Source organism: Thamnophis elegans, chromosome 14 (assembly GCF_009769535.1).
Source record: "Thamnophis elegans isolate rThaEle1 chromosome 14, rThaEle1.pri, whole genome shotgun sequence".
Classification (NCBI taxonomy): Eukaryota; Metazoa; Chordata; class Lepidosauria; order Squamata; family Colubridae; genus Thamnophis; species Thamnophis elegans.
Genome location: NC_045554.1, coordinates 8987367 through 9097366, shown reverse-complemented (window position 1 = coordinate 9097366; position 110000 = coordinate 8987367). Strand labels below are relative to the sequence as shown.

At 44.8% G+C, this 110000-nt stretch overlaps 1 protein-coding gene across 1 annotated transcript; it reads right to left on the bottom strand.

Moving 5' to 3' along the window:
• Positions 1–13794: 13794 nt before the first annotated feature.
• On the bottom strand, positions 13795–97353 carry LOC116517846 (sorting nexin-29-like). The gene is made up of 7 exons (XM_032231019.1): positions 97326–97353; positions 97133–97239; positions 71822–71938; positions 64218–64273; positions 63842–63923; positions 33070–33210; positions 13795–13953 (listed from the first exon to the last, which is right to left on the bottom strand). The coding sequence occupies exons 1-7, from the start codon at positions 97351–97353 to the stop codon at positions 13810–13812; spliced, it is 675 nt and encodes a 224-aa protein (XP_032086910.1). The 3' UTR covers positions 13795–13809.
• Positions 97354–110000: the final 12647 nt, after the last annotated feature.

Genomic DNA, 110000 nt, shown 5'->3' with positions numbered 1-110000 from the left:
AAACAGCCAAGCTCACAGAGCACCAAGGACCCCACAGGCGTCCTCCTCCTCCTCCTCCTCTTCCTCCTCCTCCTCCTCCTCCATCCCATCCCATCCCGTTTTAGTACTGATGATGTTACCTAGATGGATAATGAAACGTCTGCCAGAAAACAGCCAAGCTCACAGAGCACCAAGGACCCCACAGTCCTCTTCCTCCTCCTCCTCCTCCTCCTCCCAAATCCCATTCTCTTCTAGCACTGATGATGTTACCTAGCTGGATTATGAAACGTCTGCAAGAAAACAACCAATCTCAGAGAGCACCAAGGACCCCACAGTCGTCGTCGTCGTCCTCCTCCTCCTCCTCCATCCCATCCCATCCCGTTTTAGTACTGATGATGTTACCTAGATGGATAATGAAACGTCTGCCAGAAAACAGCCAAGCTCACAGAGCACCAAGGACCCCACAGTCCTCCTCCTCCTCTTGTCTTCCTCCTCCCCCTCCCCCCCATCCCATCCCATTTATCTTCTAGCACTGATGATGTTACCTAGTTGAGTAATGAAACATCTGCAAAAAAGCCCAAAAGCTCAGAGAGCACCAAGGACCCCACAGTCGTTCCCCTCCTCCTCCTCCTCCTCCTCCTCCTCCTCTGTCCCGTTCCATCCCATCCCCTTTTGGCACTGGTGATAGCAATAGCAATAGCAGTTAGACTTATATACCGCTTCATAGGGCTTTCAGCCCACTCTAAGCGGTTTACAGAGTCAGCCTATTGCCCCCAACAATCCGGGTCCTCATTTTATCCACCTCGGAAGGATGGAAGGCTGAGTCAACCCTGAGCCGGTGAGATTTGAACAGCCGAACTGCAGAACTGCAGTCAGCTGAAGTAGCCTGCAGTGCTGCATTTAACCACTGCGCCACCTCGGCTCTTTTTATGATGTTACCTAGTTGGGTAATGAAACGTCTTCAAAAAAGCCACCAAGCTCAGAGAGCACCAAGGACCCCACAGTTGAGCCCTGAGCTACAAATATTCTCTCCTATCGAGTAGCTATCCATCAGCTGGATTAAAGCACTACCTATCATCATACATGCACTTACATTTATTACAACACAATACAATTTTACAACAAGACTTCCAAAATTGCTGCTGATTCATTTCTCTTAATGGCATCAATTAACGGAGCCCAGCATGCATTTTTCAGGATTTACACGAAGCCTTCAGATTCTGCCCTCCGCAGCCCCTCCACAGAGTGGTTAAATTGCAACTTCTTTTTTTTTTTTTAATGGGACCAAAACAGAAAGTTATGAAATACCTGGGGAGTGATCAAATTACCTATTCCGTTAATTTAATATTAATGAAACGACTTGGGGAGTCGCTGTATGAACTTCTTCATTCATTTTCATCTGAATGAAAATTAAATTACATCAAATTAAATTTAGATTTGGGTTCACTCGCTTTGGGGAGTATCCACATCACCGCCACATGCTAAATTATTCCGTACTAGCTGATAACCCAGCATTGCCCGGGTATTTATTTATAGGGGGGAAATGTCCGGACCAAACATAATTTCTAATGTTGGATTTTCCCCCTTACCAGAGGGAGCCCCCTGGTGGAGGACTGTGAAGCCATTTAAAGGCACAACAGGCTGCATCTTAACAGAACATACACCCTGAGGTGCATTAGGGGTGTCTTACCCCCACAGTGTTTTTTTCCAGAGAGTAAGTCATCTGTGTACCAACTTTGGTTGAAATTGCTCGAGGCACTCCAGAGTTATGCTGATACATACACACAAATGCACAGAGATAGATAGATAGATAGATAGATAGATAGATAGATAGATAGATAGATAGATAGATAGATAGATAGATATAGACAAACAGAGACAGACAGACAGACAGACAGACAGACAATAGATAGATAGATAGATAGATAGATAGATAGATAGATAGACAGACGATAGATAGATAGATAGATAGATAGATAGATAGATAGACAGACGATAGATAGATAGATAGATAGATAGATAGATAGATAGATAGATAGACAGACAATAGATAGATAGATAGATATAGACAGACAGACAGACAGACAATAGATAGATAGATAGATAGATAGATAGATAGATAGATAGATAGATAGATAGATAGATAGATGATAGATAGATAGACAGACAGACAGATGATAGATAGATAGACAGATGATAGATAGATAGACAATACATAGATAGATAGATAGACAGACAGACAATAGATAGATAGATAGACAATAGATAGATAGATAGATAGATAGATAGATAGATAGATAGATAGATAGATAGAGATTAGCTAGCTAGACAGACAGTCAGACAGACAGACAGACAATAGATAGATAGATTAGATAGACAGACAGACAATAGATAGATAAGATAGATGATAGATAGATAGACAATAGATAGATAGATAGATAGATAGATAGATAGATAGATAGATAGATAGATAGATAGATAGATAGATAGATATTCTGAATGAATAAGATGCCATTTCCAATGTGCTTAATTTCAATTCCTATCTCAAAATCCACAATACGTTTGTTGAAGCTTTCTTTGGGGGCCACAATTGCTTACAGTGAGTAAGTTTTCATTCTGCTGGAAACAATCCCACGAATATTTTTGGAATCCAAATTCAACTCTCTGTCTTTATGAGCCTTTTTTTCCTTTTTACTCCCACTGGTATAACTTCATCTGTCATGAACTAATACAAATAGTGCCCCGAGCTTATTCATTTTGAAGGTTTACTGAGCAGAGTGGAAGAAGCTGGCATTCCGTCTTAAATCTTTAACTATCTCCAATTATCTCTATCTGTAAGGGGATATGGGTAACTCCTCGACTTACGAACACAGCGGAGCCCAAAACCTCTGTTGCTAAGGGAGACATTGGGTAAGCGAGTTTTGCCCCCATTTTTACAACCTTTCTTGTTGTCGTTCCTAAGTGAATCACTTCAGTTAGTAACCTGGTTGTTAAGTGAATCTGACTTCCCTGTTGACTCGGCTTGTCAGAAGGTCGCAAAAGGGGGATCAGACAACCCTGGGACACAGCAACGGTCTGTTGTCCCCCCACCCCACCCCAGTGGCCAGCAGCTCCGCAGCACATTCGGACAGTGAGGAGGTTAGGGAGGAACATGGGCCAGTCCTGGAGTCTGGGGAAGGCTCTGATGAGTACTTGCGTCAGAGGCAGAGATGGGGCCATCCAACAGTTATCAGCTGCCTTCAGAGTTGGATATCAGTAGGGCAGAAGAACAGCTGGAGCCTGTTCCCGATTTGTGCATGCGCAGACCTGCCAGGAGAAGGGAACAGCTAAGGAACAAGGGTCATCTCGGGAGTAAAGCCACAGGTGGATAGTGAATGGCCCCTCCCAGAGGAAATAAAGAGGAGCGAAAGGGGAGTGGAGTTTGCAGGAGACAATCAGTTCACTTCATTAAGGTGAAGATCTGTTCCTGACTTTTTGCCAAGTAATTGCTGCTACAGCATGGGGTTTGGAAGATATTGGCCTGGCAGCTCTCCAAGCCTGATCAAGGTCTGTAGTTGTGAAATCTCATGAAAGACTGTTTCACGGGACTTTGCTGGAGAGGAATTCCCTTTAAACTAAATAAAAGTGGTTTTATTGGGGCAAGGAGTCGGCTTCCTGCTCTTAGGTCAGAATACCGTCATAAATATAAGTCAATCGCCAGGTTTCCAAATTTTGATCACGTGACCAATGTTTGTAAGTGTGAAAAACAGCCGCAAGTCACGTTTTGTGTACTGTTGTTACTTTGAATGGTCGCTAAAAGAACTGTGTAAATAGAGGACTACCTGTACATCAGTGGTGGGTTTCAAATTTTTTTAGAACCTCTTCTGTAGGTGTGGCCTGCTTTGTGGGAGTGGCTTGCCGGCCATGTGACCGGGTGCGAGTGGCTTGCCGGCCATGTGACTGGGTGGGCATGGCCAACTTGTAAAATGTGGTGAAACTCACTTAACAACGGTCTTGCTTAGCAATCAAAATGTTGGCTCAGAAACTCTGGCATTTGAAGCACACAAGTCTTAAAGCTGTCAAGTTACAAGACCCTTGCACCCCTAACCCTTTATGAAAAAAACCCCAGGGGTGTTCAAACTTGACAGCTTTAAGACTTGTGGACTTCAACTCCCAGAATTCCTCCTCCAGTCATGTTGGCTCAGGAACTCTGGCATTTGAAGCACGCAAGTCTTAAAGCTGTCAAGTTACAAGACTGTTGCACCCCTAACCCTTTAGAAAAAAAACCCCAGGGGTGTTAAAACTTGACAGCTTTAAGACTTATGGACTTCAACTCCCAGAATTCCTCCTCCAGTCATGTTGGCTCAGGAACTCTGGCATTTGAAGCACGCAAGTCTTAAAGCTATCAAGCTACAAGATCCTTGCACCCCTAACCCTTTAGGAAAAAAAAACCCAGGGGTGTTCAAACTTGACAGCTTTAAGACTTGTGGACTTCAATTCCCAGAATTCCTTCTCCAGTCATTTTGGCTCAGGAACTCTGCATTTGAATCATGCACGTCGTAAAGCTGTCAAGTTACAAGACCCTTGAACCCTTAACCCTTTAGAAAAAACCCCCCCAGGGGTGTTCAAACTTGACAGCTTTAAGAATTGTGGACTTCAACTCCCAGAATTCCTTCTCCAGTCATTTTGGCTCAGGAACTCTGGCATTTGAAGCACGCAAGTCTTAAAGCTGTCAAGTTACAAGACTCTTGCACCCCTAACCCGTTAGGGAAAAAAATCCAGGGGTGTTCAAACTTGACAGCTTTAAGACTTGTGGACTTCAACTCCCAGAATTCCTCCTCTCGTTCTTCATCTCGATGATGTGCGGACGGGCGGTGGGGAGGGAGCTGGAACTGGTTCTAAACGGCACTGAAGATTTGTGGAACCTCTTCTATAGAAGAGCTTAGAACTGGCAGGAACCCACCCCTGCTGTACATCATCCTGCATGCCAGCTTGGCTGAAGCAGCTTTCCATAGGCAGGGCAGCCAAAGTGTTCTGCTTTTAAACTTTTAGTTTACTAGCTAATCAATAGCAATAGAAGACGTGGCCACGTTCTGCCCTTGGAAATTTCCCCATCTTTTTACACATCTAACATTTCACAAGGCCTTGGGATTCTTCTTCTTATTTTTTTTTAAATGGGCCTTGGACGGCTAAGCGATTTTCTTTCAGCAACTCTGGGCAATGTATGTCTTAGGGATTTCATGCCCTTTTTTCAGTTAGGGATGGATTGATGGGTTTTATTCTGCTGTTTTGTTTATTTTGTTGTTTTGCCTTGAGAAGGTGGCATAAAAGTGGAGAAAAATAAAATAAAAATGACTTTGGGGGTTTATTTTACACTGGTGAACAAACTTGCATGCAGTACCTTTGAATGGTTTAAATTTCCTCCTTTCTTTCCTTTCTCCCTCCCTCCCTTCCTCCATCTCTTCCATCTTTCTTCCTTCCTCCATTCCATTCCATCTTCCTCTCTCCATCTCTTCCATCTTCCTTCCTTCTTTCTTTTCTTCCTTTCTCCATCCCTTCCATCTTCCTTCCTTCTTTCTTTTCTTCCTTTCGTCATCCCTTCCATCTTCCTTCTTTTCTTCCTTCCTCCATTCCATCTTCCTCCCTTTCTCCATCCCCTCTACCCACTCACCCTTCCTTCTTTCCTCCCACCTCCCTTCCATCTTCCTTCCTTCCTCCATTCCATCTTCCTCCCTTACTTTCTCCATCCCCTCCACCCACCTACCCTTCCATCTTTCTTTCCTCCCTTCACCCCTTCCATCTTCCTACCTCCCTTCCTTCCTCCCTTCCATCTTCCTTCCTATCTTCCTCCCTCCCTTTCTCCATTCCCTCCACCCACCCACCCTTCCATCTTTCCTCCCTCCCTCCATCCCTTCCATCTTCCTTCCTCCATTCCATCTTCCTCCCTTCCTTTCTCCGTCCCCTCCACCCACCCACCCACCTTCCCTCCCTCCCAGATTCCTTCCTTAATTCCTCCATCCCATCTTCCTCCTTTCCTTTCTCCATCCCCTCCACCCACCCACCCTTCCATCTTTCCTCCCTCCATCCCTTCCATCTCCCTTCCTTCCTTCCTTCCATCTTCCTTCCCCTCCATCCCATCTTCCTCCCTTCCTTTCTCCATCCCCTCCACCCACCCACCCTTCCATCTTTCCTCCCTCCCTCCCTCCCTCCATCCCTTCCATCTTCCTTCCTTCCTCCATTCCATCTTCCTTCCCCTCCATCCCATCTTCCTCCTTTCCTTTCTCCATCCCCTCCACCCACCCACCCTTCCATCTTTCCTCCCTCCCTCCCTCCCTTCCATCTTCCTTCCTTCCTCCATTCCATTCCATCTTCCTACCTCCCTTCCTTCCTCCTTTCCATCTTCCTCCCTTCCTTTCTCCATCCCCTTCACCCCTCCACCCACCTTCCCTCCCTCCCAGATTCCTTGCTTCCTCTGCTCCATTCTACACCACCTTCTTTCCTTTCTCCACCCTCTATGCTTTCCCTCCTTCCTCCTCCCTCTTCCTTGTCTTGCCCTTCCCCCCTCTGTTCGATTGACCTCTGAATTAACTGGCCACTGCCCAGGGTGTCTATAACTTTTGAATGTAGAGATCTATCAACATCTGTGGAAGGGAGCTGGCCGTTCCGCAGAGGTTGCTAAATTACAGTCCCCCAAATGCCTCAATCTGGGCCGTGCTAGCTGGCATTCCCATGTGTTGGGGTTCAGCAACATCTGGAGGATCACGCCTTGTTCTTCCCCGGACTCCTTTTTGCCCTCCAATCCAGACGTGCTCTGCATTGCAGTGATAGTTGTTGTTTTTTTTTCTTTTTAGTCTACCCAACCTTTGTAATGCACAAACAATTGCGGGCTGGCCATAAAGAAAGGAACAATTTACACAGATATCTCCCAGCTTTAACGGGCGTATAAATATTTTAGAAGGAGAAGCATGCTTTTGTTGGCTGGATAAGTGTAATCTAAAGTGGTGGAGGAAAACACTGCGTGTCTCCTATAACCAATTGATCAAATGTACGGAAACGAAAGACGTTTCATAAAATAATAGCGCACTTCGAACTCTCAAAAAGTTAAAGAACGCAGAGTACGCTACCCCCAGAAGAGAGAAACAGTTTTTTGTCAAAACCCTTGTCAAAGACAATCGTAGCTATGGTCATGGTATTGGACCTGGGTACTTGAGAGACCGTCTGCTGCCAATTACCTCCAATAGACCGATTAGATCCCACAGATTAGGCCTCCTTCGAATACCATCCGCCGGCCAATGCCGACTGGCGACTACTCGGAGGAGAGCCTTCTCTGTGGCTGCTCCGACCCTCTGGAACGAACTCCCTGTGGAGATTCGAACCCTCACCACCCTCCAGGCCTTCCGCAAAGCCCTTAAGAGCCAAGGTGGCGCAGTGGTTAAATGCAGCACTGCAGGCTACTGCTAGATCAGCAGGTCAGCGGTTCAAATCTCACCGGCTCAGGGTTGACTCAGCCTTCCATCCTTCCGAGGTGGGTAAAATGAGGACCCAGATTGTTGGGGGCAATATGCTGACTCTCTGTAAACCGCTTAGAGAGGCCTGAAAGGCCTATGAAGCGGTATATAAGTCTACTGCTATTAAAACCTGGCTGTTCCGACAGGCCTGGGGCTAATGAGCTTTTGTCCCCCCTCGAATGGTATGGTTGTTGTGTGTTTTTAATTTTGGTATTGTTTTGTTCATGTTCTTTTTTTTCCTTATTTGTAACACACACACAGACTTGGGTTGTGAGCCGCCCTGAGTCCCCTTCGGGGAAAAGGGCGGCATAGAAATATAATAAATTCAATTCAATTCAATTTCCCCAAAATCTGGCTCACCTGGAACAACATTGTAAGATTAAGAGGTTGCAGACAAGCACAACCAGCATTTTTGGCCTAGGTCAGGGTCAGACTGATAGATTAAGCTTTGACTTAACTCCAGCACTCTTAACATATAGTTCCCTTTTCTCAATTGTTGCAGGCGGCCCATTTTCCCTATGCTCTGCCCTTTTTCTTACAGGGTTTGTCATGACTTTAGGTATTGGGATTAGCTTACAGTTCGTTCCCAAGCATAAATAATGCTCATTTCCTTCTGGAAATGAGACAAGTAGCTTTTGACTAGAGACGACTGTCTAAGAAGCTAAGGAAGAGAGAGAGAAAAAAAATATTAGATATTGTCTAAGATGCAGAGAAGAGCAGCAAAGAGGATGAATGACTGAGGGAACTCAAAGGTGCTTTTTCAAAAGCCAACTGGACTTTCTCTCTTTTCCTTCTCATCCATCTAAGAAACAAAAGGATGAGGGGCGTTTTGATAACAGTCTTTCACTATTTGAAGGGTTGCCACGGAGAAGTGGGGGTCAACCTATTCTCCAAAGCAGGGGTCCCCAACCTTTCGGACCTCAGGGCAACCATTACATTCATAATCTTGAATCCCGTGGACCACTAATATGATCTGCCTAATGACCGGCTGGGTGGGAGTGGCTAGGTGGTCATGTGACTGGGTGGGCGTGGCCAACTTGATGTCGCGGGGCACCTCGCCGGCCTCTATTCGCCCCTCCCCTCCCAGCCACTCCTCACCCACCTGCCCAGGCTCCTTGGGGCCCCCACAGGAAGCAGTTGCTGGAGCTAAGCAGCCGTCACGAGAAAGAGTTGGCAAAACAGCTCAGTTCAAATTGGATCTGACCAAGGAGGAGGCTCAGCAGAAGCACCTCACTGAGACTACCAGCATAGGCTTTCCAAGCAGAGGGAAGACTTGTAGGAGTGCAAGGCCAGGTATTGGCACCTGGAGGCTCATCAGGCTGAGATGGTCAGCCAGTTCCAGGCCATAATGCAGTCCCACTGGAACGAGGCCCTCCTGATCTTCACCACCAGCAGTGCTTCCCTCCAGCCTTCGCCCAAAGCCCTCCACCAGGAGGCTGAAGCAGACCCCAAGTCGGAATTTTTGGCCCCCTCCGACCTACACAAAAAGACCCCGAAGAGGGAGACTCTCTGCAGCAACACAAGCGTTCATTGCACGTATCCGTCCCAGGGGCCGTAGTTTGAGGATCCGGGATTTAGTCCAATACGAAAAATGCAAATAATTTTTCTGTGGACCACCAAAATTTTCTCACGGACCACCAGTGGCCCACGGACCACCTGCTGGTGACCGCGAGCACCTGAAGACAGAACAAGAAGTAATGGATGGAAACTAATCAAGGAGAGTAGCAACCTGGAGCCAAGGAGAAATTTCCTGACAGTGGGAACAATTAATCAGTGGAACAGCTGGCCTCCAGAAGTTGTGAATGTTCCATCACTGGAGGTCTTCAAGAAGAGATTAAGCAACCATTTGTCTGAAATAGTATGGGGTCTCCTGCCTCAGCAGGGACTAGAAGACCTCCAAGGTCCCTTCCAACTCTTGTTATTCTGTATTCCATAGTCTGAATAGGAGAGGACGTAGCAAAGAACAGAAAAGACAGAGGTGGGTTCCTACCAGTTCGCACCTATTCGGTAGAACCAGTTTGCAAATCTACCGAACCGGTTAGAAGAGGTTCCACCAGTGGACCCGGAAAGCAGGCCACACCTACAGAAGAGGTTCCAAAATTTTTTGAAACCCATCATTGGTCCTTGGATATGATTATTCTACACCAGTGTTTTTCAACCACGGTGCCGCGGCACACTAGTGTGCCGTGACATAGTGTAAGGTGTGCCGTGGGAAAAACACTTTATATATAGTCAATATAGGCACAGAGTTAAATTTTTTTAACATTTTCTAATGGTGGTGTGCCTCGTGATTTTTTTCATGAAAAAAGTGTGGCTTTGCACAAAAAAGGTTGAAAAACACTGTTCTACACTATCATGGTCCTATTTATAAAACTCAGTGCCTCTGTGAAAGGTAAGGATGACTTCTGCATTTGTGGTGCAATCAGAACATTGCGTTTGTTGAAGTTGGTTTAATGCAAACCAAAGATGCCTTTTAAAAAACAAGTTTACATCATATTCTTATGCATGCCAGTGCTGTGTGTGAGGTAATTTAAGGTGGTTCTGACAAGTGTCGTCGGCATCTTCATATCCGGTCACATGGCCGGCAAGCCACTCCCACAAAGGAGGCCACACCCACAGAGTAGGTTCGAACAATTTTTGAAACCCACCACTGGGACAAGAACAAGATTGCAGAACGCAGCTGTTTCCAACAAGTTTAACGCAGGAAAACCGAAGGACTACATCCCTTCCGAATCTTGTTACCCAGGCAATCAACATCTTGGCTGCGTTATCCACCCTTCCCGTGAACCACAAAACTTTCCTCACCTGTCTTTTCAGATGCTTCCGGATGCTTCAGCTAAAACGCCACGGGGTTCAAAAGCTGATCTGACTAACTTTCTCAGCATTTCCACCTCCGGCTTTGGAACGGCTGTTGGAATTTGCTTTTCGGTTGCGAGTCAGACCCGAGGCTGTTTAAGGACCAGGCAATTAACTTCTCATGAATGTTAATGGCTGGGTTTGGTCCATGGGTTTGAGCTATTCGGCAAGTGTGAGTGGAGCCCTTATTAAAGAACGGATCCAGCCAGTAGCTTCGGGGTGGGGGGGCTTCGGGGCAGGGAGAACAGCCTCAAAAACCTGAGCCGCCTGTGGAAAAAGCTTCTCCAATTTGCTGCCGAATCACGTTGACGTAATGGAAGGAGGAGGAGGAGGAGGAGGAGGAGGAGGAGGAGGAGGAGGAAGAGGAGGAGGAGGAGGAAGAGAGGAGGAGGAGGAGGAGAAGGAGAAGGAGGAGAAGGAGGAGAAGAAGAAGAAAAAGAAGAAGAAGAGGAGGAAGAAGAAGAAATGGCAAGGTGTAGGAAAATACACCGAGCGTGTTGCCCGAACCTGCCCATTAGAAGAAATCATGATGTGTCTTTGGGTTGTTTCTGTACAGTGTATTCTGCAAAACTAGTAGTGGCCTCTGCCAAACGCAATTCATGTTTTATGTGTTGCGTGAAATCGAGCATACAGAATCCAACAGAACGTAAACAAAATTTCATCATGGCTCCTTCCCACTGTGATAAGTTATCATCCAGCCCTCTCACAGAAAAATGAAATATCCTACGAAATCCTAGAAAAGGCAGAATATTTCTCTGGATATGAAAAGAAAGAAACATGTTTTAAAAGACAGAATAGTTGCCTGTAGCTTCCTGCCCATCCCCACTGTTAATGGGCCATTAAGAAGGCCAAGCTAGTCCCTTTTACATAATAAAGACTTCTCCACTGCAGCCCCAGGGGGGATGGGAGGAAAGGCATGATAATATTGGCCCTTTACTCAACTGACCACATGGCATCTGAGAACTCAACCAAACCCGGATTCAAAACACAACCTAGAGAGTTGCCCCTGCATGGCCCTATGGGAGTCTGACAACCAATCAGAATACATTTCTTACACAGGAACAGGAAACAGAGAGGTGGGACTGAACAGGTTATAAAAAGCCTAGCAAGCCCCTCCCTCAGCCCTTCTCTTCTTCTCCACCAACATTGAAACCTGTGATCACCTTTTCTGTTCAGGGCTCAAGCCATGTGGCCCTGTCCAACAATAAACCATCTTTCCAAGCAGCCTCCATGTCTCCAGTGTCTTTTTCCCTACTTGGAGCCGAACCCAGAAGGACATTTCTTTCATCACCACCTTGTTGCTTCAGATTACCTTAAAATCATGAGCAGGGGGAGGGAAGAGGGAGGAGGGAGGGAAGGGAAGAAAAAGGGGGAGGGAAGGGATGCCACTCTGCTAGATCCATTCAATTGCCCGGACTCCACCCCACAAGGGATTATGGGGGTCGTTAAACAATGACAATGATTGTCCAGGTTGCAATGACGAGCCCAGAATATCGAAAGCATTGAACATGCCTGAGTTAAAAGCTGTCACATTTTGTCTCAGGAATTTTGAGAAACAAAAAAGGAAGACAAGACAACGGGTAAATTGGTCTTTCCCACAAAAATCGGGAATCTCGGGCGCAACGTAAAATGTTGAGAGCCAACTCATTAAAAACAAAAAAACTTCAAAATTCAGATATTTGTATTTTGCTCTGCTTTCAAATGGTTATGCGAACATCTTGAAGATTATGGGAGTTCCTTGGCCAGAAAGCACCCGCTGATGGGTGCGAAGAAATTCATCTTGAAACACGCTTCCTTTTCCCTTTTTTTGCGGGAGTTAAAACTTCTATTTCTACAGACTGCCTTAAAAAAAACAACAAAAAAAACCTATCTTCTCTATTCGTCAGCCAAATGCTTTTGCCTGCTCTAATGTCACTACATGGACCACAAAGTGTTCCAATTAAAGATGTGGAAGAAGCGAGGCATTTTCACCTTGTTGTAACTTATTCCAAGGGACTGTCCATTAGATTTATGGTACACCTTTCCTCCTGGTAACCTTTAGTAGCCCGGCTGGCTTAAAACCATTAATCACTTGGAAGATTTAAAAAAAACATATTTATTAAGCATGCAAATAGCTACAGTGGATGCGAAGTTAATTGCCTAACGACAGTAATTGGGACAAGAATTTTCCATCGTTAAGCAAAGCAGAACCATTGCATTGCTTAGCAATAGCAATCCCTGTCAACTGTTTTGCCGTTGCCGTTAAGGAAATACCATGGTGAGAAAACTTCCTGGCTTGTGTTGTGGCCCACCAGTGGTCAGTGGAGCTTGCAGAAGATTTGGACAGTGAGGAGGTTGAGGAGGAACATGGGCCAGTCCTGGAGTCTGGGGAAGGCTCCGATAAGGGCTCTGTATCGGAGGCAGAGAGGGGGCCAGGGCCGTATGTCAGTTATCAGCTGCCTTCGGAGTCAGACATCAGTGGGGCAGAAGAACAGCTGGAACCTGTTCCCAGTGTGCACATGTGCAGAGTTGCCAAATGAAGGATTTATCAGGCTTGGAGAATGGCCAAGCTGATATCTTTCGGATGCCACAATTCTTGGCAAGAATAAAGGAATGAACTAATTTTCTCCTGCAAACTCCACTCCCCTTTCACTCCTCTTTTCTTTCTTCTGGGAGGGGCCATTCATCATCCACCTGTGGCCTTACTCTTAAGCCAACCCTTGTTCCTTAGCTGTTCTCTTCATCTTGCAACTCTGCGCATGCGCACACTGGGAACAGGCTCCAGCTATTCTTCTGCCCCACTGATAGCAATAGCAATAGCAGTTAGACTTATATACCGCTTCATAGGGCTTTCAGCCCTCTCTAAGCGGTTTACAGAGTCAGCATATTGTCCCCAACAACAATCCGGGTCCTCATTTTACCCACCTCGGAAGGATGGAAGGCTGAGTCAACCCTGAGCCGGTGAGATTTGAACAGCTGAACTGCAGAACTACAGTCAGCTGAAGTAGCCTGCAATGCTGCATTTAACCACTGCACCACTCTGAAGGCATCTGATAACTGGCATACGGCCCTGGCCCCCTCTCTGCCTCCAATGCAGAGCCCTCATCAGAGCCTTCCCCAGACTCCAGGACTGGCCCATCTTCCTCCCCAACCTCCTCACTGTCTGAGTCTGCTGCCAGCTCTGCTGGTGGGCAACAACTAGAGCAATTTCCCTCCTCTCTTACAATTCTATTCATCACAAAAGATCTATTTGCTGCTATCAATGCAATCCAATTGCACTTCAAATGAAGTAGTGCCGCTGTTTTTGTTTTTAAGCTCCCTTCTCTCTCAAAAACAACAACAACGTTTAATCCTTTTTGTGCTGCATGAAGGCTGCGTCTTAAACCACACTCCAAGTTGCGACAACCTCACAGAAGTCCTCCTTCAGGGTTTTTGTTCCCCTTTTTATAAATTACTAAGAACTAAGAAAAATACCACTCAACGCCCCATTTAAACGATCGAGAGATACTTACACGAAAAAGGGCATCAGTTGGATGAGAGTCTCTTTTTTGGGGTTGGCAATGAATTCCGGCAGAGCCTGGATGACTTTGTTCATCACGTTTCTTAAGTAGTTTTGCAACTGCTTCCGTCGTTCCTCCACGAACTTTGCATCCTAAGGGAAAGCGAGGAGAGAAGCCTGAATTCGCCCAGCTTTGGCAAGTTAAATCTCTTCTTACCAAGGCTTCCAGGGAGCGCGAAGCAAACTCCTTGTCCTGACAAAAACCCCTTTGATTAATTGATTGTGGATTCTGCTCATTCACATCCAGCAAAGTTTTTCGAGGGAGGATTTACAGTCACAGACCTTATCTGGCTTGGAGAGCTGCCAGGCCGATATCTGCAGAACTTGGCAAGGAGTCTCGGAGAGTCACGAACCAATTAAGTGAAGTATTGCTCTCCTGCAAACTCCACTCCCCTTTCGCTCCTCTTTTATTCCCTATGGGAGGGGCCATTCATCATCCACCTGTGGCCTTAATCCCAAGTCGACCCCTGTTCTTTAGCTGTTCCCTTCATCTGGCAACTCTACTCATGCGCACACTGGGAACAGGCTCCAGCTCCAGTGCCTGCGAAGACCAGATGGCCTGCGCGTCAGAAATCAGAAGAGCAGCTGGCGATAACATGTGTGTCCCCAGAGAGGCCATACCAGCCATACGTTCGCCATCATGGGCTAAGCGATCAGTCATAAGCCGGGGACTACCTATACAAGCCTTTATAGGAGGCTAAATACAGCACAGCGAGTGGACAAGAACTCTGAGCGAAACGGAGCTTCTTTGGGAAAGTTTGTCCTGAACAAACTTACCTTTCAAAAATCACTTTTGCTCCAACTTTTGTTGTTCTTTTTTTTAAACAACAAACCGCACAAGGAACCACACTATCCAGCCAAGGGCTAAGCTTATATTGGCACAAACTAGGGCACCGCCATTCATACCAGCCTCTTCCAATTTACTTCCCACGTTCCTCTGTGTCAGGCCTGCAGCGATTCCTTTAAGAATCTTTGACCTGCCACACTCTTATTAAGGGGGGGATTTAGCAAAGGGTAGAATGTGTTGTTTTCAAAGTAAGAAATTCTTTCCTAGAAGCTCAAGGCCATCTTTTGTCTTCCAAACCTGAACACCCGGACGGAAGCAGTTAGGCGTGGACGCCAGCGTGGAAGAAGGAGATTGGACCATGTGATGGACTGTGGGTGTGGGGGCAAGATCATGAACTTTTAGCTGGGTGGGATTCTGATGTAACTCCCAGAGTCGGAATCCCATAGCACTATGCCAACATGCCTGCTTTATTAAATTGGAACTTTAAGCATAGTTTTGGCTTCGACTCTGATTTAATTTTACATGGTATTTGGAAAGCTGGACACTCCACTTGACAGCCTATTAGAAGCAAGAAATCTCTGGAAAGGAACCCAAGGATGGGGGAAAATTGGGCTGGTAGACCAGCTTAAGGAAAAGTTTTTTTCTTTTTTTAACAATTTGCAGGACTGCGTTTCCGACGGCTTTTTCTTTGCCGACAGCTGCGCAGATGACCATGTAGAAGCTCGCCGGAGGCAGTGATGGTTACATAAACAACGGAAAGCTTTAAAACCTGGGTAACACCAAAAGCCCGAGGGGGGGGGGAGGAGAAAAACTCACACCGGTTCTTCCCTAATTGAGGATGGCAGCGTTCCTCCATCTCAGCGATTTTTAAGAGCTGTGAACTTCAAGTCCCAGAACTTCCCAGCCGCTGAACCTAGTTTTAATCTGCATTCGGAAATGTACGGTTTGTTTTTTCTGTGCTACCATTTGGAAGGGTGAGGAGGAGTGGGGTGGGGGGAAGGAGAAGACTCTTCTTCAGGTCAAAGGGAGAAATGGTTTTAGGAAGCGAGAGGTTGCTAATTCCTTCCAACAGACGGATGTCACTGCCGATTTAGCGTGACATGCAAAACTGGCGTGGGGAACGTGAAAGATTTATAGGAATTTAAGCATGAAGATAGGAAGGATCTGACTCAAGCTGGCATTTCTCCTTTTCCCTCCATATAATATCCAAGAACAAGGAGAGGTCATTGTAGTAGTCCTTAATTTTTTATAGTTATCACTTGGAAAACTTCTTTAGAACTACTTAAAACGGAAGGAGACTTCGTCTACTAAGTCTAACTAAGCACTCAGAGTTGTTAACCTAATATTGTAAAGCTTCCCCTCCCGCAACATTGTACTGCAAACCCGGGCATACAAAACCTTTGCCGGACCAATCCTCGAATACAGCTCGTCTGCCTGGAATCCACATTGTATATCGGGCATTAATACGATTGAGCGGGTCCAGAGGTATTTCACGAGAAGAGTCCTCTACTCCTCTGCTCACAATAGAATCCCTTATGCCACCAGGCCAATGCCGACTGGCGACTACCCGGAGGAGAGCCTTCTCTGTGGCTGCTCCGACCCTCTGGAACGAGCTCCCCGTGGAGATTCGAACCCTTACCACCCTCCAGGCCTTCCGCAAAGCCCTTAAAACCTGGCTGTTCCGACAGGCCTGGGGCTAAAGAGTTTTTGCCCCCCTTCTCGAATGGTATGGTTGTTATATGTTTTTAAATTTTGTATTGTTATGTCTCGTCTTTTTTATCCCTCTGTCTGTACCCCCTTCCCTGATTGAATTGTGAGCTGCCCTGAGTCCCCTTCGGGGAAAAGGGCGGCATATAAATGTAATCAATCAATCAATCAATCAATCAGGCTCGAAGTTTTGGGCTTGGACAACCTGGAATTACGCAGCCAGCGGTCGGACCTAAGCATGGCACACAAAAGTATCTGCTACAACATCCTACCTGTCAACGACTACTTCAGCTTCAACCGCAATAATACTCGGGCAAAGAATAGATACAAACTCAAGGTCAACCGCTCCAAACTCGATTGCAGAAAATACAACTTCAGCAACAGAGGGGTCAACGCCTGGAATGCTCTACCTGACTCCGTGGTTACATCCTCAAACCCCCCCACAGCTTCAACCTCAGACTGTCTACCATGGACCTCATCCCATTCCTAAGAGGTCCGTAAAGGGGGCGTGCATAAGCGCACCAGCGTGCCTTCCGTCCCTGTCCTACTGTCCCCATTTATTTGTACTCATTTCCTTTGTTCATGTCCATGTTTATACATATACCCGTTATCTTGTACATGTTCGACCAAGTAAATAAATAAATAAAAATAAAATAAACTCCGCAATCCAACTGTTTTGTCAGTAAAACAGCAGGTATAAGGCCATCCCAACTAAATGCTAATATTATTCTAAAACAACGGAGCCAGCAACTTTGATCTAAGTCATTGCGGCCACATATCAAGGCACCACAGGACCAGATTCTATTTTACAACCATTTTTACGATGGCTGTAAAGCAAGTCACTACAGTCATAAAGTGAATCATGTAGTTGTTACATGAATCCATTCTTCCAAATAGGCTTTTTTTCTTTTTTTTTTGCTGGAAACTGGCTAAAAAAATGTCACACATCGCAGTCAGGTGACTACAGGACGTTGCAATCGGACAACAATTGTGAGCTGGTTGCCAAGTGCCCAAAATGTACTTGACAAATGTGGGGGTGGGGTGGGGAGTCGTAACTTGAGGATGTGTCGTAAGTACTGTAGCTTTTTCAAACTCTGTTGTAACTAACGAACGGGTTGGGTAAAACAACTCTCCATAAGAGTCAATGGAGATTCTTGGTCATCTGCAGATCTGTACATTGGAGAAACAAAATAACTGCTTCACAGACCTGTGGCCCAACATAGGAGACCAAACCCATCAGGACAAGAATTAGCTGTCCATCTCATTTGAAAGAGAAAGGTCACTCTTTTAAGAATGGCAAAGTCCACATTCCGGACAGAGAGAACCATTGGTTTGAAAGAGGGGGTCAAGGAGGCCATTACATTAAAATTGAACCGTCCTCCCTTGGCTGAGGGGGAGGGATACGACACCATCTATTTCTCTTGTTACAATACCTTCAGCAGTTTTAATAGCAATAGCAGCTAGACTTATATACCGCTTCATAGGGCTTTCAGCCCTCTCTAAGCAGTTTTACAGAGTCAGCATATCGCCCCCAACAATCCGGGTCCTCATTTCACCCACCTCGGAAGGATGGAAGGCTGAGTCAACCTTGAGCCGGTGAGATTAGAACCGCTGAACTGCAGATAACAGTCAGCTGAAGTGGCCTGCAGTACTGCACCCTAACCACTGCGCCACCTCGGCTTTTAAGAAAGCTCCACATCCATTTGCACCACTCAGGTGACCCTGAGGACAACAGATAAACCTCCAAGTGGTCTCAAGGACTCTTTAAAAGAATGCAAATGACCAGCTCTGTCTGCAAGGAATATAAACCCTTCCATTCCCCCACCATCCAGTCAGAGCTGAATAAGCTTCTTGGATGACCGACAGCTGGTCATTTGCATCCTTTTAAAAGGGTCGTTGAGGCCACTTGGAGGTTAGTTTGAAAGAAGACGGGTCGAAGAGGCCGTCTATGTCCAAATTGGACAGCCCTCTCTCAACAGAGGAGAAGGAATGCGGCATCATCTATCTCCAGTCTACAACATGGTCCTTTCAACCGGCCCAAGAAGGCTCCACATCCATTTGCACCACTCGGGTGACCTTGAGGACATTGATAAACCTCCAATTGACCTCAAGGACTCTTTAAAAGAATGCAAATGCCCAGCTGTCTGCAAGGAATACAAATCCTTGCATTCCCCACCATCCAGTCAGAGCTGAATAAGCTTCTTGGATGACCGACAGCTGGTCATTTGCATCCTTTTTAAAGGGTTGTTGAGGCCACTTGGAGGTTAGTTTGAAAGAAGACGGGTCGAAGAGGCCGTCTATGTCCAAATTGGACAGCCCTCTCTCAACAGAGGAGAAGGAATGCGGCATCATCTATCTCCAGTCTACAACATGGTCCTTTCAACCGGCCCAAGAAGGCTCCACATCCATTTGCACCACTCGGGTGACCTTGAGGACATTGATAAACCTCCAATTGACCTCAAGGACTCCCTAAAAGGATGCAAATGACCAGCTGTCTGCAAGGAATACAAATCCTTGCATTCCCCACCATTCAGCCAGAGCTGAAGAACTTTCTTGGATGAGAAGTAAAACATCTTCAAGGAAAAATAAAGGAAGTCCAGTTACTAACAACCTTTCGGACAATCTTAAGCCGAGGACCATAGGTTTGGTTCCCCACGCAGGTGTAAATATATAAACTGCGATGTACGCAACAACCTGATTCATATCTTAAGTACATATTTCAATAGCAACAGAAAGGAAGCGTAAAAGTACGAAGCAACAAATTGTTAATGGCTCCAAAGAGGCCAATAAGGATTGGTAGACAATATTGTTCGAACGTGCACAGATTTTTCTTATTGTCAGCTTAAAAACTCCCCGAGGAGATACGGCTGCTCAATGAACAGGAAACCTTTATGGGCCCATTTAATGATCATGCGAGAAATCGCTATTCGGGGAGCTTTAAGTACATTGATCAAAATATTAACAGGAAACGTGACAGAGAGGATTCCGTTTTAGAAAGCAACGGCTTTCGTTTGGTACAGTACGAGGTAGTCCTTGACTTACATCAGGGGTGTCAAACTCAAGGCCCGGGGATGTTCTGACCAAGGCTTCCCGAGAGCATGAAGCAAATTCCTTGTCCAACAAAACCCTCCTTTTACAGTGAATTTTGCTCATTCACATCCAGCAAAGTCTTTCAAGGGATGATTTACAGTCACAGACCTTCTCTGGCTTGGAGAGCCGACAGGCCGATATCTGCAAAACTTGGCAAGGAGTCTTGGAGAGTCACATACCAATTAAACGAACTAATTTTCTCCTACAAACTCCACTCCCCTTTCGCTCCTCTTTTCTTTCTTCTGGGAGGGGCCATTCATCATCCATCTGTGGCCTTACTCCCAAATCGACCCCCGTTCTTTAGCTGTTCCCTTTGTCTGGCAACTCTGTGCATGCGCACACTGGGAACAGGCTCCAGCTGTTCCTCTGCCTCACTGATGTCTGACACTGAAGGCAGCTGATAACTGTCATACAGCCCTGGCCCCCTTTCTGCCTCCGACACAGAGCCCTCCTCAGAGCTTTCCCCAGACTCCAGGACTGGCCCATCACCCTCCGCAACCTCCTCACTGTCTGATTCTGCGTGGGCCATCCTGGAAATAGTGAAGGATCAGCCCGCGGTGCCTCTGCCAGCAAAAACGGATCTTGGGAGGGCTCCCGGGCTCCATTTTCTACCTGTATTGTACCTGTATTGTATTTGGAATAGGATGTCTGTATTTTTATTTGGTGGTTCGAATCCCTAGCGCCGTGTAACGGAGTGAGCTCCCGTTGCTTGTCCCAGTTTCTGCCAACCTAGCAGTTCGAAAGCACGTCAAAAATGCAAGTAGAAAAATAGGGACCACCTTTGTTGGGAAGGTAACAGTATTCCATGTACCTTTGGCATTTAGCCATGCCCGCCACGTGACCACGGAGACGTCTTCGGACAGCGCTGGCTCTTCAGCTTTGAAACTGAGATGAGCACCGCCCCCTAGAGTCAGGAATGATTAGCACGCATGTGCGAGGGGAACCTTTACCTTTAGACAGGCACTGGAGAAATAATGACTTTCTCAGTGGGCTTGTTTTTCTGTTGTTTTTTTCTTTGCTCTTGTTTTAGATCTTCAAAAAGGAGTCAAACTTTCACCAGCCCCAGAAGTGTTTGCAAATTACACTTGGTCTCTAACAACTGTTGAACAGCTGGAGCGGAGACATTATGGGGGGGCTTCTAAAAATATCTCAGGACCATGTCAGGCTGCCACTAATGCCATAGGGGTCCACGATTCTGGGAAACGTTAAAAACACAGATGCCACTTGATTATTCAGCGATTCTAATTGAAGCTCCTAACGGAGAAGACCACCCTCCTTTTCCCAGGCTTCGGGCTCCCTATCATGCCAACCCTTTTTTTTTTCCAATATATTATTATTATTTTAATGAAAAACAAAATAAAGAGAGATTTGACATGCTGCAAAGTGCCAGGCTCCAGCACCAATCTTCTTAACGAATCCCTCTGGGGAATAGCAGGAAACAACTAACCACAAGGCTTTCGCGAACTTGCTGCAATTCATCGTCTTCCCCAGAATTGTGATGGCAATCGTTCTGAAATCTCCTGGGCAATTGTTGTGGAATGACTCACAGTTTTAGGACAAGCAGCTAGCCCCAAAGGTAGCCTATTCTTTTTTAGAGGCTAAGACAAGGAAGTTATGCTCCTGACTTCCAAAGTATAGTCAACTATTCATTCTCTCTCCCTCCCTCCCTCTTTCCTTTCTTTCTTTCTCTCCCTCCCTCTCTTCCTCCCTCCCTCCCTTTCCTTTTTTTCTTTTTCTGTGTTTTCTTCTTTTGCTATCTTTCTGTTTCCATCATCTATGTCTCTCTGTCTGTTTGTCTGTCTGTCTATCTATCTATCTATCTATCTATCTATCTATCTATCTATCTATCTATCTATCTATCATCTATCTATCTATCATCTAATTTATCTTATTTATCAAATCTATCATCTATCTAAACTATCTATCAATCATATACTCTATCATCTAAGTTATCCACCTCCTAATCTCAATTATCTATCTATCTATCTATCTATCTATCTATCTATCTATCTATCTATCTATCTATCTATCCATCCATCCATCCATCCATCCATCCATCCATTCTATTATCTACCTATCTACCTATCTATCTATCTATCTATCTATCTATCTATCTATCTATCTATCTATCTATCTATCTATCATCTATCTATCATCTAATTTATCTTATTTATCAAATCTATCATCTATCTAAACTATCAATCATATACTCTATCATCCATGTTATCTACCTCCTAATCTATCAATCATCCATCCATCCATCCATCCATCTATCCATCTATCATCTAATTTATCAAATCCATCATCAATCTAAACTATCTATCAATCATATATTCTATCATCTAAGTTATCCACTGCCTAATCTATCATCTATCTATCTATCTATCTATCTATCTATCTATCTATCTATCTATCTATCTATCTTTTTACTTATCATCTAATCTACATCTATCATCTAATTCATCTTATTTGTCAAATCTATCATCTATCTAAACTATCAATCATATACTCTATCATCCATGTTATCTACCTAATCTATCAATCATCCATCCATCCATCCATCCATCCATCCATCCATCCATCTATCATCTAATTTATCAAATCTATCATCTATCTACTATCTATCAATCATATATTCTATCATCTAAATTATCCACCACCTAATCTGTCAATTATCTATCTATCTATCTATCTATCTATCTATCTATCTATCTATCTATCTATCTATCTATCTCTATCTATCTATCTATCTATCATCTATCTAATCTACATATATCATCTAATTTATCTTATTTGTCAAATCTATCATCTATCTAAACTATCAATCATATACTCTATCATCTAAGTTATCTACTGCCTAATCTATCAATCTTCCATCCATCTATCTATCTTGACTCAGCCTGCCATCCTCGATAAAATGAGGACACCAGATTGTTAAATACAATATGCTGACTCTGTAAACCGCTTAGAGAGGGCTGTAAAGCACTGTGAAGCAGCATATAAGCCTAAGTGCTATTGCTATCCATCTATCATGTATCAATGATCTGTCTCCTGCCTTTATTACTTTGACAAACAACTCAAGATGGCAAACACATCCAAAACAGCTTCCTTCTCCTGTTTTCTCAACAACAGGAAGCCTATAAGGTGAGTTAGGCTGAGAGAGAACGATTGGCTCCAAAGTCATTGAAGTAGATTTCAAAACACAAAGTTCATCAAACTTCCTTGATCTTCTAAAAACGTCAGAGAATTACACAGGAATTCCCCATTCCACAGTCTTTGGTTCAGTTGGAGCTTCGAAGTTATTTCAGTTTGCCCTCTGCAAACATCCTCCTCTGTTTTCACCTTCTCAGGTAACCACAAAGCACTGACCAACTTTTGCAATGTTCTCTCTCTCGGGTCATTTTTAGCAAGGCTATAAATACCTCACCCAATGGGATTCCCCCCTCCTCCCGCCACCTGCTTTGCTCAAAACTTTTCAATCTGAAACCCTGCACGTTTCCTCGGGGATTCTGCATGTCCTTGGAAAAAAAAGCAGGAGAAAGTCCAGAGGAACCAAATTAGATGGAATATATTAGCAGAAGGGGACGCGGAGGCTCGGTGGCTAGGATGCTGAGCTTGTCAATCAGAAAGATCGGCCGTTTGGCGGTTCGAATCCCTAGCGCCGTGTAACGGAGTGAGCTCCCATTACTTGCCCCAGGTTCTGGCAACCTAGCAGTTCAACAGCACGTCAAAAATGCAAGTAGAAAAATAGGAACCACCTTTGGTGGGAAGGTCACAGTGTTCTGTGCGCCTTCGGCATTTAGTCATGCTGGCCACACGACCATGGAGACGTCTTTGGACAGCGCTGGCTCTTTGGCTTTGAAATGGAGACAAGCACCGCCCCCTAGAGTCAGGAACAACTAATATGTGAGGGGGAGACCTTTACCTATATTACCAACGGTGGAGAAATATTCAGCAGGGCCTTTCTCTTCCAGCATCTGTTCATATGCACAGCTTATATCTTCCTGCCCTTTGGGTGAAAAATGTCAAAAGTGTATCTTAAAATTAAAGCTGAATTTCACCTTTAACTCATTACTTGCAACTAATCTTGCATATTATGGAATGAAAAGGTCAACGTGTAGACACAGAGGCCTCTGATTTGCAATATTATTAGCCAGGGAAATATAATTGGAGGGGAGAGGCAAAGGCCTTGACTTAGCCATCAACTTCTACCATGGAATTATTTCTTTGTGTTGCTTGCTGAAATTCCAACTCTGAGTGGTTGGCTAAACCGTAATGGGATTTGCTTGATTCTGGATTGTCATGGTGAGCTACTATGGTTAAGAATCCACAGATGTTTGAAATCTCTGTTTCAAAGCCGAAGAGCCAGCGCTGTCCAAAGACGTCTCCGTGGTCATGTGGCCGGCATGACTCAACGCCGAAGGCTCACGGAACGCTGTTAACCTTCCCACCAAAGGTGGTCCCTATTTTTCTACTTGCATTTTTACGTGCTTTCGAACTGCTAGGTTGGCAGAAGCTGGGACAAGTAACGGGAGCTCACTCCGTTATGCGGCACTAGCGATTCGAACCGCCAAACTGCTGACCTTTCTGATTGACAAGCTCAGTGTCTTAGCCACTGAGCCACCGCATCCCTTAGTACTACAACATAAGCCCTGTAATTTTATTCTCTTATTTCACGATTGATCTGCAAAACGTTTTCACGGAGTAAGTTTCTCGAGTGGCTAATCTACTTTCGGCACTTGCGCGATAGAGTTTCACCGGACTGCACATTTCCTCGCTTTGAAGCCTCCAATAGTTTTTTTTAATTTACTCTACTGGATTTACAAACAGATCAAGGAAAGACAGGGCGCAGAAATTCTAGGAAGAACAATGAAAACAATCGCTTATTATCAAAAGATTGCAAAGCCCCCTCTCCATAAATCAACCACTTCATAATTGCTTCCTTTCCTTTTTTGGCCAAAAGACTGGAAAAGGATACATAAATCAAAAACCTTAAATATTGATTTGTACACTTCGAAAAGAATGAACGCTTGGAAAGTTTTGTTAACCTTGCAACCTTCTGCAACGGAGGGGGGGGGGGTTTCCTTTTTTTTAAAAAAAAAAAACCCTGTTCACAATTGTTATCACTTTTGACCTGTGACGGTTACAGATGGTTTTTCCTCTCTAACAAAGCGGCTGAGAAAGAATGAGTCAGATCAGGGCCGCTGACTTGCAACAGCCCACCAGCCAAGGATGAAATTTTGTCATTCATGCTTTGTTCTTCCTGTTGAAGTATCAAACCTTGGCCTCTGCTTTTCAGAACAGGTCTTCTTTATAGAGGGGACAAAAAAAATAACATTCCATTATCGTTACCTTGAATGCGTGGGGGTGGAAAAATGCTTCCCTGGAACGAACCAACATCTGGGTGTAAATAATACCTCCATGTTTACACAGAGGTAAAGTGTCAACTTGTAAAGCGTTACATTGGAGGGAGGATTCCATGCATACCTTCGCCCAGAGCCGGATCTCATATTTCTACAACCTGGTTGGTGGATATGATTTATGACACAGACTGAGGGAGGGGAGAGTTAGGGGTAAAGTGCAAAGACCATTAAGCAGAAATCAGTTTCGGCTCCACAGAAGAACATGCCAAAATGTTAATCCTAATAAATGACTGGATTTCTTTTGAACTTTGTCTCAAGGCTCGTAAATTAATTAGGTCATCTTTTGGAAACTTCACATAACGTTTCTTACAAGCCCAGCAGCCCCCAAAGATCAGCCGTGGCCAAAGAGTTGCCAAGGAAGGTGGACCTCCACTCATAAAACTCTGGTTCTTCATAAAGCAAGTGATAATGACAGGGGTAGGAACATTCAGCCGATTTGGACCGGTTTGGGCGAACTGATTGTGATGACCTGTGGGTGGGCCAAGGTCTGAACAACATAAGCAAATACCCTCACCCAAGATCCAACAAAGGTAGGGTAGCCCTCAGCCACAATAGGAATTGCCCAACAAGCCTATTCATTCCATCAGCCAAACTTCAACCAAACTCAGCTCAAACTCCTAGGATTTGTACATGGCCCCATGGGAGTCTGACAACAGCCAATATAATACATGCTCTTGCGCAGAAACAGGAAGCTCAAGGGCAAAGCCCAAGAGAAGGTATAAAAACCCCTCACTCTCAACTCCATATGGTCAGCTGCACCAGAATCGCATGTGTTTGGTGGCTCTGCTTCATCAATAAATGGGCCCTCTTCGAGCCTTCATTGAAAAATGAAGGAATAAGATTTCTGTTTGAAGGTATGAGATACAAGGATAACAGTGAACATAAGCATACCTGATAGTTGATTGGTGGAATTATGTATAACTGAAAATAGTGACATATAAATATAAATGGTTGGTAAAAAAAAAAAAATTCTTTCACATGGGGATTATATAAAGGTATACTGCTATCAAATCGTGACCCATCAAAACCGCGCTCGACTAAACCGCGCCCGATTAAACCGCGTCACTGACGTCATCAACAGGGCGACAACAGCCAGTGCAGAGAAAGAAGGGCGCTTTAAATAGCGCTTTGAAAGCAAGCCGATTCAACTTAAGGTAAGGATTAGGTTTAGGGTTAGGGTTAGGGTTAGGGTTAGGGTTAGGGTTAGGTTAAGGGTTAGGATTAGGTTTAGGGTTAGGTTAAGGGTTAGGTTTAGGGTTAGGTTTAGGTTTAGGGGTTAATTTTAGGTTTAGGGTTTACAGCGTGCTTCTGTCTCTGCGCTGTTGTCGCCCTGTTGATGACGTCAGTGATGCGGTTTAGTCGGGCGCGGTTTTGTGGGTGAACCCTATCAAATAGACAATCAAAAATGTAAGGGAATTATGATTTATTGGGAAAAAAATAATACTAATTGCAATTGAACATATACTGTACAATGAAAGTGAGGTATTTAGTTATACTAGATGAAAAATCTGTGATGGTAAATGTTATTCGAGAATATGGATGTTAAAACATTTGTAACCAAACGACATGCTGTATGTGATGATGCTTTTTTTTTCTTTTTCTCTCTTTGTTTTTCTTTTGTTTGTTTTTTTATCGTTGTGTGTATGTGTTGTCTGTGTAATAAAAATAAAAATTTATATTAAAAAAAAATGGGCCCTCTTTCTAATCAGCCTCCAGCCTCTATTTGGTCTCCAGTGCCTTTCTCCCAGCTTGGAACTGAACCAGCTGGCTATTTCTTCCAATATACTCTTATCAAATAAACTCCAAATTACCACATAGCATGCCTCACGCCCTTCTCAAATGAAGTTAAGTTCCTCCCGTTGTTATGAGCCCAAGAAAATCCTGGGATAAAGCAGCCGAGACAATAGAACGGTAAGAATTTTGTGTGCTGGGTTTGCCTGATCTTATTAAACAGATAATGCGAGTAACAGCCAAACTGGGATCAGAATGCCCTTTTTAAAATAAAATAAAATAAAATGAAAAGCTCCACAGCATGTTCTCTGGAAACCCCTCGGTGAGATCATCTCTAAGCAATAAGTCCTTAGTAGAGATGCTTAATTCTCGTGGTTAATTTTAGAAGCTTAAAGCCGATGCTACGTTGCCTTTCTAAAACAAAAGCTTAAGAGATCGAAATGAGCACGAAGGAATGCACTGAACGGTTTCAAATTGGGAGGGCACCACGTTCATGTCTGGGGATAGTTGTCTCCAAAATGTTTTGATTAATTAAGGTTGGAAGCATTTCAGACACACAAAGATTTGACTACTTCCAGCCACTAGTTCCAGCCATCCAGCCAACGGGGCGTTATCCAGGGGTGGGATTCAGCCGTTTTGAACTGGCTCGGGCCCTGCCCACCCCGCCCTGCCCCACCCCTCCCAGGAGTCTCCACGAGGCCCGTTTTGGATGCCAGGTAAGAGCAGGGCCCACGTGGAGGCTCTGGGAAAGGGAAAAAAAGGGGACTCCCGGAAGTTCCAGAAGTTCGGAAACACTCCACTCCATTCTGTTCCATTCCATTCTAGCATTGATGATGTTACCTAGTTGGGTAGTTCCCTATTTTAAATGCCATTGTAACTTTGAAGAGTCACTAAATGAATGGAGTACCTGTATAGCAATAGCACATAGATTATATACCGCTTCACAGTGCTTTACAGCCCTCTCTAAGAGGTTTAGCCTCTTGCCCCCCAACCATCTGGGTCCTCATTTTACCCACCTCGGAAGGATGGAAGGCTGAGTGAGATTTGAACTGCCAAATTGCAGTCAAGCTGGCAGTCAGCAGAAGTAGCCTGCAGTACTGCATTCTAACCACTGCACCATCATGAACCAACCATCCTTCCTTCCTTCCTTCCTTCCTTCCTTCCTCCCTCCCTCCCTCCCTCCCTCCCTCCCTCCCTCCCTCCCTCCCTCCCTCCCTCCCTTTCTTCTTAGCACTTAGACTTATATACCGCTTCCCAGTGCTTCCCAGCCCTCTCTAAGCAGTTTTAAAGAGTCATCCCCTTGCCCCCAACAATCTGGGTCCTCATTTTACCCACCTCAGAAGGATGGAAGGCTGAGTCAACCTTGAATCTGGTGAGATTCGAACGGCCAAATTGCAGGCAGCCGGCAGGCAGCAGAAGTAGCCTGCAGTACTGCACTCTAACCACGGCGCCACCAAATATTTATAAACAGCAGAGCCCCCTGCATCCACCGCAATGCCACTGTCGTATTTTAGGCATTTTTAAAATATTTTTTACACTGCATTATTCATTTCAAAATGAACCGGAGCTCCATCGCTAGGGAAACCCTACGTTTTAAATAAATAAAAGCTTATTATGTTAAGCAAATACTTTCAGCAGGCATTTCCTTAATAAAGCTGCTGAGTACTCAAGCATGGACAGTATTAGCGATATTTTATGTCTCTGATTTAGCAGACCGGAGATTTAATCGCTTTGAGCAGCTTTTTTTTTTTTTTTCACATGCTAAGAATATAGTCGGATGCACACAAGGCATTGTTCTAACAGGCTGTTCTTCTCTTCGAGACACCGGCTGATGGCAATGTGGAAGGCATAAATATCCACAACCCGACTCCTGAATAGCAGGGCTGATAAATCCATCTAAATTACCCTGCTGAGAAGGCCCAGTGTTCAGTTGTGGGAAGTACGCCCCAAAAAGACAGTGCTGGAAACCTCACAGCACCAGAGACTTCAGAAAACAGTGTCAAGAGCCCCCTTTAAGAAAACCAAGAAGCACCAGGCGGAAGGAAAACTCAGAGCAGCCGCAAAAGTAACAGAAACAGCCAACCCAAAGCTTAGGGAAAGACCATACAGTTGTGGCCCGCTGGCGGTCAGTGGAGCTGGCAGCAGAGTCAGACAGTGAGGAGGTTGGGGAGGAAGATGGGCCAGTCCTGGGGGCTGAGGAAGGCTCAGACGAGGGCTCTGCGTTGTAGGCAGAGAGGGGAGCTAGACAGCAGTGAGGCAGAAGAACAGCTGGAGCCTGTTCCCAGTGTGCACATGTGCAGAGCTGCCAGAAGACAAGAACAACTAAGAAAGCAGGGTCGACTTCGGAGTAAAGCCACACCTTAGAGGTGATTAGCAATAGCAATAGCAATAGCAGTTAGACTTATATACCGCTTCATAGGGCTCTCAGCCCTCTCTAAGCGGTTTACAGAGTCAGCATATTGCATATTGCCCCCAACAACAATCCAGGTCCTCATTTTACCCACCTCGGAAGGATGGAAGGCTGAGTTAACCTTGAGCCGGTTAGATTAGAACTGCTGAACTGCAGATAATTGATTGGCCCCTCCCATAGGAAACAAAAGAGGAGCGAACGGGGAGTGGGCTTTTGCAGGAAACAATTCATTCCTTCGGACGTTTCAAGAGTGGAAAGTTCTGTTTGTGACTATAAGAGACTCTGTGCCAAGTTTTGCCTTGCCCTGTGTTTGGAAACTAGTTATCTGGCAGCTCTCCGAGGGAGATAAGGTGCGTGTGGATAAACATTCCGCTGAAAGACTGTTTTCTAACGCCTGGTTGACTGTGAATGAAAGGAATTCACAGTCGTGTTAAAAAAGAGGGGGTTTGCAGCAGGGGTGGGTTTCTCGCCCCGTTCCAACCGGTTAGGTTGGAACGGGGCTGGCAGCGTCCTCGTGCACGTGCGCGGTGCACACATGCGTACTAGCGTCTGTGCAATGCTCCAGCTGCTCCTGGAGGATCGCACAGGCGCTGTATGCATCCTGCACATGCGTGGAAGCACAGAACTTGTCAAAACCGGGTAAGGAGCGCGGGCGGGGGGGTGGGCCCTTCGCCGTTCCCGGAAGTTACTTACTTCCGGGTTCGCCGACCAACCGGTTCGCGGGGACTGCTGTGAACCGGTTGAAACCCACCCCTGGTTTGCAGGGACCAAGATTCTGATTTATGCGTTTTAAGGAAGCCTAGGTCAGAACACATAGAATCTCCCAACTCATCCTTCCTTCTCACTTAGGGACCTCTGCACAAAGGCCTTGGGGTAACCCCCCCCCACCTCTAAGTCTTGCACCTCCACATAGGAATGGTTTCCTGGAATAGCTCCGTTCTCTAGCATCATAAGAGAAAGAAGAAAATTGTTTCGCTTCCAGTTAATATAAATGTTCCAGTTTCTTGCAGAGCTGATCCTGATAGCAACCCAGTTGTAGCTCAAAGCGTACATTTGTTTGGCATGAAAAGGAAAAAACAAGGGTATCAAAAATGGAACTTATCCTGCTTCTCTCTGTAAGGTTCACCTTGCTATAGGTTTGGGTTGCTTTAAAAAAAAAAAAGTCTTCATCTGACCCTGAATTACAAATACGAATCGTGATATATTTTTTCTTTTTTAAAAATCCCTTTTTAATGGCCCTTAGAGTCCAAAAAAAAAAAAAAAAGACATCAATCTTCCAGGAGAGGGAAAAGCCTTGGAGAAAAAGTGTGAAAATGATCTCCTAATAAGAACTAATGAGACGAGGGAAGCTGCCGAGGAGAGTTTTATCAAGATGCAGCATCTGAGAGAAAAAAATATGCCTGAACGGAAAGTACAATACAATAGCAGAGCTGGAAGGGACCTTGGAGGTCTTCTAGTCCAACCCCCTGCCTAAGCAGGAAACCCTACACCACTTCAGACAAATGGCTATCCAACATTGTCTTTAAAACTTCCAGGGTTGGAGCATTCACAACTTCTGGAGGCAACTTCTGTTCCACTGATTAATTGTTCTAACTGTCAGGAAATTCCTCCTTAGTTCTAGGTTGCTTCTCTCCTTGATTAGTTTCCACCCATTGCTTCTTGTCCTACCCTCAGATGCTTTGGAGAATAGTTTGACTCCCTCTTCTTTGTGGCAGCCCCTGAGATACTGGAACACTGCTATTATGTCTCCCATAGTCCTTCTTTTCATTAAACTAGACATACCCAGTTCCTGCAACCGTTCTTCATATGTTTTAGTCTCCAGTCCCCTAATCATCATTGTTGCTCTTCTCTGCACTCTTTCTAGAGTCTCCATATCTTTTCTACATCGTGGAAACCAAAACCGAATGCCATATTCTAAGTGTGGCCTTACCAAGGCCTTATAAAGTGGTATTAACCCTTCATGTGATCTTGATTCTATCCCTCTGTTTATGCAGCCGAGAACTGTGTTGGCTTTTTTGGCAGCTGCTGCCCACGGCTGGCTCCTATTTAAGTGATAAAGGAGATTCAGAAACGGAGAGGTTGAATGTTTAGACAGATGGCAAAGAATCCTTTTTTTGTACGGGCTGAGGTGGGCAAGAGAGAAAACGAAGGCTAACAGAGTTGGAAGGGACCTTGGAGGTCTTCTAGTCCAGCCCCCTGCTCAAGCAGAAAACCCTAAGGCGGTGATGGCATGCCTGTGGCATGTATGCCACAGGTGGCACACAGAGCCCTCTCTGGGGGCACACGAGCTGTTGACCCAGCCTAGTTTCACCATGCATGTGTGCGCCCCTCCCACTGGCCAGTTTGTTTTTGGGTGTCTGCGCGCATGCGCAGAGGGCGGTGCACCCTCTCCCATGGCCCATTTTTACTCCCAGGAGGCTGCAGGGAGGCCTACTAGGACCAAAAATGGGGCACGAGTCACATGCACGGGGGTCGTGTCACATGCACGGGGGTCGTGTCACATACACGGGGGTCGAGTCACATGCACAGGGTCGAGTCACATGTACAGTGGTCGTGTCACATGCACGGGGTTGTGTCACATGCACGGGAGTCAAGTCACATGCACGGGGGTCAAGTCACATGCACGGGGGTCGAGTCACATGAACGGGAATCGAGTCACATGCACGAGGGTCGAGTCACATGCACGGGATCGAGTCACATGCACGGGGTCAAGTCCCATGCACGGGATCGAGTCCCATGCACAGGAATCAAGTCACATGCACGGGGGTCAAATCACATGCACGGGGGTCGTGTCACATGCACGGGGGTCGAGTCACATGCACGGGGGTCGAGTCACGTACACGGGGGTCGTGTCACATGCACGGGGTCATGTCACATGCACGAGGGTCGAGTCACATGCACGGGGGTCGAGTCACATGCACGGGGGTTGAGTCACATGTACAGTGGTTGAGTCACATGCACGGGGGTCGAGTCACATGCACGGAGGTCGAGTCACATGCAAGGGAGTTGAGTCACATGCACAGGGTCAAGTCACATGCACGGGGGTCGAGTCACATGCACAGGATTCGAGTCACATGCACGGGCGTCGAGTCACATGCACGGGGGTCGAATCACATGCACGGGAGTTGAGTCACATGCACGGGGGTCAAGTCACATGCACGGGGGTCGAGTCAGATGTACAGTGGTTGAGTCACATGCACAGGAGTCGAGTCACATGCACGGGGGTTGAGTCACATGCACGGGGGTCGAGTCACGTACACGGGGGTCGTGTCACATGCACGGGGTCATGTCACATGCACGAGAGTCGAGTCACATGCACGGGGGTCGAGTCACATGCACGGGGGTTGAGTCACATGTACAGTGGTTGAGTCACATGCACGGGCGTCGAGTCACATGCACGGGGGTCGAATCACATGCACGGGAGTTGAGTCACATGCACGGGGGTCAAGTCACATGCACGGGGGTCGAGTCAGATGTACAGTGGTTGAGTCACATGCACAGGAGTCGAGTCACATGCACGGGGGTTGAGTCACATGCACGGGGGTCGAGTCACATGCACGGGGGTCGAGTCACATGGGCGGAGGTCGAGTCACATGCACAGTGGTTGAGTCACATGCACGGGGGTCGAGTCACATGTACAGTGGTCAAGTCACATGCACGGGGGTAGAGTCACATGCACAGTGGTTGAGTCACATGCACGGGGGTAGAGTCACATGCACAGAGGGAGGGGGAAAATAGGGGAGGGTCATGTATGCATGCGCAGGGGGCGGGGGGAGGAGTCATCCATGCATTGCATTATGGGTGCGGGCTTTTGGCCCCACTGCCCTAAGGTACAAAGGTAGTCCTTGAGTTATGACCATAGTGGAGTTTGCACATCACGGTCATAACTCTTGATGGCTGTAAGGCAGGCTGGTCATTTGACCGACATCTCTAACCAGATGGAACTTGGAGGAACCTCAAGCCTTCTTTCGTTGGGGGTGTCACTTGGAACCCTGAAATTAACCCGAATCTCCTTTAACAACACTAACCAGCTCCCTTGGCTCTCGGGGCCCGACAATTACCTTGTTTCCGATGGCTTTTTTGGGTGGGAAGTTAAAGCTTCGGACTTGGTGGTACTTCATCTGCAACTTGTGGTGAAGCCCTCGGAATTCCGTGTATCTTCGATAAACATTCCACTCATCGTCTTTTATCCTGATGTACAGCTGTCAGGAAGAGAGAGAGAGACGAGATCAGTCGGTTTTATCCAAAACCAGGGTACCAGATCGAGATCTTAAATAGACAAGGATACCAGTCTGGCAACATTTCCCCTCGGGAACAACTACCAAAATACTTTGTATCGTGTGCTTTTTATTATTTTTACAAACCACCAGGGGTGAGTATTTACCTGTAAAGGTAAATTCAGGCCATTCAGGCGAGCAGGTAGCTCCGAAGATCAGGTGAGAGCGAACCGGTTCGCTCCAACCAATACTCACCTATATTCCCCCCCCCCTTTTAGCCCAGCTGATAGGCATGGAAAAAAGCTGTTTTGCCACACCTCAGCTGCACTAGAAGGCACCGTATTTTTCAGAGTATAAGACGTTCCGAAGTATAATAAGACTCACATAGCTTTTGGGGAGGAAAACAAGGGGAAAAAAATCTGCTTCTGTCTCCCAGCAATTTGCCTCCTTGCAACAAACAGCAAACAGCACCGACAATATACACTGTGGTATATTTCTGTGCATGTGTGCCTGACCCATAGAAATAGCAAAGAATTGGAGAAATGCACATTAGGGCAGTATATTAAAGCCAGAAAGGTTTCTTAAATGTAGTCCCACTAACTCCTCCAAATTATTTAAATAGATCTACTCTAAACATGACTATGTCGTTATCTAATTAGACAACAGGACCACTGTTACAATTCAGATTATACTTGTACAGAAGCTGTTAAAATTGATGTGGCTTTCTGGAAGCCTTCGTTATTCTCTGCTATTTAAAAGAAGATACAATAACACTGGGCTTCTTCAGATCAAGCATTTATTTTAAAAAGCTTCATTTTGTTTTTGTTTTTGATTGAACATTTAAAAAGCTTTTACAAATATTTACCTTCCCTCCCCCACCCTAACCCATCTCCCCCCCAACCTCCCCCTCCCCCTGACTTCCCAGGGTATAAATCTTTAACAATCATATTCTAAAATAAAGTAAAAAAAACTTTAGCATCATCTTTCACTTGTATTTTAACTCCTCTTTTGTTAAGCTAGCTCTAAACAAATTATATCATTCCTTGCTTTTTCAGTCATAAGCTATCTGGAATTTCTTAGTCCCATATTTATTTTGAATATAATCAATCCATTTTCTCCACTCTAGTTTATATTTCTCATCTGAATGATCCTTGAGGTATGCTGATATTTTAGCCGTCTCTGCTAAGTTTGTTACTTTTAATGTCCATTCTTGAATAGTAGGCAAATCTTCCTTCTTCCAGTATTGCACCACCAACAGTCTTGCTGCCGTTCTTAGGTTCAAAATCAAATTAGTCTCTACAACAGTACAATCAGTAGTTATACCTAACAAGAATAACTGAGGGGTAAACTTTATCCTCTTTTTAAAAATATTTTGCATAATCCACCATATTTTTATCCAAAATGCTTTTGATAGAGGGTGGGGAGGGTGGGAGGGGAGGTAAATATTTGTAAAAGCCTTTTTTTCCCCAAAAAATTTCAATAAAAAAAAAAGAAATAATGGATGGAAACTAATCAAGGAGAGAAGCAACCTAGAATTAAGGAGAAGCTTCCTAACACCGAGGACAATTAACCCATAGAACAGAAGTTGCCTCCAGAAGTTGTGGGTGGAGGTTTTTAAGAAGAGATGGACAGCCACTTATCTGAAATGGTATAGAGCCTCCTACTTGAGCAGGGGGGTGGACTAGAAGATCTCCAAGGTCCCATTCAGCTATATTCTTATTGACTGACTGATTGATCGATTGAAATCGATTGACAATCATTAATCCACTGCTACCAAGTAGGACAAATATTAGAAGCACACCCTAAATTAGTTGATGGTAGAAAAAAAAAAGAAATCTGCTTTAATTTACTTCAAATTACTAGTGATTTGGGTTGGGTTTGGTTTTCTATAGGGACTGTTGAGATTCAGGAAATCATTATTTTATGGTAAGCATAAGTGCTCCCAAATTTCTCTTCACTTGACAGCTTAAATTCCCTGATTGCTAAATGCAACTGTCACAAACGTCTCTGCTATTAATTTTCAGCCTGAACAACACACAAAGATCTCCGCAACGACAAATTCAGAAACGTGTGTTGTGGCCCGCCAGCAGAGCTGGCAGCAGATTCGGACAATGAGGAGGGTTGGGGAGGAAAAAGGGCCAGTCCTGGAGTCTGGGGAAAGCTCTGATGAGGGCTCTGTGTTGGAGGCAGAGAGGGGGCCAGAGCCGTATGCCAGTTATCAGCTGCCTTCAGACATCAGTGAGGCAGAAGAACAGCTGGAGCCTATTCCCAGTGTGTGCATGCGCAGAGTGGCCAGACAAAGGAAACAGCTAAAGAACATGGAGCGACTTGGGAGTGAGGCCACAGGTGGACGATGAATGGCCCCTCCCAGAGGAAATAAAAGAGGAGGGAAAGGGGAGTGGAGTTTGCAGGAGACAATTAGTTCACTTAATTGGTTCATGACTCTCTGAGACTCCTTGCCAAGTTTTGCAAATATCGGCCTGGCAGCTTTCCAAGCCAGATAAGGTCTTTGACTGTAAATCCTCCCTTGAAAGACTTTGCTGGATGTAAATGAGCAGAATTCACAGTACTTTAATAAAAGGGTTTTTTGTCGGGACAAGGAGTTTTTGCTTCATGCTCTCGGGAAGCCTCGTTCAGAACAAGTGCAGTCCAATCCACGCGCAGGGTTAAAGTTTCAGTATCTCTTCAGCAGCATCCGGTTGCCCAGAGCTATTCCAAATTATTATGGATGAATATCACAGCTCTGAAAGATTTCTGCACTCTTGCGCCGTGGTTTTCAATCTTTCGTATCTGAAGGCTTATAAATCATTTTCTCAACCACCTGGCTCCCACGAGGATGGAAATAAAATAATAAAAAAAAACAACTTTGTTCCAGAAGAACATAGATATGTGGAGAGGCAGCCTTTAGGTATGATATTTATCAAGCATGGTAAGTTATAAGGTCGTAATAAATGGGAATATTTCCACGGCCAAGAGTATTGTGATTATAATGGAACAAGTGAGAGACATTATTTGCCGTAAAGTTGGCCTGGTATGCTTCGGCCGGAATAAGAGCTGAACTGGAAAAGTAGATTAACATATTTTTATTGACGCATATACGAGGAGAAGTCTCTACGGATACGAGGTGAGGGGCCCATTAAAAAGGTAATGAATCACTTTACATTAAGTCCTCGACTTACAGCCATTTATTAGAGACTGTTCAAACTTATATGCTATTTTCCCAAAAAATAAGACCTCCCTGGATAATAAGCCCCGTTGGGCTTTTGAACGCATGTGCAAAACTAAGCCTTCACCCGAAAATAAGCCCTTCCCGAAAAATATTGCAGCGCAGCAGCAGCCATGAGGTGACCACACTCGCCGTTTCCTGCACCTCAAAAATAATGACTCCCTGAAAATAAGGCCAAGTGTTTCAGAGGTGGAATTCAGCAGGTTCTGACCAGTTCTGGAGAACCGGTAATGGAAATTTTGAGTAGTTCGGAGAACCGGTAAATACCACCTTTGGCTGGCCACGCCCCCATCTATTCTCTGCCTCCCGAGTCCCAGCTGATCGGGAGGAAATGGGGATTTTGCAGTATCTTTCCCCTGCCCCGCTCACCAAGCCACCAAGCCAGGCCACTCCCACCAAGCCACACCACTCCCACCAAGCCACGCCACTCCCACCAAGCCATGCCCACAGAACCAGTAGTAAAAAATTTGAATTCCACCCCTGAAGTGCTTATTTCAGAGGTCAAAAGAAAATAAGACTCTGTCTTATTTTCGGGGAAACACGGTAATGGCCCTGCAAAATGTGACTTGCAACCATCTTTCACACTTACTACCACTGCAGCATCCCCATGATCATGTGATTTCCTTGGTAACCAACTCATATTTATGACGATTGCTGCATGCCAGGGGTCACACGATCCCCTTTTGTGACCTTCTGACAAGCAATGAGGAAGCCAGATTCATTTAACACCCATTGCTGCTAACTTAAACCACCGGAGTGATTCACTTAACAACTGCGGCAAGGAAGGTGGTAAAGTGGAGAAAAACTCACTTAACAACTGCCTTGCTTAGCAGTGCCTTGCTTAGCGGTGAACATTTTGGGCTCCATTGCGGTGGTAAGTCGAGAACTACCCGTATGGAAGCTGTTCAAACATATTAGGTTTGGCGTGAGTTCTTTCGTTGTTTAGCATCCCTGAATCATCTGTGATAAGGCACGAATGTTCAGCAGCAGCATTATCTGCACCACGTAAAATTTCACAGCATCCCATAGTACTCTCAGCAGGATTGTGCTAATGCTCAATTTCATATTCAGTAATATGGGGGGGGTTGTACATTATTATGAGTTTTCATGCTCCTGAAATTCAAATCTTTGTGGAGCCTTCAGTTGGTTTGAACTAGTCCTTATCAGAAACCACATTCCACCTGGAGAATGTCAACGTTGCTTCAAAGAACTAGAAACTAGAAACTGCTGAGAAGAGCAACCGGGATGATTAGGGGACTGGAGACTAAAACATACGATGAATGGTTGCAGGAACTGGAATTTAGGAATTTAGGAATAAGTTTATTTATAGGCCGCCCTTTTCCATGAGGGGACTCAGGGCGGCTAACAACTTATATGGGAGGGGGATACATACAGTAACATATAACATAACACGTAATTAAAAGAATAACAACATTCATTCAGCATTCGGGTGGGGGCGAATCAATCTTTACCCCCAGGCCTGACGGGATAGCCAGTTCTTGAGGGCTGCGCGGAAGGTCTGAAGGGTGGTGAGGGTACGAATCTCCATGGGGAGATCGTTCCAAAGGGTCGGAGCTGCTACTGAAAAGGCTCTCCTCCGCGTAGTGGCCAGCCGGCACTGGCTGGCAGATGGCACTCGGAGGAGGCCTAATCTGTGAGATCTGATAGGTCTCGAGGAGGTAATTGGCAGGAGGCGGTCTCTCAAGTACCCAGATCCACTACCATGAAGGGCTTTATGGGTGGTAAGAAGCACCTTGAAGCGCACACGGAGATCAACAGGTAGCCAGCGCAGCTCGCGGAGGATAGGTGTTATGTGGGTGAACCGAGGTGCACCCACAATCACTCGCGCGGCCGCATTCTGGACTAGCTGAAGCCGCCGGATGCTCTTCAAGGGCAGCCCCATGTAGAGCACGTTGCAGTATTCCAGCCTAGAGGTCACGAGGGCGCGAGTGACTGTTGTGAGAGCCTCCCGATTCAGGTAGGGTCGCAACTGGCGCACCAGGCGAACCTGGGTGAATGCCCCCCTGGTCACAGCCGACAGGTGGTAATTAAAGGTCAGCTGTGGATCCAGGAGGACTCCCAAGTTGCGAACCCTGTCTGAGGGGTGTAAAATTTGGCCCCCCAGCCTGAGCGATGGAACACTAACCAAATTATTGGGAGGGAAACACAACAGCCACTCGGTCTTTTCCGGGTTGAGTACATGCTTGTTAGCCCTCATCCAGTCCCTGACGGCCTCAAGACCCTGGTTCATCACGTCCACCGCTTCATTGAGTTGGCACGGGGCGGACAGATACAGCTGCGTATCGTCCGCATATTGATGGTATCTCATCCCGTGCCTCCGAATGATCTCGCCCAGCGGTTTCATGTAGATGTTAAATAGTACGGGGGACAGGACCGACCCCTGCGGCACCCGGGCATGGCTAGTCTAGTGAAGAACTGGGCATGGCTAGTCTAGTGAAGAGAAGGACTAGGGGAGACATGATGGCAGTCTTCCAATATTTGAGAGGGTCCATAGAGAGAAACGGGGTCAAGCTATTCTCCAAAGCACCCAAAGGCCAGACAAGGAATAATGGATGGAAACTGACCAAGGAGAGATTCAACCTAGAAATAAGGAGAAATTTCCTGTCCGGGAGAACAATCAACTGATCAAAAAGAAGTTGTGTGAGCTGCATCCCTGGAGGCTTTCAAGAAGAGATTGGACTGACCATTTGTCAGAAATGGTGTAGAGTTTCCTGCTTGGGTGGGGGGTTGGACTAGATCAGTGGTTCTCAACCCGTGGGTCGGGACCTCTTTGGGGGTCGAACGACCCTTTCACAGGGGTCGCCTAAAAGACCATCGGAAAACACGTATTTTGGGAAAAATATGGAAAACATAAAATAATTTTATGGTTGGGGGTCACCACATGAGGAACTGTATTAAAGGGTCACGGCATTAGGAAGGTTGAGACCCACTGGACTAGATGATTAGGGGACAACAAAAATGTTTAGGGGACTGGAGGCTAAAACATATGAAGAACGGTTGCAGGAACTGGGCATGGCTAGTCTAGTGAAGAGAAGGACCAGGGGAGACATGAGAACAGTCTTCCAATATTTGAGGGGCTGCCACAGAGAGGAGGGAGTCAAGCTATTTTCCAAAGCACCCAAAGGCCAGACAAGGAATAACGGATGGAAACTGATCCAGGAGAGATTCAACCTGGAAATCAGGAGAAATTTTCTGACAGTTAGAACAATCAACCCATGGAACAGAAGTTGCTTTCGGAAGCTGTGGGAGCTTCATCCCTGGAGGCTTTGAAGAAGAGACTGGACTGCCATTTGTCAGAAATGGCGTAGGGTCTCCTGCTTCAGCCGGGGGTGGGGGGGTTGGACTAGATGACCTACAAGGTCCCTTCCAACTCTGTTAAACGTTTCAGCTTTCTTTAGATTTATTGCAAACGTAACCAACTGGGATTTTCTAAGGGCTAAGTTTCTTCATTATTAATACTCTCCTTCTGGTTCCACAACTATCTATACCAGTGTTTCTCAACCTTGGCAGTTTGAAGATGTGTGGACTTCAACTCCCAGAATTCCCCAGCCAGCATTGCTGGCTGGGAATTCTGGGAGTTGAAGTCCACACATCTTCAAACTGCCAAGGTTGAGAAACACTGATCTATACCCTTTTTAAAAGTGTAATGCGACCTATTGTTCTGTATATTTTTGTAAAAAACCTGCTAAAGTAATTGTTTTAGCTAAACCATTAGTTTATCGGTGGCCAGACACAGAGTTTTTTGAGATTTTTTAGTGTCTGGTGTTTAGGGCTTGTGTCTCCTCAGGTCTTAGAAGCCTAATATTTATTTTAAATTACTTCTTGTAGCAGGGAGGGCATTTCCTTCCTTGTTTTACTAAAACATCATCTATTTCACATTTCAACAAGCTAGAGCGAAACGCTCACATGCCGTTTGCCTATCAAATTGCATTTCTCTGCCAAGATTTATAAAACTAATTGCCTATAAAATCTGAGGGAAGGAGCTTTCCATTTCAAAGAGCCAAATTGATTCCTATATATGTTCTTTCTTCCTTTTTAAAAAATCTAATTATCACTTCATAATTCATGCTTATGTTTGTCAATTATAAACAGATTACCTGAGCCAACATTACTCTCATCCTAAATTGTGATACAGCCTTGTGAGTGTTTTTTTTTAATATGTCCTTTAATGTCTCCTTGTTGCTAAGTTAATTCCAGTTGAAATCATGTTTTTCATACATCATTTTTCAATTATTTTTTTAATTAAAGAAGGTTCTAATACAGGGAGAAAAATAATGTAAATTTAAAGAAAAAGGAAGGGAAGAGAAATAAGTTAATAGAAATTGAAGAAAAAAAAGGTATAAATGCATTTCTATTTTATCCTTGCTAAGATTATTTCATGGTGCCTTTCTTTCCAGATTTTAGCCTTTCTAATCATCAGACCCAGAAATCAGAAATACATTCCCTCCTCCCTCTTTTCTGCAAAAAAATCCATAAAAGATTTCCAGTCACTGACAAATCTACGGATTAGGTGAAACCTGACTCAACAGTTTGTTTAGTTTAGTTTAGTTTATTAGGACTTGTATGCCGCCCACTCTCGAAAGACTCAGGGCGGCTTACAGAAAAAGAAGGGAGGGGAACATATAAAAATTAAAAAGTACAACATTAAAATCACACAACATTCATAACATAAAATGGGGCTGGATAAATCAACAGCCCCAGGCCTGCTGGAAGAGCCAGGTCTTAATTGCTTTGCGGAAGGCCGGGAGAGTAGTAAGGGTCCGGATCTCCACGGGGAGATCGTTCCATAAGGCCGGAGCAGCTACAGAGAAGGCCCTTCCCTGGGGGGGGGGGGGGGGTCGCCAGTCGACATTGGCTGGCAGGTGGAATCTGGAGGAGGCCTAATCTGTGCGATCTTATAGGTCTCTGGTAGCAGTAACTATGAGAGAGATTTTGGCATCTTAGTGGACAATCACTTAAATATGATCCAGCATTATGCAGTGGCAGCCAAAAGAGCCAAAACAGTCCCAGGCTCCATTAACAGAGGGATAGAATCAAGATCACGTGAAATGTTAGTACTGCTTTATAATGCCTTGGTAAGGCCACACTTGGAATACTGCATCCAGTTTTGGATAACCACAATATAAAAAAGATGTTGAGACTCTAGAAAGAGTGCAGAGAAGAGCAACAAAGAGGATTAGGGGACTGGAGCCTAAAACATATGAAGAACGGTTGCAGGAACTGGGTATGTCTAGTTTAATGAAAAGAAGGACCAGGGGAGACATGATAGCAGCCTTTCAATATCTCAGGGCTTCCACAAAGAAGAGGGAGTCAAGCTATTCTCCAAAGCACCTGAAGGCAGGACAAGAAGCAATGGGTGGATACTAATCAAGGAGAGAAGCAACTTAGAACTGAGGAGAAATTTCCTGACAGTGAGGACAATTAATCAGTGGAACAACTTGCCTCCAGAAGTTGTGAATGCCCCAACACTGGAAGTCTTTAAGAAGATGCTGGATAGCCATTTGTCTGAAGTGGTGTAGGGTTTCCTGCTTAAGCAGGGGGTTGGACTAGAAGACCTCCAAGGTCCCTTCCAACTCTGTTACTTCTATTCTATTATTTCTAATTTCTAATTTCTAATTTCTAATTTCTTCTATTCTATTCTATTCTATTCTATTCTATTCTGTTGTTGGCTCCAATTGTGTGCAGAGAAGAGCAACAAAGATGATTAGGGAACTGGATGCTAAAACAGGCTCCAGTCGTTCGGGATCAGGCTCCAGCTGTTCTTCTGCCCCACTTATCTCCAACTCCGAAGGTACCTAATAACTGTTGGACGGCACTGGCCCCATCTCTGTCTCTGAAGCAGAGCCCTCAACAGAGCCTTCCCCAGACGCCAGGACTGGTCCATGTTCCTCCCTAACCTCCTCACTGTCTGAATCTGCCACCAGCTGTTGCTGGCTGCTGGCGGGCCACAACACTGATATTCTGTTAATATATAAATCAGTACATCATACCAGCTTCAGAAAATCTGGGTTTTCTTCCTAGTTTCCAAGTAAATCAGCTATTAAATGCGTTGCGACTTTAAATTAATGCAGGGATATCTCATTGAACACAATGAGACTTGTTCCCAGGCCATCAAGCTGCAATCTGAAATAATATCTTGACTTAGAATTAGTAATCTCTGTTGGAGTTAACAAAGATGATCTCAACTACTTTATTCCTTGGAGATCAAAGAAACGTACTGAGCTTTCCAATATTTAATTTTATCGGGGTAAAAGGTCCAAGGAAAAGCTCATTAAGGAAAAAAAAAATAGTAAAACGATGCTCATTCTTTTTTGGTTTGTCTTTTAAAAAAAAAAACAAGCAGGTAAAAACCCCGAGTGCCTTACATGAGAAATGAATAAATATTTCTACCGTCTCTTAAAAATTAAATTACAGTGTATTGGGATCCTTAATTACTTAACAACAGGTTATGGCTTAATATGCAACACTGAACTCCATGATTCACCAGCACTATGATTTTCTCAGTAGAGGAGTACGTTTTTTTTTTAAAAAGAAGAAGACAGGATTTGTGTTTAAAAACCTGATTAGGAGAAGGGAAAAAAAGGCAAACTAAAACATATGAAGAACGTTTGCAGGCACTGGATAAAGTCTAACAAAGAAAAGTGGGGTGTCGTGATAGCAGTCTTCCATTATTTGAGGGGTTGCCACAAAGAAGAGGGAGTCAATCTATTCTCCAAAGGACCTGAAGGCAGAACACGAAGCAATAGATGGAAACTGTTCTGACCCCCTCCTCCGTCCAGTAACGAATGCTGAGACCAGCTTAACTGGAATGTACTTTAATAGCAAGACACCAAAACCTCGGTGGCTGAAAGCCAAGCAGAACAAACAGATAAGGACCTTGGCAGCAACTCAGACAAACTCAGGCAGCAATAAACACAGATAAGGCTTGGCAGCAATCCAGCCTGCCAAGCTCACAGTACTGTCCTCCGACATTCAATCCTGCGTTGACTTCTGCAAAGAAGGCCGTGTGCACTAGCTTTTTATAGTCTGGAGAGGAGCCTAATGACCACCAGCTGAGTACAATCACCTCCTGTAATTGCGTAATTGTTCCTGACGCCTAGTAGCTCTTCGATGGCGTGCATCCAGGAACAACTCACTACTGGCCTCCGGCTCACTCTCCCTTGTCTCCTCCCCACTGGTTCAAGGCTCAGGTGCCTCCTGGTGGACAACCAGCCTCTCTGTGCCCTGCTTGGTGTCGGAACCCTGTCCATGGTCCTCCACATCCTCCAGAGCCGACTCAAAGGGCCCCTCGCTGTCGGAGTCTGGTGGCAGCTCCAACGGCACTTGCTGGACCACAACAGAAACTGATCAAGGAGAGAACCAACCTAGAACTAAGGAGAAATTTCCTTCCATTTCTGAGAACGTAATGACTCTAGACTGGTTTAACTCCATCTCCCGCCAGCTCTTGATGTCACCCGCAGATTCAGACAGTGAGGAGAAACATGGGCCAGCCTGGAGTCTGGGGAAGTCTCTGATGAGGGCTCTATGTCGGAGGCAGAGAGGGGGCCCAGGCCATATGCCAGCTATCAGCTGCCTTCGGAGTCAGACATCAGTGAGGCAGGTGAACAGCTGGAGTGTGCGCATGTGCAGAGTTGCCAGGCAAGGGGAACAGCTAAAGAACAGGGGTCGAATTGGGAGTAAGGCCACAGGTGGATGATGAATGGCCCCTCCCAGAGGAAATAAAAGGGGAACGAAAGGGGAGTGGAGTTTGCAGGAGGCAATCAGTTTGCTTAATTGGTTCATGACTCTCCGAGACTCCTTGCCAAGTTTTGCAGATATCGGCCTGTCCGCTCTCCAAGCAAGGTAAGGTCTGTGACTATAAATCCTCCCTTGAAAGACTTTGCTGGATGTGAATGAGCAGAATTCACAGTCAATTAATAAAAGAGTTTTTTTGTCGGGACCAAGAGTTTGCTTCCGGCTCTCGGGAAGCCTGGGTCAGAACAGCTCTGGTTGCTCTTCTCCTACATGCGTTTGGCAAACCGGCAAACCGACCGGGACTTAATTGCGTAAAGCAAAACATTGTGTATTCAACAGACCAAGTCTGAACATTATGCAAAGCCAAATGCAAACCACAGGATTGGCCCGTCCACTGTGCAAATACATCAAAATATCATTTGTAATACTAATGTCTTCTAATTGCATCATTTTTCTATTAGAAGCATGGTCGGGGACTCTTGAGACCATAAAGGGCAAATAAAGCATAGCCTATTTGTCTAGTTAATCCAGTGTTGTCTTTTTTCATTCAGGAGCAGCTCCTGGGAGTCTGGCAGTGTGTGTGTGTGTGTAAATATGTGAATATATGTGTGTGTATATATATGTCTGTCTCTCTGTGTGTGTATACATGTGTGTGTGTGTGTGTGTGTGTATATATATATGTATGCATGTATATATGTGTGTGTGTGTGTATATATGTATATATATGTGTGTGTATATATGTATATATGTATGTATGTATTTATTTATCAGCACAAATAAAAAAACACAAATATAACAAAGGCAACAGTAAAAATATTGGGTTTCTGTCGTGATGGACTCTTGTGACGAGCCGAAGGACAGATGATGGAAGCAGTTAGCTTCCTCCCATAATTGGGGCTTACCAGGGGTTGTAAAAATCTAATAGATACCTTTCACCCTGGCTTCGCTGATAACGGATAAGAGCCTGTGGCCTAATGGCTAAGATCTCTGCCTAGTGTGCCTAGTATGCCATATAGCCCAGGTTCAAATCCCAGTAAGGGTATGGCTAGCTGATGAGAGCTAAATAGCTTGAAATAGATCTATACTAGTCTCCCTTTATTTATTTATCAGCACAAATGCTATATATATATATGTGTGTGTGTGTGTGTGTGTATATGTGTATATATGTGTGTAAAGTAAAAGATATACATATAATCTTTTACTTCATTTACTACCTGATTCTTTGCTGTAAAAAAAAAATTATAGAACTGAACTCTTTTCCACTAAGCCATAGTTATTTCACCATGGCTCTGCTTAAATCCGTTTTTAGCACATAGCAGCCAAATGAGCCATCTCATTTACTGGCCCCCCTTATATTGCAATGATTGGTCTTACACATGCTACAGAGAGATGGAAGAAAACAAGACATGGTGCTTAAAAGGTAAAGGTTCTCTCTTGCACATATGTGCTAGTCGTTCCCAACTTTAGGGGGTGGTGCTCATCTCCGTTTCAAAGCCAAAGAGCCAGCGCTGTCCGAAGATGTCTCCATAGTCACGTGGTCGGCATGACTCAACGCCGAAGGCGCACGGAACGCTGTTACCTTCCCACCAAAGGTGGTACCTATTTTTCTACTTGCATTTTTACTTGCTTTCGAACTGCTAGGTTGGCAGAAGCTGGGACAAGTCACGGGAACTCACTCCGTTACGCGGCACTAGGGATTTGAACCGCTAAACTGCTGACCTTTCTGATCGACAAGATCAGTGTCTTAGCCACTGAGCCACCATGTCCCTTCGCATGGTGGTGAAATACCTCAATTAAATACATTATGTCTGAGAATCGGCACATGCCCGGAACAGTTGTAGCAAACATATTTCCTTCTGCAACCGTCATTCCCATTGCTCATATATTTCTTGACTCTCTTACAGCTTTCTATGATGGCCTTCAGAAATCTCTCTCTCAAACAGCGTTATTTATTGATTTGATTTTTTTCATCCTGCCTTTATTACTTTATAAGCAACTCAAGGCAATGTTCTTTTTCCATCCTCCCACTTTTCCCACAACAGGTGGGTTGAGCTGAGAGAGAATAATCAGACCAAAGCAGTGGTGGGTTTCAAAATTTTTTAGAACCTCTTCTGTGGGTATGGCCTGCTTTGTGGGAGTGGCTTTCTGGCCATGTGACTGGGTGGGAGTGGCTTGCCAACCATGTGACCGAGTGGGAGTGGCTTGCCAGCCATGTGACCTGGTGGGCATGGCCAACTTGTAAAATGTGGTGAAACTCACTTAACAACGCTCTTGCTTAGCAACCAAAATGTTGGCTCAGAAACTCTGGCATTTGAAGGACGCAAGTCTTAAAGCTGTCAAGTTACAAGACCCTTGCACCCCTAACCCTTTAGAAAAAAAACCCTAGAGGTGTTCAAACTAGACAGCTTTAAGACTTGTGGACTTCAACTCCCAGAATTCCTCCTCCAGTCATGTTGCCTCAGGAACTCTGGCATTGAAGCACGCAAGTCTTAAAGCTGTCAAGTTACAAGACCCTTTCACCCCTAACCCTTTAGAAGAAAAAAAATCCAGGGGTGTTCAAACTTGACAGCTTTAAGACTTGTGCACTTCAACTCCCAGAATTCCTCCTCTCGCTCTTCATCTTGATGATGTGCGGACAGGCAGGGGGAGGGAGATGGAACCAGTTCTAAACGGCACTCTAGATTTGTGGAACCTCTTCTATAGAAGAGGTTAGAACTGACAGGAACCCACCCCTGGCCCAAAGTCACCCAGCTGATTTTCATATATAAGGTGGGACTAGAATTCCCGATGATCGGCGCCAAGTCACCCAGCCGGTTTTCCTGCCTAAGGCAGGTCTAGAACTCACAGTCTCCTGATGATCAGCCCCAAATCACCCAGCTGGCTTTCATGACTCAAACGGGACTAGAACTCATGATCTTCCAATGATTGGCCCAAAGTAACCCAGCTGGCCTAAGGCAAGACTAGAACTCATTGTCCCCTGGTTTCTAGGCTAGTATCTTCCAGTATCTTCAAAATTCGCTCGGATTTCTTGTTGAAATTTGATTTGAAATAAAATCCTCTTTGATTTCTTGATTTGTCAAAAGCTTCAAGGCTTTACCTGCAGACGCAATAGCCACCTCACCTGACACAGTTACTAAGCAGCAACAACGGACCAAATTATATTACACGTAGAGAAAGCAAGATCAAGCTAGATGTCACACTCTATCCCATGTCTACTACCAGAACTGCCTCGCAAATTATGACACAGGCTTCCTGTCCCAAAGAGCCCTTGGCAACTGGCCCTTCTCTGCCCTTCGTCGTTTTGTCTCATCCCTCATTTATCTTCATAACAAGGAGTTGGCAAGTGAAACTCATTGCGTGGGACGGATTCAGTTCCCAGGACACTGGCAATGCAGAAGACAATCCAGAGAGAGCCTCCTCACTGCTGTAAGGACTGAAGATTCTATAAGTGTTTCCTCCTTTTGGGGTGAGGGTACCATTTTTCAAGAGGCAAAGCCCACATGTGTTGGAACAAGAGTGGCCAGATAAGTATTCCAGAGTATGTGGAGAAAGAAAGAAAGAAAGAAAGAAAGAAAGAAAGAAAGAAAGAAAGAAAGAAAGAAAGAAAGAAAGAAAGAAAGAAAGAAAGAAAGCAGGGAGGGAGGGAACACTGACTGATGCAGCATAAATAATGGATAAATAATAGGATGATGCCTTTATTAGCGATCTATTAAACAAGAAAGGAAGGAGGGAGGGAGACCGAGAGAGAAGAAAGAAAGGAAGGAAGGAAGGAAGGAAGGAAGGAAAAAAAGAAAGAGGAAGGAAGAAGGAAATATTGACTGGTGCAGCATAAATAATGGATAAATAATAGGATGATGCCTTTGTTAGCAATCTATTAAACAAGAAAGGAAGGAAGGAGGGAGGGAGGGAGGGAGGGAGAGAGGGAGGGAGAGAAGAAAGAATGAAAGAAAGAAAGAAAGAAAGAAAGAAAGAAAGAGGAAGGAAGGAAGGAAATACTGACTGATGCAGCATAAATAAAGGATTAATAATAGGATGATGCCTTTGTTAGCAATCTATTAAACAAGAAATGAAGGAAGGAAGGAGGGAGGGAGAGAGAGAGGGAGGGAGAGAAGAAAGAAAGAAAGAAAAAAAGAAAGAAAGAAAAAGAAAGAAAGAAAGAAAGAAAGAAAGAAAGAAGAAGGAAGGAAGGAAATACCGACGGATGTAGCATAAATAATGCATAAATAATAGAATGATGGGTGATGCCTTTGTTAGCAATCTTTTAAACAATCTTAAACTCAAAGGGCGATGTATGAAGGGTGAGAGTTGTTCAGTAGTCAGACTAAGTCCAAGAATGACAGAGAACAATCCAGCCAGCATTCAGTTCTTAATTTGTAGGCAGAGAAATAGACAGAATCTTGCCAGTATAAATCTATATTACCCTCATTCTAACCAATACTGTATACCCTGGGAGAATCTAGGGAGCGGCTCTCCAGACTCTCTATCTGCTATTTGTTTCTGGGCTGGGCTGCCTCTTATCTCACCACCACCACCCCTTTCCAGAATGTGCTCCTTTCTTCCTGGGCAATTGCCGCTTCGCCGTAATCCATCATGCCAACTCCCCTCCATGGGCATCATCACTCCCACTCAGTGGTAGAGAAGCTCTTCTTCGCTTCTAACTTTCAAAACAGACCCTCCAATTCTTAGCTGTGGAAGCCAAGTATGACTTGAGCTAGGAAGGTCTGATTAATCCACGCCAATCCACTTGCAGGAAAGCAGACAAGAGGCAACTAAACAGTGGTGGGTTTCAAAAAAAATTCGAACCTACTCTGTGGGTGTGGCCTCCTTTGTGGGAGTGGTTTGCCAGCCATGTGACCTGGTGGGGGTGGCTTGCCAGCCATGTGTTCTCTCTCTCTCTCTCTCTTTCTCTCTCTCTCTCTCCCCTTCGTCTCTCTGTCCCTTTTTCCTTTTTTTCTTTCGTCTCTCTCTCACTTTTTCTTTCCTTTTTTCTTTTTTTATTTATTTATTTCTTCCTTTCTTTCTCTTTCTCTTTCTCTCTCTGTGTGAGTCTGTGTGTGTGTGTGTGTGTGTGTGTGTGTGTGTGTGTGTGTGTGAGTCAGTGGTGAGTTTCAAAAATTTTTGGAATCTTTTCTGTCGGTGTGGCCTGCTTTCCGGGTCCACTGGTGGAACCTCTTCTAACTGGTTCGATAGATTTGACAAACCGGTTCTACCGAACTGGTGCGAACCGGTAGGAACCCACCTCTGACGCCAATCCACTTGCAGGAAAGCAGACAAGAGGCAACTAACGTTACGGATATCCAGATTAGAAACGGAGTGCTTCGCGACACTGTTCCTCCCCCTTGTTTATTTTCCACTCCGGAAGACCCAAGATGGCTGAAGTTTATCACCTGTCCCTTGTGCTGTCTCCTCTGGCTTACCATTCCAGTCTCATTTCACAACAAGCTTCCTTTGACTGTTCCTTCTCCGCTTAACAGCGGGGAGAGCCAATTCCCCTAATGAGGTACAGACAAAGAAGCCAAGATACCCACCGAATAAAATATACAGCTATCTATGGGGGGTGAAAAAAACGACAACGGTAGTAATCTGATGACAATTTACATCTAAACGAGGGCACTAGATTTCAAAAAGCCATAAAGCACAGCAATGCAAATTACAGGGCTATTTTCAAGCAATAGAGATGCACCAATAAAAAATGAATTAATCTTTAAAAAACCTGGCAGTTCTACCGCAACAGGGAAAATTAAAAGAGATTAAAGTGCTCTCCATAATTCCGGCCCCTGCTTTAGCCAAACTAGGGGAAAAGTTCGATGGGGACTTGGAAGTGTTCTCTTTTTTTTATTCACTGGATAATTTGGCTCGGTGACTTTAAGCCATTAAGCAAAACAAAAACCTCGATCAGATGTATTCTTGTTTTATTTTTATTTATGCAGCGTTGATGTTGCCCAACCAAATCTGGGAGGCTTGCCATAATCAAAAACAACGTAGATTTTCAACACACTTTAGCCCAAAGTTTGGAGGATATGTTTGGGTAAAAGGTAATGTTTCCCCACGGACATATGTGCTAGTCGTTCCCGACTCTAGGGGGCGGTGCTCATCTCCGTTTCAAAGCCAAAGAGCCAGCGCTGTCCAAAGACGTCTCCATGGTCATGTGGCCAGCATGACTAAATGCCGAAGGCGCACGGAACGCTGTTACCTTCCCACCAAAGGTGGTTCCTATTTTTCTACTTGCATTTCTTACATGCTTTTGAACTGCTAGGTTGGCAGAAGCTGGGACAAGTAACAGGAGCTCACTCTGATACGCGGTGCTAGGGATTCGAACCGCTTAAATGCCGACCTTTCTGATCGACAAGCTCAGGGTCTGAGCCACTGAGCCACCATGTCCCTTAGTTCCCCCCCCCCCAAACACACCATAATTAGACTCTTTTGCCTTTTTTCTTGCTTTCCTTCCCAAAAGGTAGGTGCGTCTTATACTTCGGAGCGTCTTATACTCCAAACATGCGGTAACTTGGCATGTGACCTGGTTCTCCTGTGATCCCCAATCTCAGAACTGGACTCTTGGAAGAGACTCTTGGGACAAAACTAGCAATAGCAGTTAGACTTATATACCGCTTCATAGGGCTTTCAGCCCTCTCTAAGCGGTTTACAGAGTCAGCATATTGCCCCCAACAATCTGGGTCCTCATTTTACCCACCTCAGAAGGATGGAAGGCTGAGTCAACCCTGAGCCGGTGAGATTTGAACAGCCGAACTGCAGAACTGCAGTCAGCTGAAGTAGCCTGCAGTGCTGCATTTAACCACTGCGCCACCTCGGCTCTTCCGTGGTGCACGGAATTATGTTACCTTCCCACCAAAGGTGGTCCCTATTTTTCTCCTTGCATTTTTTACGTGCTTTCGAATTGCTAGGTTGGCAGAAGCTGGGACAAGTAATGGGAGCTCACTCTGTTACATGGCGCTCGGGATTCGAACCGCTGAATTGCTGACCTTTCTGATTGACAAGCTCAGCGTCAGCCACTGAGCCACCGTGTCCCTCTCTATGGAGAATGCTTCATATCTAAAACAGGATGCACAAGTTTCTAGTCCATATAGCAGCTTACTAAATGACCGTTTGAAGCATCTTTTGGAACAATCTTCACACATAGGCTGAAGGCAAATTCATCCAGGATGACTGTTATGCCTCTCCTAAGCAAGGAGACTAGCAAGGGTGACCAGTTCAGGCTTAATTTTGATTCTCCTTCTTCAGTTTCATATGCTTTTTCTCCATTTCTGGTTCTCTGGGCTACACTTCCACGACTTAATGGTGCTTAAAGCTGATTTTTTTCACAAAGAGCTCTCTTTATTTAACTTATGCAAATGATAAACAGGAATCTGGGCAGGGGGGGGAAAAAAAAAACCCAGCTCATCTGCAGTGATTTTTCAAGGACTTTTAGAAATAAACAATGACATCATGCAAACATCCCCATCGTTCGGTTGCGACAAAAGCTACCGCTGGTGTTTGCTTTTATATATCTGCAGAAACTTGTTTGGTATCAGAGTCCAGTTCTGAGATTGGGGACCACAGGAGAACCAGATCACATGCCAAGTTACCGTATTTTTTGGAGTATAAGACGCTCCGAAGTATAAGATGCACCTACCTTTTGGGAAGGAAAGCAAGAAAAAAGGCAAAAGAGTCTAACTATGGAGGGGGGGGGGAAACTAAGGGACATGGTGGCTCAGTGGCTCAGACCCTGAGCTTGTCGATCAGAAAGGTTGGCATTTAAGTGGTTCGAGTCCCTAGTAACGGAGTGAGCTCCCGTGATTTGTCCCAGCTTCTGCCAACCTAGCAGTTCGAAAGCACATAAAAATGCAAGTAAAAAATAGGAGCCACCTTGGGTGGGAAGGGAACAGCGTCCCGTGCGCCTTCGGCGTTGAATCATGCCAGCCACATGACCATGGAGACGTCTTCGGGCAGGGCTGGCTCTTCGGCTTTGAAACAGAGATGAACACCGCCCCCTAGAGTCGGGAACGACTAGCACATATGTGCATGGGGAGCCTTTACCTTTTACCCAAACATATCCTCCAAACCTTGGGCTAAAGTGTGTTGAAAATCTACGTTGTTTTTTGATTATGGCGAGCCTCCCAGATTTGGTTGGGCAACATCAAGACTGAATAAATAAAAATAAAAATACATCTGATCGTGGTTTTTGTTTTGCTCAATGGCTTATGTGCGAGGGGAACCTTTACCTTTACCTTATTGAAGGGGGGAACACCGGGAGTATCTCTTGAGTTTACCCCCTCCCATTCTCTCCATAGAAATGTTTTGTGGCTTCCCTAAGAGAAAACCAAGGGTAATTGGCTTTTTAAGGCTCTCTTCTAAAGTGGAAAGCAAAGTGGGGGGGGGGGGGGGACCCAGACACAAATTACATTTTGACACAGCTGCAAGTCTTTTATGTGGCCTTTGAAAAGGGTCTAGTTTTTTGGGGGAAGGGGGGTGGGGTGGGGGGGGAGAAAGATCCTGCAATAATCATTTCCAAAGAATGAAAACAAACAGAGCTCTGGACTGTTTGAGAGAGATGAGCGATGCTTCCTTTCATTCCTTCCTATTGCTTTAGCACGGGTATAATATTAATTATGAACAATATAATATACCAGCAAATGCACCTTTCCACGCAAGCACAGAAATCAACAAACCCGGTCATTTTATGACCTGCTTCCTTCCAGATACAGGGTCATAAGAGCCGGCCTGAGGCAGGGGTGAAATTCAGCAGGTTCTGGCCAGTTCTGGAGAATCGGTATCGGAAATTTTGAGTAGTTCGGGGAACCGGCAAACGCCACCTCTGGCTGGCCCAGAGTGGGGCAGGAATGGAGATTTTACAGTATCCTTCCCCCAGGAATGAGGAGAGACTGGGGATTTTGCAGTATCCTTCCCCAAGGAGTGAGGAGGGACTTTTGCAGTATCCTTCCCCCAGGAATGAGGAGGGAATGGAGATTTTGCAGTATTCTTCCCCCAGGAATGAGGAGGGAATGGGGATTTTGCAGTATTCTTCCCCCAGGAATGAGGAGGGAATGGAGATTTTGCAGTATTCTTCCCCCAGGAATGAGGAGGGAATGGGGATTTTGCAGTATTCTTCCCCCAGGAATGAGGAGGGAATGGAGATTTTGCAGTATCCTTCCCCCAGGAATGAGGAGGGAATGGGGATTTTGCAGTATTCTTCCCCCAGGAATGAGGAGGGAATGGAGATTTTGCAGTATTCTTCCCCCAGGAATGAGGAGGGAATGGGGATTTTGCAGTATTCTTCCCCCAGGAATGAGGAGGGAATGGAGATTTTGCAGTATCCTTCCCCCAGGAATGAGGAGGGAATGGAGATTTTGCAGTATCCTTCCCCCAGGAATGAGGAGGGAATGGAGATTCTGCAGTATCCTTCCCCCAGGAATGAGGAGGGAATTTTGCAGTATCCTTTTATCCTTACCACAGAAGCGGTGATAAAAAGAATTGAATTTCACCACTGACCGGTACATTGTTCTGGGGATCATGGAGCTCAAAGGGGGCCCATGAACGGGAACATTTTTAAAAGATTTTTTTACAAAACCATATTTTTAAAAAGAAAAACAATATTGGATATATACTTCATACTCTATACTTTGTGTGTATTACAAAAGCGCCTTGCAGCCTCGTTCGACCTAATCCCCTATGAATCGGTGAACCGCTAATTGATGTAATTGATTGCATTTTAATTTCATTACTTATTTATTTGCAAGTTTGCAAGTTGAGTTTCATTTTGTTTATGGATATATTTCATATTTCATCCCAGTTTAGGAAACGGTTATGAGATATCATCTCGAACAGTCTCGAGCTCAAAAAATGCTGTACGCTGTAAATGTACAATTGGGACCTTATTGATTTGTGTGTCCATGTGTAGGTGAGGAGGCTCATACTAGCCTCCCTCCAGCACTTAATAATCCTCTTGGCATCCCCGCTTAAGAGATAAATTAAAACCTTCTGCGCATTTGTTTGGGGGGGGGGGGCACACACACACAACCCTTTGGATATGTAAGCAGAAGCGTGGATTAAAGCTGCGATTTAAGGATGATTGAGCTACCAATTGCTATCAGCGTTAATGAGGCTATATTACACCCAGAATTGGAAATCGCCTTAATTAGTAGCTGCCAGGGGAACACAATGGGAAGACTGGGATATCCCTTCTCTCTAGGTTTCTGAGCTGCCCAAGGCAGAGCAGACAACAGGAAGCTGGGAGAGATACAGGTCCAACCTTGAATTAATGAGAAATTTCCTGCAAGTGAGAACAATTAACCAGTGGAATGGCTCGTCTTCGAAAGTGGTGGGCGGTGGACGTTTTTAAGAGACTGGGCAGCCATTTGTCCAGAATGATATAGGGCTGTGTTGGCAAACCTATGGCACGCATGCCACAGGTGGCACACAGGAGCCCTCTCTGCAGGCAGGCAAGCCATCGTCCCAGCTGAGCTCCACCGCGCATGCACATGCGCCTCCCTCCGGCCAGCAGATTTTAGGGTCTCTGTTGCACATGGGCAAGGGGTGGGGCACATGCAGGAGACGTGCATGCATGCTCGGGGGGCCAAGTGTCCATGCACAGGAAGAGCACGGGGATGCAACGCCATGTCCCCCCCACCCACGTGACCCATTTTTGGTCCCAGTAGTTTAGTTTAGTTTAGTTTAGTTTAGTTTAGTTTAGTTTAGTTTAGTTTAGTTTAGTTTAGTTTAGTTTAGTTTAGTTAATGAAATTTGTATGCCGCCCACTCCCATTGGGACTCTGGGCGGCTCACAGGCAAGATAAAAGCATTTAAAAAAATTTTAAAAATAAGAAATACAATATTAAAATTAACACAACACCTGTTCTGTCCAAGAGGGGCTGGATATTAATCAACAGCCCCAGGTCTGCCGGAAAAGCCAGGTCTTGGTGGCTTTATGGAAGGCCGGGAGAGTGGTGAGGGTACGGATCTCTACGGGTAGTTCGTTCCACAGGGCCGGCGCAGCTACAGAGAAGGCCCTCCCCCGAGGGCCGCCAGCCGGCATTGTCCGCAGTAGGCTGCAGGGAGGCCTACTAGAATGAAGGAGTATTCGATTTTATTTATTGCTATAAAAATAATAAAGGGAGGATGTAAATAAATACATAAATAAAATCCTGCCCTTTACTCCTGCATGCTGTCTTTCTGGTTCTTCAATAGCCACCCTGGCTTGAGATAATGGGAGTTGTAGTACAAGGTCTCAGGAGGGTAGGGAAAAACTGTTGTTCGATAACAACACAATTTTATTCAAGCTCTGTAGATCTGTGGAGTGTTGTTGTTGTTGTTTTTTTGAACGAGTTTTCTAAGGGACAAATTAATCTTGTTGAGGCTTTCCTTTTTTTAAAAAAAGGAATTTGTACTTAAATGCGAAATTGGGGAGGGGGGAATCAGTGAACAGTTAACCGGTCCTATTTTCATCTCTCCAGGCATTGGATAAGGTTGCATTCTCACACCTCTATTATTTAATTTATATGTTAATTATGTTGTTAAAAGCTTCCCCCCCCTCCCACTCCCCCCCTTTTTTCTCTACTGTTCACCTAGACCAGAAACTAACAGGGGATGATACATTTCTCCTTTCCCAGAATCACACATGCCTCTGATACTTTTTGCAGAACTGCAAATTAAAAGAGAACAGAATAACAAGAGTTAGAAGGGGCCTTCTAGGTCATCTAGTCCAACCCGCACCCCTGGTGCGAAGCAGGAGAGCCTACACCGTTTCTGACAGATGGCAGTCCAATCTCTTCATGAAAGCCTCCAGGGATGAAGCTCCCACAACTTCCAAAGGCAACTTCTGTTCCATGGGTTGATTGTTCTCAGTGTCAGAAAATTTCTCCTGATTTCCAAGTTGAATTCTCTCCTTGGTCAGTTTCCATCCACTGTTTCTTGTCTGGCCTTAAAGTGCTTTGGAAAACAGCTTGACCCCCTCCTCTCTGGGGCAACCCCTCAAATATTGGAAGACTGCCCTCATGTCTCCCATGGTCCTTGGTGTTGTAACTTCAAATGGTCATTAAACAAACTATTGCAAGTTGAGGACGATCTGTATTTATTTATTTCTCACCTTTCTTATTTTTACCAGGAACTCAAGGCAGAGAACATATCTAATACACCTTCCTTCCCGCGAGCACAGTAACCACAATGCAATATTGTAGGCGACCTCTGCTCACATTGCTGGGAGTTTGATTCCTTCAAATCTGACCGGTCAAGGTTGACTCAGCCTTCCATCCTTCCAAGGTCAGTAAAATAAGGATCCAGATTGTTGTTGGGGCAATATGCTGACTCCGTAAACCACTTAGAGAGGGCTGTAAAGCACTGTCAAACAGGAAATAAGTCTAAGCGCTATTCCTATTGCGGCTTTCTTCACAACAATAACTCTGAGAAGTGAATTAGGCTGAGAGACAGTGACTGGATCAAGATTGCTCCACTAGCTTTGATGCCTAAGGCAGATCTAGAACTCAGCATCTCCTGGTGATTGGGTTAACATCACCCAGCCAGCTTTGATGCCTAAGGCAAGGCTTGTTGTTGCTGTTAGTTGTGAAGTCGTGTCTGACCCATCGCGACCCCATGGACAATGTTCCTCCAGGCCTTCCTGTCCTCTGGAGTCTATTTAAGCTCATGCCAACTGCTTGGGTGACTCCATCCAGCCATCTCCTTCTCTGTCGTCCCCTTCTTTTGCCCTCCATTGTTCCCAGCATTAGGTTCTTCTCCAGGGAGTCCTTCTTCCTTCTCATGAGGTGGCCAAAGTCTTTGAGTTTCCTCTTCAGGATCTGGCCTTCTCAAGAGCAGTCAGGGTTGATCTCCTCTAGGACTGATCGGTTGGATGGCCTTGCAGTCCAAGAGTCTTCTCCAGCACCAGAGTTCAAAAGCCTCCATTCTTTGGTGCTCAGTCTTTCTTATCGTCCAACTTTCACAGCCATACATTGCAACTGGAATTGCAAGTCTAGAACTCACCAACTCCTGGTGATTGGTTTAAATTTACCCAGCTGGCTTTCATGCCTAAGGCAGGACTAGAATTCACCGTCTCCTGGCTTCTAGCTGGGGCCTCAACCACAAGACAAAACTGCACACTCTACGGCATAATCATCTGTAGGCTGACCTGCAAGAGCCAAAGGAGGTTTCTTTCTATTGCTTCTACTCAAGAAAACAGCCAGGAAGAAAACATCTGAAATCCAAACCAGGCTCGAGCCATTCAAAATATGAAGAGGAAGAATAACTGAACCCAGAATTAAATCCAAGATTGCTTTGCTGGATTAGCCAGAAATAGTTCATTGCCTTCAGCAATGCAAATTCTAGGCCTGGAGCTGTCCAGGGTACTGAAGCTTCAGCATGACTTCAGCATGGATATCAGATAGTCCTGGATTTATCAGCCATTGATTTATCTGCCATTTGAAGTGAATAACAGCACTGGAAGGAAACATGACTTATGTCCAGTCCTCACACTTATGACCATGGCATCAACCCCACATTATATGATGAAAGGATGCTTGGCAACTATCATGTAATTAAGACGGTGGCAGCCTCTTGGGATTCACGGGATCATCATTTGTGACTTTCCAAGAAGCCAAGTCAATGGAGGAAGCCAGATTTGCTTAACAACCATGTGATTCACTTAACAACTGCAGTGATTCGCTTAACAATCATGGCTGTAAAATCCAGCGCAGCTCACTGAACAATGGAAATTTTGGTTCCAATTGTGGTGATAAATCAAGGACTACCTTTACAGAAAGTTCAAATGCTTCGTGTCATTTCTACTTAACGGTGCTACACTTCAGCTGCTACATTTACAAGTAAAGTAACTTTTTCGCCTGTGCTGAAATTTAGCAATGATATCAGGAATTATCCCCATCTGCGCTTCACTTGTTAAAAATATGTATACCTTACAAACATACCTCTACTGTAAACTGTTACTGTATAAAATCCTCCCTCAAACAATATTACAAAGTGCGTCTATGTTCCCAATAATTTATCTATGTTTGATATGTCAACACCTGCCCACTGAAGGGGACTATTAAATTTACTATAGTGTCTGTGGAAGATTTGCGGAGGAGGTGAAACCTGACTCAGAAGCAAATGAGACTGTAAACACAGATATGTCCACAAGAATTATTTGGTTCCTGCCAAAACATTAAGTAGGCTTCTGGTAGCTATCACCACCTAGAGGTTAGTTGTAAATGAAACTTTGAAGTGTCTCTCCAAGAAAGTTCAATAAAAACCTTGATTCGCCGCAAAAGAAGTCCAAGAAATGTTCTCAACAGCCAGTCACCAGGAACAACAGAAGCAAGAGCAAATGAAACAAGAGCAAATATTGGCTCGAAAAGGTAAACACTCCTTCTGGGCCGGAGACTGAGCTTAAACTGGGAGGTCAGTGGAGGAATGGAGGTGTGGCCTCAAGATTTACCTCAGTCTCCAGGGCAAAAGGGCTGTGTTAATACCCATGTGTGACTCCTCCCACGCCCCACTTTGGAAACAATCCAACTTCCAAAGATACAGAGAAGAGGCCGAGCCTATCGGCCCTTAATGCTTTATTTGCTATCGAGCCAAGATATGATTTCTTTGATTTGGTTTTATTGGGCTGCAGAGTTTAGCCACTGTAGTTTATAAACTCTGAGTTATGACTTAGTGCTTGGAGAACTGAATCCATTCTGCCTTCTTTCACAAATCACAATTAAGCAGATTGTAGCTTAATGATCACAGGCAACACATAAACCAGATTGAAGGAGACATGGCGTATAGAAAGATTATCCATATTCCCTGTATTTATAGATCAACCAAGCCAAGATTTACAGAATGGCTGCAGCCGCACAACGCATAAACAACCTTCAATCATTGTTTATGGATTATAATGAACTTGGCCTAGACAATGCACTACATCAGAGCCAAGGAGCCTAACCATGTTCAGATTTAAAAAGCTGGACAATCCTTCCAGTAATACATCCAATTTCAGAGCAACAAAGAAATGGCCGACTTAAGTATCCTGCTGATAATCTTCTGGCTGGAAGACCAGTGGGTGACTTTGATGTTTGGGTCGAAGCCAAGAGCTTGAAGATGCCGAGTGTCTTCCCCGGGCTTAAAGTCAGCTTATCTCCAAATACTTGCAAAACAATTTGCACACTGTCATTCCTGTAGACAAGCAATGTGGAAACACGCACGAGGAAAGGAAGCAAACATTCCCCCCCACACACACACCCTCTTATCGGTGACCCGAGGATGACAGTTTGCCAAGCCTCAAATACTAAATGTGTTCTTGCCTCATTAAAAGAAGATAATTGCAACGCAATGGAATATGCTGGCACATATGTTTTTCCTGCTTAAGTACCAGCAAAGTATTTTGGTTTCAATGTGGAAAAAAAATAAACGATGCATAGAGGGGAGGGGGCTGGGAGAGGCTTTCCTTTTTCAAAGTTATCACAGCGCTGGGGAAAAAAACAAAGCGACTTAGAACTGATCCTCAAACTTGACAATAATTGCAGCATCCCGAACAGTCACAGGATCAACATTGGGTGCTTGGCAATCAGTATGTATTCAGTCAGTCCTAGAGGAGATCAAACCTGACTGCTCTTTAGAAGGGCAGATCCTGAAGAGGAAACTCAAAGACTTGGGCCACCTAATGAGAAGGAAGGACTCCCTGGAGAAGAGCCTCATGCTGGGAACGATGGAGGGCAAAAGAAGAAGGACTGCAAGGCCATCCAACCGGTCGGCTGTTCAAATCTCACCGGCTCAAAGGTTGACTCAACCTTCCATCCTTCCGAGGTGGGTAAAATGAGGACCCGGATTGTTGGGGGCAATATGCTGACTCTGTAAACCGCTTAGAGAGGGCTGAAAGCCCTATGAAGCGGTATATAAGTCTATTGCTATTGCTATTGCTAATTCAGGGGCGTGGCCAGCCTGCCATCCTTACCGGTTCGATGACCCAGTCGCAATTGCCAGTACCGGTTCGCCTGAACCGGTGCGAATTGGTAGCAACCCACCTCTGTTCATGATGGTTGCATCATCCCCATCCCCCTGCCACGTGTGAACTTCTCAGCCAGCTTTCAACAAGCAAAGTCAATTGGGGGGGGGAGCCAAATTCACTTAACGACCATGTCATTCGCTTAAATGCAGTGATTCATTTTGCTCCCCATGGTTGTAAAATCAGGTGGGATTCGCTTAATAACTATTTTGCTGAGCAATGGAAATTCTGACCCTAATTGCAGTCACAAGCCGAGGAGTACTTACATTTAGAGCACAGTTTTGTTCTTTCTTTTTGGGGGGGTTTAAATGAATGCTGCCTGTTAATGTCCCTGCCTACAGCATCTCAGGCTTCATCAAAATCCCACTGAATCCCAAAGGAAATTGTCAGGGGGGAAAAAAACACACCCTGTCACTTATTTTTCCCCTGGACAGGGAAGCGTACTTAATCAGTGAGTTGCAAAGCAACAGAAACATGCATAACAGAGAACAACACGAGTATCAATTATCCACCTTCCTGCACTTCCAGCAGTAAAGTGAGCTGCAAAAAAACAGTGGAAATGTTTTTAGAAAAGCTATTATTTTGTTTTTCTTTTAGGACATTGTGATCGGATTTACCTGGGGTATTTCGACAGATTTGTCCCAGTTGCCATGGATGGCTGTGAAAGTTGGACCATAAGGAAGGCTGAATGCCAAAGAATGGAGGCCTTTGAACTCTGGTGCTGAAGAAAACTCCTGCGAGTCCCTTGGACTGCAAGGCCATCCAACCGGTCAGTCCTAGAGGAGGTCAACCCTAACTGCTCTTTAGAAGGGCAGATCCTGAAGAGGAAACTCCAAGACTTTGGCCACCTAATGAGAAGGAAGGACTCCCTGGAGAAGAGCCTCATGCTGGGAACGATTGAGGGCAAAAGAAGAAGGGGATGGCAGAGAAGGAGGTGGCTGGATGGGGTCACTGAAGCAGTCGGCGTGAGCTTAAATGGACTCCAAGGGACGGTAGAGGACAGGAAGCCCTGGAGGAACGTTGTCCATGGAGTTGCAATGGGTCGGACACAACTTTGCAACTAACAACAACAAATTTTGACAGAGGTTTTGTTTTTAGGAAGCAAAACTTCCTGCAGACCACTCTAATTGGGCCCTCTCAGGACAGGATTGCATCCAAAACACCACAAATGTCTTCCAGTTTTAGATTTTACTTCTTGAAAACAACAGGCAACTCCAAAACACTGATGCATTCTGGAAGGAAGCTAGAATATTCTGGTGTTTCCCTGAATGTTTCATCTCTGGGACGTTGAGTTTTGCATGCAGTTAAGTAAACGTGTCCAAAAAGGAATTCTACCGCAATGAAAGTGTGGAAGGAAGAAATGTTTCTAATGGGGTTGGCATGACTTTAGAGATATCTAATCAGATTATCTTCTTAATAATATAAATGGGGGAACGTTTCTGGGGGCCCAAATTATTTATGGCTATTTTGCAGTTTTTGTATACAATATCATTAGGATTGCGTAGTGCGCAATAGAGCAAAAACACAAAGGATAAAGTAGAATGACATAACTAAAGGTCAGCCAATAATTGCACCGTAGGTCACAAATCCATTGATCCATTTGATTGGATCTTTCAAAAATGGCTGTTTACACCTATACACATACAGGTAATCTTTGATTTACAACCACAATTGAGCCCAAAATTTCTGTTGCTAAGCAAGACACTTGTTCATTGAGTTTCGCCCTGTTTTACATCCTTCCTTGGCACCGTTTTTAAGTGAATTACTGCAATTCGTAACCCGGCCACCTAATGAGAAGGAAGGACTCCCTGGAGAAGAGCCTCATGCTGGGAACGATTGAGGGCAAAAGAAGAAGGGGATGGCAGAGGAGGAGGTGGATGGATAGAGTCACTGAAGCAGTCGGCGTGAGCTTAAATGGACTCCAGGGGACGGTAGAGGACAGGAAGCCCTGGAGGAACGTTGTCCATGGGGTTGCAATGGGTCGGACATGACTTTGCAACTAACAACAACAAATTTTGACAGGGGTTTTGTTTTTAGGAAGCAAAACTTTTTAAGTGAATTACTGCAATTCGTAACCCGGTTGTTAAGTGAATCCGGATTCCCCATGTTCTTTGTCTCAGGCCTGCAGTCATATTCCTTTTAGGATGTTTAGCCTGCCACACTCTCTCTCTTTTTCTTTACTATGCTGTTTCATTCATGGGGTAGTTGAGAGGGGGAATAATAAAGAGTAGAATTGGAGAATGTGTTGTCAAAATAAAACATTCCTTTCTAGAAGCCCAAGGTCATCCTTTGTCTCTGCACCTCTGCACCTGACCGGAACTAGATGGGTGGAAGCTGCCAGCGTGGCAGAGTAAGATTGGACCGTGGGATGGACTTGTGGGTGTGGGGACAAGATCATAAATTTTCACATGGGTGGGAAACCCAGGAAGCTTTCAGATTCGGGTTTTCCACAGTTTGTACCAACGTGTCTCTCTTATTAAATTGGAACTTTGATGAATGCTATGCCTTGAACTCTAATTTAATTCTGGATGATATTTGGAACGCTGACACTTTGCTTATCAAAAGGTCATAAAGGGGGGGGGGGGTCACGTGACCCCGGGATAATGCAACTGTCATAAATATGAGCCGATTGCCAAGCATTCCAATTTTGATTACGTGACCCCAGTCGTAAGTGTGGAAACTGGTCACAAGTCACTTTTTTCAATGCTGTTGTAAGTTTGAGCGGTCGCTCATGAATGGTTGTAAGTTGAGGACTACCTATACGGAAAGCCACACATGGAAGTTGAAGACAATCGCAACCATATTAATTTCTGTGGCTTCTTCGCAATGTCCATACTATGGTATGGTATTGGACCTGGGTACTTGAGAGACCGCCTGCTGCCAATTACCTCCAATAGACCGATCAGATCCCACAGATTAGGCCTCCTCCGAATTCCATCCGCCGGCCAATGCCGACTGGCGACTACCCGGAGGAGAGCCTTCTCTGTGGCTGCTCCGACCCTCTGGAACGAGCTCCCCGTGGAGATTCGAACCCTCACCACCCTCCAGGCCTCCCGCAAAGCCCTTAAAACCTGGCTGTTCCGACAGGCCTGGGGCTAAAGAGCTTTTGCCCCCGCCTCGAATGGTATGGTTGTTGTGTGCTTTTAAACTGTGTATTGTTCTGTTTGTCTTTTTATCCCTTATCTGTACCCCTTCCCTGACTTGGATTGTGAGCCGCCCTGAGTCCCCTTCGGGGAAAAGGGCGGCATATAAATGCAATAAATTCAATTCAATTCAATTCAATTCAATGCTAGGATAGTGACAATCAGTCATCCAATATACCAAGGATGCCAAACCTTTTTCTTATGGCATGCCAAAATTGTCTGTGCATGTGATACAGCATGCGCATGCATGCCCGCACCAATTCAATCCTCCCCGCCCACTTGAGCATGCATGCATGACACACACAAACCCACACAAATGGGCTTTGGAGGCTTTCCTGAATCCTGGGGCGGGCGAAAACGGCCTTCCCTCGCCCTCCGGAAGCTGAAAATCGGCTGTCCGGCATGCACATGTGCCCCAGAGCTGACGACTGGCGTGCCAGCAAATATGGCCCCACCTGCCACCTGTGGCATGTGTGTCATAGGTTTGCCATCACGGCAATATACCCTGGCTGAACAGAATGCTTACTTGATAAACATGAAATGCATTTGCTGCTTTCCCACGGAGAAAGACGGAAGGAATCCAGACGTTTATAAGCGCTCGGTTTGATCTGGGTGACAAAAATAAATAAATAAACAAATAAGTCAGGATATACAAGTCTTGCACGGAAGTACAAACAGGCCGTAAGACAGACTCCGCTGATAGACGCTACCAAATAACCAAAGCTCTTAGGGAAAAGGAACCAAATCAAGAATGCGAATGGGATGTTACAAGATGGGGAATACATTCCCAAAACAGAAAGAACCCCTGAATTATGAATTATGAATTTACTTCCAAAAAAAAATCACTCTTTTGAAGTCGTTGCGGGGATGAGATGAAGACATCAAACTTTCTAACAACTTACATTTCAAAATCTGACAGGCTCTGATCTTCGGAGGTTTGACTCAGATCTCCGGGAAGCTAAGCAATAACAGGAAGGAAGGAAAAATAAAATTAAACGCTGGGTCTACTATTGTCTTAAAGAGCAGGCAAGTGCAGCCTAACCCAGAGCAAACGCCCCAAAATTAATTCCTAAATCAAATCGGCCCCTGTCCTATCATTCCCAGGGGGATGATATTTAAATAGAAGTCTCGCCACGGCATGGCAGTTTTATAAATTATTCCCTACCTCTTGGCAAAAACACTTTCTTTTTTTAAAAAAAATAGAATCCTCAAGATCTTTCAAAAGCATGAAAGCAGGAGAGCTGACCATCTTATTGCAAATGGCAGAAACGCTGCAGCGAGGTTCAAAATGTGAGCCTTAAAGAAATGAAGTTTAAATTTAAGATGGTCAATGAAATAAGAATAGAATGGAATAGAATAAAGATAGGATAGGATGTTAGGATAGGATGTTAGGATAGGATGTTAGGATAGGATGTTAGGATAGGATGTTAGGATAGGATAGATATATGGAATAAGGATAGGATAGGATAGAATAGAATAAATAAGGAGAGAATAGAATAGAGTAGAATAGAATAGAATAAAGATAGGATAGGATGTTAGGATAGGATGTTAGAATAGGATAGGATATATGGAATAAGGATAGGATAGGATAGAATGAATAAGGAGAGAATAGAATAGAATAGAATAAAGATAGGATAGGATGTTAGGGTAGGATGTTAGGATAGGATAGGATATGATAGGATAAAATAGAATAGAATAAATAAGGAGAGAATAGAGTAGAATAGAGTAGAATAGAGTAGAATAGAATAGAATAAAGATAGGATAGGATGTTAGGATAGGATATTAGGATAGGATAGGATAGGATAGATATATGGAATAAGGATAGGATAGGATAGGATAGAATAGAATGAATAAGGAGAGAATAGATTAGAATAGAATAAAGATAGGATAGGATGTTAGGATATGATAGATATATGGAATAAGGATAGGATAGAATAGAATGAGAGAATAGAATAGAGTAGAATAGAATAGAGTACAGTACAATACAATGCAATGCAATGCAACACAATACAATACAATACAATACAATACAATACAATACAATACAGCAGAGTGGGAAGGGACCTTGGAGGTCTTCTACTCCAATTCCCTGCTCAGGTAGGAGACCCTATACCATTTCAGACAAATGGTTGTCCAATCTCTTCTTAAAAACCTCCAGTGTGGGAGCATTCACAACTTCCAGAGGCCAGTTGTTCCACTGATTAATTGTTCTAAACTGTCAGGAGATTTCTCCTTTAGTTCTAGGTTGCTTCTCTCCTTGATGAGTTTCCATCCATTGCTTCTTGTTAGCTGAAGGTGGTCAATAGCATTGTCTCAATTTGTGAATTTCATTCATGCCCTTTTTTAGAATTAATGACTCAGGTGATTAAAACACAAGTGACTTAGGATGCAGCACACTTAACTTGTGGCTAGAAGTACATGGCTTAGGCTCTCTTGATGTGTTAGATCGCCTTAATCTACGTGTCCTCTGGACATTAATAGCTATTATAAAATCATGCGCTTTTTTTCCCAAGCAAGTAGAGCATTTTTAAAAATTGCAGTTATTCCTCTTGATCCTGTCATGATTGCTACTGTACGTGTTCGTTTCAGCTTTTCTTGACAGTCCCCTTAAAAGCTTTTACTCTGGAGTGTGAAAATTATAAAATCAAATTATTTTTCTCCATCATTCCACTAGGATCAAAGTTCTGACTAGATCCTTCAACACATCCTAATACAGCAACGTTGGAACTAAATCTTGCCCTCACCGGTTTAATTGGCACTCTAATTAAATTTAATAATTTGCCTCTATTTCTTAAAAGAGATTTATGTACCCATTTAATGGATATGCCACTGAAAAATGAAGATGGCTTGCAATGAAACAAAAAGACCAGTAACACAATGTTCTCAAAACAAGCCTTCAAGAAATATTGTTAATATTTCACAATATTAAACAGTATTTAATAATTGCAATGTTGTAATCATTCGAAGGGGACGCAGTGGCTCAGTGCCTAAGACGCTGAGCTTGTCCATCAGAAAGGTTGGCAGTTCAGCGGTTCGAATCCCTAGCGCCACGTAATGGAGTGAGCCCCCATTACTTGTCCCAGCTTCTGCCAACCTAGCAGTTTGAAAGCATGTAAAAATGCAAGTGGAAAAATAGGGACCACCTTTGGTGGGAAGGTCACAGTGTTCCTTGCATCTTGGGGGTTGAGTCATGCCGGCCACATGACCACGGAGACATCTTCAGACAACGCTGGCTCTTCAGCTTTAAAACGGAGATGAGCACCGCTCCCTAGAGTAGGGAACGACTAGCACATATGTGCGAGGGGAACCTTTACCTTAGCCTTAAACTTACCTACCTGCCTGCTTGCTTGCCAATTTCTGGGTGTGATGAAGGAAGGACATAAAGCTGGGGTGTGTAAATCGTTGTGTGTTTTGCTCTTCTCCCTTTTCGTTATGCATGCACACATCCAAACACACACACACAGACAGAGTCAGATGGGTGGCTGACAGCATGTATAATTTCAACACTTAGCAGAACAAATTCAGTACAGAAAGGTTATTTTGAAAGCCTCTTTTCAGTTTCAGTTGAGCTTGATTTTTTTAAAAGATGTTATTTTCTCTCTCTCTCTCTCTCTCTCTCTCATCTATATCTATAGATTTTTTTAAAAAGATGTTTCACTCTCTCTCATCTATTTAAATATCTATATCTATCTCTATCTATCTATCTATCTATCTATCTATCTATCTATCTATCTATCCATCATCTATCTATCTCTATCTATTTATCTATCTCTACCTATCTATCAATCTCTATCTATCTATCTATCTCTATCTATCTCTATCTATCATCTATCTATCTATCTATCTATCTATCTATCTATCTATCTATCTATCTATCTATCTATCTATCTATATCTACCTACCTACCTACCTACCTACCTACCTACCTATATCTGTATCTGTATCTGTATCTATATCATCTATATCTATCTATCTATCTATCTATCTATCTATCTATCTATCTATCTATCTATCTATCTATCTATCTATATATATATATATATATATCATCTATCTATATCTAGATCATCTCTATCCATCATCTATCCATCTATCCATCTATCCATCTATCCATCTATCCATCTCTCCATCTCTCCATCTCTCCATCTCTCCATCTCTCCATCTCTCCATCTATCCATCTATCCATCTATCCATCTATCCATCTATCCATCTATCCATCTATCCATCTATCTATCTATCTATCTATCTATCTATCTATCTATCTATCTATCTATCTCTACCTGTCTGTCTGTCTGTCTGTCTGTCTATTCATATATCTATCTATTCATCTATCTATCTATCTATCTATCTATCTATCTATCTATCTATCTATCTATCTATCTATCTATCTATCTATCTATCTCCCTCGCTGTTCTTACTAAATAGATTGGCTTTGAGATAAATAAGCCAGCTTTTAACTGTCAATAAAAACAATAGGCCACTTTTCAGACTGAAGAGAGGTGGCCCCTCTCATCACCCACAGTGAAGCAAAACAGAGTTCTCTTTGCTTTTGTGAAACAGAAACATCCAAAGGCCCATGCGAGGTGAATTCCACATTTCTGATTTAAGAAGAAAACGTAGGTGAGCAAGTAATCCCCAACCTACTCAATGAAGGCCTGAACTTCCACTGGCAATCAAGGCGGTTGGTGAAATGGGTCACAACCGATTTTACGATACCTTTTCTGCCATGGTTATTACCGTATTTTTTGGAGTATAAGACGCACCAAGGTTTCAAAGAGGCAAAAAAAATTTTAAAAAGTTTTTGCACTCTGCAAACCTCCCCAAAATAGCCCGTTTTTCAAAGCCCCCCCCCCCCGCCACCGCTTTTACAATCCATTTAAAAAATAATCACCATCATTTACATCCCCCAAAAGTGAACAGGATGACTCAAGGAAGGGAAAACATTACTGAAGTATATGATTTGAGAAATATTTTATAGCGCTCTCTTCCCTCCCCTTAGGCAATATCTTGACAAGAAGACCTCTAAAGAGGTTAGAAATGTTTTTAGTCTTTATGGTGTGAGCAGCCTGAGAGCCCAGAAAGATTTTCGAAATCTGGTTTGCTGCGTGGGGCTTATCCAAAGTGGCAGGGGGAATGCAGTCCTCACCCAATCTATCCCAATTCCCCTTCATGCTTTGAAAATTATAAAGACATTATACTGATATATAGTGCTTACTATTCAGCACCTCTCTAAAACGGGATCTTCTCGTCTTTTCAAATATATTTGAAAGTTGAGTGTGCTTGATGAGCAGAAGGGATGAAAATATTGCATTCGCTTTTTCAGACAGAGGAGCGGGACAAATTAATAGAATGCAATAACAAAGGGCCTTTGGAGGTCTTCTAGCCCAACCCCCTGCTCAAACAGGAGACCGTATACCACTTCAGACAAATGGCTGTCCAGTCTCTTCTTAAAAACCTCCAGTGATGGAACAGCACCCACAACTTCTGGAGGCAAGCAGTTCCACCGGTCAATTATTTTAACTGTCAGGAAATATTATCATGCGTTGTTTTAAATGTACCCCTTGACTTACAACCACAATTGAACCCCAAAATGTCTGTTCTTACGCAGGACATTTGTTAAGTGAGTTTTCCTCCATTTTACCCCCTTTCTTGCCGCAGTTGTTAAGCGAATCACAACAGTTGTTAAGTTCAGCCGGTTGTTAAGCAAATCTGGCTTTTCCCCATTGACTTTGCTCGTCAAAAGGTCGCAAAAGGTGACCCCGGGGACAACTGCAAGCGTCATAAATAGGAGTCAGTTGCCAAGCATCCAATGTAAATCACATCGCCGTGAGGATGCGGCGATGGTCGTAAGTGTGAAAAACGGCCGTAAGTCACTTTCCCCCCCCAGGGCAGTTGTAACTTCAAACGGTCATTGAACGGATGCGAGTAAGCAGGGGTGGGCTTCAAACATTTCAGCAACGGCTTCTCTGTCGGATTGCTGGGTGGGCCTGGGTGCGGTGGGTGTGGCCTAGTCGGCGTCCTATACTAGGGGGGTTCCGGGTGCGTTTTTGCCTTCCCCAGGCTCTGGAAGCCAGAAACGGGCCTGTTTCCAGCCTTCTGGAACTTCCCAGAGGCCCGTTTTTCCCCTTCCCCGAGCCTCCGCGTGGGCCCCGCACTTACCTCACATCCAAAACAGGCTGCATGGAGACTCCTGTGAGGGGAGGGAAGGGGTGGGAAGGGCGAGGCCAGCCAGGGGTGGGATTTGGAGGTTCTCAGAACCGGCCATAAGGTTAGCTATGGTTCTCCCAAACCTGGGCGAACCTATAGCACAGTGGTGAAATTCAATTTTTTTTACTACCGGTTCTGTGGCCGTGGCTTGGTGGGCGTTGTGTGGCTTGGTGGGCGTGGCTTAGTGGGCATGGCAGGGGAAGGATATTGCAAAATCTCCATTTCCTCTCCACTCTGGGGCCAGCCAGAGGTGGTATTTGCCGGTTCTCCAAACTACTCAAAATTTCTGCTACCGGTTCTCTGAACTACTCAAAATGTCTGCTACCGGTTCTCCGAACTACTCAAAATGTCTGCTATTGGTTCTCCGAACTACTCAAAATTTCTGCTACTGGTTCTCCAAAATACTCAAAATTTCTGCTACTGGTTCTCCAAACTACTCAAAATTTCTGCTACTGGTTCTCCGAACTACTCAAAATTTCTGCTACTGGTTCTCCAAACTACTCAAAATTTCTGCTACTGGTTCTCCAAACTACTCAAAATGTCTGCTACCGGTTCTCCAAACTACTCAAAATTTCTGCTACTGGTTCTCCAAACTACTCAAAATTTCTGCTACTGGTTCTCCAAAATACTCAACATTTCTGCTACTGGTTCTCCGAACTACTCAAAGATTCTGCTAACGGTTCTCCAAACTACTCAAAATTTCTGCTACCGGTTCTCCAAACTACTCAAAATTTCTGCTACTGGTTCTCCGAACTACTCAAAATGTCTGCTACCGGTTCTCCAGAAGCGGTCAGAACCTGCTGAATTCCACCCCTGCCGTAGCAGCCCCACCCCTGGGGGGAAGTCAAGGATTGACTGTCTAGTGCCAGTAATAAAATGGCAGCCCAGAACAAATTGTGAATTAAGCCATTCGGATCCGATTACAGGATGTAACAATTAGGGGAAGGAGGGGATGTGTGGAAATGAACCAGGGTGCAAAAAGGTTTCCATTTCTCTTGACCTCAAGCGGTTTTCTAGACTTGTGAGTGTGCCCTGAGTGTATATGTTGTGATGTTCTGAAGGAGCGAAATGGGCTGCTGGGAGGGAAGTAATTGTGGGATGATTACGAGACACAAGGGGACTGTGTCCTTCGCAATAATGGTGCCATATAAAATAATTTGGCGTCAGAATTCTTTATTACATGCCTTGCCGGTACACTGGGGTGGACAAGAGTTTAATTGAAGCCCTGCCAACTATAAATTTCAGAACAAAATCTTAAGGGTGAGAGAAACGTTAAGGCTGCAGCCAGCATTGGGATTTGCAAACCAAAGAGCTCCCTGTTTCATAGAACGCGAGACCTCGGAGGCAAGACATTGGTTTGGACAGACGATGGGTGGATGGATGACTAGACAGAGACGGATGGACGGACGGACGGATGATGGGTGGGTGGATAAGTAGACAAAAACAGATTGGTAGGTAGGTAGGTAGGTAGGTAGGTAGGTAGGTAGGTAGGTAGGTAGGTAGGTAGGTAGATAAGTAGATAAGTAGATAGGTAGGTAGGTGGATGGACAGACAGATGATGGGTGGATGGATGAGTAGACAGAGACAGATGGATGGACCGATGGATGGACAGACAGAAGGAAGGATGGATGGACGGACGATGGGTGGGTGGGTGGATGGATGAGTAAACAGAGACAGATGGATGGACGGACGGACAGATGGACGGACAGACAGAAGGAAGGATGGATGGACGGACGATGGGTGGGTGGGTGGATGGATGAGTAAACAGAGACAGATGGATGGACGGACGGACAGATGGATGGACAGAAGGATGGATGGATGGACAGATAATGGGTGGATGGATGAGTAGACAGAGACAGGCAGGCAGGGAGACAGACAGATGGATGGATGGTGGATGAATAGACAAAGATGATAGATGGATGGATGGATGGATGGATGGATGGATGGATGGATGGATGGATGGATGGATAGGCAGGCAGGCAGGCAGGCAGGCAGGCAGGCAGATAAATAGAGGTGTGTGTGTGTGTGTGTGTGTGTGTGTGTGTGTGTGTGTATCCGGTTGCCAAGCACTTGAATTTTGATCACATGACCACAAGGGCGCTGAGTCTTTTCTAAGTGCAAAGACTTGGTTGCATCTCACTGCTTTCATCCCCGTTGTAACGGCCATTAAGTGGATGATGGTAAGTGGAGGATTCCTTTTGCTGTTCTTCTCTCCCGTGTAAAAAAAAAGCGCCCCCCTCCACACATATCGCCAAGGATGAAAGGGACGGGGATTACTCAGAAAAAGGAAACGACTTACTGGTCCTCTCAGATCAATCAGTTCTTGCCTCATCTGCGTCACGAGGGCCTCTTTGGCCATCAAGGCACGGTGGAGCCGTTCGTTGAATTCGATCAGTTCCCCGTGCATTTCCGCCACCTGGAACACACACACACAAAAACACACAGACACAACCGACAAAGTCAGCTACGGGGAAATGAGTGTTCGGGTCATTCGCGAGATGAATCACCAAAGGAATCGTCTCTACTTTTCTGCATAAGCCCCAAAGGGAACAGCACAAGCACAACGCTGTTGGCAAAAATATGTGAACAAGAGCATCCCTACAATACAGGATGTCTTCAACTTACAGCCATTCATTTAATGACCGTTCGAAGTTACAACAGCACTGAAAAAGAGTGTTACGACCCCCTTTTTAACATTGATAACTGTGACAGCATCCCCGCGGTCCCGTGGTCGAAATTCAGATTCTTGGCAACTGGCTCGTATTGATGACAAGTTGTAGCATCCCAAACAGTGGGGGTATTTAGCCAGTTCAGACCAGTTCAGCTGAACCGGTAATGGCAACCTGAGGGTGGATTCACCCGTCTGCCCATCCGCCCCGGTGCTATGCTGTCCTATTTAGCCACGTTTTCTAAGCCGTGTGCATGCGTGTGTGAACCAGTCGTAAAATTACCGTGTTTTTCGGAGTATAAGACACTCCGAAGTTTAAGACGTACCTAGCTTTTGAGGAGGAAAACAAGGGGTGTTGGTGGAAATCTGCCTCCTAGCAATTTGCCTCCTTGCAGCAAACAGCAAACAGTACAGATGATATACACTGTTTTTGGTGTTAACATACTTGTACAGATGCTGTTAACATTGATGTGGCTTTCTGGAAGTATACGTTATCCTCTGCTATTTGAAAGAAGATACAATAGCACTGGGCCTCTTCAGATCAAGCATTTATTTTAAAAAAAGCTTCTTCATTTTGCTAAGCTGTCTATAATAATAATAAAGCAGTCTTTAAAAAATAAGTCTAATAATTTGAACATTCTATAGGCATTTGTGGTTATTGATTTACCGTCTTGCAGCAAACAGCAAACAGCCTGATTAGCGCAAGAAAAAAAAATCTGCCTCTGCCTCCCAGCAATTTGCCCCTTGCAGCAAACAGCAAGTTTCACTTTCAATTTCAGCCTGGGCCTCCCGATCATCAGCTGTTTCAGGCTGCAGGGATTGCCATAGCCTATTGCAGCCTCCTCGAGCCCCATTTTCCCGTTTGCTGCAAGGAGGTAAATTGCTGGGCTGCAAGGAGGTAAATTGCTGGGAGGCAGAGGACAAGGGGTGGGGGTTGGTGGGTGGGTGGGGCTACATTCAGTGTATAAGACACGCCCAAATTTTCACCCTCTTTTAGGGGGGAGGTGCGTCTTATACTACGAAAAATACGGTATGTGAAACCCACCTCTGGTCCCGGGGTCCTGTGATTTCCCCCTTTTGCGACCTTCTAACAAGCAAAATGCAGAAGGGCGAGCCAGATTCACTTAACAACCGCGTTGCTAAATTAACAACTCCAGCGATTCCCATAACCACTGTGGCAAGAAAGGTTGTATAGTTGGGCAAAATTCACGTAATAACTGTTCTGTTGTATAGAAAAGGTCACATGACCCCGGGACACGGCAATTGTCATAAATATGAACCAGTTGCCGAGCATGAAAATGTAGATCACATGATCACGGGGATGCTGTGATGGTCGTATGTGTGAAAAACGGTCATAAGTCACTTGTTTCGGGGCCGTCGTAACTTCCCACTGTACTGATGAGAAAGTTAACTAAAAGCATGAAGCTACATTGAACCCATTTGTCATTGTGGTTAACTTGCCCCCAAACAAACTTGTTTGACCCAGGCACACTTCAAAATTGTGGAAGCAGAATCTGGGTGCCAGCAAAACCTCTTTTATTTACACGGCTGTGAATTCCTTTCATTCACAGTCAGCAAGGCTTGGCAAACAGTTTTTCCGAGGAATATTTATCCACACAAACCTTATCTCGTTTGGAGAGTTGCCAAATAGCTAGTTTCCAAACACAGGGCAAGGCAAAACTTGGCACAGAGTCTCTTATAGTCACAAACAGAACTTTCCACTCTTAAAACGACCGAATGAACGAAGTGTTTCCTGCAAAAGCCCACTCCCCATTCGCTCCGGTTTATATTTTCTATGGGAGGGGCCAATCACCTTCAAGGTGTGGCTTTACTCCCAAGTCGATCCTCCTTTCTTGGTTGTTCTGGTCTTCTGGCAGCTCTGCGCATGGGCACACTGGGAACAGGCTCCAGCTGTTCCTCTGCCTCACTGCTGTCTAGCTTCCTCTCTGTCTCTGACGCAGAGCCCTCGTCTGAGCTTTCCTCAGCCCCCAGGACTGGCCCATGTTCCTCCCCAACCTCCTCACTGTCCGACTCTGTTGCCAGCTCTGCCGGCAGGCCACAAATAAACTAGAATCAGAAGCTGGCTTTAAGCCACAATGCAGAAGCGACTGATCTAAAGGAGCTTTCTGGGTCAGAAAGCCGCTTTTATGCAAGTCTTATGCAACTGGGGCTATCAATTTCTGGCGTGCCCCATGTTTTTAAAAGGCAGCTTTCAAAGCTTATTATGCTGAGTAAAGACAGCTATGAGATTTCTTCATTTCCCCCTCCCCCCCAATTCTCCAAATATTCTTTTGTATGCGCCTCACGCTTTTCTGCTTAATTGCATTAAAGGGGATTCAATTCGTAACCTCCTTTGATTTAATTAAAAACATCCGACTTAATTACTCTAGGCTGGGTCGACTGAATAAGATCAAGCATAATATGTCCTCTGTGCAAACGATATATAAAAAGAAAAAGAAGGGGGGAAAAAAACCTGCGTTCATATGCCATTTGAACCGTCCCCAGGAAAATGTTTCCATTTGGAGACAATTCGCATCCCTTAAACAAAGAATTCAATCGTTTGAAGCAGAAGTATTAATATGATTAATGATGGAAACATAGGACCATATCCCCCAGCTGCAGAGAATGCCAGCTCTAAGGCCGACTTCATAATTCAAACACCGAGATTTATAACACGTCCCCAATTGAGAAATTTACATTTATGTGTGTGTGTGTGTTTCTCTCTCTCTCTCTCTCTCTCTGTGTGTGTGTGTGTGTGTGTGTGTGGCATTTTTGTTCATGGGGATTCTTTTAAACCTCAGAATAAGCATTATGAGGACTTCTTATACATAAACAAACCGGCAGGCAGAGACACATAAACATATACATATACATCTATATATCATCCATATCTTATCTATCTGTATCTATATATGTATGAATGTATGAATGTATGAATGTATGAATGTATGAATGTAATGTATCTATCTATCTATCTATCTATCTATCTATCTATCTATCTATCTATCTATCTATCATCTATCTATCTATCATTCAGCTATCATTTCTATTATCTATCTTTCTATCTATCTACAGTATCTATCTATAGTATCTATCTATCTATCTATCTATCTATCTATCTATCTATCTATCTATCTATATATCTATATATCTATATATCTATCTATATCTATCTATCTACAGTATCTATCTATAGTATATCTATCTATCTATCTATCTATCTATCTATCTATCTATCTATCTATCTATCTATCTATCTATAGTATCTATCTATCTACAGTATCTATCTATAGTATCTATCTATCTATCTATAGTATCTATCTATCGAGATAGATGCAGATGCAGATATATAGATATACACTGATGTGGTGGCTCAGTGGCTAAGACGTTGAGCTTGTCAATCAGAAGGTCGGCAGTCTGGAGGTTCGAATCCCTAGCACTGTGTAACGGAGTGAGCTCCTGTTACTTGTCCCAGCTTCTGCCAACCTAGCAGTTGAAAAGCACGTAAAAAAATGCAAGTAGAAAAACAGGGACCACCTTTTGTGGGAAGGTAACAGCGCTTCGTGCGCCTTCAGCCTTTAGTCGTTCCGGCCACATGACCACGGAGACGTCTTCGGACAGCGCTGGCTCTTCGGCTTTGAAACGGAGATGAGCACCACCCCCTAGAGTTAGGAACGACTAACACATATGTGTGACGGGAACCTTTACCTTTATATCTGTATCTATATCTCTGTTATCTATCTCTATCTCTCTATCATCCCTGTCTCCGCCTCCCCCTCCATCTTTATCTCCATCTCACTTTAACTTTTAATAGGTAGTCCTCACCTTATGACCACAATGAAGCCCAAAATTTCTGTGGCTAAGTTGTTAAGTGAGTTTTCCTCCACTTTGTGACCACTGTTAAGTGAATCACTGCAAGCTGTTAAGTTAATAACCTGGCCGTTGAGTAAAATCTGGCTTCCCCATTGATTTTGCTGGTCAAAAGGTCGCAAAGGGGGGATCGCGAGACCCCCCTCCGGGAGACAGCAACGGTCATAAACATGAACCAGTTGCCATGCGCCTGCATTTCGATCACGTGACCACGGGGGATGCTGCCAAGTGTGAGAAATGGTCCTTGAGCGGAACGGTTGTAAAATGGGTGTGTCTCGTTTCACAACCAGCTTGGTTGGCAATGGAAATTTAGCTCCCCGTTGTGGTGGGGGCGCCGAGGACTGCCTGCATTGAGCAAGTGACAGAGCTTCCCATCCGGGAAGTAAGCAGCACGCATGCACACACCCCGATAAGTCTGGAAGAACTTCGAAAATGGTTGCTAAGCGACCAGTCGTAAGTCGAGAACTACCTGTAATCATCTTTTTATACTGTTGGGCAGATCGTTATCATGCGAAACTTTCTAAATAAAACAAATCCGAAAAGGCGTTAGATAGAAGTGTAGGAAGTTATCACCCAGCCCTCTCCCAGAAAAAATGAAATATCCTAGGAAATATTGAAAAGGCAGAACATTTCTCTGGATGTGAAAAGAAACATTTTAAAAGTCAGAATAGTTGTCTATAGCTTTCTGCCCATCCCCAGCTAATGGGCCATTAAGATGGCCCGTCTAGCCCACTTTACATAATAAAGACTTCTCCTCACTGCAGCTGTAGGGGGAAGGGTTATTACTCAACTGACCACAAGGCATCTGAGAACTCATCACAGTCTAGAGAGTAGCCCCCTGCATGGCACCATGGGAGTTTGATAACCAGTCAGAATACATTTCTTACACAGGAACAGGAAACAGAGAGGTGGGACTAAACAGGGTATAAAAAGCCTAGCAAGCCCCTTCCTCAGCCCTTCTCTTCTTCTCCATCAACATTGAAGCATGTGATCACCTTTTCTGGTCAGGGCTCAAGCCATGTGGCCCTGTCCAACAATAAACCATCTTTCCAAGCAGCCTCCATGTCTCCAGTGTCTTTTTCCCCACTTGGAGCTGAACCCAGAAGGACATTTCTTTCAACAGAAGAGAAGGGGAAATGACTTCCGACCTTAAAACTCTTCTTGCCAGAACGAGCTACGGAGCTCTCAAGTCGATGTGAATGGAAGTCTACACGGTGGAAGGGGAAGGCGGGGGAGGAAGAGACGCAGGGACCGAGACTCCATTACTTCTGGAAGACTGGGAACATCTCAATGATGGCTCGGTGGTGACAGATCGCATAATCACTAGCATAATAACGTCACGCGGAGCCACGGCAAAGATCTTTCCAAAGGTCAGGTTTATCATGTGCGTAATCGCAGGTGACACATGAAGTCTAAATCGACTGGAGGAGGAGGAAAAAGTAGCAAAACCTGAAATATGAATTTGGCCTCTGAATGCTGGAGGCTCACTCTGTCTGTCTGTCTGTCTGTCTGTCTCTCTATAGATCTATTTATCTGTCTTTATTTCTCTATATATTGATGATAGGTAGGTAGGTAGGTAGGTAGGTAGGTAGGTAGGTAGGTAGGTAGGTAGGTAGGTAGATAGATAGATAGATAGATAGATAGATAGATAGATAGATAGATAGATAGATAGATATAGACAGACACGATAGAGAGAGAGAGAGAAACACAGATGATAGACAGACAGACACGATAGAGAGAGAGAAACAGATGATAGATAGATAGATAGATAGATAGATAGATAGATAGATAGATAGATAGATAGATAGATAGATGATAGATAGACAGACAGACAGATGATAGAGAGAGAGAAACACAGATGATAGGTAGGTAGGTAGGTAGGTAGGTAGGTAGGTAGGTAGGTAGGTAGGTAGGTAGGTAGGTAGGTAGATAGATAGATAGATAGATAGATAGATAGATAGATAGATAGATAGATAGATAGATAGATAGATAGATAGATAGATAATGTAGATCTATAGATTTATAGATTGTCTGTCTGTCTCTGTCTGTCTATCTTATCTATCTATCTATCTATCTATCTATCTATCTATCTATCTATCTATCTATCTATCTATCTATCTATCTATCTATCATCTATCTATCTATCATCTCCAGTGTTGCCCATCTCACGAAAAAGCAACTCATAACTCATAAATATTCAAATGAGCAAGTTTGGATGCTTCTTTATTTCTCCTCCCTCCCTCCTTTTCTTTTCTTTCCTTTCCTTTCTTCTTTTTCTCCATATCAGAAAGAGAAGAAGAAAAAAATCAAAAGTGCAGAAGAATTGACCTGACATATTGTACGGTTTAATTTACCTGATTGTATCCGACAGAGATCAACCTCACTTACAAAAGCAGCCGAAAGAAAATTGACCCATTCGGGTTAAAATGTCCTTGGCTTTCTAATTATCCTAAATTTCCCACCGGCGCTTTTCCCAGCCATCAATCCACTTCCCCACATTCCTTCAATCTCTAATTTCCTTCCTGTCACAGTCCTTTTAAAAAAGAAAAGGAAAGAACGCACTTAATCGCTACTCTAATTGAGATCCTTCTTGGAAAAAGCCGACAGATAATCGGAATTACATAGTAATTAAAAGGGCTAAGATGTATTATTAAAATTCTTCCCTCAGTCTCTCCCCAAAAAAACCAAACATTCATCCTTTGTTTTGTTGGTTATGTCATTCTGAGAGATTTGAATCCCCTGAGGAAACTACAGGTAGTCCTCAACTTACGGCCAAAAGTGAACCCAAAACTTATGTTGCTAAGCGAGACAGTTGTTAAGTGAGTTTTGCCTCATTTTACGACCTTTCTTGCCAGCTTGGTCCATCAAGCAACCATAAAATTCGAAGTAATTTTTTTTTTAAAAAAAAATTAACTCTTTTCTATCAGCCTGAAAAACAAGCAGTATGTTTTGACCCAGGCTTCCTTCAAAAGTCTTGGTCCTGGGAAAATTCACACGACTGTGAATTCCCTTCATTCACAGTCAGCAAGGCTTGGCAAATAGTCTTCCCGAGGAATATTTATCAACACGAACCTTATCTCGGTTGGCGAGCTGCCAGATAACTAGTTTCCAAACACAAGGCAAGGCAAAACTTGGCACAGAGTCTCTTATAGTCACAAACAGAACTTTCCACTCTTGAAACGACCAAAGGAACGAATTGTTTCCTGCAAAAGACCCCTCCCCGTTCGCTCCTCTTTTGTTTCCTATGGGAGGGGCCAATCACCTCCAAGGTGTGGCTTTACTCTTAAGTCGACCTTACTTTCTTAGTTGTTCTTGTCTTCTGGCAGCTCTGCGCATGCGCACACTGGGAACAGGCTCCAGCTGTTCCTCAGCCTCTCTGCTTCTGACGCAGAACCCTCGTCTGAGTTTTCCTCAGCCCCCAGGACTGCCCCATCTTCCTCCCCAACCTCCTCACTGTCCGACTCTGTTGCCAGGCACCGGCGGGCCACAACATAGTGAGAAACAAATCCTGATTCCAACAACTTAGGAACTTTCCATGTTATTCTGTTGCCATGCACAGCAAAGAGTTCTACTAAAAACTAACATTAAATTTGGGTAATAACAATGATTTCATCCCTGCACATAAAAGATTAGCAGGCTTAACTAGTAGTGACTCAGGCTTTCAAGAACGTGGTTAGAAATATAAAAGCTCAAAAATACATATATTTTAAAAAATTCATTAAGGGGGAAAAAGCACTAAGAGATTTTTTTTTTCCAAGAGATGATGATTCATAACTCTTGCGAAGAAGCAAGTCATTACTAAATCTATAATTTGAAGTCCAAGGAGCATAAAACAAAGATACGTTAAATATTAAAACGCTCTCCAGAGGTGGTCAAAAGCTGGTGAGAAGTTCAGGAAAAGTGGTAAATTTCTTTACCGTTTACGGCAGGAAAAAAAGAAAAGAAGTGGAATGGTTACTGAGACAGAATAAGGCAACAAAAGGCAGCACCACAATTCCAACACAAATAGTATCACAACTTCAATGAGTCACATGTTTGTGTGATCTGCATAACGAGGAAGTCCATCGCAAACCTTCCTGCCACTCATCCTGACTTTCCACAGTGGAAAACTCACCAGAATACAAGAATGCTAATTCTGAAATACACAAACCTAGGGTCAGTTTTGGGACATCCTTCCCTCTACTAACAACATTGGGTGTGTTGTTGTTAGTTGTGAAGTTGTGTCTGACCCATCACGACCCCATGGACGACGTTCCTCCAGGCCTTCCTGTCCTCTACCATCCTCTGGAGACCATTTAAGCTCATGCCGACTGCTTCGGTAACCATCCAGCCACCTATTTCTATTTCTATTCCTATTCTATTCTATCATTTCTATTCTATTCTATTTCTAATTCTACTGTACTCTATTCCTATTCTAATTCCTATTCTAATTCCTATTCTATTCTATCCTCCTATTCTATTTTATTCTATTTCTATTTCTACTCTACTCTAAAACTCTACTCTACTCTATTCCTATTCTAATTCTTATTCTATCCTCATTTCTATCCTCCTAGTCTATTCTATTCTATTTCTAATTCTACTCTATTCCTATTCTATCCTCATTTCTATCCTCCTATTTCTATTCTATTGTATTTCTACTCTACTCTAAAACTCTACTCTATTCCTAGTCCTATTCTCATTTCTATCCTTCTATTTTATTCTATTTCTATTTCTACTCTAAAACTCTACTCTATTCCTAGTCCTATTCTAATTCCTGTTCTAACCTCATTTCTATCCTCCTAGTCTATTCTATTTTATTTCTAATTCTACTCTATTCTAAAACTCTATTCCTATTCCTATTCTAATTCCTATTCCTATTCTATTCTATCCTCATTTCTATCCTCATTTCTATTCTATTCCCATTCCCATTCCCAATCCCAGTCCCATCCTATTCTATTCCACTCTATTCAGTGATGGCTAACCTTTTCAGCACTGAGTGCTGAAATTGGAGCGTGCATGGAACCCAGAAGAGCAGCTGGAGAGGGCACACATGCCTATAGAGGGCTCTGGTGCCACTTCTGGCATGTGTGCCATGGGTTCGCCATCACGGTTCTCTATTCAAATATTCAATATTGATCAGAAAAGTCTCCCTTTGGGGCCACCCAGGCTACGTCTGAGCCACTTATCGCTGGTCGATTGTGTGGAAAGCAGGGTTCATTCCATTGGCCTTTCCAACTGAGCGTAAGGTGCACCTCTTGTTTACCACGAGGATAAAAGCCTTGAGCATCTTTGAGCGATGGGAACGATCTTGCGCATGAATAGGTTTCAAAGATCTCCGTCTGCAGGAAATGGTTTTGTTCTGAGGAGCTCTTGAAGCCCACGCAGTACGTCCTGTGAGCGCTCTGCCCACTGATGGATTCTTCAGTAACGGAATAAAATATTCCCCTTTTGAACAGGCAATCAAAAGCTACTCCGCAAAGGAAAACTTCCTTAGAATTGCCTTTATTCTCACAATCTTGTTATTTAACCTTGGCGGAAAATCATGGTCAAATGTGGACTTGTTGAAAATGCTTCTCAGGGCCCTTTCACACAAAAAAAGCCTTCCTCAAGGTCATCTATGTTCTCACCCATGAAGGTAGGAGGGAAGACATCGCTAAAGTAAAGGTTCCCCTCGCACATATGTGCCAGTCGTTCCCGACTCTAGGGGGCGGTGCTCATCTCTGTTTCAAAGCCGAAGAGCCAGCACTGTCCGGAGACGTCACCGTGGTCATGTGGCCGGCATGACTCAACACCGAAGGCGCATGGAATGTTGTTACCTTCACACCAAAGGTGGTCCCTATTTTTCTAATTGCATTTTTTACGTTCTTTCGAACTGCTAGGTTGGCAGAAGCTGGGACAAGTCACGGGAGCTCACTCCGTTACGCGGCACTAGGGATTCGAACCGTCAGTCTGCTGACCTTTCTGATCGACAAGCTCAGCGCCTTAGCCACTGAGCCACCGCATCCCTGTAAGGCATCTCTACTACAATGCCTAGATAACGTTTTCCTTTGTGGGGAAACATCACTTGGGAAAGGGGGAGAGAAGGAATAAAAACGAGAGGAAGACATGCGCAAATAACAACCGACAAGTAAAGGTGGTCCTTGACTTACAACCAGAAAATTGAGCCCAGATTGGCTGGATGGAGTCACTGAAGCAGTCGGCCTGAGCTTAAATGGACTCCAGGGGATGGTAGATGACAGGAAGGGCTGGAGGAACGTTGTCCATGGGGTCGCGATGGGTCGGACATGACTTCGCAACTAACAACAATTTGTTTAACCTGTTTTTAAAATAATCCTGTTTCAACACAGACTATTTAAGGTTTTAGAATTCTCCAATTACCACGATCAATGTGATATTACTTTTTATTTTCTTTTTTAAAAGTCTATTTTGGAAGTCCCAAGAAAGCAAAAATCAAGAACGGGCTATTTGGAACAGAAGAGATTGGTCAACTCCATGGGCAGGTTGAATATTTCTCTCTAAAAATAGCTCCCTCTAAAAGGTGGGTGACAGATCAACTAAAGAAGGCAGTCTTTTTTTCCCCCCTTCCCTCAACACCATACTGTCAAATCGTACAAGCTTTGACGATGCTATTTTTATTCAGAAGTTCGTTCATTTGTGGCGGAGGTGAACATCAAAAGATAAGTTTGGACAGAGCTTCAGTTCTTCACTGGGACACAAATTTCCATGTAGCCCACTCCAGGGCTGCCATGCTCAGCTAGCGCACCAGAACAGTGATGTTTTTGGATCCAATCTGTGGGCCTGTTTGCTGACAGTAAAAATATGACAATCAAGTTATCTTTTCTCTTCTCCTCTCTCCTCTCCTCTCTTCAGATCTTATCTTAAAAGCCACACACAATGGACACATATAGCAATAGCACTTGAGACTTGTATATCGCTTCATGGTGCTTTTACAGCCCTTTCTAAGCGGTTTACAGAGTCAGCCTTTTGCCCCCAACAATCTGGGTCCTCATTTGACCCACCTCGGAAGGATGGAAGGCTGAGTCAACCTGGAGCCGGTGAGGGTCGAATTGCTGGCAATGGGAGAGTTAGCCTGTAATACTGCAATCTAACCACTGCACAATGGATGGATGGATGGATGGATGGATGGATGGATGGATGGATGGATGGAAGGAAGGAAGGAAGGAAGGAAGGGAGAAAAGGAAGAGCAATAGCAATAGCACTTAGACATATATTGTTTTACAGTGCTTCACAGCCCTTTTTTAAGCAGTTTTACAGAGTCAGCCTTTTGCCCCCAACAATCTTGGTCCTCATTTTACCAACTTCGAAAGGATGGAAGGTTGAGTCAACCTAGAGCCAATCAGGATCGGACTGCTGGCAGATGGCAGAATTAGCCTGCAATACTGCATTCTAACCACTGCGCACCATGAAAGGAAGGAAGGAAGGAAGGAAGGAAGGAAGGAAGGAAGGAAGGAAGGAAGGAGGGAGGGAGGGAGGGAGGGAGGGAGGGAGGGAGGGAGGGAGGGAGGGAGGGAGGAAGGGCAAGAGCAATAGCCCTTGGACTTATATACTGCTTTATAGTGCTTTGAAGCCCTTTCTAAGCAGTTTACAGAGTCAGCCTTTTGCCCCTAACAATCTGGGTCCTCATTTTACCAACTTCAAAAGGATGGAAGATTGAGTCAACCTTGAGCTGGTGAGAATTGAACTGCTGGCAGTTGGCAGAATTAGTTTGCAATATTGCATTCTAACCACTGTGCACCATGGATGGATGGATGGATGGATGGATGGATGGATGGATGGATGGATGGAAGGAAGGAAGGAAGGAAGGAAGGAAGGAAGGAAGGAAGGAAAAGAAGGAAAGAAGGAAGGATGGAAGGCTGAGTTGATGGCCACAGTAGTAGTACTTAGACTTATATACCATTTCACAGTGCTTTTACAGCCCTTTCTAAGCAGTTTTATAGAGTCAGCCTTTTGCCCCCAACAATCTGGGTCCTTATTTTACTCACCTCGGAAGGATGGAAGGCTGAGTCAACTTGAGCTTGGTGAGATTCAATCTGCCAAATTGCAGGCAGCCGGCAGTCAGCGGAAGTCGCCTGCAATACTGCATTCTAACCACTGCACCACCTCAGCTCTTATAAATCTATCGGTATATGTGAAGACCACACACAGACTCGCCCAAAGCACACACACTGCTCGAGAGAAGTTCCTTGAGGATGGGCTTCAGCACGTGTCCCAAAGGTCAGAAGACTCTGGTTCCGAGGACCGACCCAGATTGGTTCCTACAACATCACCCTGGGACACGTATATTTGCCTTCGATCGTGAACATTTGGGGGAACAACTAAATTAAAAATGCGACTCCCCAAAACAAAAGAGCCATCTGGGGAACAAACTCTCTGCAGCAGCTGGTCCCTGTTGGCAAAAGCTAGGTTGGCCATTCATAGCACCATGAACATTCAGGCAAAGACAGGCTCCTGAGAGTCGTTTCCCAAAATTGCCACGTCTCTTGCCAACTTTGGTGCCAGGTGCGGTTTGGAACCCAGCGGATACCCAAAAAAGCACCCTCTCGGCCAGCGACGGGAAGACGTAGCCCACCAGGGAAAGCCTCCCTTTGATGATCAAACAGGGCTTTGGAAAGCTCTTAGAGGACTTCCTAGATAGGCACCGTATTTTTCGGACTACAAGACGCACCGGTGTATAAGACACACCAATATTTTGAAGAGGTAAGTAAGAAAGAAAAAGTTTTTGTCCTCCCCCGGGCCCCAGGAGCACTCTGCAGGCTTCCGCAGGGCTGGGGGAAGGCAAAAATGCCCCTGTTTTTGCACAAAAAAAAAAAATGGTGAAAAAAAAGCAGGTTTGGGCAAAAACGGAGGCCTTTCGACCTTCCTCCAAGCCCTGCTGAAGCCTTCAGAATGCTCCTGTGCCCCCAAATTCCCCGTTTTTTGCAAAAATGGTATGTGAGAGCTTCGAGAGGCCAAAAATGGCTGCATCTGGTTTATAAGACGCAGCAACGTTTCCACACTTTTGTAGGGGAAACGGTGTGTCTTATACTCCGAAAAATACGGTACTGCAGACCACATTAAGCAGTTAAGGGCAATATGTCCTTGGAAGAAAGGCAGGGAAAATCTAACCTTCTCCAACAAGTTGACACAGCCTGAACTCACTGCGCTGAAGCCATTAGCTAGTTAATAGGTGACTCTGCAGGGAGACTCACACACACATACACCCCTGTGGTGCTTCATCAGCAGCTGCTGAGATACCCATAAAATCTATCGCGCCGAGGCAGGCAGCGAGAAGGTCATGCCCCATTTTCCACCACTGTGATTTCTCAGACAAGGATGATTAGGGGACTGGAGGATAAAACACAATTTTCTGAGCCAGGCCTTCCTTAAACAGCAAGAAGCAGAGTCTTGGCCCTGGCCAAACCCCTTTTATTTACACGACAGTGAATCCCTTTCATTCACAGTCAGCCAGGCTTTTAGCAAACAGTCTTTCCGAGGAATATTTATCAACACGAACCTTATCTCGCTTGGAGAGCTGCCAGATAACTGGTTTCCAAACGCAGGGCAAGGCAAAACTTGGCACAATTAAAGAAGAACTGTTAGGTTGGCAGAAGCTGGGTTGAATAATGGGAGCTCACTCCCATTACACAGCACTAGGGCAGTGAAATTCTTTTTTTTTTTTACTACCGGTTCTGTGGGCGTGGCTTGGTGGAAGGGTACTGCAAAATGCACATTCCCTCCCCACTCTGGGGACAGCCAGAGGTGGTATTTGCAGGTTCTCCGAACTATTCACAGTTTCTGCTACCGGTTCTCCAGAACCTGTCAGAACCTGCTGAATTTCACCCCGGCACTAGGGATTCGAACCGCTGAACGGTCAACTTCTGATCTACAAGCTCAGCGTCTCAGCCACTGAGCCACCACATGCAAATTCATCCAACTAGACATACCCAGTTCCTGCAACCGTTCTTCGTATGTTTTAGCCTCCAGTCGCCTAAATCATCTTTGTTGCTCTTCTCTGCACTCTTTCCAGAGTCTCAATGTCTTTTTTATATCGTGGCGACCAAAACGGGATGCAGTACTGCAATGCCCTCTTAATTTTGCTTCAGAGGGTTTCCCGGGGCAGATAACAAACAGGCTAGGTGGAATTCCTTTCTCCTAGCAGATGGAATTTTATTTCTTCGGACAGGAATTACTAGCCCTGATTGATCATGGTCTAATGCAGATGGATGATGCCAGGTTACTCGACTATGAAGGGCATCGTCTTGGTGTTATGAAATAAAAAAGAGAGTTATTGGAGGGTGGTAGAAATCAAGGGACCTTCATCTTACCACTCTCTTGATAAAGATGGCTAGGACCAGTTTTATGTTACTGGTTTTCACATGCAGTGATTTAATAATATATTAATTAGGACCAGCAGCCAGCACAGTAGAGAAAAGCTTTTTAATGGAAAGAGTTTCTAATAGAAAAACAACACAATGTGCACACACACATACTTCTGTCTGAAAGACCCAGCCAGAGGGAACAGTTTGAAGGACACAGCTAATCACAATTGCTTGTTCTCTCTCTCTCTCTCTCTCTCTCTCTCTCTCTCTCTCTCTCACACACACACACACACACACACACACACACAGACACTGTCTCTCTGTCTCTCTCTCTGTCTCTCTCTCTGTCTCTCTCTCTGTCTCTCTCTCTGTCTCTCTGTCTCTCTCTGTCTCTCTCTGTCTCTCTCTCTGTCTCTCTCTCTGTCTCTCTCTCTGTCTCTCTCTCTCATTGTCTCTCTGTCTGTCTCTGTCTGTCTCTGTCTGTCTCTCTGTCTCTTTCTCTCTGTCCCTCTCTGTCTCTCTTTGTCTCTCTCTCTATGTCTCTCTCTGCCTCTCTCTGTCTCCCTCTCTGTCTCTCTCTCTGTCTCTGTCTCTCTGTCTCCCTCTCTGTCTCTCTGTCTCTCTCTGTCTCTCTTCCTCTCTCTCCCTCTCTCTCCCTCTCCCCCCTCTCCTCTTTCTCCCCCTCTCCCTCTCTCCCCCCTCTCTCTCCCTCTCCCCCTTTCTCCCTCTCTCTCCCCCCTCTCCCTCTCTCTCCCCCCTCTCTCTCCCTCTCCCTCTCTCTCCCCCTCTCTCTCCTCCTCTCTCTCCCTCTCTCCCCCCCTCTCTCTCCCCCCCTCCCTTGTAAACTTTGCCGAATATTATAACAGAATTTTTTCTTAAAAAACATAGCCACCTAAGCTAAACAATTAATTTTTCATGTTTTCAATCTTCAAACCTTCAATTAATTTATGAACATACACATTGATTGAATTTGGGGGCCATTAAATCAAGTCCAAATAGAAAATGATCCATGGTCCGCATCTTTAATTCAGCCTGAAATGCAGACAACTGTAGAAGCTTGATCAAAATAAACTCATTTTATTTTGGCTCACAACAGATTTATCAAACTGATGTGCTGGAAGGAAGAAGTGACTAAATATCCTTAAGAGGGGGCCACCCCCTTCATTCAAAAGAAGTCTACGCAAGTTCTGAATTCCCAAGTTACAAATAGGAAGAAAATAAATAAAGGCTCCAAACAACCGAATGGCAAAAATTACGTCAGAATTCATAACATTCCACTATGATGTATTTGTTCAATTTGGACTCAATAATACTGTATATGTCTTGGCAGATAGTGAAGAGGAACTAAAAAGTTTCTTGAGGCGGGTGAAGAAGGAGACTGCAAAAGTTGGCTTGAAACTCAACATTAAGAAAACTAAGATCGTGGTATCTCTCAATTCCTGGCAAATAGATGGGGAAGAAATGGAGGTAGGGACAGATTTTATTTCCCTGGGATCCAAGATCACCGCAGATGGGGACTACAGCCAAGAAATTAAAAGAAGCTTGCTCCTGGGGAAGAAGGCTATGGCAAATCTAGACAGCATCCTAAAAAGCAGAGACATCACCCTGCCAACACAAGGGTGTCTAGTCAAGGCTGTGGTTTTCTCAGTTGCAATGTTTGGCTGTGAAAGTTGGACCATTAGAAAGGCTGAGCGCCAACGAATGGAGGCCTTTGAACTCTGATGCTGGAGAAGATGTCTGCAAGTCCCTTGGACTGCAAGGCCATCCAACTGATCAGTCTTAGAGGAGATCAACCCTGACTGCTCTTTAGAAGGCCAGATCCTGAAGAGGAAACTCAAAGACTTTGGCCACCTAAGGAGAAGGAAGGACTCCCTGGAGAAGAGCCTCATGATGGGAAGGATGGAGGGCAAAAGAAGAAGGGGACGGCAGAGAAGGAGGTGGCTGGATGGAGTCACCGAAGCAGCCGGCATGAGCTTAAATGGACTCCAGAGGATGGTAGAGGACAGGGAGGCCTGGAGGAACGTGGTCCATGGGGTCCCGATGGGTCGGACACAACTTTGCAACTAATAACAACAAAATACTGTCTATGTGAGCCCAGTTACTGCAGTTTGTAAACCTATAGTTTATGGATTAAACTGTTGTGTAATTCTGGGCGGCCCAATCAACTCATTGTATTAACTCACTGAATACATTGATTGTACCAATTGCTAACCCAAAGTGATATTCATTTATTGAAATCAGCTTCTTATCCCCTGAAACTGAACACACCCCTGAAACTGCGGGAAACTGTTCACAGCCATAGAGACGACCCTGAGAAAAACATTCAAAAGGTTTTAAGTTCCCACAAGAGAAGAAGGGATGGAAAATAATAAAAGGATGGGAAAAGGGAGCTTGGATTTAACTCACTTGTGGCTACATATGGATTCTGGGCAGATCCCTCTTTTAACACCACCTCTGATTCTGCCCGGCTTTTTCCTACATGCAGGCTAGAATTAAAATGAATTAGAATGATCTCAAAGTTTCTTGAGTCTTTTGTTCCATCCAGGATGATTTTCTTCAGCTTTTCAAAGCGATCTGTGCTGTTAAAATGCAGTGTTCGTATTCTGTGCTAAGGCATGATAGGATGTTTATTATTACAGTTACTTCAATCAAGGTAAAGATTCCACTCGCACATGCATACTGGTCGTTCCCGACTCTAGGGGGCGGTGCTCATCTCCGTTTCAAAGCCGAAGAGCCAGCGCTGTCCAAAGATGTCTCTTTTTTTATTATCATTATTGAAATTTTTAAAGAGTTTTACAAATATATACCTTCTCTCCCCCCCCCGACCCCACATCCCTTCCCCCAACCCCACATCCCCTCCCCCCCTCCCACAGCAAATACAGGGTATAAACATTTAACAACCATATTCTAAAATAAACTAACTAACTTTAGCATCATCCCTCGCTTATACTTTAATTCCCCTTTTGTAAAGCTAACTTTAAACAAGGTGTATCATTCCTTGCTTCTTCAATCATAAGCTATCTGGAGTTTCTTAGTCCCATATTTATTCTGAATGTAATCAATCCATCTTCTCCATTCCAGCTTGTATTTCTCATCTGACTGATCCTTGAGATATGCTGATATTTTATCCATCTCTGCTAAGTTTGTTACTTTTAACGTCCATTCTTGAATAGTGGGCAAATCTTCCTTCTTCCAGTACTGCGCCACCAAGAGTCTTGCTGCCGTTGTTAAGTTCAAAATCAAATTAGTCTCTATAACTGTACAGTCAGTAATTAAAGACGCCTCCGTGGTCATGTGGCTGGCATGACTAAACGCTGAAGGTGCACGGAATGCTGTTCCCTTCCCACCAAAGGTGGTTCCTATTTTTCTACTTGCATTTTTACGTGTTTTCCAACTGCTAGGTTGGCAGAAGCTGGGACAAGTCACGGGAGCTCACTCCATTACGCGGCGCCAGGGATTCGAACTGCTGAACTGCCGACCTTTCAGATTGACCAGCCCAGCGTCTTAGTCACTGAGCCACCGCGTCCCTTTAGTTGCTTCAATAAACCAAAGTTAAACAACCCTGGCTTGGTATTATGGGAGCTCCCAGGGTGGATTGCACTGAGAAAGTATTGATTTCTTGGACTCTTGCCTCCTTCAAGTGATACATGGCTTAAATTCCCGGTAATGATTTGGACATCAAAAGAAATCTCTAAAAGGATTTAGAGTTGACCATGGAGAAGGCTATTAAGTTGGAAAACAGATGACCCAATCCAGAAATTGAAGGAAGTGTAAGAAGTAAATTCAGAATAACTCCACCTTGATTTTGATAGGATAGAGAGAAACAGGCTTTCGAGATTTGGCTATTATACTGTACGGAAGTCGCGCAATATTCCTGGATTCTTTGCGGTGTCTATTTCTGTGTTGACCTCCCTCAAAGGACTGACACATGCCTTCAACACATAACTTTCCTTCTTTGCTTGAAGCTTATCTCCCGCCCCCTCGTTTGCAACAACCTTCATTTGTCATAGTTGCCACCGTTAGCCGTATACCCTGGATTGCTGCAAACCATCTTTTCCCATCTCACACCCAACCCCCATGGAGTTTTAACCATCATGAAGGTTATCTGAGTTATTCTGGAGGAACAAAAATACCCGTATATTTTGAAGAGGCAACTGAACTGTCTTTCCTTTTCTTGGAAGACTTTTCGCTTCTCATCCGAGAAGCTTCTTCAGTTCTGACTTTGAATGGTGGAGGATGGAAGGATTTATGTTCCTTGCAACCATCTGGTTGTTAGAATTCTTTCTGAGAGTCGTTGAGAACACTTGGAGGTTCATCTATGCCAGTGGTCACCCAATGGTGCTTCGTTGAGAAAAATTTCGGTGGCCCGCAGAAAAATTATTTGCATTTTTTATATTGCACTAAATCAGGGGTCCTCAAACTGAGCTGGATACTTGCAATGAACGCTTGTATTGCTGCAAAGAGTCTCCCCCTTCGGGGTCTTTTTGTGTGGGTCAGAGGGGGGGGAGAAATTCTGACGGGGTCTGCTTCAGCCTCCTGGTGAGGGGCTTTGGGCGAAGGCTGGAGGGAAGTACCGCTGGTGGCGAAGAGCCAGAGGGCCTCGTTCCAGTGGGACTGCATCATGGCTTGGAATTGGCTGACCATCTCAGCCCACTGAGCCTCCAGGGGCCGGTTCCTGGCCTTGAACTCCCGCAGGTCTTCCCTCTGCTTGGAAAGCCTCTGCTCTTAGTTCTCAGTGAGGTGCTTCTGCTGAGCCTCCTTCTTGGTCAGATCCAATTTGAACGGAGCTATTTTGCCAACTCTTTCTCCTAGTGGCTGCTTAGCTCCAGCAAGTGCTTCCTGTTGGGGCCCTAAGGAGCCCGGGTGGTGAGTGGCTGGCAGGAGAGGGTCAGGTAGAGGCCCACGAGGTGCCCCTCGATGCGAGTGACATCGAGTTGGCCACGCCCACCCAGTCATATGACCACCTAGCCACGTCCTCCTATCCGGTCATTAGGCAGATCATATCAGTGGTCCACGGGATTTAAAATTAGGAATTTAGTGGTCCCTGAAATCTGGAAGGTTGGTGTCCCCTGATCTATGCCCTCAGGGTCACTTGAATAGCGCAAATCGGAACCTTTTTGGAACTGCTGAAAGGATGGTGTTGTAAGCAGCAGATAAGTGGCGCCGTATTCCTTCCCCTCTGCTGAAATGACGCCACCTATCTGCGGTTAATCGCATAATCTTTTCGGCACCTTGCAAAAAGCATTCCACGCCCATTTGCACCACTAGGGGGACCCTGCGGTCACAGATAAACCTCCAAGGGTCCTCAATGGCTGTCAGAAAGAGTGGTTGCAAGGAATATAAATCCTTCCATCCTCCACCCTTCGGTCAGAACTGAAGAAGCTTCTCGGATGGGAAGCGAAACGTCTTCAAGGGAAAAAAAAGTCCCGTTGCCTCTTGGGGGGGGAAAAAAAACACCTTCGGGACAACCACGACCTGGATGACTCTCCATGGACAAACCCACCCCCCCATACCTACAATTCCAACCCACTTAAGGCTCCCCACGGGCGCGAGCTCGGAGAATGCTATGCCTCAATTGTTCCAAGGGTGCATTTTGTGCTTAAGCCAGACTCCAGCTTCAAGTCAGCATTCTTTAATGCCAAAATGATTTCTTCTTTTGCGGAGGCAGCTGGTGTTTGCCTGAACTTGACTTTTCAGAGAAATGTTCCATGATTGATTGCCTGCTGAACTCCAGTACCCACATACCAGATTTCCTGATATAATTATAGGCTATTGGAAGTTCGGCTTCTGGGAGTGATTTACGGAAAACTTCTGATTGGATCAAAGTCCTGTTATCGGCTTTTCCCTCTATCATTATGATGAACACATTTCATAACTATTTATCCATTGTTCAGTGAGTCCCTTCCCACCAGGACAGCTGTACATCAGATTATTTTTGTTCATTAAAATACAAACCCGAAATCTTTCTACTGGGAATAATCAAAGGGAAATATACAAAGAAAATTAAGTACATATTAACACATCTGCTAACTACAGCTAGAATAGCATTTGCCCAATGCTGGAAACAAAATAATACCCCCTCGGACGAATTAGTGATTAAAAAAACTTTGGATTGTGCAGAGATGGACAAATTAACACTGAAATTAAAAGATAAAGAAGAGTCGGAATATTATGAAATTTGTAACAATTGGTACAAATGGCTGCAAAACAAGAATAGATAGAAGAAGTTGATAGATAGAAGTTTATTTATATGCCGCCCTTTTCCCTGGGGGGACTCAGGGCGGCTCACAATCCAAGAGGGAGGGGGAGACAAACTTTTTGACATATAAGACAATACATAATTAAAAAACACAACATTCATACCATTTGGGCGGGTTACAGTCTTAGCCCCAGGCCTGACGGGATAGCCAGATTCTGAGGGCTGTGCGGAAGGTCTGGAGGGTGGTGAGGGTACAAATCTCCACGGGGAGATCGTTCCATAGGGTCGGAGCTACCACCGAGAAGGCTCTCCTCCGCGTAGTTGCCAGTCGGCATTGACCGGCAGATGGAACTCGGAGGAGGCCTAATCGATGAGATCTAATAGGTCGCGTGGAGGTAATTGGCAGTAGGCGGTCTCTCAAGTACCCAGATCCACTACCATGTAGGGCTTTATGGGTGACAAGTAGCACCTTGAAGCGCACCCGGAGATCGACAGGTAGCCAGTGCAGCTCGCGGAGGATAGGTGTTATGTGGGTGAAGCGAGGTGCACCCACAATCGCTCGCGCGGCCGCATTCTGGACTAGCTGAAGTCGCCGAATACTCTTCAAGGGCAGCCCCATGTAGAGCACATTGCAGTACTCCAGCCTAGAGGTCACAAGGGCACGAGTGACTGTTGTGAGAGCCTCCCGGTTCAGGTAGGGGCGCAACTGGTGCACCAGGCGAACCTGGGCAAATGCCCCCCTGGTCACAGCTGACAAATGGTGTTCGAAAGTCAGCTGTGGGTCCAGGAGGACTCCCAAGTTGCGGACCCTGTCTGAGGGGTATAATGTTTGACCCCCCAGCCTGAGAGGTGGAATACTTGCCGGATTGGTGGGAGGGAAACACAACAGCCACTCGGTCTTATCTGGGTTGAGCACGAGTTTGTTAGCCCTCATCCAGTCCCTAACAGCTTCAAGTCCCTGGTTCATCACGTCCACCGCTTCATTGAGTTGGCACGGGGCGGACAGATACAACTGAGTATCGTCCGCATACTGGTGGTATTTTATCCCGTGCCGCTGAATGATCTCGCCCAGCGGTTTCATGTAGATGTTGAAAAGTAGGGGGGACAAGACCGAACCCTGCGGCACCCCATATGTTAGGGGCCTAGGGGTCGATCTCTGCCCTCCAACTAACACCGACTGCGACCTGTCCGAGAGGTAAGAGGAGAACCACTGCAAAACAGTGCCTCCCACCCCCACCTCCCACCCCCACCTTAATTAATAGAATTAATTAAGCCAAAAAACAATATATATAAATTTATATAGAACTGTGTATAAAGATGTGTAAATATAGAAGCGAAATATTATATACATGTACATGTATGATGACATAACAATGTTGATGTAATGACTGTAAGGTGTTGAAGGGAAAAAATAATAAAAAAAATCTGCTAACAAAAATATTTTTGTTCATTAATTATAAGGTGTTTAGATGTGTGTGTGTTGCATTTTTGCTGGTAAATAAATGAAGGGAGACTAGTATAGATCTATTTCAAGCTATTTAGCTCTCGTCAGCTAGCCATACCCTTGCTGGGATTCGAACCTGGGCTGTTTTTACATCTTAGGCAGTTGCATTAACCTCTAAGCCACAAGCTCTCCTCCCTTATCAGCTGAGCCAGGGGAATGATTAAGTAAATAACTTAGAGGTTAATATAACTGCCTAAGATGTAAAAACAGCCCAAGTTCAAATCCCAGCAAGGGTATGGTTAGCTGATGAGAGCTAAATAGCTTGAAATAGATCTATACTAGTCTCCCTTCATTTACTTACCAGCAAAAATGCAACACAAAAATGGTTTTTCTGCCAGGAAGACTCCTAGGGTGGAGCTGAAAGGCAAAAGGGAAGCAGTATGCTCCCTCCCATATTTGGGTATATCAGGTGCTTTGACAAAACACACACACACACACACTCGCACTGTCTCTCACACAGAAAAATCTGCTGAAAACATCCAACCTGAGTCTCATTCCAACTCTGAAATAGTTCCTCCTGCCTTCAAAATAGGCCATTCCAAAAATGTCTTCCAGAAGAGGCAGCACCTCAAAAGACCCAATTCAGAGTGTCACAAAAGTGCAGCAAGATTCGAAAATGTGCTACGTTCAGGTCAGATTAACTTCCAAGATATGCCAAAAGCTCCCCACAACATCCAGAAGTATCTGGTACCTTTGGAGCTCAACTCTCTGCAGTCCCTTAACAGTATAGTAGAAGCCACGGATGGAAAAGAGCCAACCTTAGAATGAAGGAGAAATTTCCTGACAGTGAGAACAATGAATCAGTGGAACAGAAGTTGCCTCCAGAAGTTGTGGGTGCTCCAACACTTTTAAAGAAGATGTTGGATAAAAAATTTGCCTGAAGTGTTATAGGGTCTCCTGCTTGAGCAGAGGGTTGGACTCCAAGGTCCCTTCCAACTCTGTTATTCTGTTCCGTTCTGTTTCATTCTATTCCATTCCATTCCATTTCTTTACATTACATCCCATCCCATTCCACTCCATATATTTTCTTCTGTTCTGTTCCATTCTGTTCCTATTCTATTCTATTCCATTCCATTCTATTCCATTCCATTCCACTCCATTCCATTCCATATATTTTCTTCTTTTCTGTTCTGTTCTATTCTGTTCCATTCTCTTCCTATTCTATTCTGTTCCTTTTCTATTCTATTCTATCTTATCCTATTCTATTCCATCCATCCCAACCCATCCCATTCCATTCCATATATTTTCTTCTGTTCTGTTCCATTCTGTTCCTATTCTATTCTATTCCATTCAGTTCCTATTCTATTCTATTCCATCATATCCCATCCCACCCCATTACATTCCATATATTCTCTTCTGTTCTGTTCCATTCAGCTCCTACTCTATTCTATTTCTACTTCTGCCTACTCCATTCCTCTCCACTCCATTCCAAGACCAAGAAACAAAGAAGGTGAAGGGAGGAGGAGACTACACAATCCAGTGCATCCTCTCTTTCCCCGCCTTTTCCTCTTTGCCCTAAGAAACAAAGGATACCCTGGGCTCTTGCCGTGTCTCGTCAGCCCCATGCCCTGGGTCACCTCAAAGATCAGCTTTGATTCAATAGGGAGCTTTAAGCCTGATGAACGTCCCGATTCAGCCACCAATAAAGCTTCATTATGAAGAGCATCTTGAATTGTAAAAGGCCGGCCAAACTGCAAAGGAAGCCAGATTCCGCTTTCTCATTCTATGGGGTCATCCTGCTGATCAGCACAGAACAATGGATTGAAACGACAGGAGTGAGGTCTGCCACTGAATTTTGGACCAAAAAAGTTTGCTAACGGTAGACTGAAGATTCAATAATATGGGTATTATACTCCGAGTCAAGGCTGGGTAGCCATCAATCAGTTCTGGTTTGAATTCCTATATAGAGGAAACAATTTGAGGTCCACCAACTCAAACAAGGTGATTCTAGGTCAGTGGTCACCAATTGGTGGCCCGTGAGAAAACTTCGGTGGTCTGCAGAAAAATTATACCAGATGAAGGGAACAGTTAAAGAACAGGGGTTGACTTGGGAGTAAGGCCACAGGTGGACGATGAATGGCCCTCCCATAGGGAATAAAAGAGGAGCGAAAGGGGAGTGGAGTTTGCAGGAGACAATTAGTTCGCTTAATTGGTTCGTGACTCTCTGAGGCTCCTTGCCAAGTTCTGCAGATATCGGCCTGGCAGCTCTCCAAGCCAGAGAAGGTCTGTGACTGTAAATCCTCCCTTGAAAGACTTTGCTGGATGTGAATGAGCAGAATTCACAGTACATTAATAAAAGAGGTTTTTGTCGGGACAAGGAGTTTGCTTCAGGCTCTTGGGAAGCCTCGCTCAGAATAGTGGTGTAAAATCTTAGGGATGTATCCCCTAGTAACTAACGTAACACTTATTTTTAATAGGGAGCTATGGGACTAAGATTCCATAATCCTATCTACCCTGGATGGATTCACGTAGAAAAGCTACAGGGTAAGGTTTGTCTGTTGGGTGACATCACCAAATTGTGTGTAAAAACATCACCACGGCATAATAATCCCTAATCATTAAGGTAAAGGTTCCCCTCGCATATATGTGCTAGTCGTTCCTGATCTAGGAGGCAGTGCTCATCTCTGTTTCAAAGCTGAAGAGCCAGCGCTGTCCGAAGACGTCTCCATGGTCATGTGGCCAGCATGACTCAACGCTGAAGGAGCACGGAATGCTGTTCCCTTCCCACCAAAGGTGGTGCCTATTTTTCTACTTGCATTTTTTACATGCTTTCGAACTGCTAGGTTGGCAGAAGCTGGGACAAGTCACGGGAGCTCACTCCGTTAGGCGGCACTAGGGATTCGAACCGCCGAACTTTCTGATCGACTTAGACACTGAGCCACATGCAATAAATTCCCTCTTTTGAAAAATACTAGCAGAAACCGAAAGCATAGATCGTGCGCGTGTTTGTAAAACAAATGTTAACCTTCCGAAGAAACGGTGATTAAAGAATCGTTCAATGTTATGACACAAAGTCTGGGGAAAAACTGCAAGGAAAGAAAAACTTCCTCCCCATAAAACCTTTTTCTTACCTCAATCAGCTTCCTTTCATAAGAATTTGCACGTTCCTCATTGTTTTCCACTTGCTTTTGTTCGGGAAGAGAGATTTCACTATCTGCGTTCCAAAGATTTGGCAAGACTGGAAGCAAAATAAAACACAGGCTGCCGTCAGTAAAGAGAGATCGGTTTCATCCGATAAATCCATTCGCCGCAGATCGTTTTTACCTTTAGAAGCACCACCGAAATCTGTCATTCTGAGTCACGTTTCCTAGCATGATCTGCCACAGGGTGGAGGAATCCATGGTCATGCTAATGACCAGTTCCCATCAACCTCACCCAGAATCAGGCAAGAATCACAGTGGACCACAAAGCGAACGATATTGTTGTGGCCCACCGGTTGTTGCATAAAAGTGGCTTTCTGACCCAGAAAGCCCCTTTAGATCAGTCGCTTTTGCATTGTGGCTTAACACCAGCTTCTGATTCTAGTTAGTGGTGGCCTGCCGACAGAGCTGGCAGCAGAGTCAGATAGTGAGGAGGTTGGAAGAGGAACATGGACCAGTCCTGGGGGCTGAGGAAAGCTCAGACGAGGGGTCTGCGTCGGAGGCAGAGAGGGAGCTAGACAGCAGTGAGGCAGAGGAACAGCTGGAGCCTGTTCCCAGTGTGCGCATGCGCAGAGCTGCCAGAAGACAAGAACGACTAAGAAAGCAGGATCGACTTGGGAGTAAAGCCGCACCTTGAAGGTGATTGGCCCCTCCCACAGGAAACAAAAGAGGAGATAACGGGAGGGGGATTTTGCAGGAAATTATTTGTTCATTCAGTCGTTTCAAGAGAAGAAATTTTTGTTTGTGACTATAAGAGACTCTGTGCCAAGATTTGCCTTGCCCTGCGTTTGGAAACTAGTTATCTGGCAGCTCTCCAAGCGAGATAAGGTTCGTGTGGATAAATATTCCTCGGAAAGACTGTTTGCTAAGCCTTGCTGACTGTGAATGAAAGGAATTCATAGTGGTATAAATAAAAGAAGTTTTCCTGGGACCCAGACTCTGCTTCTTTCTTTTTAAGGAAGCCTGGGTCAGAACACATATGCAGATCCTGGAAAAGATAACAATGGTATGTGGGAATGGCCTTGGGAGACAGGAGGGAGAGTTACAGTCTAGACAACTTATCCCTCAAAGCTATTTAGGAACACGGTTGATGGGGGAATCTGGATTCCCCATTGATTTTTCTTATCAGAAAGTTGGAAAAGTGGATCGCATGACCCTGGGAGGCTGAAGCCGTCATAATACCAGTCTGTTTCCAAACGTCCAAATGTTGATCACTTGATCCTGGGGATGCTGCAGTAGTTGCAAATTTGAAAAAAGAGACCTGCGTTCTTTGGTCGGTGCCGTTAACTTTGAATGTCATGAAATGCACTGCTGTAAGTCAGTGACGTGCAGTGAGGTTTATGGCTGGTGAGGCACTGACACAGTGGTGAGTTTCAAATTTTTTAGACTTGTGGACTTCAGCTCCCAGAATTCCACTGAGCCAGGCATGCTCAGTTCCGATTTAAAGCGACAGCATTTGCTTTTCCTCCTTTGCGAAAAAGTTTCCTTCATTCTTTTTCTTCTCCCTCCCACTCCTTCCTCCCTCTTTTTAGGCTTTTAAACCCTTGCTTAACTCTGCTCGAGTGATCATAAAACACCTAAAGTCAGACTAGATGAGGCACGTCATTCTCCTGCCTCCTCCTGTAGAGGGCGCTTTTTCAGAGGCTTTTTTAAAACAGTTAAGCAGAGTCATCCACGGTGACTGGCAGCAACTAGCTCAGCCTGACCTCAGCTCTTACCTTTTTCCTTTACATTTTTTTTTCTTTTCATGATGACAGTGGTGAGGCTCTGCCTCCTCTGCCTCCCCTGACTGCACGTCCCTGCTGTAAGTCGAGGACTATCTGTTATTGAAATAGTGTGACTTTGGAAATCGGAGCTGACCTTCCAGAAGTCATAGAAGAATCCAAGAAGTGTTGGGCTGCTGGGAGTTCGCAGGGGTTCGGGAGAACCTCTAGCTAAGATTCTGTGCAGTTTGGAGAACCCCCAAAATGCCACTCCTGGCTGGCCACGCCCACCCCTCCCCAGAGTCCCCACATGACCCGTTTTGGATGCCGGTAAGTGCAGGGCACGGAGAAGAGGGCCTCTGGAGCCTGTAGAGGCCGTTTTTCCGCCCTCCCGGAGACTCAAGGAAAACCTCAGGAGCCCGGGGAACGCAAAAACGCCCCTCCCCAATCGTGGTGCAGGAGGCTGACTAGGCCGCGCCCACCCAGCTACCCAGCAGAGAACCCCTTGCTAAAAATTTTGACCCCCCTCCCCCGAGTGTCTTCCTCTGAGTTGAACCAAGCCAAGGGAAACAGCAGGGGTGCTAAAAAAAAATCTGTTTGCTTAACCGAGACCAACAATAACAACAACTACTACAACAAAAATCCCACCCACTCCCCTTTCCTATAGCTTAAAGCGACGAACTCAGCGGTTGGCTGTGTTTACAGTATATTATGTGCTTAACCAGATTGCTGAATTAACCCATTTTCGGGGCTTACACAGTGCATCAAATCATCCCTTCAACCAAATGGCCTAGATTCACACAAAACGGTAATACACACTCACACACACACACACACACACCAGAAAGAGAGAGAGAGCTGAGAGCTGAAGTTAAAACTAATCACATTCAGTGGGGGGGGCATTTTTTTGGGGGGGGGATCATGATTGTGTATTATGTAAAAGCAAGCACTCTGCAGGTGCAAATGCCATTAGACAGGAAAGTTTTTTTTTTTAATTCTGTTTGTGGGGGGAAAATCCCAAAACGAAGGATGGAAAATATACCGGTTAATGGAAGATAAAATGGCAATGTTGATCCCTGAATGGCCCTGCTCGCCACTGGCAACTTTTAAACTGGCAGCTCAATATTTCAGATAAAACAGCAGCTAAGCAGCGGAGCAATGAAATTGCTTACACGTCTCTCAAAAAAATGGAACGAATTGAAGCCCCAGATAGAGAATTTCTCATCTCTCTCTCTCTCTCTCTCTCACACACACACACACACACACGCACACGCAAACCAGAGATAAGAAATGTCTAGAATTTTTTGTGCACATGTGTAGGCCTTAAAAACCTGCTTCAATCACCTCAACTCTGAAGGTGTCAAAAATCCCCAAATCCATCATCACCTGGGAGGAAAACCAGCCAAGAGAATGCGACTTCATGGAGAATGTCAATATAAACTGAATGAAGATAATCCAATAATAAAAATTAAATCATCACAATCCCTCCTCTTCCTTTCTTCCTCCCCCCCATACTTACTTCTTTGAATATCTACAGCTAGATTTCCTTCCTTCCTTTTTTCCTTTCTTCATCCTCCCTCCATCTCCCTCCTTCCTCCTTACTTACTTACTTCTTTGAATATTTATAGCTAGATTTCCTTCCTTCTTTTTTCCCTTCTTCATCCCTCCTTCCATCTCCCTTCTTCCTCTCTTCCTTCCTTCCACCATCTCCCTTCCTCCCTCTCTCTCCCCTCCCTCCTTAGTTATTTACTTTTTTGAGTATCTATAGCTTAGATTTCCTTTCTCCCTCCCTCCCTCCTCCCGTCTTCTCCCGCCCTCCCTCCTTACTTACTTCTTTGAATATCTATACTAGGATTTCCTTCCTTCATCCCTCCTTCCATCTGCCTTCCTCCTTCCCTTCCTCCTCCCTCCCTCCCTACTTAGTTACTTATTTCTTTGAATATCTATAGCTAGATCTCCTTCCTTCCTTCATCCTTCCCACTATCTCCCTTCCTCTTTCCCTCCCTCCTCCTCTCTTATTTCCCTCCTCTATCACCCCTCCTCCCTCCTTACTTCTTTGAATATCTACAGCTAGATTTCCTCCCTCCCTCCCTCCCTCCCTCCCTCCCTTCCTCCCTTTCCAAACAAAACACCCATTTAGGTATATCTATAGCTGTTTTGGACCCATTCTTGTAAACAAAGACAAAGTTTGAGGGCCAAAACATTCTCTGTCAGCAGGCCAAGTACAGGTATTAAACCCGAACACAGGACAATATATATGGATCATTCACTCTCAGGCTACCTGTGTCAGTCCTACAGGGTTTAAACAGATAAGAATCAAATGCAGGCGAGCCAATTCACTTTACTATAAGGCTACTTTGGCAGGACCCTTGCAAGTTTGAAGTACGATTCGCCCCCTGCCTCCTATGCAGCCCAAGAAACTAGGGAGGGTCCCTCCTGATCCTCTTTCCTCCACCCATTTATGCAGCTGCGGCTATGCTGTCTCTTATCTCCCCGTATCCCTTGGCAGCATCTTTTCGCTCTGTCTCCCAAGGTCTTTTTCACCTGCCATGACAATCTGGAAGCTTCGCTTGCCTCATTGTACGTTGAAACCCAATTTAAACTGTACTAACAACAGAGCGAAGGCAGTGCCAACTTAAGCAAATTTACTTAGTTTTGCAGCTGCTCGCCTGGTTCCGAGCCAAATCGCTCAGCTTAGCTGCGTGACGTTTTCAGTAGGAAGCACTGACAGTTAACATGCAATATATAGCCATAGCAATAACACAGGATTAAGACTTATATACCGCTTCACAGTGCTTTTACAGCCCTCTCTAAGTGGGTTTACAAAGTCAGCCATTTCCCCCAACAATCTGGGTCCTCATTTACCAGCCACGGAAGGATGGAAGGCTGAGTCAACCTTGGTCAGCCAATGAGAATCGAACTGCTGGCAGTCAGCAGAGTTAGCCTGCACTACTGCATTCTAACCACTGCACATCATGGATGGATGGATGGATGGATGGATGGATGGATGTAAGGAAGGAAGGAAGGAGAAAAGGAAGGGCAACAGCAATAGCATATACCGCTTCCACAGGGCTTCACAGCCCTCTCTAAGCCAGTTTACAGAGTCAGCCTCTTGCCCCCAACAATCTGGCTCCTCATTTTACTGGCCTCGGAAGGATGGGTCACATTGAGCAAGTGAGAATCCGAACTGCTGGCAATCAGCAGAGATAGCCTGCACTACTCCATTCTAACCACTGTGCACCATGGAAGGAAGGAAAGAAGGAAGGAAAGGAGGAAGGAAGGAAGGAAGGAAGGAAGGAAGGAAGGAAGGAAGGAAGGAAGGAGAAAAGGAAGAGCAACACTACTATACCGCTTCATAGGGCTTTCCAACCCTCTCTAAGCGGTTTACAGAGTCAGCCTCTTGCCCCCAACAATCTGGGTCCCTCATTTTACCAACCTCAGATGGAGGCTGTCAACCTTGAGATAGTGAGAATCGAACTGATAACAGTCAGCAGAGTTAGCCTGCAATGCTGCATTCTAACCACTGCACAGGCAGGCAGGCAGGCAGGCAGGCAGGCAGGGAGGGAGGGAGGGAGGGAGGAAGGAAGGAAGGAAGGAAGGGCAACACTTATATACCACTTCACAGGGCTTTCCAGCTCTCTCTAAGCGGTTTACAGAGTCAGCCTCTTGCCGCCAATATCTAGTTCCTCATTTTACCCACCTCGGAAAGGATGGAAGGCTGAGTCAACCTTGAGCCTGGTGAGATTTGCACTGCCAAATTGCAGGCAGCTGGCAGGCAGCCGGCAGTACTGCACTCTAACCACCTGCGCCACCATGGCTCTTATTCTCTCATTTGACTCAGAATTCACTAGGTGAGAAGACTTTCTTCTGTGACCTTTTATGCAGAGACAACACACGGTTTATGTAAGCCCAGATCAACAACCCTCCTCAACGTTAGCCACCTCTTCAAAGTTTAGAAGTTCTGAATCCCACATAAACCTGAGGGGAGGTGGGAGAAATTTCAGCTGGAGAGGTGGGGGGGGGGCCTCCTGAGGAAGTGAGGAAAGAACAGAGAAAAAAGGACTGTTCCACAGCTTGTTTTCTAAACAGTTTGCCCCCACTGTGACCAACCATGTTATGATTGGCCACCCACCTCAATGGCAGCTATTTTGAGAGAAGGCCCACAGCATGCTCTCAATGTATCAAGGGCTGAGAGGTGTGGAAAGCTCTGGCGATATCTTTACCGATGCGTTTTAGTGGGTAGTGGGATCTCCAAACAGCATCCGGATGGAGGGGGTGAATGATGAGGTCACCTGCTACATAACATAACAACGGATGTATTGTTCGACCATGGAGTTAGACGATACGTAGCCATAACAACATTCTTTCTAGAAAGCCAAGGTCATCTTTGCACTCTGCACCTGCCGAACTGAATGGGTGGAAGCTGCCAGTGTGGCAGTGGGAGATTGGACCATATGATGGACTTATGGGTGTGGGGGCAAGATCTTGAAACTTTCAACTGGGTGGGAAAACCAGGAAGCTTTCAGATTCGGGTTTTCACAGATGTGCCAACACGTCTCTCTTAATAAATTGGAACTTTGAGAAATGCTTGCCTCGTGCTCTGATTTCATTTTGAATACTATTTAGAACCCTGACATTAGGACTAGTCTACCTTCTGTTGTGCCCGCCACCTGCCAGCACAACTGGCGGCAAACTCAGACGAGGAGGAGGTTGGGGAGGAACTTGGGCCAGTTCTGGAGCCTGGAGAAGGCTCTGATGGATGGTTTAGGGTTAGGTTTAGGGTTAGGTTTAGGGTTAGGTTTAGGGTTAGGCTTAGGGTTAGGGTTAGGTTTAGGGGTTAGGTTTAGGGTAGGTTTAGGGTACTGAGTGCTTGGAAATGCGCAGATTTGCCCTCTGCGATTATGTCATTGCGGTAGGGGTCGCGTTTTCCTTAGCGCTTCGAATGGCGCAAATTAGTCTTCGCGCTTATGTCTCCGCAGATAAGGGCTTCGCGGATTTGTTGTGGAACCATGTTGAACAGCCCCTCCCTGGCTGGGGAATAAATAGAAAGAAAGAGGAGTGGCTGTCGTAGGAGACAACAGTTCATATTTCTGAAGATTTCGCTCATTGTGTTTTGTGGACACAAAGACTGATTGCCAGAACTTAATTTGCAGCTTTCCCTCACAGCCTTACAATTATCGCAAGGAACTTGATAAGGTCTGTTACTGCAGTTTAACTCTTTGAAGGACTGCTGCCTGGACATTTCAATGTGTGGATGCCATTCATTCACAAGAGGGAAATAAAGAGGGGTTTTTTTTCATGACAAGGAGTTCGTCTCTTGTTTCTGCTAAGGCTGGGTCAGAACACCTTCAGTCATGGAAGCTTCCTTGAAGACTCTGGGACCATCATTCTTTCTTGGCCCATCCTACCTTAACCAGAGTGTTCTTCTTAGGCAAGGTGTGACAAGTAAAACTACTTGAAACTAAATACATACATGCAAGAGTGGACTCATTGGAGAAGACTCTCACGTTGGGAAAGACTGAAGGCAAAAAAGGAGAAGGGGATGGCAGAGGAGGAGATGGCTAGACATTTTAATGTTTGTTATTGTTTTAATGGCTTTTAGTGTTTGTCTATGGATATTCTCAGTCATCCAGGTCATGGTTGTTCCAAAGGTGCTTTTCCAAGAAGCTGAAGAGCTTCTTGGGTGAGAAGTGAAACATCTTCAAAGCAAAACCAGACAGTCCAATTGCCTCTTGAAAAGAAAGGACCTTTGGGTGTGTTTAAAGATTTTTTTTTTCATATTTAACAGGGATAGAAGTAAAATGTCAGGCCTGCAATTATATTCCTTTAGAATTTTGGCCTACCACACTTTCTCTTATTTCATTATGCTATGTCATTAGTATAGTTGATGGGAGGGAGGGAACAGACAGGAGTAGGATTGTGGAATGTATTGTTTTCATTCTTTTCTAGAAGCCAAGGTCATCCTTTGTCTCCGCACTTTTACACCTGACCGGAAGCAGCTGGGTGTGGATGCCAGCGTGGAAGAAGAAGAAGATTTGGACCATGTGATGATGGTCGTGTGGGGACAGATCAGAACTTTTAACTGGGTGGAATTCTGATGTAATTTCCAGAATTGGGATTAACACAGATGTGCTAAGATGTCTGCTTTATTAAATTGGAACTTTAAGGATCGTTTTGCCTTGACTGTGATTTAATTCTACATGATACTTGGAACGCTGACATAAATATATTGGTACTAGAATTCTTACAAAGTTTGTGAATGAAGAGATAGCACAACAATCCATGCTATGCTGAGACCTTCCTGCCCCCATGTTGAGACCCAGAATATGACGTCTTAAATTGTCTTTCAATAATGAAAAAAAGATGCTAGTTGCCTAATTGATTAATCACCAAATGCTTCTAATGAATTAATTACCAATCGCCTACTAGTTTTGATGGAGAAGGGCCGCTAATGAAATCTCCGCACCGCCCGATGGGTCTAGCATTCTCAAGGACAGCCAAAAGGATGAGGCCAGCTGACAGATTCAACATCATTCTATTACCCATACATCTACAAGGACTTGTGACATTTTAAAAAAAGAACCCAGGAAAAAACAGCTCTATTGACTTTCAATTCAACATCCAGGAGGATGTTCTGTAATGGTACATGGGACCAACCTTGAAAGACAAAAGGACGAAGGCTCCCTAGGTAACATTCAGCCTGCCGCTGCATAAGAAAAGAGAAAGAAACATAGAAAAGAGCTGCCTTAATTTACCAGACTGTAAAAGAGAAGGGACGCGTTGGCTCTGTGGCTAAGACGCGCTCTACATGGGGCTGCCCTTGAAGAGTGTTCGAAGACTTCAGTTAGTCCAGAATGCAGCCGCGCGAGCGATTGTGGGTGCACCTAGGTACACCCACGTTACACCTATCCTCCGTGAGCTGCACTGGCACCCATTAGTCTCCGGACCCGCTTCAAGGTGCTGGTAACCTATAAAGCTCTACATGGCATCGGACCTGGGTACCTGAACGACCGCCTCCTGCCGATTACCTCCCTCAGACTGATAAGATCTCACAGGTTAGGTCTCCTCCGGATTCCATCTGCCAGCCAATGTCGGCTGGCGATTCCCAGGGAGAGCCTTCTCTGTTGCAGCTCCAGCCCTCTGGAATGACCTCCCCGTGGAGATCCGGACCCTTACTACCCTCCCGGCCTTCCGCAAAGCCACCAAGTCCTGGCTGCTCCAGCAGGCCGGGGGGCTTGTGAAACATCCAGCCCCACGGAAATTGTGAATGTTGCATCTTTTTAAAGTGCTGTCTTTGTCTATTTATCCCCTTTCCCTTGTCTATTGTGAGCCGCCCGGAGTCCTCCAGGAGTGGGAGGCATACAAGACAAATAAATAATAATAATAAGACGCTATGACTTAAAATGAGATTTCTAAAATAATCGAACAGCCTATCTTGCAAGCACTTTGAGTTAAAGCCGGGGTACCTAAACTTGGCAGCTGATTCCCAGCCAGCGTGAATTGTGGGAGTTGAAGTCCAGATGTGATTTCTGGAAATTCATGGGTTCTGGGAATTCTGGGAGTTGAAGTCCGCACATCATAGAGTAGCTGGCTAGGAAATTCTTCCAACACGTCTTAAAACCTCCAAGGTTGAGAAACACTGTCCTAATGCGATTGGGTGGGTGGGGGTGGAGGCATTTTAAATTTTTTGCTATTTTATGACATCAACTCCGCATTGGCGACAGGAAGGGCATCCAGCCAATAATCGTTCAGCTCCATTCAGTTGCAAGGGCTCCACTCCACAAGGGATTATGGGATCATTAAAAAATGAATTACGATTTTTTTTCACTTTTTTTTAATGGTTTGAGATTTTTAATTGTGGCAGTAGATAATTGGGACACGGTAGCACCAATGGCTAAGACGCTGAGCTTGTCGATCAGAAAGGTCAGCAGTTCGGCGGTTCGAATCCCTAGCGCCGCGTAACGGGGTGAGCTCCGGTGAATCTTCCCAGCTTCTGCCAACCTAGCAGTTTGAAAGCACGTTAAAAAAATGCAAGTGGAAAAATAGGGACCACCTTTGGTGGGAAGGGAACAGCGTTCCGTGCACCTTCGGCGTTGAGTCATGCCAGCCACATGACCATGGAGACGTCTTCGGACAGCGCTGGCTCTTCGCCTTTGAAACGGGGATGAGCACCGCCCCCTAGAGTCGGGAACAACTAGCACATATGTGCGAGGGAGAACCTTTACCTTTAAAAAGAGACGGCAGGAGATTTGTATTTTCAGACTGTAGATTCCTGTCTACAGGTGAGCAACACTAGAGAAACTAAATCCTCTTGTTCTCCTTGGATCTGGCACTAATCTTTCCAGACTAAAGCCCAATCTGCATAACTGCCGTGTTTCCCATGTTGGCCCATGTTCCTCCCCAATCTCCCCACTGTCCAGATTTAGTAGCAGTAGCCCACCTGATCGCACCCCTCCAGCTAGATGAATCGTAACCAGGGGTGGGTTTCAGGCGGTTCGCGGCGGTCCCCGCGAACCGGTTGGTCGGCGAACCCGGAAGTAAGTAACTTCCGGGAACGCCGAAGGATCCACCCGCCGCCCACATTTCTTACCCGGTTTTGACAAGTTCTGCACTTCCACGCATGCGCAGAACGCATACAGCGCCTGCGCGATCCTCCAGGAACAGCTGGAGCATCGCACATGCGCTAGTACGCATGCGTGCACTGCACGCGTGCACGAGGACGCCGCTGGCCCCATTCCAACCGAACCGGTTGGAACGGGTGAGAAACCCACCCCTGATCGTAACGCAACCATCCCTAACAGAAACCTACCCTGAACATTTTTTTTTTTTTAAAGGGAATGGTATTTTTGAATCCCATGCAATATAAAACACACGCGGCTCTCCAGTTTATTTTTAGTATCTGCAGTGGCAATTTAGTCCACAGCTGGGGAAAGGCAACTAAAAAGCATGGTGCAAAGCCACTCATTTTTAGAAAGGTTTTGCAATCCTTCTGTCGCCACCTCCTCTCTCTTCCCCCCCCCTTCTATAAAATCTGACCATCCCACTCAATTTCTCTGCTTATTATGCCTTTGTTTACATATAATTCCAACACAGCAGAATGCAGCAGCCAAGGTTTTCCCCTGCCGTAATTATATGAATCACAAAAAAAAGAAAAAGAAAAAAAAACCAGCCAGCCAGCCAGCATCTAATGAAGGATAATTTCTCATATTATAGGCGGCTTAAAAATATCCTCTTCATGTATAATTTTTTTCTTAAAATACAAGCCAGCCTAATGAAACGGTCGAACACCTGCATCACGGCCTACCTGGAGAACTTAATCAAATCCATGCAGACCCAAGGGAATAAAAATCACTTTAATCCCCCCCAAAATTGTGGTCTATAAATTATCGGCAGGTCATGGAAAGGTTGCCAGATAATTTAGCTGTATTTTGGTTCACCCTTGTACAGCTAGCAAACATCACAGTTCAACTTCAAAAATTGGTGCTCCACTATTACTGGAGAGACACAGGTTGAGATATGAAAACTAATAACAAAATATTAGTCAAATTTAGTTAAATTAAGAGCATCATGTTAAAAATGAAGTGATAATGGATATAATGGATATAAAGAGCCGAGGTGGCGTAGTGGTTAAATGCAGCACTGCAGGCTACTTCAGCTGACTGCAGTTCTGCAGTTCGGCTGTTCAAATCTCACCGGCTCAGGGTTGACTCAGCCTTCCATCCTTCCGAGGTGGGTAAAATGAGGACCCAGATTGTTGGAGGCAATATGCTGACTCTGTAAACCGTTTAGAGAGGGCTGAAAGCCCTATGAAGCGGTATATAAGTCTAACTGCTATTGCTATTGCTATAACTTCAGAAATTGGTGCTCCACTATTACTGGAGAGACACAGGTTGAGATATGAAAACTAATAACAAAATATTAGTCAAATTTAGTTAAAATTAAGAGCATCATGTTAAAAATGAAGTGATAATGGATATAATGGATATAAAGAGCCGAGGTGGCGTAGTGGTTAAATGCAGCACTGCAGGCCACTTCAGCTGACTGCAGTTCTGCAGTTCACCTGTTCAAATCTCACCGGCTCAGGGTTGACTCAGCCTTCCATCCTTCCGAGGTGGGTAAAATGAGGACCCGGATTGTTGTTGGGGGCAATATGCTGACTCTGTAGACCGCTTAGAGAGGGCTGAAAGCCCTAGGAAGCGGTATATAAGCCTAACTGCTATTGCTATTGCTATAACTTCAGAAATTGGTGCTCCACTATTACTGGAGAGCACAGGTTGAGATATGAAAACTAATAACAAAATATTAGTCAAATTTAGTTAAAATTAGAGCATTATGTTAAAATGAAGTGATAATGGATATAATGGATATAAAGAGCCGAGGTGGCGCAGTGGTTAAATGCAGCACTGCAGGCCACTTCAGCTGACTGCAGTTCTGCAGTTCACCTGTTCAAATCTCACCGGCTCAGGGTTGACTCAGCCTTCCATCCTTCCGAGGTGGTTAAAATGAGGAACCGGATTGTTGTTGGGGGCGATATGCTGACTCTGTAAACCGCTTAGAGAGGGCTGAAAGCCCTATGAAGCGGTATAAGTCTAACTGCTATTGCTATAACTTCAGAAATTGGTGCTCCACTATTACTGGAGAGACCCAGGTTGAGATATGAAAACTAATAACAAAATATTAGTCAAATTTAGTTAAAATTAGAGCATTATGTTAAAAATGAAGTGATAATGGATATAGTTAGATAAATAATGCATGATGATAACAATGTAGACATATGTATTGGTTTGATAGAAATTTGGTATAAATTCTAAATGGTGATCATGAAAGGAAGTTTAGAAACTCTTGTTATGTAAAAGCTTATAATATTAAAAAAAAGAGAGAAGGGAGTAAGTCAAATTTAGTTAAACTAAGACCAAAAAATAAAAAAATAAAAATGAAACGATGATGGATGTTGTTAAATAAATGATTGGTAATGATAATAGTGTAATATTTGTATTGACATGATAAAAGGGAAATTGGATATAAACTGTAAAGAGTGATTAAGGAGGTCCAGAAAACAGCCGTGTGTTTTAAATTACAAAAAATGAGGTCCGTGG

What these genes read in the sequence shown, in the direction of transcription:
- LOC116517846 (XM_032231019.1), bottom strand. Translation starts at nt 97,353, where the DNA reads ATGACAGATTTCGGTGGTGCTTCTAAAG. An exon ending in AGCCTGTCAGATTTTGAAAT is followed by an intron (nt 63,924 to 64,217) that starts GTAAGTTGTTAG and finishes TTTGTCACCCAG; the next exon opens with ATCAAACCGAGCGCTTATAA. An exon ending in ATGCATTTCATGTTTATCAA is followed by an intron (nt 33,211 to 63,841) that starts GTAAGCATTCTG and finishes TCTTCCTGACAG; the next exon opens with CTGTACATCAGGATAAAAGA.